Raw genomic sequence first — 144,179 nt, forward strand, 5'->3', positions numbered from 1 at the left:
CCCAGCACCCCGCGTGCCTCACCCACACCTCCTCCCACTCTCAGGCTAGCTCCCTTTACATCCTCCTGAGAACGAGATGCAGTAGAAGGCTAGGGAGAAACCACAAACTTGAGCTGCAGCACCTATTTTGTGAAAACGAGAGGCTATCAACAGCCAGCCTAGTGCGTTGTTTGTAAGATCAGGAGAAGACACACAAGGCTAAGAATTCTGCCATAAAGGAAAGCGGGAGGTGTGGAGCAGGTGTATTCATACAAGGTGTAAGGGAGCTTCAGAATCTCTCCTAAAGGCAGTTAGGAAAGACTGGAGGAGGTGACTGCTACCCCAAATATGAAAACAGGAACACAAACTCTAAGGAACATGAAAAATCAAGGAAATGTGACATCACCAAACGATCACAATAATTTCCCAGTAACCAAATCCAAATACATGGAGATCTACAATTTACTCAACAAAGAATGAAAAATAATTGTTCTGAGGAAACATGAACTACAAGAAAACCCAGAAAGGCAATTCAAAAAATTGAAATCAGAAAAACAATAGGCAGACAAGATGAGAAAATTAACAGAGAGACAGAAATTATAAAAAAGAACCAAAGAGAAATTCTGGAGCTGAAGAACTCGAAGAAGGAAATGAAAACTGCAACAGAGAGTACCAACAGCAGAATAGACCACACAGAAGAAAGAATCTGTGAGTGAGAAAGGAACTTTGAAATAACCCAGTGAGAAGAGAATAAAGAGGAAAGAATGAAAAACAGAGAAGAGAGCCTAGGAGAATCGTGGGACACCATCAAAAGGACTGATATATGAATTACTGGAGTTCCAGAAAGAGAAGAGAGGGAGAAGGGGGTAGAAAACTTATTTAAAGAAATAATGGCTGAGAACTTCCCAAACCTGGGGGAAAAATCTGGACATCCACATTCATAAAGATATAGATCACCCCATTATTTCAATCCAAAATGATCTTCTCTAAGACACGCTATATGAAACTGTCAAAAATCAAAGACAAAGTGAAAATCCTAAAAGCAGCAAGAGAAAAGGAGATTGTAATCTATAAAGGGATACCCAAATAAGCTATCATGTATTTCTCATTAGAAACCTTATAGGCCAGGAGAGCATGGAATAATATATTCAAAGTGCTGAAAGGAAAAAAAAAAAAAAAACCTGCCAATGAAGAATACCCTATCTGGCAAAGTTATCCTTCAGAATTGAAGAGAGGACTTCCCTGGTGGCACAGTGGTTAAGAATCTGCCTGCCAATGCAGGGGACACGGGTTTGAGCCCTGATCCGGGAAGATCCCACATGCCACGGAGCAGCTAAGCTCGTGTGCCACAACTACTGAGCCTGTGCTGTAGAGCCCGCGAGCCACAACTACTGAGCCCGCGTACCACAACTACTGAAGCCCGCGTGCCTAGAGCCCATGCTCCACAAGAGAAGCCACCGCAATGAGAAGCATGCACACCACAACGAAGAGTAGCCCCCCGCTCACTACAACTAGAGAAAGCCCACACGCAGCAGCAAAGACCCAACGCAGCCTAAAATAAATAAATTCTTAAAAAAAAAAAGAAATGAAGGGAAAATAAGGAATTATCCAAACAGCCAAAAGCTGAGAGAATTCATCACTAGACCTGCCTTATTAGAAATGCTTTAGTTCTTCAAGCTGAAACGAACAGACTCTAATCAGTAGCATGAAAACACATGAAAATATACAATACACCGGTAAAAGTAAATACATAGCCCAATTTAGAACACTCTAATACTGTAATATGGTGTGTTAACCACTTAACTGTGGTACAAAGGTTAAATGGCAGAGTACTAATAGACTGTTACATCTATAAGATGTTTTATGTGAGTCCCATGGTAACCACAAGCAAAAGCCTACAGTAAATTCACAAAATATAAAGAAAAAGGAATTGGAGCATACCACCACAGAAAGGCACCAAGAAAGGAAGAAAGAAACAAGGGAACTATAAAACAGCCAGAAAACAATAAGATGGCATTAGTAACTGCTTACCTACCAACCATTACCTAAAATGTAGATTGCATTTTCCAATCAAAAGACATGGAGTGCCTGGATGGGATTAAAAAAAACGAGACCCAACTATATGCCGCCTACAAGAGATTCACTTCAGCTTTAAGGTCACACATAAGCTCAAAGTGAAGGGATGGAAAAAGATATTATGCACCCAACATGGGAGCACTTAAATATGTTAAGCAAATAGGAACAGATCTGAATGGTGAAATAGACAAAACCACAATAATAGTAGGTGACTTCAATACCCCACTTTCGTCAATGGATAGATCATGCAGACAGAAAATCAACAAAGAAGCATTGGACTTGAACCACAGATTCGACCAAATGGACTAACAAACATATATAGAACATTCCATCCAACAGTGGCAGAATATACGATCTTCTCAAGCACACATGGAACTTTCTTTAGGATAGATTATATGTTAGGTCACAAAACAAGTCTTAGCAAATTTAAGAAGATTGAAATCATAGCAAGTATCTTTTCTGACCACAGTGGTATGAAACTAGAAAGCAACAACAAGACAAAACCTGGAAAAATTTATAAATATGTGGAAATTAAGCAATACACTCTTGAACAACCAGTTAGTCAAAGAAGAAATCAAAAGAAAAAAATTTTAAATCTTCAAGCAAATAAATGAAAATGGAAACACAACATACCAAAATCTATGGGACACTGCAAAAGCAGTTTTAAGTTTACAGTGATAAATGCCTATAGTAAGAAAAAAGAAAGATCTCAAACAACTAACTCTACACCTCAAGGAATGAGGAAAAGAAAAACAAATTAAACCCAAAGTTTGAAGAAAAAAGGAATAACAAAGATCAGAGCAAAAATAAATAAAATAGATACCAGAAAAATAATAGAACAACAAAAGTTAAAACCTGTCTTTCTAAAAGATAAAATTGACAAACCTTTAGCTGGACTAAGAAAAAAAGAGAGAAGACTCTAGTAAATAAAAGGAAAGACATTATAACTGATTCCACAGAAATACACAGGATCACAAGAGTCCACTCTTCCCAAAGCTATGTGTAGATTCAATGGAATCCCTATCAAAGTCCCAATGGCATTTTTCACAGAAATAGAAAAAAAAAAAAAATCCTAAAACCTGTATGGAACCACAAAAGACCCCAAGTAGTCAAAGCTGTCCTGAGAAAGAAAAACAAAACTGGGGGCATCATACTGCCTGATTTCAAACTATACTACAAAGCTACAGTAATTAAAACAGTATGGTAGTGGCATAAAAATAAGCACAAAGACAAATGGAACACAGTTGAGAGCCCGGAAATAAATCCCAGCATATATTGTCAAGTAATATTGACAAGGAGCCAAGAATACACAACTGGGAAAGGATAGTCTCTTCAATAAACGGTGTTAGGAAAACTGGATAATCACAAGCAGAAAAATAATATTGGACCCTTATCTTACACTACTCACAAAAATCAACTTGAAATGGATTAAAGACTTAAACATAAGACCTAAAACTGTAAAACTCCTACAAGAAAACACGGGGAAAAAACTCCTTGACGCTGGTCTTGGCAACAGTTTTTTAGATATGATACCAAAAGCACAAGCAACAAAAGCAAAAATCAGTTAAGTGGAACTACATCAAACTAAAAAGCTTCTGTACAGCAAAAGAAACAGTCAACAGAATGAAAAGGCAACCTACGGAAGGGGAGAAAACATTTGCAAACTATATATCTGATAAGGGGTTAATATCCAAAATATATAAAGAATTTATACAACTCAACAACAAAAAAAAAAAATCCAATTTTTAAATGGGCAGAGGAACTGAATAGACATTTTTCCAAAGGCACACAGACGGCCAACAGGTACATGAAAAGGTGCTCAACATCACTAATCATCAGGGAAATGCAAATCAAAACCATAATGAGATATCACCTCACACCTGTTAGAATGGCTATCATCAAGAAGAGATAACAAGTGAGGATGTGGAGAGAAGGGAACCCTTGTACACTGTTGGTAGGAATGTACATTGGTTCAGCCACTATGGAAAACAATATGGAGCCTCCTCAAAAAGTCAAAAATAGAACTACCATATGATCCAGTAATTCCACTTCTGGGTAAATATGCAAAGGAAGTGAAGACAGGATGGCGAAGAAATACCTGCACTCCCATGTTCACTGCAGCATTTTTCACAACAGCCAAGATATGGAAACCACCTAAGTGTCTGTCAACAGGTGAACAGATAAAGAAGGTTGTGTGTGTGTATAATATTATTTAGCCATGACAAAAAAGGAAATCCTGCCATTTGCAACAACATGCATGGACCTTAAGGACCTTATGCTAAGTGAAATAAGTCAGACAGAGAAAAGACAAATACTGTATGATCTCACTTATATGTGGAATTTTAAAAAGCCAACCTTGTAGAAACAGTGAGTTGAATGGTGGTTACCAGGGGCTGGGGGGTTGGGGGAAACGGGGAGATGTTGGTCAAAGGATATAAATATCCAGTTAGAAGACAAATAAGTTCTGGAGATGGAACACACAGCACTGTGAATATAGTTAACAATACTGTATTATATACTTGAAAGTTGTTAAGAGAGTAGATCTTAAATGTTGTCACCACAAAAAAGAAATGTAATTAAGTGACACAATAAACGTGTTAGCTGACACTAAGATGGTAGTCATATTGCAATATATAAGTGTATCAGATCAACACATTGTACCTTAAACTTATAAAATGTTACATGTCAATTATATCTCAACAAAGCTGGAAAAAAAATCAATGAAATATTCTTTTGGGGGTGATTAATATGTAAAATTAGACAGTGCTGGTGGTTGCACAATTTTGTGAAAATACTAAAAACCAATGAATTGTACACGTTGATATGGTGAATTTTATGGTATGTGATTTATATCTCAATAAAAATAACTGGTAAAAATAAATCAGAATAGAATAGAGCCCAGAGGTAGACCCACACTTGTATGGCCAATTGTTTCTGATAAAAGTGCCAAGGTAATTCAAGGTGAATGGACAGTCTTTGAAACAAACGGTGCTGAAAAATAGGATACCCATATACCAAAAAAAAAAAAAAAAAAAAGAACTACAACTCTTATCTCACACCACATAAATATACTTAAATAAACTCAAAATGTATCCAATTGCAAGAGCTAAAATTCTAGAAGAAAAACCTTTTATTAGGAAACAAAAAGTAAATAAAAAGAAAACATGGATAAGCTGGACTTCATCAAAATCAGAAATGTTTGCTCTCAAAAGGTACCCATGATGACATGAAAAGGCAAACACAGACTGGGATAAACTATCTGCAAAACAAATTCTATATATCTGATAACTGACTTGTATCCAGAATATACAAAGAACTCCTAAAACTCAGGAAGAAGCAAAACAACCCAATTAAAAATGGGCAAAAAATTTAAACAGACATGTTACCAACGATACATGAATCTCAAGTAAGCACCCGAAAAGATGCTCAACATCATCATTAGGGAAATGAAAATAAAAACCACAAAGTATACCATCATGCACCTACTAGAATGGGAAAAATTGAAAATACTGCTAATATCAAGTATTGGTGGCAAGGATGTAGGGTAACTGAAACTCTTATAACGCGGCTTCTGGGAATGCAAAATGGTGCAGCCACTTTAGAACACAATCTTAAAAGTCTGGGCTTCCCTGGTGGTGCAGTGGTTGAGAGTCCGCCTGCCGATGCAGGGGATGCAGGTTCGTGCCCCAGTCCGGGAAGATCCCACATGCCGCGGAGTGGCTGGGCCCGTGAGCCATGGCCGCTGAGCCTGCGCGTCCGGAGCCTGTGCTCCGCAACGGGAGAGGCCACAACAGTGAGAGGCCCACGTACCGCAAAAAAAAAAAAAAGTTAAACATATATTTACCATATAACCTAGCACTCTCACTCCTGGGAATACACCTGCCATAAATGATTTCATATATTCACATAAAGACCTATACCTAAATGTTTATAGCAGTTCTATTCATAATAGGCAATAGTTAGAAACAACCCAAATGTCCATAAACTTGAGAATCCATAGACAAATTGAGGGATGTAGATATAATAATATGCATAAATCTCAAACGCATATGCTGAGTGAAAGAAGCCAGACACATAAGACCACGTGCCATATGATTCCAGTGACATTCTGGAAAAAGCAAATCACAGTGACAGAAAACAGAGCTGCGGCTGCTGGGGGCTGGGCACAGGGGAGAGAAAACTGACACAAAGGGGCATGAGGTACTTTCTGGGTGGATGGAAATGTTCCGTATCTGATTATGGTGGTGATTCCATGAGTACATACATTTATAAACATTCATTGAAATATTAAAAAATTCATTAAACTTGAAATATTAAATGGGTATATTTTATCACATGCAAATCAATAAAGCCTATCTATTTTTTTAAAAGGCCTATCAAACATCAGCATTTGAACAAAGTCCTTTTTTTTTTTTTTTTTGCAGTACGCGGGCCTCTCACTGCTGTGGCCTCTCCCGTTGTGGAGCACAGGCTCCGGACGCGCAGGCTCAGCAGCCATGGCTCACGGGCCCAGCCGCTCCGCAGCATGTGGGATTTTCCCGGACCGGGGCACAAACCCGTGTCCCCTGCATCGGCAGGCGGACTCTCAACCACTGCGCCACCAGGGAAGCCCGAACAAAGTCCTTTCATCCACCATTTTACTTGCTTCTTGTAAAACATTCGTACTCCATAAACTTTAGGCCTTTTCTTTGCCAAAGTGACCCACCCATTCCTCTCTGCCCCAATTTGAATGAAGATGGCTGAGAAGCCTTTTCTCTTTTAGCTGCTACCCAGGGGAGCTTCACTGAAGCCCATTTCCAGAGACAACGTGAATCACCCTGGAGTCAAGTTCCAGCCTGTGCGGCATCGCACTTCCCGGCTGGGTGAAAACCCCTTCCTCAGCCAGGCCCTCAGGAAGAAAACGTCCCCAGGACATCAAGCAAGAACCTGCAAGGCCTGCTGACCATGCCTGTCTCTACTGTTCTCCCCAGATGACCCTCCCAGTTAAAGACTCACAACCACTTCACCTGCCAGCATCACTTGACCCCATTAGATCCCTTTGGCTTGCCTGCATTTTTCGTTCTGTTTGTTATAGGCATTTCCATTTCACATAATAGATCTTTGTTTTGCTAGACTCCTGTCCAAGTTTTCTGTTTATGTTTAAGTGTGGTCCTGGGACAGAGTGTCCTAAAGTACAAGGAAGTTATTTTCTAAAGAACCAGGAAATGTGATCTAGCAAGACTGATGTGTATGTGGAGAAATCTTTGATATCCAGAATATCTCCACGGCCGCGGCTGCACCCCTCCCCCATCTCCTCCAGGGCTCGGCATCGTGGGGGTCATTTCATCCCAAGCACACGCCTCCAGACCCCATCGGTCATGCACGGTCTCATCTACCCCGTCCCAAGAAACAGTCCTCTCTTCCCTCCCTGACTTTCGACTCCACACTCATTGGTGAGCCCTTGGCTATACTCACCTATGTCTCATTAAACGTTAATATTCCTGCGACACTTTTATCTCTCAGTTTCAGTATTTCAAGTTATATTTCTCTTATTAACTCGCCATTGCTTATCTAAACCTCCTTGAACTCACCATGAATTATCTAAACTTCCTTGAACTCTGTTTTACTGGTTTTCATTTTCTCATACACGCAGAAGTTCCCTATTAGTTACAAGCTGCCCCAGTGAGCTGCTCATTCCTGATTGTTGTTAAGAGGTAAGACCCACCTCTTGCCTCACTGCTCCCATTCCTGACCCAGTTTGGAGCCTGTCTTGCCACTGAGGGCTCTTCTGAGACACGAGGCCTCTCTTCCCTGGTGATACAAACACCCGAACAATGTGACTTTGAAACGTGCACAGTGCAGGCTAAACATTCTCCACGTGGTCCTCTTTTGCTATTGTCAAAAGAAAAGCAAATCTGTGTGTCAACATCCCCTTACTTAGAAGAACTCAGCCACGGTGCTGCCCGGGGATGCTCTTCACACCTCCACCTGGGGCCCCAGGTGGCAGAAGCGGTGCCGGGGTGGGGGGGACTGGCTTCGGGATCAGACAGGCCCGGGCAGCAACGCTGGCAGATGACAGAACCTCTGGGCCTCTGTCATCTCCTTCTCTGCCCAGTCGCTCAGCCGTACGTCACAGAGAAGGGTGACAGCCCGAGACAGCACAGGAGAGCACCCAGCTCGGAGCCTTCCACGTGCAGGCACCCAGCAAATGGAGTCTGTCTGTCTGCTCGGGCTGCTATAACAAAATTACCACGAACGGAATGACTTATAAACCACAAACATTTATTTCTCACAGCTCTGGAGGCTGAGAAGTCTGAGATTAAGGCACCTGCAGATTCAGTGTTTAGTGAGGGCCCACCTTCTGGTTCACAGAGGGCATCTTCTCACTGTATCCTCACCTGGCAAAAGGGGCCAGGGAGCTCCCTGGGGTCCCTTTATAAGGGCACTAATCCCATACATAAGGGCCCCAACCTAGTGACATAATCACCTCCCTAAGGCCCAAGATCCAAATAACCATCACACGCACTGGAGGTTAGGATTTCAACATATGAACCTTGGGGGGACACAAACCTTCAGGCCACAGGTAGTAGAGTTATTTTGAATGACATAAACAACAAATAAAAAATTATTAGTTCTGCTCAAAAGATCACCCTCCAGAGTCTCCCTGCCCTGAGAAGACAGCGGAAACGGAGCCTTGCTGCCTGGGGCGTCTTCCTGGCCGTATGCGGCAGTGGGCTTCAAAGGGACTGGGTCCGGGGCAGCCCCTGGGTGACCTCACTCAGCCTCACTGGGAGCAAACTCCCATCTTGCCTGCCTCACAGGCTCCACCACAAGGTTAAATTAGCAGAAGTACGCAGGACCCTTGCCACGTGGAGAGGAGCTGAGGTCTCCCAAGACAGACGGAAAGGGCCCAAGGCCTGCTGGCTGTCACGTGAGTGAGCTCAGATGCGCCCAGGTCAGCCCCCAGAGACCCCAGCCCCACCAGCAGGGCCAGAGCCACCCAGTGAGTCTCACCCAGTGAGGCAGCTCTGAGTCTCAGCCCCCAACTGTGGGAGGGTGTCTGTTGTTTGCAGCCACCGATGCTGGGGTAATCTGTTCCGCAGCTACAGGTAACACGTCCAAAGGGTCAAGTCCAAGGCTCTTCGCGCTGGCTCACCACCGAGACCCGTCTCTCCCCGCCTCATCCAGGCCAGGCCTCACACTGCCCTGGGGGTGCGACCTGTGCCCCGCTCTGCTCACGAGGCTGCCACTGCCTCTGGCCACTCCTCAGGCCTCCATGTGCAAAATCCCACTCAGCCTGCAAGGTTGCCAGGTCACCTCAAACACCCTCCCTTGGGGGCAGAACTGACCCCAGAACAGGCAGCCCCTTTGCCTTCATCGCAGGTCCACCAGCTCTGTCTCCCCATCTGCTAGGAGGCCCAGACACTCAGCCTTCAGCCCTCGGACAAGGGACGGGGCGGGCATCCAGGAGACGTTTGCTCAGAGAGCTGCCAACCTGACGGCCCTCCCGCCATGTGTTCATGTCCGTTCCCCACCAGGACCCCCTCATACACCCACGCCACAGCCCTCAACAGCAGGACATCAGCGCAGGCACTTGACCACCCTCTCTCAGACCCCTTTCAAGTTCTGTCACTTGTCCAGTGATGTTCTTTACAGTGAAGGACCCCGTGCAGAATCCCAAATGCGTTCCTCGTCTTGTCCTTCAATCTCCTCCAACCTGAAACAATCCCTCGGTCTTTCTTTGACTTTGATTTTCATGCTCTTTTAATGATTTCAGGCCATCTGTTTCTGTTCCTCAACTTGTTTTTTTCCAGCTTTGCCTCATGGTTAGATTCAGGTCACCCATCTTCAGCAGGAATCTTCTGGAAATGATGCTGTGCTCTTCTCACTGCCTACTGGATGGCACATGACTCCAATCTGTCCCGTCATTGATGACACTCACTCCGGTCACCCAGCGAAAATGGTGACTGCCAGGCTGCTCCCAGCTTCATGGTGAAGTTATTCTCCCCCAAGCCCCGCCTGACACAAGTTGATGAAAATTTCATAAGGAGATACTTTGAAACTATGTAAAAATCTCATTTACCATTAAACTTGCCAGTTGTTCACTTATCTATCTGTATCTGTATTCCCCTATGTGAGGAAATGTTGCACTGGGCCTCTCCAAGAGCTTGCTGAGTCCCCAAGAAAACCACCATCTACAAGGACAGTCGAGGACCCCCTCCCTGTGTGAAAACACTATGCAGGGAGCAGATCAAAGCTCCAGCCCCAAACACCACGGCATTCAAGAGAGGTGGCAGCTCACAGCAGCGAAAACGGTCCCGGCTCGCCACCAAGCCAAAGGGAGAAAGCGAAAAATAACCTCAGGAATGGGGGGACTGGACATGAGAACCACTCTTTTGGAAGTCCTAGGCAGACTGCAAAATCAGCCGGGAGGCCAGGCTTGTTGTGTTTCAGATTCAGATTCATCTGAATCTCTGCAAGGAAAACCCAAAGGGCTGTTTATTTTATTTTATTTTTATTTTATTTAATTTTATTTTTTTGCGGTACACGGGCCTCTCACTGCTGTGGCCTCTCCCGTTGCGGAGCACAGGCTCCGGACGCGCAGGCTCAGTGGCCATGGCTCACGGGCCCAGCCGCTCCGCGGCATGTGGGATCTTCCCGGACCGGGGCACGAACCCGTGTCCCCTGCATCGGCAGGCGGACTCTCAACCACTGCGCCACCAGGGAAGCCCAAGGCTGTTTATTTAATGGGAAGACACTACAGAAGTTTCTCTACTTACAAATTCGGACAGCAGTGTGATTTCCTGACGCTGTTCCCACATCCTTCGGATCACAGGTGTAGGTGTTACTCCGGGCAGCGGGGGAGCAGGGTGTAGGCTGAAGGACGCATGCTTTTGAACTGGACGTGTTTCATTTCCAATCAGGTGAAACCCTGCTGCCTTTAGTGGTGAAACCTCGTTCCAGGTGTTCCATCCCTCTGAACCTCAGTTAACGCCACCTAAAAAATGGGGATAGGGCTTCCCTGGTGGTGCAGTGGATAAGACTCCGTGCTCCCAATGCCGGGGGCCCGTGTTCAATCCCTGGTCAGGGAACTAGATCCCACATGCATGCTGCAACTAAGAGCTTGCATGCTGCAATTAAGGAGCCCACAAGCCGCAACTAAGGAACTGGCCTGCCGCAACTAAGGAGCCCTGGAGCCACAACTAAGGAGCCCGCCTGCTGGAACTAAGACCCAGTGCAACCAAATAAATAAATAAATACTTTTTAAAAAGGGGATAATAATGCCCACCTCAAGGACTGACGTATGAGGATTATATGAGGTAATATATATCAAAATTCTGGCACGTGGTGATTTTAATAAGTATTGGTCCCCTGCTGAGAGAGGGTAAATTACAGAATTATTATAAGGACTAAACAACAGAATGTATCACAGATATATAAGTGCCTGGCACAGAGCTTGTGTCCAACAGACGTTAGCTCCTTTTTAACTTATCCACACAAAAAGCCATATCCTAGTTATCTAGCGTGGTTGAATGGTGTTCTTTATAATGAAGTTTGACCTTTTATACACAGAAAAGAAATTGTATAAATAAAACCTCTCTGCATTAGTAATATAATATATAATTATAAAGATAATTATAATAATATTATAATAGCTAAGAGGTGGAAGCCACCCAAGTGTCCATCAACAGATGAACAAATAAACAAATGTGGTCTCTACATATGATATTCAGCCTTAAAAAGGAAAGTACTGGGCTTCCCTGGTGGCGCAGTGGTTGAGAGTCCGCCTGCCGATGCAGGGGACACGGGTTCGTGCCCCGGTCCGGGAAGATCCCACATGTCGCGGAGCGGCTGGGCCCGTGAGCCATGGCCGCTGAGCCTGAGCATCCGGAGCCTGTGCTCCGCAACGGGAGAGGCCACAACAGTGAGAGGCCTGCGTACCGCAAAAAAAAAAAAAAAAAAGAATAAAAACGGAAAGGACTCCCGGCACATGCTACAACATGGATGAACCTTGAGGACATTATACTAAGTGAAATAAGTGAGTCATAAGAAGACAAATACTGTGTGATTCCACTTATACCAGGCACCCAGAGTCATCAAATACATAGAGACAAAGAAGAATGATGGTTGCTGAGGGCTGCAGAGAGAAAGGAGTGGGGAGTTGTCATTTAGTGGGTACAGAGTTGCAGTTTTGCAGGATGAAATAGTTCCGGAGATCTGTTGTACAACGTGACTATACTTAACACTACTGAACTGTACACTAAAATGATGGTAAATTTTATGTTTTTTTAACCACTATTAAATATAAGAAAATTAATTTTGAAATGATGCACCTTGTAGGCACTCATAATAACACAGGGTCATCATGCTGATTCATTATGGACTGTGCTGCAGATAGATCTATGCAGCCTGCAGTCCAGAGCCAAATCCGTATTCAGGAGTTGTTCTGGAGTCCGCTTTCTTGAATAAATATCTTGGATTTTTAAAAATTCAGCTGGTAAAGGAAAAAGTGGAACTTGATATCTTTCACTAAATATTATTTGTCATTACCATTGGAGAATTTTAAGACGTTAAAATAGGAAGAAACTTTAGAAATTACTTTTTAAAGTAGAATAAAGTGAAATCTAGACTTAACCGAACTAAATTATTTGCCTAAGATCATAAGTACAGGTAGAAATTATAAGAGGTGGAAAGAGAAACCATCTCCTGGCTCCCTCTACCATCCACTTCTATCAGTACAGTGGACTTTAGCTCTCCAGAATTCCTCACCTCTCAACCGCACTATTTAATACGCTGCCACCAGGGGGCAGCAGGTGCATTAGCCTGGTGTTCCAAACCCTGGACTTAAAGCCCCAATACATTTCCATTATGCCTTCCTCCAACCCTCCTCCAAAAAAAATATACCTAAGACTTAATGAATGTCAACAAGCATCAAATTTAAAGAACATCCATAACAACTCTTAAAACAAAGACCTGGGTCCAATGGAGGCAACATCCTTACTAATCCTTCAGTATTTTTGACTTACTCCAATCCTAATTGATGTAAGGGTCAATTCATATTAGTTTTTTGTGGGTTTTTTGGGCTACATTGGGTCTTCGTTGCTGCGTGCGGGCTTTCTCTAGTTGTGGCGAGCGGGGGCTACTCTTTGTCGTGGTGCGCGGGCTTCTCACTGCGACAGCTTCTCTTGTTGCAGAGCATGGGGTCTAGGCGCACGGGCTTCAGTAGTTGTGGAGCACGGGGGTCCGTAGTTGTGGCACACGGGCTTAGTTGCTCAACGATATGTGGGATCTTCCCGGACCAGGGATCAAACTTACGTCCCCTGCATTGGCAGGCGGATTCTTAACCACTGTGCCACCAGGGAAGTCCCCATATGCTAGTTTTAAACCAAAATGACTTAACCATAGAAACCCATGCCTTTTGTTTACATTTTGAACCGAATTTTCCTAGTATTTGGCCTCCAAGGCTTTAGACCACAGCAACCTCAAGCCCATCTGGCCACCTGTCCTCAAGCCCTCTGGCCACCTCTCCCTTCCTCTGTCAGGCTCGGCTTTTCTTTCTGATGCCCTATGTCACAAGGGAAGGTCTGTCAATAGGTCTAACCCTCCAGCAACTTTTCAGAAGCAAAAGCAGAGAGGTTCTAGTCACAAAGCAAAACCTATATGGACACCATTCTTCCAATTAGATGACAGTAATGTCCACTCTTTTTAAACGATAATACTACCCACTGGAAGCTCAAACCACAGCAGCTAATGGGCGAGACTTGAATTTAAAGACAGGCCCTCCCTCAGCAATGGCCTTGTCCACGCTGAGACTCCACAGTTTCACCTAATGCTAGCGGTGAGGTGACGACAACAGCAGGGACATACTGGAAATTAGTCCAGGAGTCAACTCCACACTTGCAAGCAACAGTGACCAGTGACCATGGTCCCTAAATCAGCCAAAGGGAGATGTATGAGCTTTATTTCACAAATTTCAAATGGTTTTCTTCCTTGAGCTCGACATGCTTTAATAGGAAAAAGGGATTGAAACGCAAGCTTTTTCTACGGCCTCAGACATATGGAAGCAGTCCACTTTTAAACTACAACAGTGTTCACCACAGCTAACAGGCATTCAAAGAAATTACTCTGTTTATGTCCATCTGCTCTCGTGTCATTAACTATTCACCCATCAATGTAATCCAGCATAAAACTGACGGGAAGAGCAATCACGGCGCTAACGGAAAAACAGGAAGGAGACATGCACAAAATACATATGTACGCGGTGATACAATGGATCACCGCAAAATGGATCACATACCCAGACACTATTCTGTAATCCTCTGCCAACTATGATGTGTCAGCTGGTGAGAGTCAAGAAAGACCTTATCTATATAAAATAATATGGTTTTAACTTACTTATTTTCCAATATAGAATATTTAACATATTTAAATGTAGAACATCACCAGAAAACCAAAAATATTTATAAGATATATAAATTTAATTCAGTAACATTCAATTTATTTAAAATATTTGAGCGTTAATTACCCCTTCCTGCCATTGTCATCTGCACTTAGGAGGATATAGCAGATAAATTAATGAAAATTATTAATATTTCTACATCTCATGATGGTCTTAATAATTTATGAGCATTAAATGAGTTCTGAAAAGCATTCTTGGGCTTCCCTGGTGGCACAGTGGTTGGGAGTCCGCCTGCCGATGCAGGGGACGTGGGTTTGTGCCCCGATCTGGGAGGATCCCACATGCCGCAGAGCGGCTGGGCCCATGAGCCATGGCCGCTGAGCCTGTGCGTCCAGAGCCTGTGCTCTGCAACGGGAGAGGCCACAACAGTGAGAGGCCCGCGTGCCACAAAAAAAAAAAAAAAAAAAGAAAGAAAAGCATTCTTTAAGCCCTTATTTTTGAGAAGAATCACAACTGCTTTGAATTACTCTTTCTCCCTTGATTTGGTTTTCTGTAAAGTTAGATGCAGATTATAAAAGCCTAATAAAAGCTGTGAGGGGAAATTAGAATATCTTCTAAATGAATAAAGAACAGTTAGATGGCATTCTTCGGAGCATTTATGAAAAATAAGGCACTGGTTTCTTTTTTCTTGTCATTTTATTATAAACGTTTCCAGCCCTTTTCAAAAGCAGAGCACAGTAAGCCCTCGTGTACTCACACAGCATCAGGATCCATGCACCATCCTGGGTTTGCCATACCTGTTGCATTTGCCCTCCTTTCTTTGTTTTTTGAGTTTTTGTCCGTTTGCATGCTTCTGGAGAATTCTGAATACCTGAAACTATGTCATTTCACCCCTAAATATTTTGGTACTGAATTTTACTTAAAAGTTTAGTTTTTATTTTTTAAATAAATTTATTTATTTATTTATTATTAATTTTTGGCTGCATTGGGTCTTCATTGCTGCGCGTGGGCTTTCTCTAGTTGCGGCGAGCAGGGGCTACTCTTCATTGTGGTGCGTGGGCTTCTCATTGCAGTGGCTTCTCTTGTTGAGGAGCACAGGCTCTAGGCGCGTGGGCTTCAGTAGTTGCGGCAGGTGGGCTCAGTAGTTGTGGCTCGCGGGCTCTAGAGTGCAGGCTCCGTAGTTGTGGCGCACGGGCTTAGTTGCTCTGTGGCATGTGGGATCTTCCCGGACCAGGGTTTGAACCTGTGCTTCCTTGCATTGGCAGGTGGATTCTTAACCGCTGCATCACCAGGGAAGCCCAAAAGTTTAGGTTTTTAAATAACTACAATCTTACCTAACAATGAACAAAAAATCCTTAATATGCTGTATTCATATTTCCCCAGTTGTCTAAAATAGCCTGTGCGGCTGATTTTTTCAAAGCAAGGTCAAAACAAAGCTCTTTCATTGTCTTTGGTTTGTATCTTGCTGAAGTCTCTTTTAATAATAATAGTGGATGTGTGCCATCTTAGCTTAATTCAGAATGCTCTTATTCTTATGTCTACCTTCTATTTTTAACTCAGTGTTTTACAATAGTTGCATGCTCTCATGCTTTCATTCTGTATTATTATTATTATTTGAATTTATATAAAGTAAAATGACCTTTTTTGTTGTATAGTTCTATGAGTTTTACAGTTGATTGATTCCCGTAACCATACAGAGCAGTTCCATCACCAGAACTACCCAGCCGCTTTCCTGGCTGGGTGCAGGGAACCGTGAGCGGGCGGGGGCCAGGGCGGGAGGGGGTGTCCGAGGGACGCAGCGGTGCTTGCTCCCTCTCAAGCGGGAGATGCAGTCGAGAAAACACATTCTCCTCTAGAGCCTCCGGGGGGGACATAGCCCCTGATTTCAGCCCAGTGACACCCAGCTGGACTCTTGGCCTGAAGAACAGGACAACCAATCGGGGTGGTTTCTGGCCACGGAGTTGGTGGCACTTGCTCTGGCAGCACCAGGAAACTAAGACAAAGTCAAACCTGCTTCCTCCAGTCGCCAAGCCCTCGCCTGGGCCCCTTCTCTGCTGTCACCTTGCCCTCCTCATTTCGCCACAAAGGAGGGCACTTTTGATTAAGAGACGTGTTTTCCACGTCTCACATCTCCACTCGGAAGTCTGCTCCTCTGACCAGTTCTCCCAGCCCTACTTAAGCAGCCCGGGCGAGGTCATGACCCCACTCCACACAGCTCTCAGCACCTGCTCCTCTCCCGTGGCCCTGGCTTGACTGAAGTTACTGTATTCTCTTCCTCAGAGTTTACACTTGAGCGTTTACGAAATGCTAAGTACCACGCAAAGGAATTTTCCTGCGTTTTCCCATTCAAGCCTCCCCAAAACCCTATCAGGTAGACACGGTTATTATCCCGCTTGTTTTAAATTAAAAAGTCCAAAATCACCCAGCCAGCATGTGGCAGAGCCAGGTGTTGAAGCCAGGCAGGAGTTGGTGTCCTCAGCCATGACATTAACATGTGCCTCTTATGTGAAAAATATAAGTTCCGAGATCTGGTGCCTTTACTGACAAAATACTCCCAGTATTCAGCACACAGTAGATAACAGTTGCTGAATGTGAATGAATGGGACAAAATGGCTTTTCCGCCTACTGTTCTTTTTTTTTCAGAAAACTTTTTTACTTTGGGAAGTCAAATATATACAGAAATAATGATATCACGATTCCCCCAAATACCCATCTCCCAACTTCAAGACTTATCCATGTAGGGCCCATTTTAAAGCCAAAATATTACACTCTTTGGTAGAAAGGGCCCCCTTCAGTATTCTTCTTTATCAGAATCACATGTCCCTAGTTTTCGTCATTTATCTGTGTTAACACAGACTTTTATTTATTTATTTTTATTTTATTTATTTTTTTTGTGTGGTACCCGGGCCTCTCACTGTTGTGGCCTCTCCCGTTGCGGAGCACAGGCTCCGGACGCGCAGGCTCAGCGGCCATGGCTCACGGGCCCAGCCGCTCCGCGGCATGTGGGATCCTCCCGGACCGGGGCACGAACCCGTGTCTCCCGCATCGGCAGGTGGACTCTCAACCACTGCGCCACCAGGGAAGCCCTAACACAGAGTCTTAAAAAAAGATCTTGAAATGGGCAGGTCTTTCCAAGCAAAACAAAGAAACTGTAAAGGGGAGACTGACATTTTTTCCCTATGTTAAAATTAAATGTTTCTGCAGAGTGTAAGTACTGTAAACAAAGTAAAAAAAAAAAAGGGGGGGGGGAAGTTGTAACATACATGACAAAAGATTAGCACCCTCAATGTATAAAGAATTCTTACAAATCAGTAAGAAAAAGACCAAAGGCACATTATCTGGAAACGTGTTCAGGGAAGAACAGTTTCCCTACTATTCCTAAAAGACAAAAAGACAGGACTCCCAAATGACACTCTTATCAACATACCTCCTCTGGTGTTCTACAGTTTAGGAACAGCAAACACTCCAGAACAGAGGAAAAAACAACTCTCACCTGTAAGCTTGTTTCTTCAAAACCGCGTTGCCCTGGAATCCCACATCATAGTGAGTCGGAGTCTGAAAAGCGTTTGACCGCAGAATCCTTCTGAACAGGACACCAGAAGCCGTCCCGCCTCACAGCGTGACCAGGAGCCCATGGACAAGTATCCAGTTCTCAGTCCTGCCAGGGGTGAGATGAAGAGGAAGGGGAGTGAAGAAAGCTGAGAGTTTAAGAGACGAGGGGCTTAAAAGACAAAAGCACTTCACCCAGCCCCCTGGATGGCGTCTCAGACCTTGGGGGTGGGCCATGGAGGGAACTGCCATTCAGTGCAAAAACGGGATCCAGCAGCCCGAGGGGCCGCAGGATGCCTAGAAGAGCAGGAAGCTCGCACCGGCCTAGCAGAGGGGTTCAAAGTTCTGGACTTTCTTGAGAAATAGCAGCTACATCCTCTCCTTCAAGTAAGGAAAATGAGAACGGAAAAAAAGTGTATCTTCAGCCATCAGGCAAAGCTTATTTTAGGAATATGGAGCTTCCTGAATGGGGGTTTCCGAGTCTTTTGAAGCCATAAATTTATTTAAAAAAAAAATTCGGGGCTTCCCTGGTGGCGCAGTGGTTGAGAGTCCGCCTGCCTGTGCTAGGGGGTGCAGGTTCGTGCCCCGGTCCGGGAGGGTCCCGCGTGCCACGGAGCGGCTGGGCCCGTGAGCCATGGCCGCTGAGCCTGCGCGTCCGGAGCCTGTGCTCCGCTGCGGGAGGGGCCGCGGCGGTGGGAGGCCCGCGTACCGCAAAAAAAAAAAAAAAAAAAAAAAAAAAAAAAAAAAATCGAACCACCAAACCACATCTGAAGTATACTTGCCGTGAATGGTGACTCTGACTCTAATTAAGCCTTTAGATCTACCTTCCAGTTTACAGGAGATACAGGGGCCAGAGGAACACACTACACAGAAAGCTGAGTAAATCCGGAATGTGAGCCACCCATAGCCAACCGAGCAATACCAGTAAATCACTGGCATTAAAGAAGCCCACAGGACTGCTCTAGACCAGGGTCAGCAAACTTTGGCCCTCGGATAACTGCTGCCTGCTGGTGGAGTTTAAAACAAAAAACTCTGAAAACAAAATTTTATTGGAACACAGGCATGCTCATTCACGTATGTTCGTATCATCCATGGCTGCTTCGGTAGGACAGCACAGCTGAGTAGCTGCAATGGAGCCCACATGGCCTGAAAAGCCTAAAGAGTTAGTAACTGGCCCTTTTCATTAAATTTGCCAACCCCCTGTCCTAGATTAAGAGACAACAGATACTCAACAAAACACCACGTGTGGCCCATTATGATTCACACAGACCAACAGTAAAAGTGCATTTCTGAGGCAATCAAGGAAATCTGTGGACTGGGTTTTAGAAAACGTTAAGGAATTATTGTCAATTTGATTAGGAGGTGACAATGGTATTATGCTTATACAAGATAATGCCCTTTTCTGGAGGTGCACACCACACTGCTTAGGGGTGAATATTGTTATCTGCAATTTAAACTGCTTCAACAAGAAGATAAAGCAGATATAGCCAAAAAGAGAAATCGTTTTAACCAACTGTTAAATCTATTTGATGGATATATGGAAGTTCATTATACTATCCCCTTTACTTTTATATTTGCTTTAATAAAAAGGGGGGAAAAATCAGAGCTTTGATCAAAAAGTAGAATTTATCTCCAGACAGCCTTTCTCTCTAGGCAGGCCTCCCACCCTCCTTACAGAGTTTCGCCCATCTCTCTCACAATGGCTACCTTTTAAGCTTCTTATCTTGCTCCAGGCATCCACCACCAGGAATGCCCGCCCCCATTCCACTCTTCTGCCTATAAAAATTCTACTCTGGGGGCTTCCCTGGTGGCGCAGTGGTTGCGAGTCTGCCTGCCGATGCAGGGGACGTGGGTTCGTGCCCCGGTCCGGGAGGATCCCATATGCCGCGGAGCGGCTGGGCCCGTGAGCCATGGCCGCTGAGCCTGTGCGTCCGGAGCCTGTGCTCCGCAACGGGAGAGGCCACAACAGTGAGAGGCCCGCGAACTGCAAAAAAAAAAAAAAAAAAAAAAAAAAAAAAAAATTCTACTCTGGGCCCAAGGTAAAGCCCAAACGTGACCTCCCCGAGTCCTCCGCAGGGAATTCATCTCCTTGGGCTCCAACCGCCGTTGGGCATTTATTATGCTTCATCCTCCTTAACATTTTAGCTATTGACCACGTCTATTACCTCATGATGCCATACAAACCCAGAGACTTCTAGTAACTTGGTCTTCTCTGTAAACCCATTGTGTGTGGGGGGAGGGAGGGAGGGTAATAACACCTTTCACAGTGTAAGCTCTGCCTACACAGCTCTCCGATCCAACCGAGGCAAGGCTGACTTGCCCTGAGCAGTTTCACCGACCGAGAGACCTTCAATTAAAGACCAAATTCCTGTTAAACAAGATGCTGGCCCTGTTTAACCAACACTCTCTTACTAAGATCCCTCTGGATGGAGGAGGTTCTAGAAAAGACTGCTAAGATCACTTGAACTTTGTCCTCCTGTTATCCCCTTCCCTGGGACCAGTCCGTCTGCAAACACTGCAGCAGTCACCTCCACGCCGGCCTGCAGGGCTTCCCCTACCCCCTCGGAGAGGCCCGGCTGACTGCGGGTACAAAGCCCTTCAATGACTCCACTTGCAAGAGCTGACCCAGATTGGAACGTTCAAGAGATCTTACTACATAAATGAAGAGGGAAATGTACAGGTAATTAAAAAACTTCAACAGTATCGGTTTCTATCCCTGCTCTATTCTATATACTTCCTGCTGCCGGCTACCTAAGGCCAGCGTGAATAAACACCTTCTCTAGGACTAGTGCTAATCGTCAGCACCCTTGTTTTCGAGGTCAGCTAGTCCAAAACACTTCTGTACAAAGGTCCACCAATTAGAAATTAATTTACCTTTGCAAACTCAGCGTTTGAAATACAATGCTCTCTACCCAGGCAGCCTGCTTCTTCAGGGACTTCTGGCGTCTCCTGGGAATCAGTTCAGGAAAACAAGGCATTTTGGGAGAATGCGGGCAACCTGCGGGGGCTCTCCATATTAGCATTTCAATTAAGTGAGTGAGACCAGGTGGTGCAGTGGTTAAGAATACACCTGCCAATGCAGGGGACACGGGTTCGAGCCCTGGTCCAGGAAGATCCCACATGCCGCGGAGCAACTAAGCCCGTGCGCGACAACTACTGAGCCTGCACTCTAGAGCCCGTGAGCCACAACTACTGAAGCCCGCGCACCTAGAGCCCGTGCTCTGCAACAAGATAAGCCACCACAATGAGAAGCCCACACACCACAACGAAGAGTAGCCCCCCGCTTGCCACAACCAGAGAAAGCCCGCGTGCAGCAACGAAGACCCAACGCAGCCAAAAATAAATAAATAAATAAAATTATATATTAAAAAAAGACCTACTCTTTATATTGGGTCAATCCAACTGATTTAGAGACCCTTCAGTTTTTTTGGGTTTTTTTTTTAACATCTTTATTGGCATATAATTACTTTACAATGGTGTTAGTTTCTGCTTTATAACAAAATGAATCATCTATACATATACATATATCCCCATATCTCCTCCCTCTTGCGTCTCCCTCCCACCCTCCCCATCCCAGCCCTCTAGGAGGTCACAAAGCACTGAGCTGATCTCCCTGTGCTATGTGGCTGCTTCCCACTAGCTATCTATTTTACATTTGGTAGTGTATATATGTCCATGTGACTCTCTCACTTCGTCCCAGCTTACCCTTCCCCCTCCCCGTGTCCTCAAGTCCATTCTCTACGTCTGTCTCTTTATTCCTGTCCTGCCCCTAGGTTCTTCAGAGCCATTTTTTTCTTAGATTCCATATATATGTGTTAGCATATGGTATTTGTTTTTCTCTTTCTGACTTACTTCACTCTGTATGACAGACTCTAGGTCCATCCACCTCACTACAAATAACTCAATTTCGTTTCTTTTTATGGCTAAGTAATATTCCATTGTATATATGTGCCACATTTTCTTTATCCATTCACCTGTCAATGGACACAGGTTGCTTCCATGTTCTGGCTATTGTAAATAGAGCTGCGATGAACATTTTGGTACATGACTCTTTTTGAATTATGGTTTCCTCAGGGTATATGCCCAGTAGTGGGATTGCTGGGTGGTATGGTAGTTCTATTTTTAGTTTTTTAAGGAACCTCCATACTGTTCTCCATAGTGGCTGTATCAATTGACATTCCCACCAACAGTGCAAGAGGGTTCCCTTTTCTCCACACCCTTAGAGAGACACTTTAGTTTTTAATACAGGATTTCTCCCTGGGACATTGAGCAAAATTAATAACCTGCTTTGAGAAGACGTGGCCACAAGTCTCATTTTCTTATCAGTTCAATATTAACTGTCAGCCTGGAGTCAGAAAGGTGTGTTCAAATAACCTTGCACCTATTTAGGGTTTCCAGGGCAGCTGCGGTGCTCTCTTTGGCCAACAGAGTGAAAGCTCAGTAACCATATTTCGTAATCAAGGCAGTAAGAGAAATTCTCCAAAAACTCAGCTGTGTCACTAACGGCTCCAAAGAAACCTGAGCTCAGAAACTGACAAACGCCAGAAGTTTTGTTTTTTTTCTTTTGCAGCTTCTGGTCTCCTCGCAAACAAGAATCTCCAGTTAAAAACAGAATTTCTCGAAAGCGTCGGCCTCATTATACTGCGAGATTCTTTTAAAACTACCTTCTAAAATGGTCATCGCTTCTTCCTTACTAGGAAGGGGCAGCGTGCACACCTGCAGGCAATTCCCAACTCTTCCTGCCCCCGTCGTTCTGGCGGTGGCGTCCGCCTCGCGCTGCGCGGAGCAACGTGTGGACGCGCATAGAGGCCCCGTGTCCCCTACTTTCCAGCGGGTCCCGCAGGCGCCCGCGTCCCTTCACGGCCCAGGCTCTGCCCCCGCCCCTCTGCCCCCCCCCGCCGTCCCTCCCCGCTCCATCCCCCACCCTCCCTCCCAGACTCACGCGGGCCCCGGACTCCGCCCTGGCGCGACGCGCCGGCAGCAACACCCCGAGTCCCCGGGGGCTCTAGGGCACCCTCGCGGCGGGGGCGGGGACAGGGACCCCGGCTCGGCCCGAGCCCAGCGCCTCACCTGCCTCGGAGCGCGGCGCCGTCGGGGAGAGCGGTCCCGGGCGGCGGAGCGGAAATCCTGGCCGAGGCTGGCGCGGCCGCCCCGGGAGGCCGCCCCCGGCGGCGCCCCCTGGAGGAGGGACGGTGTACCTGCCTGCGCGGGCCGCGCGCACACCTGGGCACGCGCCGGGAACCAGACGGGCGCACACGCTCTAACGCGTCCCACCGGGGCGTCCAGGGTCAGCCTTCTGCGTCCATGTTGGACCCCGATACACCTGGGGACACACCGCGTCCCATGTACACACTCACACGCTTAGAAATGAGCCAACACCTGGGGCTGCATCCTGTAGGGCAGATGCACAAGGTGATGGCCAAGGCCTCACACTCCGGCATCCACTCAGCTCCGATACCATACTGGATACAGATAATCATGTAGTCCTGATACTGCCACTTGTTTACCAATTCTCCATTTTCAGTTAAAACTGTGGTTGTAGGGGACAATGGAAGTAATGACTTACCGTCTGCTCCTGGATCCTAGGACTGAATTTGAGCCCCAGAAATTAGAGGAGTGAAGACCAAAAGCTGAAGGAGAATTTTTTCTAGAGACTGTGTTCATTCTGGGCTTAAGCAAGGCTACTTTGGGGACCCAGATGACAAGAATGGCACAGCGAGAGAGAAGGGGCCCCTTCTGCTCCTCCCCCTCCCAAGTACTAGTCGTTGGAGGAGCAATAATCCCCCTAACTCACTGTCTGCCTTTCCACTTTCTCATGTATGTGGGCTGGATCCACGTGGTTTTTACAATCTGGTTTCTATTCAAACATTTCCAGTAATGCTGATGTGGTTGTGGTTTTTGGTTTTTTTTTTTTTTTTTTTTTTTTTTGCGGTACGCGGGCCTCTCACTGTTGTGGCCTCTCCCGTTGCGGAGCACAGGCTCCGGACGCGCAGGCTCAGCGGCCATGGCTCACGGGCCCAGCCGCTCCACGGCATGTGGGATCTTCAGGCAGACTCTCAACCACTGCGGCACCAGGGAAGCCCTGTGGTTGTGTTTTGAACAGATTTTCCTACAGAAATCTAAAAAATCAGATTCATAAGGTATAATTTTCACAGAGTTCTTTCTTGTTTGGGGAAGCTCATGATTAAATTTAAATTTATTAAAAATCTTGTCTGGTGTATATTTTTAACATACTATTTTTAAAGAGTAACAGTAGCATCTTAATTTTTTTTCAAAAGGCAGAATGGTTCCATTTTATTTATTTATTCTTTTTCTTTGAGGGAGGAAGATCATGTCAGCAAAAAAAAGTGTGAGGAAAATACATGAATAAATAATTCTTCCAATAAAGGGAAATTAAAGATGGTAACAAGGTGAGGGTTAAAGTGCATTTAGTGCCAGATAAGGCTGGGAGAATCTGATCCAACATAGATTAGGCTCTGTGGGATGAGATCTTCAGTTTAACTGTCAAAAAATAACCCATAGGCAAAGAGAGTAGTAATTTTCAAAATGTGGTCCCAGATGGGCTGCATTAGCAGCACCTGGAAATTTAGAAATGCGAACTCACAGGCCACACCCCAGACCTTCTGAATAAGCAACTCTGGGGGTGGGCCCAGTGAAAGAAATACACTTTAACAAGTACTTCTTTTTTTTTTATAATGGTAATTTATTTTTTCCCAGTTTTATTGATATAATGGACTTAGAGCGCTGTATAAGTTTAAGGTGTACAGCATAATGATTTGACATATATATTATGAAATGATTATCACAATAAGGTTAGTGAACATCCATCATCTTATATAGATACAATTAAATAGAAAAAAATTTTTGGTGTGATGAGAACTCTTAGGATTCACTTTCTTAACAACTTTCATATATAGCATACAGCAGTTTTATGCTATATACATACAGCATACAGCTAATTATATTTATCATGTTGTCCATTACATCCCTAGTACTTATCTTACAACCTGAAGTTTGCAGTACCTTTTAACTGCTTTCATCCAATCGCCCCACCTTCCACCCCCGGTTAACTACAAAGCTGATCCATATTTCACTGTTTGTATGTTCTTTTGTTTGTTTTTGAAGTGTAATTGACATACAACACTGTGTTAGAAAAAAAGTCACAGTTTCTCAAGGAAACTGATTGTTCAGCGTAGACAAGTCTGGCTTCAGTTTAGGTTTGGTGGGTTACACAGGAGCCCTTAGCAAGCCAACTACTCTGGTGGGTTTTAGGAACTGAGTTGACTCAAGGAGGCTGTCAGTTGCATGCAAATGGTATAGGTGAGTCCCTCACCGAAAAGTTTTCAGCCCACCATCAGCTGTTTTTCTGGTCTGTTGCTCTGCGGTCCACAATCTCCTATACCCTCCAGGCTCAAGGTCAAGCAGCTGGCAAAATGCTATGCCCGGGTTCAAAGCTCGGGCACAAACATTTCCTTTATCAACTGAAAGGATTTAGACTAACAAATTGTCTTTCAATGGAATTATCCAGTTTGGCCATTTTTGTTTTCTAAATACCAGCAGGTAATTGCCAAGCTCTGTTTTCTAGACTTTGGTGTTAGATGCCTAATTTACATTTGACTGAATGCACTGCTACTTAGTATTATGCAAAAGAAGTCAACCTCATCTCCTTGTTACCCCTCCCACATGTCTCCAGAATCGCAAGGACCACACAATAGATGGGAAAATGTCTTCTGCATCTCTTGAAAAGATGCTTATAATGTGAAATAAGCAACAGAACCAGCGTGTTATATACAGAGCTTCAAGTCTAACTGGATAACACTATAAAATCTACTGAAATATTATCAAATTATTCTAGTAAATTATTACAAATAATCATCTTTGGCCCTAAATAACCTGCAGACTAAATCCAGCCCACCACTTGTTTTTGTAAGCTAAGAATGAGTTTTACATTTTTAAGTGCTTGAAAAAAATCCAAAGAAGAAATAAAACTTCATGACACATGAAAATTATGAGATTCAAATTTCAGTGTCTATAGAGTTTTACTAAAAATACAGTCATGCTGACTCATTTATGGGTTGTCTATGGCTTTTTTTTTTTAATAAATGACAAACTTTTCTTTTTTAAAAAAAATTATTTATTTATTTACTTATTTTTGGTTGTGTTGGGTCTTCGTTGCTGCACGCAGGCTCTCTCGAGTTGCAGTGAGCGGGGGCTACTCTTTATCGTGGTGTGTGGGCTTCTCACTGCGGTGGATTCTCTTGTTGCGAGGCACAGGCTCTAGGCACGCGGGCTCAGCAGTTGTGGCTCGCGGGCTCTAGAGTGCAGGCTCAGTAGTTGTGGCACGCGGGTTTCAGTAGTTGTGGCTCGCAGGCTCTAGAGCGCAGGCTCAGTAGTTGTGGCACACGGGCTTAGTTGCTCCGTGGCATGTGGGATCTTCCCGGACCAGGGCCGGAACCCGTGTCCCCTGTGTTGGCAGGCAGATTCTTAACCACTGCGCCACCAGGGAAGTCCCTCTATGGCTGCTTTTTTGTGATAGCAGCAGAGCTGAGTAGCCACCACTGAGACAAGGTGGCCTGACAAGGTGGCCTGCAAAGCCTACAGTATTTTCTCTCTGTCCTTTTACAGAAAAAGTTTGTCTACACTGCTCCATAGTCTTTTGCTCCAGCCACCATTATAATCCCTGCCTCTTCATTCTGTGATAGTTGATTTATGACTACCTCCCTCCTGGACTGAGTTCCATGAGGTCAGACCTGTCTCCTTTGGATGTTTCCAGCACTTCCCACCATGGTACCCAGAGTAGGTATTCAGTAATATTTATTTCATTGAACTTTATTTTTTGATCATTTCCCCTATGTAAATCAATATGAACTTGACAAAAAAATCAACATAGGATCCATTAATCAGGATAATTTAGAAAATTTGTATGTAACAAAATAGAATTTTAAAATTCTGCAAATAATGGGATTCCTTGCTTCCATTTTCTAAACCAGGTTTTAAAAATTTGTTGTTAAATTTGAAAGTGGCAGAGTTGTGTTTTCCTTGTCATTCCGTTGAGTTATTTTAATTAGTACAACAGGTCTCATTGCTAAACAATTTCCACGGCAAAGAAATTAATGAGAGGAGAAAACCAACCTCATGAAGCTAAGTTCCTTCACGTTAAATGCAATCCTGGTATTTCTGGAATTATTGTTTTAAAGATGATGTGCGCTGCTGTCAGATATTTAAAAATAAGGCATTGACCTTTTCTCCACAAAAGATAGGCAGTCTTGTCTAAACAGGCGACGGAATTTTCCAAGCAATTGCGGTTCAGATGGTTTATGCTCTTCTTGCTTACCTTCTGTAATTTGGGGAATAACAAGCAAAGACCAGAGTAAAGCACTATATGAGATTGTTTTGGTGAATAAATCCCTTATCACAAATAGGAGGATAACTGAAAGAACGCCCAGAAGGAAGTAATCTGACCAACCAGATATGCTATCCACCATGGAGGAAGCTAATTACATTGCAAAGAGGCCACAGACCAATCTCTAACCCTGTAACATTGCTGCCATTGTCCTGCTTAAAGCCAGAATCAAGTTATTTGGTCCTGTTCTCCAAACAGCAACTTTTTAAAGGAAATAATGGTTGTCTGGTGCCCGGCAGTGTGGACATTACAAGGGGAAATGTGGCTTGATTCCCTTGAGCCGTCGATGCAGGAAATGAACACATACTGAGTGCTCCTATGTGCCTGGTGCAGTATGACGCTTTCCTCACATTACCCTTTGAACCATAGTATGAAGCAGATATTACCATTCCTGGTCTACATATGAACTGGCTCCATAAGGTTCAATAACCCCCTCAAAGACATGCTGCCAGGAAATAAGAGTGTCCATATCCAGCTGAACCTGACACTCATGCTCTGTAACATAAGGGCGAAAACAAGGTAGCTGGGTCATACGTGCTGAAATGTGTGTCATCTGCACTAATAATTCTATTTTGGAACCTCTCTGTTCAAAGTGCTAGTTCCAATGGATAATGCTGTACATATGGTTCTACCCATGAAGAGCTTTCACATACATGATCCCATCTGATCCATACCCCTGCATTGCACAATAAAGGCCAGGTAGAGAATTTCCTCCTCTTTACAGATGAGGTAAAGAGGTTGGATGGCCTGACCAGGGTCATACGATTAACTGTGCCCTGTCTTATAGCCCAATCAAATATCTCCAGTACAAAACCATCATTGGACTTATTGGCTCGTTGCCATGGGGGAGACCACACACCCATGGAGCTCTGAGATGCCTCACCAAACAAAGGTGCAGTTAGGAGGTTTGGGCGGGGGGAGGAACTTAAAGGTAATAGTGTTTTTACAGGCTGAAGGCAAAAGAGGGATGCGTGCCAATGGTCAGTATCAGGTGTGGACAGCAGAACAGACCCAGGGGCTTATGTACTTAGAGACTAAAAGTTTGGATAGACGTGAACGGGTGTATCCAGAAATGCTTTAAATGAAGTTCTGCACGTGGGCTGGAAACAGGCTGCTTGTCAGGTCAAAGTGCCTTGGACCCTCCAGGTGGAGCAGGATGTTTCATTCTTCCCGATGATTTCAAACAGCAACATTTCTGATAGTGCTCTTCCAGAAGGTTTCTCCAAGAGTAATAAAGCAGCAGTCACCCTTAGAAGTGGGTTCCTTGACACATTACAACTTCAGTGTGGCTATGGGAGAAATGTGGTTTCCTGTTCACTTCCCAGCTGCCTTAATCTGTGCTATGTCAGCCTGATGAATGGCAGAGCAGAATTGGACTTCTGTCAGTCTGAGGGACTTTTTACCTTACCCGAATGTATCAGGACTAGAAAGCTTCACAATATTTTATTTCCACAGAGCGCTGGAATTTCAAACATTCTTACATTACACAACAGATTTTTTTAATGAGGGTTTACATAAGCACCCAAAGAAGGTCGCTTCGCAAATTTTTATAGTGGACTTCTGTACAGGATTTAGTTTTTTTTGTTTTTTGTGTTTTGTTTTTGAAAAGGTTAAGCATCTAAGGCTATTTGAAGAACACTGGTTTTGTCCAACCCTCTCATTTCATGGAGGAGAAATTAACAGCAAAAGCAACCACCACCACCATTATTTTCATTAGAAGCAACTGAGGCATGCAGTAATTAGGTGACTCATTCCAGGGTCCTGGTAACTAATGACAGGATTGGAAGTGTTTGTATCTAATTGAATTGTCGAAGCTTAAAAAAATGACTTACGGTAGTGAAGCTGGCCCTAGGGTAGACCTCACACTCCTGGTCTCTGTCCTTTCCACCTTATCACCTTGCTTGCTGATGTCTGCAGATTCCTAGACCAAGTACTGTAAAAGCTGTCATCCATATTCATTATCAGAAAGTTCTAGAAATGAGCAGTTTTGACACATCTCAAGTCTATTCAGCAAAATGAATGCTATTGAAACGTAACTGCTGAAACAGAACTGTTTCTAAGTGATGGATAAAACTGCAATTTAAATCTACAGGGAAAACGTTTCCTCAAACACAAGTAGGAAGCAGAAAGCTTTATTGGCCCTGAAAAACACCACATATTTAAAAGCAAAATGATTAGAAATGCAGGACACTCAAGGCAGTTTTGATAAACAGTGTAACAGATTTAAAGTACTTGTATTGATAGAACTAATCAGACTTAGAACACAAGTGATAAAAATACAAACCTGAGACTGTTTCTGGGTCATTTAATTACAGGATTAAAAACCTCAAGAAAAGTGAGGGTTATTCCTCCTTCAATTATTTATTGAATAGTATTATGTGCCAAGCATGGGTCTAGGGCTTTACTTACCTTTTCTCATTTAAACTTTCCAATAAGTCTGTGAAAAAGGTAGTATTATCCCCCATTTTACAGATGAGGTTCTGAGCTGCTAAAAGACTAAATTACTTGCTCTACTGGATTCCTAGGGGGGCCAGGCATGGCCACAAACTGGGTGGCTTTAATAACAGAAATGTTCTGGAGGCCAGGGGTCTGAAGTCAGGGTGTTGGCAGGGCCACACTCCTTCGAAGGCTCTAGGGGAGGATCCTTCCTTGCCTCTTCCAGCTTCTGGTGGCTCCTGGCGTTCCTTGGCTTGCGGCAGCATCTCTCCAGTCTCTGTCTCCACCTCCTCATGGCCTTCTTTTCTCTGTGTGCCTCTGTGTATCCTCTCCTCTTTTTAGAAAACACCAATCATTGGTTTCGGCCCACCCTAAATCCAGGATGGTTTCCTCTCAAGATCCTTAACTAATTAGATCTGTAAGACCTGATTTCCAAAAATACAGTCACATTCTGAAGTTCTGGGTGGACACGAATTTTGGGGGGGACACTATCCAACCACTACACTTGCCTAAGGTCTGGTAAATGGAGGAAGAACAACGTTCCAACCTGGGTGTAACGCAGATTTTCCTTTCACATTCAAGCTTTATGTCCCCCCAAATGCCAGTTATTTCCAGACGACCACCAAGAGAGTCACCCAGCATACAGAGCTTCGTGAGGATTTAAAGGCATGATTCAGGAAGGAGTCTGCCTTGCACACTCATAGTTCAGCCAACAATCTGAGCAATGACGCCTCCCGAGTTCTGTTCACTCAGCATGACTCTGGAGACACAGGCTCCCCAGGGCCTCTCCCACCTGCTGGGCAAAGCCATTTAGTGACTACATTTGGTTACCTGAGTTTCCCACATGGCGTCTCCTTTCCACCAATGCGCCTTATCACAGCTTTATTACGAACCCATCCATGGCTCTCTTGAAGAAAGATCTCTCTGTGATGTCACACATGTTCCTTGCTTTAGAAAAAAAAAATTATTTCAAATAATGCAGCGATTTACAAAGTAGGTGAAGAGTCTCTCTCCTCCTTACTCCTTCTTGCTCAGAAACAGCTCATGTGAATATCAGTATAAACTGGAATTCCTGTACATTTAAAGAAAAGAGATTGGAATATGAGAGAACAAGGGAAACACCTTAATATTTGACAGCGTTCCCTCGGCTCCTGTCTCCTCCATTGTATTTTCTTGTCTCCTTCATCCCAACCAAACTGTCCCACACGGGGCCTTTGTTTCTCTTCCTTTGAACTAGAAACCAGCTTCTGATTTTCATTTTGTGAGGAACATTATCTGAAAAGAGGCCATAGCCAAATTAATATCTTCTTGGTAGAATTTTAAAGGCACGAGAGATTAAGACAAGACTCTGCGTGATTTTAAAATGAGGCTGTAGTGTTCTATAATTATATTTGGTATTTATTAATGAATATTTCAAGTAACATGAAATGTCTCACTTCACTGAAAATCAGGGTTATTCAACACTTAGGATCCTTCTATTCGGGTCAACATGGCAAGAACATCCCAGAGTCCCCTTGTCTTTATTCAATACAGCTGACTCTTCAATGGAGTTTATGTCTCAATATAACTTATTTCCCCAGGATACCTGGTGAAGTTTTTACCATAAATATGAGGCCCAAAGGAGAAGGTAGAGGCAATTGAACCAATATCTGTTCGTATGAAATAGAAAAGTCAACTTGATTTGATGTTTCACTGCCTCCAGGAAAAAAGAGATTCACCAACTAATGGAGAACTTTGAACACAGGAGAAGGAAAGAAATGTCCTGACAACCTGTGACCCTGGAACAGCTGCAAATATAAAGATGTGAATGAGTCACGAGGGGCCTGCTGACTCCCCAGGAGTCCCCTGGAAATGGGGGCTGGTAACAGTGCTCAGTCCCCGAGTCAACACCAGCATGCCCAACCTGGGCACACAACAAGGGTGAGATAACATGGATGGCAAGCTCCGTGGGGCAGGGATCATCTGTTCTCATTTTTCATCATATCCCCAGCAGCTAGCACACTGCCATTGCACAGTCTGTGCCCCTCGAGATATTTTGGAAAAGGTAATAGCATAAAAGTAGTACAAGGGATCCTCGGGATGGGACTGCTCTTTATCTTGACTGTGGTGACCTCACAAATCTACATGTGACAAAATCGCACAGATTCCATCCCTTCCACTAAAAGGCTCTTCACTGATCTTTCATCTAATAATTTTATTCACTGCTGATCTTTGCCTGAATCAATTACTTCACTGGAGAAAAAAAAAGGATGATTTTCTAATTGCCATTCTTTCAACATTTATTGGCTTTCATTAGTCTATAGAGAAGACTATTTTCCCTCATCAGCTATGGCTATTTGGTAACCATGTAATTGTGATAGGCATACTGTATCCAGTCTTCAGAAGGGCATCTGACTAGTCCACTTAGGAAAGCCTAAGGGACAAAGATGAGAAGTAAAGACCAATATGTCCACATCTGTCCCCATCTAGACCTCGTAACATACAGGGGCTTTATTTTCTCTTTGCTAGGGTCAAATTCCACTTGATTTTGGGTCCCATCCCTTCCTTTCTTCTCAAGGACCTTATTCCCTCTCTAGTTTATAGCCAGCCTCTCCCTCTCAATGGCACTGATCTATCTGGATGATGAAACGATGGGTCTCATCCCCTTACCGATCCACCTCCTATCGAGCACCAATTGATTCCTATGTATTTCTCAGGTCAGTCCACATTTCATCAACTTGACGGCCCGTCTACACCAAGCCACCTTCATCTCTACCCTGGATACGTGCAATGGTCTGTTTACTGATCTGCTCATGTCTTCTTTGCCTCCCTCCAATTCCTTCTCTACCAACAGCCAAAGTGATCTTTTCAAAACATAGATCTGATCATTTCCTTCGTTTTGAATCCTCCCATGGCTTAAGATAAAGACCGTGTGGTCTGCAAGCCCTGGCATAGCCTGGACCTCGTCACCTTTACCAACTCCATCAAGCACCCCTCCCCCTCCCCCTTGGACTTTGTTCACCAAGTCCTTTAGCTTTCTCACCACAGGCCCTTTGCATATGCTGTTTCTTCTTTGTGTGCAGTCCAGGTTTTCTCAACAACAGCACTACTGGGGGCATTTGGGGCCAGATCATTCTTTTTGGTAGGGGTTTGTCCTGTGCTTTGTAAGGGGTACAGTAGCATCTTCCCACCCCCATCAGTTGGGACAGCCAAAAACATCTCCAGGCATTGCCAACTGTCCCCTGGGGGTCAAAATCTCCCCTGTTGAGAACCACTGGCCTAGAGTGATCTTCCTGTCTGTTATCAAATCTCAGTTCAGAAGTCACCTTCTCAGGGAACCCTTTCCTGACACTTCAGGCTAGACCCAGTCTCCCGCTTCGGTTATTAATTATATGACTGACAACTACTGTTTCTCACTGCACTGTCTGCTGCACGAGGGCCAGGGGCCATGTCCACTTCCCTCATCACTGTATTCCCAGTGCCTGGGAGAGTATCTGCCACTTCGTATTTGTTGAATGAGGGAATGAATGCATTTAAGGTCACACCTGTCTGCTGCAAAATCTACACCTTACTCCAGAAGTCTAGTCTATCGTTTACTGAGGCAAGTACTGAGCCAAGTACCTCATTACTGAGAGGGCGGTCTTATGTCTTATCATGTCCATTTTACAGATGGGAAACTGGAACTTACGCAATACTAAATGACCTGCCAATGACATCAAAACACTAGAGCCAAGACCCAAACCTATGTTTTCTCACCCCAAAGTCCAAGCTGACAGGTGTGAATGTGAACACAGACGTCCAATGCTCTGCTGTGGGGCTTGGTCTTCTATTCTGTATGATATTTAAACTCAGTAATTTGAAATAAAATGTAAAGACCATGCTTAAGAAATGTGATAGAATCAGAACCCCAAAGAGCTCTGTGAAGGCACAGTAGGCTACATCTATAGGGTGGAATTTTTAAGAAATGTAAGAGGGTATCTAAACAGGGAAGAAATGTAGCAGATAAACAAACAAAAAATAACCCCAGACCACATTCCAGGGTTTCGTGACGTTCGCTATCAGGGAGGGGAAGGAGGATGATTCTGCCTCTCAGATTTCCCAAAATGGCAACAATCCCTATGTTTGTTCTGACACCCCACCCCAAACCCAATCCCCTACTGTGATTAGCAACAAAAACAAAGTTTAGAAAAAAATACCAAATAAGAGGGGAACTGGGAGACAGATTTCCACTTCAGTCTTGTTAGAAAGGAAACCCAAGAAATAAATTACAGGGTGGCTGCCTTAAGATGGAAAAAAGAAGGAAGAAAAGAGGAACAGCGCGGGGTACTTCCAAACTCGGCCGAGATAAAAGACTCCCTGAAATATCAGTCAAATGAATGACTGTTTTCTCTGGACGGAAGGCAGCTGTGATGGAAATCCTGAGATGCAGCAGTGAAAGCTAAGGGGATTCGTTCTGTAGGCAGGGGTCCCAGATTTGCATGTCTTGATTTGACACTCAAGTTTTAGTATCAGTACAAAAAGAAAAAAAAAATCCTGAAGGGGCTTTTACCAGAAATATTTTTTTCTTCATTCTCAAAAGATAAGCACTGTTTCAAAGAGAGAAATTTGCTTAAATAAAAAAAAGTCAACAAGCATATAGTACCTCTATTATCTGCCAAGCTAAGTGCTATAGGGATGTAAATAAGAACAAGTCAGGGCTTCCCTGGTGGCGCAGTGGTTGAGAGCCTGCCTGCCGATGCAGGGGATACGGGTTCGAGCCCCAGTCCGGGAAGATCCCACATGCTGCGGAGCGGCTGGGCCCGTGAGCCATGGCCGCTGAGCCTGCGCGTCCGGAGCCTGTGCTCTGCAACGGGAGAGGCCACAACAGTGAGAGGCCTGCGTACCACAAAAGAAAAAAAAAAAAAGAAATAAAAGAACAAGGCAGCTCCTGCCCCTAAGAGCTCTATAAATTGTTACTGTGGTTTGGGGACCATTTCTGAAATGTTTGAAACACAGCACTTTCTTTTCTGAAGTATCTCAACCACTGTAGGTTACAATTACTGATTTACAACTCTACGCAGGTCTGCCCCCAGCCCCCCACAAAGTGAGTGTAGAGAATCAAATTCATCTCCATGTGGGATCTACTCAGCCCATATTTTAGAACCTGGAGGACTCCACAGTGCGATTCTATTAAATGGTCCCTAAAACCAAATAGAAGCCACATTCTAGAAAGGATGAATCAGTCACTTTGATTTCATTTTAACGGAAAGAGGAGAGTCAAATAACTTGAAAATCATCTTAATAGATGGTTAATAGGAGGCACCATGACACTTGTATACCAGTTTCTGTAATAATTTTACTGCATAAGAAATGACAGAGATTGCATAAACCATTAGGTCAACAGCATATATAGGAGGATAAAACAAAACGAACATGATTATTCTGACCCAATAAAACAGGATAGTCCAATTCTTAAAAATATCACAAACTCCCCAAATGTGGTTCTTTTTGGGAGAAAATTTACCTCTTGCATTTTTTGGATCTAGTAATGACTATGGTTCCATGAAACTAAATGGAAAATTGCTTTCCAGTCAAAAAACACAAAAAAACAACTTACACAGAGGTGTGTAGCCCTCTTAATACTGGATGTAACAAAAATAAAGACATCAGGCTGCCTGCTTTTGCCTAAAGCATGGCTTTAATTTTCTATGAATAGTGACAGTTTATGTAGGATACTACATAATTTCCTATGTTATGAAACAGCACAAGTCGAAGAATCCAAAAAATATTGCAGGAGTGAATTTCTTCCTACGGAAAAAATGTAGATACACTAGATGTTAAAATTTCCACTCTTCATTCAATTATTTGCCCCATTCAAAAAAAAATACAAATAAATATTTCCTTACAAATGATGTTCATAGCACATTGTTTGGGAAAAAAAAGATTAAAAAAATCTTAATTTACTCTTTCTTGTCATTAAATAAAAATTCTAATATACAGACACATTAGATATTTATATAAATTGTAGGAGTCAGTTTGTCATTTCCTGTTCACAATCCATGTTTAATAATATGAGTCTTTACAACAACATGACTCACATCCCAAATGCAGGTTTAATTCTGCTGTAAGTCGCTCAAGATAATTTTTTTCTTTTTTTCTTTTTAATTAAAAAAGACTTCATCCTTGGAATTTTAGAATTTATGTTTGAGTTGTCTGAAAAAATACAATTTCAATGCAAAAACCACATCAAGCATTCAAGAGTATATTGCTGGTGCTGTAATCTTTTTGCATGTCTTTGTTTTCATAGAAAAAAAAAGATAAAATAAACAACATGTAAGACTTTTAAATGGTTAAATGTAAGCACATGATATTAATGATCTGCCTCATGCACACATACACACAAACTCAAAAAATGAAGGAAAAAGGCTCAAACGTTTTTCTTTTGCATTTGTTCCAGCTTTCTTCTTAGAAGGCCATAATTCTCCTTAGTTCCCGACGCCATTGGGTCAAGCCGCAGAGAGATCTCATAGTGTTTTTTGGCCAAGTCTAGATGTCCCCAACGATGATAAAGCACAGCTGAAATAGCAAGAGATCAATTTCATTGGAAATGCTTCTGAATAACTTGCAGGATTCCCAACCACTTGTACAAAGAAATATTACAGAACCTCTGCAAGCAGTTTTCAAAAATCATTGTTTAAAACAATATTGTTTGTACTGCCAACTTTATTGATTGTAATCACACTCCCTGGTGACTGTCTGTTTAACCACCCCCGGTTACTCCCAGGGCTCTTCTTATCGTTAGGCGTGATCCATCTCCCTACAGCAACACTGTTACATAAAGAAGCAAAAGGAAGAGTACACTAAGTTTCTTGATGCCGCCAGGAAATTTCCCGAAAGCCAGGCTGCACAGGGCTGGGCTCCAGCACTGCTTAGTGCTCTGACCATGCAGAAGACCAGCCGTTTACTTTAACAAAGAGTCTCCTATACCTTTTGGCAAAATAATAGCTTGTTTGTTGCCAGCTGGAATTCAGGGCTCTAACATCAAGATCTGACCATAAAATGATAGTTAAAGAAATCTACTTTTTTTTTTTTGGCTGCGTCGGGTCTTGGTTGCGGCACGTGGGATCTTCGTTGAGGCACACGGGATCTTTCATTGCGGCGTGTGGGCTTCTCTCTAGTTGTGGCGTGCGGGTTCTCTCTTCTCTAGTTGTGGCGTGCAGGCTCCAGGGCGCGTGGGCTTTGTAGTTGTGGCGCACGGGTTCCAGAGCGCGTGGGCTCTAGTTGAGGCGCGCGAGCTCAGCAGCTGTGGGGTGCAGGCTCCAGGGCGCGTGGGCTTTGTAGTTGTGGCGCATGGGTTCCAGAGCGCATGGGCTCCAGCTGAGGCACGCGAGCTCAGTAGCTGTGGGGTGCAGGCCTCGTTGCCCCGCGGCATGTGGGATCCTAGTTCCCTGACCAGGGATCGAACCCGAGTCCCCTGCATATTGTAAGGCAGATTCTTTACCACTGGACCACATGGGAAGTCCCAAGAAATCTACTCATTAGAATGGTAAGCCTCTGACTATTACAGTGATTCTCTAAGTAAAACTATCTTTCTACGTGGGCAGTACAGCAACCACTGATGCTTCATCACTTTTCCAAGGAGAAGCTACAGAGTCTATAGGAAAGAGATGTGGTGAAAAAATACATGACTGAGCCTTCCAACATCAACATGCTATGTTCTAAAAATCTGAATTATTGAGATGTAAAAATGAAAGAAAGGAATTCTAGGGAATAAGTCATTGTGAATGCATTCTTAGCCAAGACACAGAACAGAAGAATGCAGGGAAGACCAGGCTAGATAAGGAGGGTCCACTACAGAAGAGGCAAAAGGGCACATGTCAGACGGCAAACTTCCAAAGTACTTCTCAGTTTATCTAGGGCTCTTCACTCAAAGAAGGAAAATCTGAGTTTTAACATCAGAAGGCGATTAACTAGTGGGGGATTTTAGGAGTTGTTCTGATCATGCAATTAAGATTTGTAAATATGACTGTTACTTAGCTACCTTATTAATGTGATAATTTCCTTAAAATGCCGTATTTTAGAACCAGATTATAAAGGCCAATACAGGTTAGATTTGAATAACAACTCTCCCAACAGTGATTTTCCAGAAATGCACCTGTTTCATTAAAATGACACAGAATTTCGATATGATTCAAATTGAAAAATTTCCTTACCCAAATTGCCATGGTAACTTGCAGTATTTGGATGAGCTTTAATTGCTTTGAGGAATAAAGCTTCAGATTCCTAAAAAACGAAATACATAAAAAATAAGGTACTCCAGACGATGCAAAAGTTTTATGCAGTTTTATCATCTATGGGTTTCAAACTTTGAACGTGTTTGTTGTGCTCCACCAAATCCTTCTTCCAGAAACATCTGGGAGGCCCAGCAGGGCCACACCCTGTTGAGAAGAGGCTCCGAAGGATGACCCATTGGGGCAGTGTGTGACTGACTGGGCAAAGGTGACAGGGCAGTAGTCAGGGGATGGTGGCCGCAGAGAGGATGAATATGCTAATGACTCTGCCACCGGCCTCCCTGAAGTGGCGGGAATTCTGCAACCTTAAGCAAGTAGCTCAGTTCAGGGTGCAGGGCAGGATGAGCACAGGTCAGGCAGGAAAGTGCCGGGCTGCTGAGGACACCCAGGCAAATGTCATTTCTGGTCAGCATCGACGAGCTCATTTCTAGGATTCTCAAGGTAGGAGGTGGAGTCTGCTTAACCTCCCCTAAGGACGCACACCCCCTCAGCGACCCAGAAGTAGCCCATTCAGCTGGAGGAAATGAGCAGAGAGAATGAGGGACAAACAGCCACGTGTCACCTCAGCCACTGCAGGACTGTACGTGAGTGTGACCAAATGCCCCTGAAGTGCGGAACCGATTCTCGGAGAGACTTGCATTTCCCCCATACGGTATTCACTTCCAACCCAGCCAGAGAAACACGGCTAAGTGTTTTCTAGCCTGCTCATCGTGGGACCGTGGCCAACTGCATGGCCCCTTTTTACCAGAATGTTGAAAAATTAAAGATGCCCCATCGTTCTCAGCGACAGCTGCTGGGGGTGACTATCACACCATCTACACTCGTGTCCCTAAAGGGCCACTCATGCTTTAATCAGGGTCACAGGCTCAGCTTCAACAACCAAGGATGGGGGTTTGGGGACAGGTTTTTACCTCCTATCTGTCCCTACATGAGCTTCTCCCAGGGGGCCTCCCATACCCAGGATCACATGTTTCATAAAGTGCAGGGAGACCAGTTTCCTTTGCCTTGTGCTGGCTGGGCAAACATCTCTGACACCACCTTTTAGACAAGAGCTGGCAGAGAAAAATCTGTACTTTAGAAATGTGGTCTGTGAGGGAATGAATGAATATGTCAGGATGACACGCAGGATGTCAGCAAACGTCACTCTCAGAACTCAGTTCAAAGTCAGGGTCTACATTCCGAGTTTCGGGAGAGAAAACTCCTTCAAGGAAGTCTAAGTTTTCCCGCTATGTTAGGTATGCTGGAAACAAAAGTGAAAACAATGCCAACAAACCAAAAATCAAATGGATTGTGTAGATATGTAGCTGTGCTCTTTCTGGTGATTTTCAAATGTTTCCATTTAAAACCTCAAATATAAGAAATGGAAAGGCTGGGGAACCTCCATCTACTTTAAAATGCTCCTCCACAGGCAAAGGAAGCAGTGTTATCTGGAGACAACAGATGTAGAGATAAAAGGCAAGTGAGGAGTTCTCTAGGGGATGCTAGATTCACGTTTTGGTTCATTTAACTCATTTCTCAAGCGCCCACAAGTGCGGACATTGCTCAGGACGATGTGCAGTCAGAGTCAGGTTTGGAGGATGTAGTGGGGTTTAGGCGAGTGGGCAAGGGCGCAGGGGTGATGGCTTACAGCCTGTTTAGGGGCTGTAGGTCTTAGCAAGGCAAGGCTGGTGGAAAGGAGTGAGTGTGAGGATCAGGGAGGTAATAGGGGAAGAAAAAAAGGAGTCAAAGTTTCCAAGCCTGGGGACTTCCCTGGTGGTCCACTGGTTAAGACTCCGTGCTTCCAATGCTGGAGGCACAGGTTCGATCCCTGATTGGGGAACTAAGATCCCATATGCCTCAAAGCGTGGCCAAAAAAAAAAAAAAAAAAAGTTTCCAAGCCTGGAAGACAGAAAAACAATGGCATGTTGAAAAAAGAAGGGGCGTCAGGAGGAAGAGTGGGTTTGTGGGGCACCGTGAGTGTGGGTCAGACATGCTCCATCTTGGGTAACACTGGGACAGTCCTGGGAGGATGCTTCAGTGGCTCCTGGGAGGCAGGACAGGCTGGAGGCCTCGTTAGAACACGAACGCCCGCAGGTATTCAAAGCCCATGAAGGGCTCATCTATTAAATCAGGCTTTTTAATGGCCCTGCTCTGGGAAGGGATGAACTATTCACAGACTGACCTTCTGTGGAGGTTCAAGGATGCTTCAAGACCCAGGTAACGAGCTGACTTATGCCAAGGAACTAATAAAGAAACTCGTTTAAAATCGGGGATTGTTTTTCATCAACAGACAGGTAAAGTAACATATTGTTTTCTAAAGTGTGTTAGACAAAATGCGTATGACCAAGGTTTAGGATAACACCGGGGACACAGCAAGGCCTTGCAAAGGAGCAAGTGAGGGTCTGTCTGTGTAGGCGGCGAGGACTGGGCAGTCGGAGGTCATTTCAGCCACGCCGGCCGCCGGGGTGGCACCAGCATCTCAGCAGCATCTTAAACCCACGTCTATTCCCCCAGACAGCCTTTCACGAGGAACACCCCGCAGACCACTCTGGTTGGGAAGGGAACGTGGGTGGTCCAACGTGAAGTTGAAACCACGAGTCACAAAGCAAGAATAGCTCCCTCTTCAATTCACCTTCCTTTCTTCCAGTTCAGTTGAGACAAAGTCTCTGCTTGGTGGTGGTTTGGGGTCACCCCCCAACACCTTCCAATCTCCCTTTGAGGCTAACCCAGGGTTCACCCTCAGGCTCAGAGCCTGGGCCAGTAATAGTACCTACCTGAGATTTAGTAAAATTATGCTATTTTCAGTTACCTTATATTTCTAGTAAAGATAGCATGTGTCCACTTTAATTACCATTTGTGTTTAAAATCTATTTAAAGAAATAGATCAAGTGAATAATAAGTAGTATCTAGATGTGGCCAAAAAAGAAAATTCGCAAGGGTATGACATAAATGTCTGGAGTTGGGGAAACTGTTGTCTAAACATAATCTGCTCTTAAACTCAGGGCCCGGGGAACAGGTGATGCAGAGAGAGAATCAGCACGAGAGGCAATGTTCACCACTGAAAAACATCACTTTTGGAAATTAAACGGCAATAGGCATTATAAATGCTAATGGATTTTCATGATCCTTCGAGTTTCATTCAATAATCACTAGACTAAAATTACTGCTGTGTATGTATACATGTATACAATGTTTCATAGTTATAAATTACCTTCTTGTGCATTTCTTTCTTAGCACCATCTCCATTTTACAGAAGAATAAACTGAGGAGTGGTTAAATGATGGCTGTTGGGTAAAAGCGCTGCTCGGATTAAAAAGGTGCCCCATGGGCTTCCCTGGTGGCGCAGTGGTTGAGAGTCCGCCTGCTGATGCAGGGGACACGGGTTCGTGCCCCGGTCCGCGAGGATCCCACATGCCGTGGAGTGGCTGGGCCCGTGAGCCATGGCCGCTGAGCCTGCGTGTCTGGAGCCTGTGCTCCGCAGCGGGAGAAGCCACAGGAGTGAGAGGCCCGAGCACCGCAAAAAAAAAAAAAAGGTGCCCCATAATCACCTGGATGTAATGAGAATGCTCACATCAAAGTCTCAAAATAGATTCCGGAAGCCTGAACGTTTCAGAACCGAACGTGGGATGTGTTCCATCATTTCACAATGGTGCACTGGGCACTTACAAAATGCCCAGTGGTGGGGGAGGGGTGGAGCGGCAATGCAGACACAAAAATGGGACTTAAGACTCCAGCCTCAAGGAGCCTCCAGGCTCACTATGGACATTGACCAGGAGTTAGTGATAATCTACAACAGCAAATGCCTAGGTGGAAAGGGAGATGCACAGACTGCAGACACCTGTCCTGATGGGGACGGTGGCCCAGCTGCAACGTCTGCTTGCCCCACCCCTGCAAGTCACCACCACGTCACCTCTTCGTCCAAGCATCCCCACCCAGTGCCCAAAGTTCAGCTCCTTATTTCAGATTTCATCCTCTGTTTTCCTATCTTAGGCTCAGCACCCTGGCCTAGACAGTTAGGATGCAAGATGTGTAGAGAAACAGGAAACCCATTTCTCCATTCTGCTTTATGGAGTCTTTTCTACTTTATCTGGAAAAAAAAACACACAAAACACCACAGTGAACTGGAACCCAAATCAACCCCAGGTCTGTCACCTTACTAGGAATTCCAGTTTATAAGCTGTGCGATGATAGAAAAATCAGCACATGATCACATAAGCTGTATCTCAAAGATGGTCACTGGACACTCCCACCCCATCCCAGGCTGACAGATGGCTGGAAAGTCATTAGAAAGGAACCCACACACCTCACCTCCCTCGCCTCTACACAAGTAGGTCTGTGAAAAATAAAACCCCTCAAAAGGCTATCTGGGGGCAAAATCTAGAAATTCAAAAATGTATTCTGATGCTATTAAACTCCCTGATTATTCAATTCAAAAAGGGTAGAAATGCATGAGACATCTTACTACTGTATTGTTAGAGAAAATTATACCGATGATGGTATCTAATGAGCCGAACAGGAGAAGTATGAATTAATCACTACCATTAGGCCGAGTGTGATCAAAATCAGATATGGTCCCTGACTCAAAAAGGAAATATTTCTCTCATGAAAGGACGAAGACACTGCTTCTAAAAGTGTGTTTTCTGTAACATCTGTGCTAGGAAGCCAGGATGCTGCTTAGAATGCATACTCCGACCTTACCCAACGGAGCCATGGGGAGAAATACGGGCATCTGTATTCTCACAGGCTCCCTCGGTGGTTCGGATACACAAAACTAAAACCTGAGATCAGTGCTGTTAGGAACAGAGTCCCCTTCAATATCCAGGGAGTTACGCGCCTTCTGATTCATGGTCTACTCCTGGCCCACCCTGGGACCCCAGTTAGTTAGAGGCCTGATGCAATATCTTGTGGTTTTCGTTGGGTCAGAAACTTCTAGGGCTTTGCAGATGACCTGTAACTTCCTGTAGGTGAGGAAAAACTTGGAAGCAGCGAGAACCCATCCTATATTCTCCACGGGCTGGTACTCTTTTTGTGCAGAAGAGGATGAGCCCCAGCACCAGGGACAGAATCATAGCTCCATGCCAGGAGCTGGGGCATCTGCTAGGATTTTTTTGGCTTCTCCTCCCCTCCCACGTTTGAGCAATGCTGGTGAATTCTGACCAGAAAGCATGTGGAGTCTGAGTCCACAAATTCATCTCTTGGGCAACTTCTCAAAGCAAACTGACTGAGCCACACTGGTACACAACTACCACTGGTTGGGCCTAATTCTGAATTTAACTGGGCAGACGTTACATCAATGGCTCCTGTCAGATGCTGGCATTCACTGCAAAAAATCACGGCCTGCAGTTCACACACCTTGTATTTCTGGGACTTTCCCAGCACGTTTGCCAAGGAGAACATCAGAGAGTGGTCATTAGGTATTAATTCCAGTGCCTCTCTTCCAACAGCTTCGGCTTGGGCTAAATTACCTGTGGGTGAACAATGGAAAACTTAAAAAACATGTTCGCATTGTACTAGTATTTTAGTCTCTCTCTGTAATTAACAGGGCTTATGTGCATTATGTACAATGATTATGAATAAACTACTTAAGAAGATCAATGTAGAACATGTAATACACACACACACACACACACACACAAACACTCGACACACACACACGACCTATCAGTTGCAAAGCCACTGCAGTCCAGCACAATTCTGACATAACATACCAACAGCTTTTGATTAAATTCTGTCAAAGCATGTAACACCTAATTTTAATTTCCCCCAGATACCAGTTATACCCAAATCAGAGAAAACAAGTCTGCAGAATAAGAATATCACAGCAACAGTTTAATAACTGAATATTTATAGTATCGAAGCTCACATTCTACACTTCCATTAGGAACAAGATGCGTATCTCCCTCCGCACTGAGTAGATGGTTTACTAACTTTAAATTCTGCCAAATGAAAACTATCATTTCCTATGGGATGGCTGGATTTTTAAAAGTAGGGGAACAGAGAAACTTCTAATTGATTGAGTCTCGCACGGGCTAAGAAACCAGGTCACCAAATTTATTACCACTATATCGAAAATAAGAATCTCTAAGTGTAGGTTTGAGTACCGTCCATGAACTTTAGAGCATGGACCTAGCACCATCCATCTCATAAGCCCAGAAGCCATTCTTACTTACTTCCAGGTACCTCCAGCATCCTAGATGATGGCCATTGCCAGAAGACAGGCTTCAGGAGAAATGAGATGCGACTGCACACCTGCCCCCATTACTCAACACCAACTCTAAGCGAAGTGTCACCTTCCCAAACATTCATATTGCAATATGTCAAAGGAAACTCCGTATTTTAGAAGTACACAATGTGTCATGTAAAATATTGAAGCCCATATTAATTAAAAAAAAAACACTCTCACACACACTAGGAAAAAAAAAAAAAGCACAAGCATCTGTTTCCTAATTACCCGACGGCACTACCCTGTGGACTGACCGAATCGCTTCTCCACACCTGTGTTATCAAGGAGGATAATCATGTTGTTCCAGGCCAGGCTGTGCTCTGGCTTTAGCGCGGTCGCGTTCCTCCATGCGTTCAGCGCATCAACGTGACGATTCAGATCTGCGTACTGAACAGAAAGCAGGGACACCCCCAATCAATACTCCAGTTCTTTTTTTTGCTCTCTTACTCCAAGATATAACCAAACCAAACCGAACCGAACTTGTATTTATCGAGCTTCTAATTTTTCATATTAACTCATTTAGCCGTCCAAACAATCTCAGTGAAGGAGAGGACTATCCCCGTTTTACAGACGAAGTAAATAACTGAGGCACAGAGAAAGGAAGTAACGTGCCCAAAGTGCCATAGCTAGAAATGGGAGAGCAGGGACTGAGACCAGGTGGTCTAGCTCCTGAGCCTACAACCTTTTAACTACAACCCATAATTTAGTGATTCCAGGTGTCAAAGCATGTTTCAGACTACTGAAGAGAGGTTAAGGAAAAAACCTAATCCTTAGTATTTTTCCAGAAAGACTTCACATAGTCTATCTTTGATAAGGTATTATTTTAAATGGTCAACAAAATATTTAATGTGATTAAAAGGTCTACGTGCCAAATTCACCTTGTGAAGAATGGTCTTTCTGCCTACATCTAAGCTTCCTATAAAAGTGTGAGTATATCAGACATACTTTATGAACTGGTTGGAAAAGTCTTAAGCGGTAAATGTAAACCTCTTGGCCAATTTGGAGCCTGTTTGCCTCTTTCAGGAAGGAGACAATGATCTGTTGCTTTCTTTTGAGAGGGAATGTTAACATCGGTAACAGAATATGAAATGGCTGGCTATCAATCTGCATAGTTAATAAAAGCACGCAGAGGGGGAAAGTGATGGATTGTTTAACAGGTGACCCTCTTGCCCTCTTTAACTCAGTTCAAATGCACAACTCATCTGAATGAACATGGTTCCCTTAACTCTGCAAAAAAGTACACAAGATTACAGTTTATCAGAGTTTAAGGCTATTTCCTTATTTACTGTCAAGTCTGTCTTTTCATTGGACAACAGAAACATTGTGACTTGCCCCATGACCCCACACACAGCAAACAGGTGGCACAGTACGTAAGAAAAAGAAAGGTTTAGGGAATTACAGAAACATTTGTGAATATCCATTTGCTAAAGATGTCGGAATTTCCCATGAGACTCAGAAACTCAAGTTACAATATTTTAGCCCTTAAATGAGGAAATATGTAAAGCTCAAAGACTTAAAATAATTTAGGATGCCTAATTATACCAGCGTTTAATTCTATTTATATTTGATGTTCCATTGATTTCTCAGCCAGTTCTCTCCAGCAAGTGACAGGCATTTGAGTCACGTGGAGATGATCTGTGGTGACATTCTTTCAAAGGCACCCAGGTAAACCAACATAACTTCGTTGACACAACAAAAACATTCTTTACATATTTTATTATTATTTTTTTCATTACTATTTATTGAAGAACACCACCAGCCTGAACCAGGTAACACTTACTCCTATTTTGCCTTGAACTTTACCTTTTATACCATCTATACAAAGTGAACAAGCACTTTAAGGGAAACAGAGAAAAATGGTGATTTAGCAAGAACTACCCATTCTGAAAGTGGATGGGTAGTAAGCATGTTATTTACCTATTAGTCCTATGCTCATCCTTCTATGCTCTGCAAACTACATTTCCCATGGTGCTTTGCTACTTGGCCCCCTGTCAAGTCTCTCTGCCAATAGAAGTCACAGGTGATGATCAGAGAGTTGGAAGAGGGAGTAGTGCTTTCCCCCCATTCCCGCTCTCTCCTTCCTTGTCCTTGGCAGTGTCTCTACAGTGGCCATGTCCCCTCCCTCCACAGTCCCAGGGCTGGACTGTGGTCCTTCTGTCACAATCTCAGCCTTCAGGTGATGGTAGCTCCTGAGATGTGGTGCCTTCTCTGAGCTCTTAAATTCTGGTGGCATCACTTCGTTCCATTTGTTCCCCTAACCCTACAGGGTTTCCTTTTACTGAGTTAATGTCATCTTTCCATGTGTGTTCTTCCAACAACTGTCTAACCCATTCCTTGTATTGAATCTTCTCTATTTAAAATACTTAGCATGGGGACTTCCCTGGTGGTCCAGTGGGTAAGACCCTGCGCTCCCAATTCAGGGGGCCGGGGTTCGATCACTGGTTGGGGAACTAGATCCCACATGCATGCATGCTGCAACTAAGAGTTTGCATGCCGCAACTAAAGATCCCGCATGCCACAACTAAGACCCAGTGCAACCAAAATAAATAAATAAATATTTTTTAAAAAGAGAGAGATTATTTTTAAAAAACATACTTAGCATGGTTTTGGTTTTCGTGAATGGATCCTGCCTGATGCAATGAGTCCTTGCAAAATGAACTGTCTCCAGTCACTATTACCGTAATTTTCTAATGTTAGTAATGTGTCCCAAATAATCCAGCTCTTCCCAATTTCCTATGTCACAAGAGAAGTTCATTATAGTCCCTTCTTTCCTGTATCCAGAAATCAAAACACATTTCTGTCTCCCACTACTGAAGAGTGACTGAGGAAGATTTTTTCAAAAAGGAAACTCTTCAGTTTTAAGTTCCTATTATTTGCCGATATAAAAATATACTGGTTGAGCCGTTAAAGATTAAGCTCTTAATGTTTTTAAGCTGTCAAGCAGGCAAAAGCTGGATAATTAAACAACAAAGGAGAGCAAAATCTTTAAATAAGCAGGAACAGTCGGCAGGAGGGAACACAGAAAGATGACTTCACGGTAGCATAATTAGTAAACAGTACACAGAGAACAGTACAGGGGCTCAGTATCGTCAATACTACAGATGCTCTTCTATGTGAGAGTGGGGATGAGTTCCAGGGCCTGGAGCACATGTTAAAATCTTCTATTTTGCATTCTGTCTTCCTTTCTTTGGACGTAACTTGGCTCATTTAGCATTAATTCTCAATTTTCCAAACCCCAAGGAATTGCAGTGACAGGCAGCTACTGGAGGAAGGAAGAAGACCTCTAAGTATTAGAGCTTTAAAGTATAACTGAGGGCTCCAGGCAGATACACTCACTTCACAAACAATACCCTGAAAAAAGAGCTGCCTCCAAAAAAGAAAGAAAAAAAGAATGAAAGAATTCGTGTGCATCTCAAGTATAATACGTCACGCAAGTCCTAGTGTAGACACAGTAAATAGAAACAGTCATCCCTGCAATAACCACCAATGCAAGTATTTGGATAATACCCAATTTGTTCCCAGATCCCATTCTCACTTCATTAACTTTGCAAGGACCCACCCTGCTCTGCGTGTGACTGGATTTTCTGGTCTCTATTATTACAGTGGAGTTTTACTGTCTCTCCCCTACTCCAAGAAAACAAGATAGAGGACCCGAAAATCCCACCCCAAATATACCATTTTGGCATAAAGACTATTGCACTGAAGGCATTTGAGAGTCAACAGATGCAGAAAGCAGCTTTCCTGATCTGACTAAAAGCAGAAACTTCTGAGAAAGGAGGACGGCCTCCCCTCCTGGGGAAGTTTATGGCTATGGAGAAGACAAACCTACACAAACACACCTCACTTCATTATGTATGTGAGGTTTCCCCCATATATTTACCTTCCCACAGTTCGTCAGCTTGGAAGCCTGAAACCTCTTTCTTTGTCTTGTCATTTCTCTACAAATACATAGTTCTCTGCTAAGATGCTACCTAAGCCCAAGTTCTAACCATCCCTTTGAGTTACCTCACTTGTCTGCCAGCTGCACACGGTAATAAACTCCGTTTTTCTCGTTACCACCTCAATCACCTCACAGAACTACCTTTTGGTTGTGCGCTTATTTTCTTTATTAAGAAAAGCAAGAGCTTTAATAATTAAGCTGTGCGTCCTCATGGAGGCCTTTCAGAAATGATGACAAAATCTATTTCACTATCATTAGCAATATATGCTTTCAGATTTTTTTAAAAGTAATTAATTAATTTTATTTTTGGCTGCATTGGGTCTCTGTTGCTGCCCACAGGCTTTCTCTAGCTGTGGTGAGCAGGGCTACTCTTCATTGCAGTGTGCGGGCTTCTCACTGTGGTGGCTTCTCTTGTTGCGGAGCATAGGCTCTAGGTGCACGGGCTTCAGTAGTTGTGGCACGTGGGCTCAGCAGTTGTGGCACACGGGCTTAGCTGCTCTGCAGCCTGTTGGATCTTCCCGGACCAGGGCTCAAATCTGTGTCCCCTGCACTAGCAGGCAGATTCTTAACCGCTGTGCCACCAGGGAAGCCCCACGCTTTCAGATTTTAAGATTATTGAACTTACTGTATGAGCTACTGCTGTATTATTTATTTGAAGAAAGAAACTATATTTAAAAAAAAAAAAGTCAAGCGCAGTAACAGCTTTATAAATATCCTGTTAGTAACCAAAACGAGAAAGTCTCTACGGAACACATTATGTTCTACTTCCATTGAATAATCTCAAAGCCCTTTTGTGGGCTCCTGAGCTTTCTTTTATGGGGGGATAGTTACCTGTAAAAATGCAGGAACAGTCCCTTGAGGCAGCAGAAGAGGAAAGCTCAGAAGTCACATTATGGGTTTGCTTTTTTTCAATTTGTTTTTATTCAATTGGTGTTTTAAAAACAGAGAGACCAATGTTTATCAGGAAGTAACCCCTTGGAATACTGTTTTACAGGGCACAAAGGGACTCTAAAAATTGTAATTTATTCCTTAGTTTAACCTGTTGCCTTTATGATCTCTTAAACTTGGCTAATTCAAGTTGGCTTGCTCTCTAATTAGAGTTAAAAAAAAAAAAAACTACATATGAGGAAATCAAATAGCTACCTTCAACTGAGATAAACGTATGTGAAAGAGCTTCGTAAGATGTAGAGGGTTAGAATGGGTGTTGCTCTTCTCACTTTATTATAAAGAAGGACACAAAACCAAGCTTTTCTTCCGCAGCCACAGGGCACCATGTGCTTACCAAACGCCCAAGGTTGTAGTAACAATCTGGGTATTTCCTCCTGTGCTTGATCGCCGTCCGGTAACTTTGCTCAGCAGCCTGGAACCGTTTCAGGCTGTTTTGCACGATGCCTAAATTCATCCACGCGGCAGCGAAGTCTGGTCTGGAAGATAACCAAGGAAAAGAAAGGCTTAGCTCCCAGAACGCTGGAGCGCATCTCCATGCCCTGAGCGTGGTGATACAACAGCGCTTACTGTATCTGTACAGCCAAGGACAGCAGCCGCTCTGCTTCCTGGAGCTCGTTCCTTTCTTTTAAGATATTTCCCAGATTATTCATGGCATGAACGTACTTCGGATTTAATCTGGAAGTGGAGAGAGACACCAAGTCTGTAGTCTTCACTAAACTCTCAGGAATTGGCAAATGTATCTTAAAGCTGGGGTCCTCATGGGGACAGGTGTTTAACGGTAGAAAGTTAAAATAAGACATGTGTACTGTAAAGACGGCATTTCTTCTGTGAGACAGGATGCTTGCAGTACCTCACAGCTTCCCGGTAATATCTAATGGCAGCTGTCTGATTGCCTTTATCAGCCAGGTTTTTGCCCACATTGTAGTGAACCTGAAAAGAGAGAGAAAAATTGGCCATCAGCTGCCGGACTTCTTTGTTCAGAGCTGGGATGCCTATCATACCTTCTAAATGAAAGCAAAAGATAATGGTATTAAAAAACAAGCCCTTACCAGAACTTTAGCTAAACCCCTACAGAGGCTGGGCCGAGCTTGCTGGTGCTTTAGTGCCCTGCCCTGTAAGAAAAGATTCGAGGAAAGGGAGGTGACAAGCAGATGGTAACACTAAAATGTGACAACAGGATATTGACTAAAGAACTCAACAGAGAAAACTGGGAAGTTAGGAAGCTGGGCTGGTTTCACTGTGAAACCCTGACGGCCCCTCCTTCTCACACCCCCGCACCCACTAGGGCTGAGCTGCAAAGTCCAACCACACGTGCATGTGAGGAAGCAGTGACGATTCTGTACTTTAAACAAATACAGCACTTTCTTGTATGTCACCTTTCTTCTGTAGGAATACTAGCATTCCACTTGACACTAATCAAAGTCTCCCTCCCTCGTTCCTTTAGGTAATGACTGCACCCCAGGCACCATGTCGGCAGCTACAGATACAATGGTGGGCAAACCATTCAGACCCCCGCCTCCTGAGCCCTGGATGGGAGCCAAATGCCCTCATTAGTAAATGTGTCACTCGAAGGGGCCGGGGCTCTGGAGGAAGGTGAGTCTGAGGACGGCACCTGGTTGAGTGTCAGGAAGGCTGTCCTATAAAGGGCCTTCCAGCAGAGACCTGAATGGGGGTCACCCGGTAAAGGGGCTGCAGTGGAGCAAGCGTCCCTGGTGGAGCAGCACGGGGCAGGGTCCCTGGCCTAGAGGAAGCCTGGTACATTTGGCTGAGCAGCTACAGGCAGCCTGGCGTCGCTGAGTGCAGACGGCAGGGGAGACCAGGCTACACAGGGAACCCCGAGAGGCGTTGGGTCCCGTTTAGTCTTTGCCCCAAGAGAAGTGGGAGGCCAGTGCGGGGTCCGTAAGTGCCTGAGTTTCCTAGGGCTGCGGTAACAAAGGATCACAAGCTGGGGGCTTAGAGACAACAGAAATGTATTCCGCCGTAGTTCTGGAGGCAGAAATTAGCAGCAGCCAGGCTGGTTCCCACTGGAGGCTCTGAGGAAAACTTCCACGCTTGTCTCGTCTTCCGACCGTGGCCGGCCATCCTTGGTGTACCTTGCTCTGCGGCTGCAGCACTCGAATCTCTGCCTCTGTGTTCACGTGGCCCTCTCCCCGCTGTGGGTCCTTGTCTCTGCTCTCTCTTATAAGGACACCAGTCATAGTGGATTAAGGGTCCACCCTATTCCAGTATAACCTCATCTTAACTTACATCTGAATGACATCTGCAAGGACCCCCCTTCCTAAATAAACAGGGCTTAGGATTTGAACACATCTTGGGGGCGGGGGGGGCACAATTCAACCCATAACAAAAGCCAGGGGTAGGAGGGTGGCAGACGGTCAGAATCAGACTTAGGTTTATGTAAAATAAGTCACACTGGGAAACTCACGTGAGTCCGGGAAAAGCCAATGCTGGGGGTCCAGGGAGAGCTGGGCCCCAAGAGCGAGGATGGTGGATGGAGCTGGGAGGTGGTGAAAAAGTGGGGGCGTCTGAGGAACACTGAAGAAGCAAAGAGCCCAGGGCAGCAGAACTAAATGGACTCGTGAGGACTATTACCAGAAGTATTTACCAATCGTCAAACGCTCCTTTTGGAGGCTTACAGTGTAAAGGCCAACAGCAATCTCAGAGGAGATGATGCTACAGAAATTCATTCAACTGGGTGTGTGCAGGGTGACTAATGATAACTATCAGCAGTGGCTGGCAGGTACTGAGGGGCTGCTTTGGCACCATTAAGTGTCTTGCCCTAGGTTGTGGTACTAGATTTGAACCCAGGCTCCAAAGCCTGTGTTTCTTCTCATTATATCACACCCATTTACCACACCCATTTGTTAAGGTGCTGGGTGAAAATGGGGCCGGGTTGCTCAAGACAATTTCTAGACCCACTCATTTACCCCATGTATTATTTTTTAAGGTAAAAGAAGTTTCTTTTGGGTGTTAAGGGCTGCATTGTGACCCCAAAATTCATATGTTGAAGTCCTAGACCCCAGCACCCCAGAATGTGACTGTATTGAAAGATGGGGGTCTTTAAAGAGGTCATTAAATTGAAATGAGGCTCTTCGGGGCCCTAATCCAATCTGACTGATGGCCTCAGAAGAGAAGGAAATTTGGACACACAGAAAACACCAGAGATGCCTGCACATGAAAGGCCGTGTGAGGACACAGCAAGAAGGTGGCCATCTGCAAGCCAAGGAGAGAGGCCTCAGGAGAAACCAGCTCTTCTGATGCCTTGATCCCGGACTTCTGGCCTCCAGAGCTGGGAGAAAATAAAATTCTGTTGTTTAAGCCACCCAGTCCATTGTAGTTTTTATGGCAGCCCTAGCAGACTGATACATGGTGAATTACAATAATGGTTTGAGCACAATCAAGTAGCATTATATCTGAACATTCAAAACCCCTTTTAAAAGAATAATCACATCCTGCCTTATCAATCTTAACCTACAGTGACAGCACGTCTTCAAAAATACTGATATTTCTGGAAGGGTATAGCGCACTGTGACATTCTTTAAGCACATACGTAACAGAGATGTTTTTAAAAAAATAAGTTTATTTATTTATTTTTCGCTGCGTTGGGCCCTTGTAGCTGCATCCGGGCTTTCTCTAGTTGCGGCGAGCGGGGGCTACTCTTCGTTGCGGTGTGGTGGCTTCTCTTATTGCAGTGCACGGGCTCTAGATGCACCGGCTTCAGTAGTTGTGGCATGTGAGCTCAGCAGTCGTGGCTCGCGGGCTCTAGAGTGCAGGCTCAGTAGTTGTGGCACACGGGCTTAGCTGCTCCGCGGCATGTAGGATCTTCCCGGACCAGGGCTCAAACCCGTGTCCCCTGCATTGGCAGGCGGATTCTTATCCACTGCGTCACCAGGGAAGCCCGAGATTTGTTTTTTAACTGCCAATTTTAAACTCTATACATCTATTTTTACCTCATCGGACAAAAGGAATCACAAACGGGGAAATCACAGGCGATAGAAATGTATAATATTGCGCAGCACACCCCGTATAATTTAAACTTCCTAAACCAAATTATTGTCCATCTGTAGGTGTTACCATCTTTATGTTATAGCTTGCAGGAGACTAGTTAATGCTATGGCTCGATCGTGGGTTTTGAAAAGTGGGCTCAAAGTGGATTGATTTTGTGCCTCCCCCAGCCCCAGTCTGGAAGTGTTTACCCACTCCCTCACGCCCCACACACAAAGGGACCGAATCTGGAGACTCCAACCTGTGAGTGAGGACGTATGTGCCTGCGGTCCCCAGAATACAAACACAGCTTCTATGCAGACTTTAACACAGCTCCTGCCTCTTCCGCCCCTGAGCTCCTGCTGCTTTCCTTTGTTACGGGGAAATTCTGTTTTCTCAATAAAAAGCTCAGACAAAGAGCTGAAATGCCCTCTGCAGTAGAGCCGCTGTTCTGTTAGACCCGACACCACCGACCAGGAGATGGGGGAGGGCGGAGGGTTGCTTCGCAAAATCAGACTGCAGTGAATTCAATGGAACTAGTTAAAAACTGGATAGCCCCCTAGAAGGCAAGCTGTCCATAATTAAGACTGGTAAACAAGTTTACCCAGAGGCCAGTCTTATCCTATGGGTGACGTGGAGGGAAGTATTTGAATAGAAAACAGCTGCCTAGATAACCCATTGTGAAAAACCAAAGCAAACCCCTATGAAAGTTTACCTAAACTAGAGTTTAAAGAATGAGTGATTTTTGTTTCCCGGGAATGTAAAGGATTGAAAAAGCCTATTTATCCTTGAACTTTCCCTCCTGCCTTTGTGATTCATACACTGAGGCAACGAACCAGCACAGAAGCCACAGAGAAAACCCACCATTACAACCCAAGGATATGTAAATGCAAACGAAGCGAAAGCATCCATAAGGGAAGGAGGTACATTCAACAGCAATGCTAAAACCAGTTTGTTTCAAATTTCCTGTTAAAACTTCATGTTAAACTTAAAATGTTTTAAACACATAAAAATCCTATAACCCATCCTGGCTCATCCTTAAGGAAATACCTCATTGTGGTATATGATCCCTTTCATTGTTAAAAGAATTTAGAATTGTATCCCAGGGTTGATACGAAGTGTCACACACTTTCAAGCCTCGGAAACTAAGAATGGCTGCAAATACAATCAGATACTTGGTGTCTCATCCATAGTAGGAATTTAATTTCTATTGTCTCCATTCAGTCACTAAGACCGAGTTCCGACCATATGCAAGGGACTGTGGGTAATTCAAATGCAGACCAGGCACAGCACTGTCTCATTTGTAAACCTGGGCCTAATTGACAGCCAGGTGCCAACAGCTTACTTAATAGTCAGTGAATGTAAAGTGAAAATGAGTGCATCAAATGTATCTCCCGCAATAGAGTTGAATGAAACCAGTGTCTTTCTAAATGAGATCTCTTCCCTGAAATCAACCTAGCTCCCCCCCTCCCAAAAAAGGAAGTAAAGAGAACTTTATTATACTTCAGTTTATAGTGGGAAGTTAAAAACAAGAAAAAGAAAAAAAACCTATCTTGCTCATACTGAACAGCAGCACTGAAAAATGTTCTTGGAAAGGCTTATCACTACTGGGTCCATTCTGAAGATGAGGTCTTGTGTGTATGTCGTAAATTTAAAAGAGAAAACCACACACACAAACATATGATTATGTGCATGACCATCTGCACAGCCCCTGTGTTTTCTAGCCTATAACATATGAAATCATAAGGCAGATGTATAGGCTCAAACATCACATATGTCCCAAACCCCCTCATTTACTAGGGTAACCTGGGCACAGCACTATACCAGGCCTCTATCTACCACCAAAGTTACTAACTTAGATAAAGTCAGCTCCATATTTCCATGCCTCAGTTTCTTTCATTTGGAAAATTAAAGAAAATAACCTCTCTCTGACAACCTTCGAGGGAGGATAATGGAGATTAGTGATAGAGCCTCTACGAAGAAATCTTGAGTTCCTTCTGGGGAAGAACTATATAAATAGAAGGGGTAATTACTGCCATTCAAACAGAAAAGTAAAAATAAAGCAAATCGATTAACATTATGAAATTAAATCACAGGCAATCTATTTTTAATAGCATAAAATAAATGGCTAGGTCAGCAAATCAAATTAACAAGAAAAGCTTGAAATAATTCACTCAATCTCAGCCTCTAACTATAAAACACGAACAAGGTTTTTTTTAATCCAAGGAAAAGACAAACAAGGAGTCAGCACCTTTTATACGATCCCTCACTCCATGGTCACAATAAGACATAAACTATTCATTAGATTTCTTCATATAATTTTTGCCTGAAATCACCATTTTCTCTTAAATATAGAATGTGGAAATGAGACAGAACTCCATGGAGTTTTTATCCCCCCCCCCACTCCCCCATCACAATTAAGCATCCTAGGAAGCTCCAACTCTGATGACACCAAAGGAGAACGGGACTGTTATTTAATAATAATAATGATCTATACTAACAGAGAATTCTTCTAACCTAACTCCTTGGCCTCCCATTTTGAGCAAGTATCATTCCCTTCTTTTCATTTAATGGGACAACCAAAACCAAAACTAAAAGGAGCCTATGAAAGCAAACATTTCTGGATCACCTACCATGTTCTAAGTACCATGTCAGGGCACTTCAGAGGCCACATTTCATTAAAGCCTCACAATAAACCCAGGAGATAGGCACTGTCGTCCCGTGTCCCTCCCCCACCAATCCCCCCGCCCCTTTGCCCAAAGAGGCACAGCTGGGTAAGTGAAGAGACTGAATTCATCAAGGATACGAGTGAAACAAACTCGTACCAGACTGTGTCAACAAAAACACTGCCAATTTTAAAGTCTGTACATTTATTTTTACCTAATCTGGCAAAAAGAATCCCAAGTAGAGAAGCCACAGGTGATAGAAATGTGTGCTCCTGTACACCCCAGAGGGTCCTTTAAACTTCCTGAACTGAACTGCTGTCCACTCACAGGGATCATCATCTTCCAGTTATAGATTTCAGGAGGCCGGAGCACGTGTTTTGAAAAGTGTGCTCTAAACGGTTCGACTGTGGGCCTCCCCGGGCTCCAGACTAGATATGTGGAGTTACCTTCCCTGCCACCACTTTAATCCATGATTTGGACCAACTGCAAGATGAGTAAAAACTTGTTTAGGTAATCTGCTGTTTCACTGACATTGTCTGGTTTTAATGATTTCTTTTGTATTATTTTGGCTAAGTGCAATTTTAATAAATTTTGTCAAAATCATTTAAAAAAAAAAAAAAAGAAAAACCCCAAGTATATGATCAAGGTCATGTGCCGGATTCCGTGTGAAGGTAACCATTCTCCTCACTCAGCTGTCGAACTTAAAACATGGCAGCCAACGTACCTTGGCATTGAGAGGACACACAGACAGGGCGCTTCTGAAAAGCTGTTCCTCATTCCGCCACTCGCCGCTGCGGATCACGCATCTCAGCGTGTTTATGAATAAAATTCCCAGGACAAAAGCAGCAATCAGTTTCTTAAGAAGAGAGGGACATGGGAAATGACATTAGTAAAATCCACCCATCGTCTTGGTCAGGAATGGCACCACCGCTCTGGGCCAATACCTTTTTCTTAGTATGTTTACTGAGAACTCCAAATCCGAAAGTCAGCAGCATGCAGTACCCAGCGCTGGGGAGGTACAGGACCCTCTCTGCCACCACGAAGCCCACTCGGAAGAACAGGTTACTCGCAGGAAGAAATGGGATAATGAGAAATCCCAGGCCCAGTGTGAGGATCCTGGAAGATGAAAATTACAATGGTTACTTTTAGACTGTTCAAGAAAGAGGTCCTCCTTAACATTAAATTCACAATAAAGGTCCCCCTCCCCTTTTTTTTTCATGCCAGCAACTGAGAAATGGCATCAGTAGAGAGGGTCTAACCAGGCAGCATTAGGATAAGATATAAAAATCTTACTAAGGCACTTAGCGTCAAGCATAAGGATTAAACTTACATGTCACAAAATTCATATGAATAAAGTTAGAATGATTACTTTGCGAGGCCTATGAATGCACCTGTCCCTAACTATACCTTAAACTGTGTAGGCATTGAATAGCTCAATGGATATTGGTCCCAATTAGACCAATTTAGTCCCTGCTCCCCACCAAACTTAACAGAAGTAATGCTACTTAACTGGTTTAAACTTCATGAAATCTGAAATAAACTAATATCATTTTTGGGTGCTATGGCATAAATTTCAGTCAAGTAAAAAGAAAGCCAAGAGCAATGGAACACTTCTGGAAGTAGGCAATCATTCCCAGTCTCCCACAGATGTAAGAGGATGAATTAAGAAGCAAGGTCAAACAACAAGGTCCTACTGTACAGCACAGGGAACTATATTCAATATCCTGTGATAAACCATAATGGCAAAGAATATGAATATAACTCAATCACTTTGCTGTACAGCAGAAATTAACATAACATTGTAACTCAACTATACTTCAATAAAATTAAGAAACAAACAAACAAAAGAAGGCAGGTCAAATTTGGTGGCTCCTTCCCAGACCCTGTGCCTGTAGTACTAGAAAAATCCTATTGCACGTGTATAGTGGATTGGGACTATGGTTTGTCCCCCTTTAGAATTACGTACCAATTTAAGCCACAGGTAAACTTAAAACTGAATTTATTTTGAGAAATTACTAATCTAATTCCATCAACACTTATGCTTAAAGGAAATCATCTTAAATAGTTTTCTTTCTCATAAAACACATTTGTTTTTCTCCCAATTATTTCCTCAGTGACCTTTTTTTCCCTTTTCTGGGTGTGAGAAAGAATAGGCTCTTTGGGGTGGCAATTTATTTTGTACCAAATAACAAGAAAAGGAATCACTGTAGCATCCACTAGGGTTTTCTGAAGCAGAATTGTGAAATAATGGGCACAACACACATCAATTACACTCTCAGTTCTGACCATAAATTACTCTTTACCACCTACAGCGAAAAGGATCTCAAAATGCTGCTTCGCGGGGAAAGAGGGAGGGAGAGATAAAGCAGTCATCTGCAGCCCCCCGCTCCAAGTTCACTCCCCACTAGTTGAAGCCAGCCATGGATTCCAAATGGATAGAACTCATCCTGGCCATAAACATGTGTTTGAAATAAAGGTCCTTAGATATTACTTCCACAAAATCGTTAACATGATCAGTGCTGGATTTAGCGAAATGCTCCGACCCCACCCAGGGTGGAAGTTAAAGTTCAGCTCGGCCTCTTACCGTCTCTTGCGGCTGTCTTCAGAGCACAGGGCTTGGCATGTCAGGCCGATTAGGCAGAACCAGAGTGCCGCTAGAGCAATTACCCTCCAGTCCCCAACTGACTTAATGAGGGGGATGCAGCCCATTGACCAATCGAAACACAGCCACCAGGGGCACAGCAGCAACCAGGCATTCAAGGAATAGTAGTAATTATAGTTTACGGCCTGTCAGTCAAAAGGAAAACAAACATTTATTTGATACTGAACTTGGAACAAAAATATACCCTAGCTTCACTGTGGAGGCATCCATATGTTTCTGCTCAAGGAGAGCCGTTGTATCAAATAAGATGTTGCCACGTTCTACCTGGGCACGGGCTGTAATGTGCAGTTTACTAAATGCACTGAGATTTTTTTTTTTTTTTTTTTTTTTTTTTTGCGGTACGCGGGCCTCTCACTGTCACGGCCTCTCCCGTTGCGGAGCACAGGCTCCGGACGCGCATGCTCAGCGGCCATGGCTCACGGGCCCAGCCGCTCCCGCAGCATGTGGGATCTTCCCGGACCGGGGCATGAACCCGTGTCCCCTGCATCGGCAGGAGGACTCTCAACCACTGCGCCACCAGGGAAGCCCCATTGAGATTTTTAATAGATAAAAATACAGCGAAGCCACCAGACTCTGCTATGCATTTGTTATATTTCTGGTGACACTATGTCCTGATTACTCACTGATGCCCAAAGTCTGTGACCCAGGAAATCTGAGGTCCAGGGGTCACCCATGTGCCTGACAACGTAAGTATAGGGTCCTACAGTCCTTGATTTCTGTCTCTGAAGGCACAGCTAAGATACCCTTGGCCTTCAGAAAAAGCAAACCTTTACAAGAAAGTCTGGACACCACAGACTTTTAAAGAGACCACAGGGGGTGGTCAGGACTCCATGCTTCCAGTGCAGGGGACACAGGTTTGATCCCTGGTTGGGGAACTAAGATCCCACATGCTGCGAGGTGTGGCCAAAAAAAAAAAGATACTGCCGATCTGGTTATATTTTATCTTAACCCCGCCATGTCTATTTCCTTTATAACCAAAGTGATGGGGTTAGGGGACAATTTAAGGAGGCTGGCAAGAAACCTGATATTTTCTAAACCGCTCCTCTTTAATTTCGTTTAGAAAGGAAATACAAAGGGTTTATACCTTCTCAACGCCCTAATAAAAACCTGGTTTCATCCTAGAACATCCTTGGGGAGAGGAAACACACGTGGAGGTGTTCTGCTTATGGGAGCTCTTGTGGGTACTGGGGAGGGAGGGAGGGGAGAGCTGGGAATCTGGTGGGCAAAGAAGAGGACCCATCGGAGGGCAGACTCAGGACTCACCCTGACCAGCATGCTACTGGCGAAGGAGGCAGGGTTGTCGACTTCGGTGAAGGCCGGAGGGCCGGTGCCCATGATCTTCCAGCGCACATAGAGCACCCCTGTTCCCCCCAAGGCCAGGAGACTCATTCTGAAGAGGAGGCCCTCAGTCCTGAGCACGCCAGTGTTCTGGAAGGACACCGCAAGGCCCCTGACGTCTCAGAGCTTTCAGGCCACGCCAGGTACAAAGGTGCAGCAGTTCTGGCTGAACCGCACCGACACCGTGCTTTAAAGGGCTGGCTATTTTAGAATTCAAAGTCGCAAGACATACTTTGAAAATGGCATTTTAAATCCGCTGGTACTTGACATTTAACACATCTGGGCTGGAGACAAAAGCAGATACTCACCTCTAATGATCTGTCCTTATGTAGTACCTTCCGGACCATTTCCAGAACATTTAATTTGCCTATCACCAAGATGTCAAAGACGGCATTCAAACCCTAAGAGAGCAAAGCAAGGAATCAGCGATGGGACAGCCTAACTCTGATTAGGTAACAATTATCCGTCACAATTTTATTGCTGAATCTAGACAAGAAATGTCCTGGATTAGATCATCACAGATGACCTCTTTAGCTCTAAAAACAAAAGCAAAAAATCCTACCGTTCCTATGAAATGAGCTCATGTATTACATCAAATTCATTATCCAGTAAATCCCCGTTAGTCTGCATATAAGACTACTATAAGATGCAGGAGAGCTAGACCTTTGGGGTTCCCAGGAAAAGTTCTGCAGAGGTCCCTCTTCCATTTTTTTCTTTACTATAAAAGTCCCTTAGTTGTAAGAGCCAACACCTGTGCAGTGGTCACGCCTAAGAAGATAAAGGCAGTCATCAAGCTTGAAAATCCAGCCAAGTAAGTAATTACACTTCAGGAACCCCAGGTGCTGCCTGATTTGGGCAAATGCCACGGAAGAGAGGGAGCAGAACACAGAGTCTCCGGTGGGGCTCCGGAGACCTCTCAGGTTCATACTCCTGGTTGTCCGCTAGATCTCCCTTCCTGCCGGGCACACAGCCAGCCCTGCAGGAAGGCACGGTCACGTGACTGAGTTCCAGCCTATGGGATGCGGGCAGAAGTGATAACGTGCCATCTTGGAGGTTTGGGCATAGACTGGGGCACCCGACCCCCTCGGTTTCCTGTCCTGCTGTGGCAGAGATGATGGAGATATTCATAGTGACACTGGAAACCACACCCTGAAGACGGCAGAGCCTCGGCCAGCCTGACCCCACTGCGTGGAGGACAGCCACCTCTGCCCACAACCTTTAGGGGGATGACAAATAACTCCAATTACGTGGAGCCACTGGCCCTTGGGAGTGTGATACTGCAGCTCCGCTGATGCCAGTAGCTTCCAGTAGCATCACGATAGTTCCTTTCTAGCAGGTGATGGCTGCCCTTGAAGCTACGACACCTACGGTCACAGGCTGAAGGCTCATCTGGCCCTGGACTCTACTCTCTACCCTGCAGTGGACTTCCTACAAATGTGGCCACTGCAAGCAACGTCATGTGGCCGAACTCCCTGCCGGAAGCAGGTAAAGTGGTCAGAACATACACTGCGTAGACGGTTCAAGGTGTCCCTCAATGACGGGGCTCTTTTTAGTAAGGGGCTTCGTGGCAAAGAAGATCATAAATCATCAGAAGCCAGTGGTAGTTTGTGGTTTTCAGAGCAAGGGTGGCTTCCCTACTTAACCCCCTCCCACAAATGCTGGGAGCCATTAATTATCCAATACACAGGCCAGTGCTGGGTTAATCACTTCACAGAATCCTGATTTTATCCACCCATTGGATGAATGATTTTAGTGGGTCACAGAGGGCCATTTCTGCCTGGGTCTGAACCATTTTCTAGAAGGCAGACGCTCCCTGTTGAGCTGTGCTGTCTTCTTATACTGTTTGTTTTTCTGCCTGGGAGCTATAGGACAGTCACCCAGGGATGACGGGGTCATGTCGTCACGAGGACTGAGCCAAACACGAGTCTGGCACTCCCTCCTCCTTCCCGCGGAAATTCATCATTGAAATGTCCACATTCTAGTCAGATTTTTTTGAAAGTTGCTCAATTTCACCGTATCTTGATTCATGTAAATTCAACCTAATTTTGTAGTGCTTCTCAAACACTGATGGACGTAGGAGTCACCTGGGGGCCTTGTTAAGGGGAGATTCTGATTCAGCAGGCCTGGGGTGGGGTCTGAGATCATGAATTTCTAATACCCTCCCAGGTGGTGCATGCTACTGGTCCTCAAAACCCACACTTTGAGACAAGCACGGGTTTACGGCGGTGTTTCCCGCAGGTTGACTTCGTCCTCCCCCTCCCACCAGGGGGTGGCTGGCAATGTCTGGAGACATTCTAGGTTGTCACAACTGAGGGTGGGTGTCCTTCTGGCATCTAGTGGGTAGAGACCAGGAACATATCCTATGATACACAGGACACGCCCCAAAGAAAGAATGATTCATCCCCAAATACCAGTGCTGCCAAGGTTGAGAAACACTGGTTTAGAGCAAACTTTTAAAAAATAACTCATGAAATTCAAGTATCTTTGCACAGTAATTCTATGCCATTTCCTAGCTGGCTAACCTTAATCTTACAGACCAAGCCCAATAAAACCACCGATCTTTGCCTCGGCTGGTGTCAGACCCCAAAGAGCTCGGACCACTCTTTCTTTCCCACAGCTTCTGATACGAGCCACGCCCCCCATCTCTGTTTTCCATTTCTCTACATCCGTGCACAGCCCTAATGTCTCAGCTTCCCTGTAATAATGTAAGGTGGGAAACTGGCTGGAATGGAGAAAAAGGAGAGTGCATTCCAACGCCTCTCTCTTTTTGGGGCTTCAACTTAGATCGGACATAGGAGGTGCATGCCTGGACTCTTCAGAGCCCTCTCCTCATGTTTCCGGGGGAAGCTGGGTGTAACATAACACACATCAATGCATGTTTAATTGGGACCAGGAGCAGAGGTGGGGTCAGAACACTGCTGTATTTAGAACACTACTTTATTTAGGGCTGCTGAAACACGAGAGCACCCCAGAAAAGCCACAGCAGTCTTGTTTCTCTTTTCCCTAGGACCTCTCCAAGAGGGCTAATCACCGCTTTTCAGGAACTGTCCCCACTCCGTGTCCACCAGTTCTGATGAGAGGCAACTGAGACAGTCAATTCCCACGCAAACCGCCAGGGGCAGGACAGCACAGGTAATTAGTTGGTCCAGAACGGTGTAGGACTGAAGGCCGGTAACGGGGTGCAGTAGAGGAGGTCACAGGGGCAGGGCAGCCCCAAATGTCCTTACGGGAGGGAAAGGGGCTGTAGGGAGACAGGCCCCGACGGCACCTCGGGTCTTACCAGCACAGTGATCCCTTGCTCTTTGCACAGCATGGCCACTGCTCCCAGAAGGATACTTAGCAACACCCAGAACGTGGAACGCGTCCCCTCCTTGTTAGCTGCCAGTCAGGAGAAATGACAAATACAAAAGTCAAGCGACATAGCTCAGTCTTGTTAACACCTGGAACTAAAATTCTAAGCATGCACCTTCAATAGCCACAATTTAAAAACAGTTTGGTCTTCGGACAGCATTTCTCTGTGGGTGAGTGTGTTAGACCCCCATTTCTGGTTAGACAGCACCCTCTACATGGCACACACATCCCCTTCTCAAGGGGACCCCAGCAGGTGCCCAGAGCCTTTGGGAGGCACTGTAATGCAGCCCTGGCCACAAGGACATCTCAAGGCAGAGTCCCCAGGGGGCAAGTTCCTTCTTCCCACCTGGCCAGTCACCTAACAGGCCATTCTGACAGGGCGTGCCGAGAACTCCCACTGGGGGTGTATGCACTGCATCTGGTTGCACAGGACCCAGCAGTCGCTGCTGCTGTCCCAACAGGGGGCGACGGGAATCCCCAATCTGCTCTGAGAATCTCGACCACTCCCAGGGTTGGAGTCCAGCACTGCTCTGAGAGTGTCCACCCCTTCCAGGTGGAGTCTGGGCTCTCTGAACACCTGGTGGCTTAGGAACCTCTGCTCTGCTACCATCGTGGAATAGCTCTGAAGGATGCAGGATGCAGGACCAGTGAGTCCACATGCATGGACACTCAAGCATCAATGGGAAGCCAAAGCATCACCAGAAATGTGACTACTGTAGTAAGCAGCTTGGGTGGGGATGAGCTCCAGTGATAAGTGATGGTCCCTAAATGGGCTTCTGAGGAGGGAGGGTCTGCTATCCACTGGCGGGTGGCTGGTGGATGCAAGTTGGGGGCCAGAGCTGAACTGCTCAGGTGGAGAAGAAAGGGCACAGTGATGCTCCTCTCTGTTCCTCTGTGACACCCTCACCTCCTCATTGAGGTAGATGGTGAACAAACATTTAAAAAAGACCTAAGTTTAGCACCCCTATGTTCATAGCAGCACTGTTCACAACAGCCAAGACATGGAAACAAGCTAAATGTCCACTGACACAGATGAATGGATAAAGAAGATGTGGTATATATACACGATGTGTATACACAATATATACAGTATTTGAGTAATATACACAATATTACTCAGCCATAAAAAAGAATGAAATAATGCCATTTGCAGCAACATGGATGGACCTAGAGATTATCATACTAAGTGAAGTAAGTCAGAAAGAGAAAGACATGGGACTTCCCTGGTGGCGCAGTGGTTAAGAATCTGCCTGCCAATGCAGGGGACACGTGTTCAAGCCCTGGTCCAGGAAGATCCCACATGCCGCGGAGCAACTAAGCCCGTGTGCCACAACTACTGAAGCCCGCATGCCTAGAGCCCGTGCTCCGCAACAAGAGAAGCTGCCGCAGTGAGAAGCTCGCGCACAGCTACAAAGAGTAGCCCCCACTCGCCGCAACTAGAGAAAAGCCCGCGTGCAGCAACGAAGACCCAACATAGCCAGAAATAAATAAATAAATTTACAAAAATAAGAAAGACAAACACCATATGTTATCACCTATATATGGAATTTAAAATATGACACAAATGAACCCACCTATGAAACAGAAACAGAATCATGGACATAGAGGACAGACTGGTGGTTGCCAAGGGAGAGGAGGTTGGGGGAGGGATGGAGGGGGAGGTTGGGGTGAGCAGATGTGAGCTTTTATATATAGGATGGATAAACAACAAGGTCCTACTCTATAGCACAGGGAACTATATTCAATATCCTGTGATAAACCATAATGGAAAATATTTAAAAAAGAATGTATATATAACTGAATCACTTTGCTGTACAGCAGAAATCAACACAACATTGTAAATCAACTATACTTCAATTTAAAAAATTAATTAAAAAAATAAAATTAAAATTAAAAACACCCTTAAGTTTGAGGTCGGGCAAAGTGAACCTGCTTGGAGGAGGTGCCCATTAGTCTTGGGTCACCTCTGCTTAAAACCGGAACTCCTGGTCTAAATTCCAGCTCTGCCATTTACCAAGTAACCTTGGGCAAGTTACTTTTACTAACCGTCTCAGTGACTTCATCAATAAAATGGGGGCAACATTACCTATATATCCCCTACTTGAGAGAGAAAAAATATATAGAAATACCTGGCCACTTGTGTTAAAAGTTACATAACTATGCTTGTAAATGCAAAACATATCTCTGGAGAACACACAAGAAAGTAACTACAGTAGTTTCTGAACAGTTTTAAGAAGAAAAATTAAAGGGAGGAAGTCTTACTTTTCACCGGGTAATGTTTTATACTGTCTAAATTTTCTTAACTATGTGCATGTATTAAAAACCATACTAAAAACTACACATTAAAAGAAATCACTTGGGGGCTTCCCTGGTGGCGCAGTGGTTGAGAGTCCGCCTGCCGATGCAGGGGACGCGGGTTCGTGCCCCAGTTTGGGAAGATTCCACATGCCGTGGAGCGGCTGGGCCTGTGAGCCATGGCCGCTGGGCCTGCGCGTCCGGAGCCTGTGCTCCACAACGGGAGAGGCCACAGTGGTGAGAGGTCCGCGTACCGCAAAAAAAAAAAGAAATCACTTGGTATAGTGCCGGGACCCCAGAAAGCATTCAGTGTTTGTTGCACATGAATCAGCAAAACCACCGCAGGTTTGAGAGAGAGGGTCTTCCAATGGGGCTTTGATGCAAGGGGGTGGCTGATCTCTCACCTTGTCACCAAAATGTGCCAAGCTTGTTGTTCAGTGAAAAGATGCACCTTGGTTCTCATTAAACTGCTTGAGCAAGAAACCAACAATTAAGGGGTGTGTGTGTGTGTGTGTGAGATGCAGATCCTGAGGGTCTTCCAATGGGGCTTTGATGCAAGGGGGTGGCTGATCTCTCACCTTGTCACCAAAATGTGCCAAGCTTGTTGTTCAGTGAAAAGATGCACCTTGGTTCTCATTAAACTGCTTGAGCAAGAAACCAACAATTAAGGGGTGTGTGTGTGTGTGTGTGAGATGCAGATCCTGAGTGAAGTGAATATGTAAGAATCATCAGCAAAACCCCAGGATGAAAGTCCTGGGCTCCCTGTCCTGAAACAGCTGTGGGGTCTGGGTTGGGAAGTGCTGCGAGCCTTGAACTTTCTACGTGTGGGTGGAGACTCCTCTCAACATATCGAGGGTCTGCATCCAGCCAAGCCCCCTGGTCTCTCAACAAACCATGAACAGGACTGATCCCCATGCTGTCAAGGGCCCAGTAGGCTGGCGGGGAAAGTGTCCTAGTCACAAACAGGCTATGATGGCTGGAGAGATTCGGAAGTCAAGCAAAAGGACACAAAGGCCAACATTTTCTGACCCTTTCAGCTTTTCTTAGGACTCTCCGTATGTCAAATTTCCTAATTTAATGTACAAACAGGCAGAATTAATAGAATACAGAAAAGCTTTATTTGGCTGTATAGTTGAGGCATCAGAAGGCTTTTCACCAGGCCAAATGATCAACAAACAAGAAAGCCTCACCGATTTGGAATCCACTGTCCCATAAAACACAACGAACACTCTTGCTGTAAGCCTTTCCAATCCTTCCTGCTGCTGACATGATAAAAGGGTCCCAATGCTGAGAATGGCATTTAAGGCCTTGCTGCTGGGCGACACAGCCTCTCTCCGGGTTCCCTCGGTCTATATTCCAGGCACACGGGTCAACCTGCTCACTGGGCTTTGCACATTCCACTCTCTTAGGCTAGAACGTTCCCGGCAGAATCCTGCCGTCCTATTCAGCTGCCAAAGGTCACTCAAGCTGTGCGACCCACTCCCTCTCTCTTGGGCAGCCTCCCTTCTCAATTCACTGGGCTTTATTCACAGTTAGAACAGCAAGTGGTCCTACTGTGTGCACGCCTGACTGCCCAAGGGCAGGGTCTGTCTCACACACCCCGGTGCCCCTAACTGACCCCCTAGATTAAGTTAGGCCCAGCGTAGCACCTAAACTGCCCTCAGCACAATCAATCACTACATTCGCCTCACATTTTATTGCAAATGCTTGATTTTTCTGTATTTTCCCCAGATGGGGTTTCTCACCCTTGGCACTGCTGACGTTTGGGTGGGTCAGTTCTCTGCATTGTAGGATGTTTAGAGCCTCCCTTGTCTCTACCCATGAGATGCCAGTAGCACTTCCAGCCCTCAGTGGTGGCGAGCAAGAATGTCAGACTTTGCCAGATGTCCTGGGGGGTGGGAGGGGATCACGCCCAGTTGAGACCACTGCACTAACCCAGTGCCACTCACAGCGTGTGGTCCATGGACCCGCCCTGAATCTTGTAAGGAAGGCAGACTCTCAGGCCCCACTCAGAACCTCGGACTCAGAAACTCGAGGGTGGAGCCCAGCTGTAAGCCTTTGAACCAGCCCCCAAGGTGATTCTGATGCTAAAGGTCAAGGAGCATCACCCTAGGTGGGAAGCTTGCTCACCGCTGCATCCCGGGCACCAGGCCTGGCTCTTTGGAGCAACTCCTCCAAGCTCCAGAATCCGCAGCACCTGATTATCTACCGGAAGGGGCGAGGAGCTGACGAATCACAGAACAACGGTGTAGGAGTAGCTGGAGCGCTTTTGGAGGCTGTGCCTATAATCTCCCTTGCAGTGATGGGAAGGCCGGAATCCCTTCCAAGATGTTTCCAGCAGGGGGCCACGGGGCCTTGACTTCAGGACCGTCAGTGACGGGTGTCACTTTCCGTGACAGCCCATTTCGGTTTTAACTTTGGGTCGTGTAACACGCTTTCTTACAGCGAGCCCACGCCAGCCTCCCCCCACCTCCTGCTGCCCTAGAGCAGTGCCTCTCCAGTAGCCCAGGTGGCACAGTGCCTGGGAGCCAAGTTCTCTTTATCGCAAACCACTGTATATGGGAATATTTAGTTCCATCAAGCAAACTATGGATAATTTCACTTGTAGAAATTAATTATGTTTTATATGTAATACCAAGAGATCACAGTTACGAGCCACAACGACAGAGCCTTGTTACATTAGACATGACTGCACTGGGGTGTTTACATATTTATTGGAATTTATTATTATTTTTTGGCTCTGCCGCTTGGCATGTGGGATCTTAGTTCCCCAACCAGGGGTCGAACCCGCACGCCCCACATTGGAAGTGTGGAGTTTTAACCCCTGGACCGCCAGGGAAGCCCCAGGAATTTATTATTTTCTTTGGGCATTTGGTAGCAATCATTAGCAGACAAGTATTCACAGACACCAAGGCTTTAAAAAAAAAAAAAAAGCCAAAATAACCCTAAAGCTAACGTATTAGTTAATTCCTTTTAGGATATGATTTAAAGAAAGGCCTCACATGTTTTAGCAGGTGAGCACAAGGGTCCAGCTGGCAAAGCAGAGGTGATGACACTCACAATGCTCCATGCCAGAGCATGGGTACGCCCATGCCTTCTGACATACGACAGTGATGGATGGAGGGTGACAGTGTAAGGCTTGTCCTCTCCATCCTGGCATATGTGTGTTCACTTAGCCCTTCCTCTGGTAACACGTCGTCCTGAGTCTGCGTCCAACCACTTCCAGGATTTTCTCGTATCAGCAGTTTATATGCAAATAGAACCCTTAAACGAACCCATTAATTACCATGGAGTCTCCTCCACAGGGTAAAAGACACCCCAACCCTAGCTCCTATGCCCCTACCGGCTCCACACCTCCCTGCATGGGAGATGGCAGTGTAGGCTGACCTCAGCCATTTGTTTTCATGTCCACCAAGCATCAGGTTCAGTAGTTCACTAGATACCAAATGGAGGGACTTCCCTGGTGGTCCAGTGGTTGGGACTCTGCGCTTCCACTGCAGGGGGCATGGGTTCGATCCCTGGTCGGGGAACTAAGAGCCAGCAAGCTGTGCAGTGCGACCAAAAAAAAAAAAAACCAAATGGACTTCTCCCTTCCTCGCCCCTTTACCTGGATTTGATTTTTTAAGCTTCTACCCCCACAATCTGTGTTCATACCTCTTAAGGAAACGTAATATGATTTCCCAATGTAATGTTCCCTGTTCTTAACATTAAAAGCAAGTCCCTTGATTATTTTATATTTCTTCCTAGAAAAACTGAATTAGCTTGTGTTTTACTTGACTGTAACAGGGATTAATTTCCCCCCCACGGACCAGTGGTTTTGGATAGGAAAAAAATTCCCAGTTCCTCCATTAAAACACCCAAAGGACTGCTCTTGAAAGTACTGCATTAACACAAAGTTAAATTACTACAGGGCTGTGGAGGTGATGGGCTCACGTTCCACTTGTCTGGAATTTAAAATGGATTTTTTCCTTAGTTGGCTAAATCAGAGATTTCACTGAATATAGAAAAATAACATATAAAAAACACAACCTTCAGGTTCACTGATAGCCTTCTCCCTAATCTCACCCCATAATTTCACCACAAGGGACTCAGACTCCCTTCAACTCTCCAATCTTTCTCACAGTTCCTCTGGGACAGCCCTACTCTTTACTTTTCTCTTATACTTCTGATTTTGTTAAAACATGTCCAGTGTGGAAACGTGCGAAAGATGAAGATGAGTCTTTGCTGAAGAAGTTTCTTCAGTTTCAGTGTTTATTAAATATGAGTGTCACTTCTCAACAGTGGCAATTTCAGGGACCGGTTATAAACCCAGTGATGGCTTCACATTCAGAAAACCAAATTCTAGACCACCACTGTCCAAGAGGAGGTGTGGCAGTTACTGAACACCTGAAATTTACCTCTTAACCTATTGAGATGTGCTGGAAGGGTCAAACACACACCTGATTTTGAAGACTCCGTATGAAAAAAAGAATGTTAAACACTTCATCATTTGTACACTGATTACATGCTGAAATTATAATATTTTTGATATATCGGGCTAAAAATGTATAGTTAAAATTCATCTAACCTGTTTCTTTTTATCATGTGGCCAGTAGAAGTTTTGTTATGACCTGAATGGCTCACACTGTATTTCCTATTGCACAGCACTATTTATACCATGTGCTGAGACCCAGCTCATTTAAGAAATGATCTGCACAGCTGTTTGTATTCCAAGTCGGCCTTTGAAAAACTCGGAAAATACGAAATTCGTTGCCTATTTAAATCCAATTATTTCTCCCCAATCCCTACCAGATTAGCACTTGATATGTTATCAGGAGTCATAAGACTAAGCATGCACATACACTTCAGTTTTCCCACAATCCAAACTAGAAAGCTGGGTGAAACTAATACAGTTGACTCTTGAACTGGAGATTCAGGGCCCGACACCTCGGTATAACTTCACAGTCAGCGCCCCATGTTCCTCGGTATCCAAGGTTCCACATCCGCGGATTCAACCAACTTCCAGTCCTGTAGTACTGAAGTGCGTATTGAAAAAACTCTGCCTACAAGTGCACCCGTGCAGTTCACACCCATGCTGTTCAAGAGCTAACTGTAGTTTTAAACTATTTCATATAAATCAAAGGGGTCCTCTTTACGAATGTGTTGTATATGGGTGCATGATAAACCAAGGCCAGCCTGCACAGCATTGATAAAGTGTTTCTAGTACTGGGGCAATCAAGAAAGGCCTCATAAAAATTAATCAACTGGGACAGTGGTCCTGAGTTTGGGGACAGCCCAGCCTAGCAGACTTCTGGTAATAAGACCTCCTCTAGCACAGTTTTACCCATGTAATTCCCCAATTTAAGATTTTCTTTGAGTATTAATTTGTCAAGGTGACTAACGCTAATAATTGCCAATATATACAGCTAATCTAGATAAACTTGGACTTGTGTTTTTATATGTTTTTACTTAATAACTAATGCAAGCTACTCTTTTATTTCCAACTTTGAGCATTTTAATAAGGCAACTGAAACAGATAACAGGAGGCCACCTTGTATACAGCTGGCACTCAGTAAATATTTGTTGAGTCAATGGTTTCATTTATTTCCATGTCTATTAGAAGCCTTACTATATTACTATATTTTGAAGGCAATTATGAGATGGTATTTAATACTAAAAAGTTATTAATTTGTTAATGTGAACAAATACAGCCAGAAGTCAAGTCTTTTCACTTTTTTTTTTTTTTTTTTTTTTTGCGGTACACGGGCCTCTCACTCTTGTGGCCTCTCCCACTGCAGAGCACAGGCTCCGGACGCGCAGGTTCAGTGGCCATGGCTCACGGGCCCAGCCGCTCCACAGCATGTGGGATCTTCCCGGACCGGGGCATGAACCCGCATCCCCTGCATCGGCAGGCGGACTGTCAACCACTGCGCCACCAGGGAAGCCCAAGTCTTTTCACTTTTAATTTAGTCTTTGAACCCCCTCATAAGGAAAGAATCTCCATCATGTAAGAGACTCTTTTTCAAAATAAATTATTATTTTTAAAATTTATTTATTTTACTTTAATTTTTTTGGCCGCACTGCACAGCTTGTGGGAACTTAGTTCCCCGACCAGGGATTGAACCCGGGCCCTCGGCAGTGAGTGTGCAGAGTCCTAACCACTGGACCGCCAGGGCATTCCCTAAAATAAATTATTTTTAAAAAATTACATAAGTAATATTAAAAAGGCATAAGAGAAACTGATTATTTTAGTTTTAAATTTAGAATTAACTGTTAAAAACAGTAAAAATAAATATCCTGAGAGGCAGATATCGCCTCCAGTGCAGTTGCATTTATGAATTATTTTTATTCAAAAATATCTTCCCCAAATAGGGAATTCTAACTGGTGCATAGCTCTGTGTAAGCATCTCAGGCTCAGACAGAGTTCTCCATCTCATCTCCATCCAGTCTGCTAAATTTTAAGCACCAATGACCCAGGAGAGGAAATTTTTTAAAAAACCCTAAAAAGCTATTCTTACACCACGCAACATCTCTCATCACTTAAGAACACAACTAGGACAATTGTGCAGCATTCGCAAACATCAACACTTTATAATCCAGAACTTAATAAAGACTGGTTTAGAAAGTGTTTTCTTTGTTTCAGTATATGTCTCTGTTACCCGAGATAATCCAATCACTTAGGTAAAGGGAGGCAAAGGCTAATAGGCAGTGGGGATGGGGGTGGGGGAAGGAGCACGGGGCGGGGGGTGGGGCAGGAATAAAACACCCACACGCACTAACAGAAAGACACTTGTCAGTGCCAACACCCACAAGTGCCAACAGATGTGATCAATTTAATGAAGCGCTGCGCCTCGGATTTGGCACTGCTTTCAAGTGGGAGGCTCTTCTTTCAGAAAAAAGCATCACATTGTAGGAGCTACCCTCTTCACCACTCGACGCCTGGCATCTCTGCTGCCTTAAAACTGGCACGGCGTGGTGTGTGTGTGTGGGAATCACTCCACCCTGACAGGTGGCCCCAACTCCCTCTGCCAGAGCGACACAATGAGCATCAGATTCTCGTTCCAGAAGTGGGAGCCAACCAAGCAGTGCTTCCACCCGCAGAATGAGAGAAGTCAGACGCTGCCGTCCTAAAATACAAGACCGTTTTGGGAGAATCGAGCAATGTACGAACCACGAAACACGAAAGAGAGAAAAGAGAACACACATGAATACTGATGTCACAATTCAGATGGCAACGACCCCAAATCTAAAAACAAGTGTCCTAGACTATGTGAGTTACACGATTGCCCGAATTTCTTTTAAGCAGTGTAATTCTAAGTCAAAGAAAAACATGTCTTGAATCACAGTGGAAAGCAGGAGGAAATGAGACCCCAAGAATCAAGAGTTATCCTGTTTTAGCTGCCTGAACTATGGTAAGGAGAGCAACACAACAAATAAAGTTTAAGAACTTAGAACAGTGATCTGAGATCTTGTGTTTCATAATAGTTTAGAATTTAAAATGGTTATTCTAGGTTTGTAGCAAATTCCTTCACCTCTTGAAAAGATTCTCTCCTTCCCACTATAAATGAGACTAATGAAATTTCTCTTCTTTGTCTGAACTCCCATGAAACAATATTTTAAGGTATTCGTTTATAAAAGAAATTGTTTCTGGCTATTCTATCAAGTTTATCGTGCAAAGAGATTACCTGTTTCCAATCCAAAATATGTACTAGGCTTTAACAGAGAGAAATGTTGATAGGATGTCTTATCATTAGAATAATACTTTTTGTTTCGGGCATTCAGAAAAAATAACCAGTGCACCATCAACTTCATCTGACTTAGTGTTTTTCTTTCTTTATTTTTTTTAAAGAATAATTATCCTTTCTTTATAAGGATATTTTCTTATTTAAAAAAAGATTCTGTTCTAAAAGATGTTGCTTGGATATAGTCTATGTAAGCACCAAAAAAGAGAAAAAAAAAAGAGGCTGACAGAAATGTTACACGAGATTTTTTTTTTCACTCTCTAAAAATGCTAGGATTCCAGAGGTTAGCACAGAATTGCTTGTTAATAAACTCAGGCAATTAAAAATTGTCCAGAGCTTTATAATAAAGATACTGCATCTATAAAGAAAGCTAATGGGGTTATCAAAAAGAAATGTATCCTCTGAAAGAGTTTTCTAACTAGTTAAATCATTAATTTCAGAGCACTCAATTTTTTGTTCCCTTATAAAAAATATTAAATCTGTTCTTCTGTAAAAACCCTTTTCTTAAACTTCAATTTTATGAGTAATGAATGCTAGACCTTTCTTTGAATTTATGTTCAGGTCCAAACAGAACAAAGACCAGGTCACTTTAAACTAAGTTTAAACAATAAACAGTGTTTATTATTATTTGTATCCAATAAGTACCGGACTGAACTTCTACCACAAAAAAGTTTTGATTCTCAGCTGCACACTTACAAACATGTGGGCGACCCGAGTAGCTGGGGCGAGGACTCATTGCTACCATGACACGTGTTTGCCCTTGGCTTTTTGTACAATCCACGCTGACAAGACAGCAGAAAATAAAGACGTGTGACTATTTCTTAGGGTACCTCAAAGTCCACATGAAAATATATACACCTGAATGTTCATTAGTATCAAGGGTCCTGCTTTACTGCACTGAAGGAAATTTAATAGAGAGTGGATAAGAGAAATTAGCATTTTAATACAGAACTACCATATGGTCCAGCAATTCCACTTCTGGGTATTTACCCTAAGGAAATGAAATCACTACTTCAAAAAGATATCTGGGGCTTCCCTGGTGGAGCAGTGGTTAAGAATCTGCCTGCCAATGCAGGGGACACGGGTTCGAGCCCTGGTCTGGGAAGATCCCACATGTCATGGAGCCACTAAGCCCATGCGCCACAACTACTGAGCCTGTGCTCTAGAGCACGCGAGCCCCAACTAGTGAGCCCACATGATACAACTACTGAAGCCCGTGCACCTAGAGCCCGTGCTCCACAACAAGAGAAGCCACCGCAATGAGAAGCCCGCACACCGCAACGAAGAGTAGCCCCCGCTCGTCACAACTAGAGAAAGCCCGTATGCAGCAACGAAGACCCAACGCAGCCAAAAACAACTAAAAAAAAAAAAAAAAAGATATCTGGATCCCCATGTTCGTTGCAGCATTATTTACAACAGGCAAGACACAAAAACAATGTCTCTATAGACAGATGAATAAAGAAAGAAAATATGTACACACACAACAAAACACAATGGAATATTACTCAGCCATAAAAAGAAGGAAACCTTGCCATTTGCGACAACATGGGTAGACCTTGAGGGCATTATGCTACGTGAGATAAGTTAAACAGAGAAAGACAAATACTGTATGATCTAACATATATGTGGAATCAAAAAAAAAACCCCACAAAACTGAACTCATAGATACAGAGAACAGATGGGGGAGCAGTATGAAATGGGTGAAAATGGTCAAAAGGTATAAACTTCCAGTTACATGATAAATAATGAGTCCTGGGGATGTAATGTACAGCATGGTGACTATATAGTTAACAATACTGTATTGTACCTATGAAAGACGCTAAGAGAGTAGACCTTAAAAGTTCTCATCGGAAGACAAAAAATTCTGTAACTCTGTGTGGTGATGGATCTTAGCTAGACTTATTGTGGTGACCATGTCACAATATGTACATATATCAAACCATTAGGTTTTATACCTAAAACTAATACAATATTATATGTCAATTATATCTTCATAAAAAAGAAAAATAATAAAATGTACATTCCACGGCAAACAAACAAAAAAAGAAATCGGCAGTCCCAAGGTTACAGTCATCAATTCTGCATAAATGCACTAAGAAAAGAAGGGGATACTTATGGAGTGCTTGCTCTGAGGTGGTCACAGGGAGGAAAAGAGAACAGGGAAGAAAGGAGAACCAGAGCCCTCTTCTTGAGCACTCTGAATAAGAGACACTTCCTTTCAATCAAAATACACTGAGCTCTGAGCCCTTCGAGGGCAAAAACTATGTCTCTGACACAGGGCCTGGTACAGGATGCCCTTAAAGTTTGATTAATCATTGGTAAACGAATGCATGACCCAAACTGATAAGCCTCTATGTGATTCTAGAACAGAATCAGAAACAGTGTCTTATCATGAATGCGTAGGGATATTACTGCTTCTTCTCTGTAAAGGTATTATTAGTTTTGAAGCCCTTGCTCAGCTTAAAAAAGGACTCTCAGCCCCCATATTTATGAAGTTGAACATTAACATGATGTTTAAGAATTATTCCAGAGAGTTGTTCTCTATAAAACAAGTAGTCTCTGTTCTAAGCCTGTTGAAAAAGGATGGAAAATCTAAAACACAGAAGAGTTGATGAAAACACAGTGATTATCCACAGAGACCAGGAAAGGTGCTACTGGACTTTAGCAGTGGTTCCAGGGTATCGAGACAAAGGGGGATTTCGGAGTTGGGGAGCGGAGGGAGGAGGCTGGCAGAGTGGAGGGGCTGTTCGGTGCTGCCCGGCCAAGCGGAGCAAGGCGGACAGGGCTGGGCATCAGGTCCCAGTGTCCTGCCCTGCTCTGCTGTCCTGAGGTTACAGCAGGTGGGGCTCAGGGCACAGGACCTTGTCGGGAGGGGTCAGAGAAGTGCTTGAGGTGTGGGACACAGGGCTTCCCCCAAGCTGGCTAGTAACTGAATGTAAGTCTCTCTCTCTCAAGAATCAGGCATATGACCCAGCAATCCCACTCCTGGGCATATATCCAGAGAAAACCATAATTCGAAAAGATACATGCACCCCAATGTTCACTGCAGCACTATTTACAATAGGCAGGACATGGAAGCAACTTAAATGTCCATTAATAGAGGAATGGATAAAGATGTGGTACATGTATACAACGGAATATTACTCAGCCATGAAAAAGAAGGAACTAATGTCATTTGCAGCAACATGGATGGACCTGGAGATTGTCATACTGAGTGAAGTAAGTCAGACAGAGAAAGACAAATACCATATGATATCACTTATATGTGGAGTCTAAAAAAAGGGTGCAGATGAACTTATCTACAAAACAGAAATAGAGTTACAGATGTAGAAAATAAACTTATGATTACCAGGGGGTAAGGGGGGAGGGATAAACTGGAAGAACTGGAATCAACATATAAACACTACTATATATAAAATAGGTAACTAATAAGGACCTACTGTATAGCACAGGAAACTCTACTCAGTACTCTGTAATGGCCTATGTGGGAAAAGAATCAAAAAAAGAGTGGATAGATGTATATGCATAACGGATTCACTTTGTTGTATGCCTGAAACTAACACAACATTGTAAATTGATTATACCCTAATTAAAAAAAAAAAAAAAGAATCAGGTCACTCTGTGCCTCAAGACCAGCAACGAACTTGGGAGATAGAATTCAACCATTCCCTTGAGAGTCTGTGATGTGGAAACAGTGAGTGGGCACTGGAAATAACAGTGAAAACCAACTCAAACGCTAGAGAGTGCAGTTGAGGGATGGCTGTTCTCCTCCATCAACTTTAAATTCCCAAGAAAGAACGATTATGATCTGCAACTCAAAGCCTGCGTGGGCAGGTGGGCACAGTCAAAGAACAGAGAAGACACAAAAGTCCACGGCCAATAATAACTTTCTGGGGCAAGACACTGAGGTCTGGCTGTGTGCAGACAGGTAACCTCCTGTAGCTTTGCATTTTCCAAAGACTAAACAAGCTGCGGGGGACGGCAAAGGGTGGTACCAGTCTGGAGATGGGTCCCTTGGTCCCACTTTAATTGACTCCTTCCTTTTCCTAAAGGGGGTTCAGGTGCATGGGAAGGTGGGACAGCCTGTAAACAAGAGGTCAACGGAGAGTCTTCTTTAAAGGCTTCCTAATCGATCTATTCATCTTCTTACCATTCCAAGTAACTCAACCAAATGAAAATCTGTTCATATTCTTAAAAGCTTTCCACAGAAGCCATGCCTACCACGGCCACAGGTGTGCGAACATTAAGTATTTCCAGGTGTGCTTTCTCGAAAACATTTACGTACTTAACATTAAAGGCCTATAACAATCTCTTTACAAAATCTCTTTCCAATTTAAAAGTAAACATGCTATAAATGTTAAAAGAATGCTACCAGACCAAAAACGAAAAGTTATATCACTATTAAGAGTTAATATACTAGAGTTCCATTAGTACTAAAATATACTTCACCAATTTCTCATGAATCAAAGTATTAACTGAAAAAACATCATATATTAAGCACTTTTTCCTTTGGTATCAGTTTCCAAAGGCCTTATTTTAAAAATCTATCTTTTGTGTGGATGGCTCTTGGAAATAATTTTATAATTTACAAACAAATGAAAAAGAGACATATAGTTCAGAATATGTACATTTGTGAATTGGAACACAGAAAAGGTTAGCAAAAGGATCCAGGGAAAGAATATAACATGTCTGTAGTGTTTCGCCATCCTGTGAGGACACTCCATTAAAGGAGGCTAATAAATGCATCAGTTCACTTGCTAGAAGAATTTTTAGTCTTCTGATAATTTTTCCAGCATTTCAATAAGAGCAACCTTTAGAAGTAGTGAGAAATTTTATTATATCTCCTAAATGATGTGTGTTTGAACGCTGAATCTATCAACATTTAGTACGTTCTTCAAAAAGCTCTTTTGGTTTCTTTGAAATCCATTCAGAATAAGGGAGTAGTTACTTTAAGGGAAGATATGTTAAAATTAATAAAATGATACTGCACCAAACTTTTGAGATGTCTAGGAGAAAAGCCAACAGACTTAATTTTTAATTTTCTTCAAGAAAAATACAACTACTGATAAGTTGTTATCCTACCTAACTGCAAATTCAGATTTAATTGCCATCTTAAGAACACAATATAACAATACAAATACATAAAATGCAAAAAAAAACACCCCGTAACAATGCAAACAATACCACTGTTTGTAATGAATACCATGGTGAGAAGTAAATGAACCCGCTCCCTCTCCCATTACCTATGGAAACGGCTGGGGCTGGTGCAATTCCCCATCTCCCACCCCCAGACCCCTGGGGGCTGTGTGTCTCTTGGGAGTTTTACAATCATCACAGGTGGGGAGATCCAGAAGAGCTTCAAGCCCAGAAGAGCTGGACATGCCTTATTGCTAAGTTAACTTTCAGTCTCAGGAAGAAAAGTTACCCCCACAATTTTCTGTTCTTGAAGCTGTTCTATTTAGCTGTCCCCAAACTCTCCACCATATCAGAAAAATGATGAGTCACAGGAAAAAGTGGTGGTATGATAAAATAATAATAATAAGAGAGGATGGGGAGTGGGTGGGTATGACCCAGTCCTGAGTGAGCATGGAGGTGTGGGCCCATTGGAGTCACCCTTGCACTGTGTCTTAGTAGAGTTGCAGGTTTGAGGGAACAGGTACTTTGAGATATACAACCTGAGCCGTGTTCAGCTGTCCAGGACAGGATGGAGGAGGGGCCCTTCCCAATCGACCCTTGGAAACTATGGATAGTTTCATACAGATGTTCTAGGTATATAACTATGAATACCTAGAACATCAAAACAGTATAGCCTGTCCTGGAAGAGTCTGCAGTCCTGTCTAAGTCTTTTTGTAAAAAAAACATAAAGGGTTAAAAGTTATCTATTGCTCTTTTTAAAAAACACCTTTTGTAAAGAGCGAAAAACATATATAAGTAGAGATGCTGATACAGGAACTCATGTCTCCATCACTCGGCTTCAACATTGACTCCTGACCAGTCTGGCTTCAACTAAATGCCAACATGCTTCCTGCTTCCTCTCAGATTATTTTGAGACAAATCCCAGACTTTATACCATTTCATCCATAAATATTTCAGCATGTGTCTCTACAAGAAAGGGATTGTTTTTAACACATACCTTCGATGCACTATTACACCTAACATTTTAACAATTCGTTAATAGAATTGAATGGACCTCCTATTTATTTTTAAAGATTGTTTTGACAGGCTTGCCTCGCTGGTCCCTTGAGTACAGGGAAGCAGAACACAATGTAGTTGGCGCTGGCTTTGAAGTGAGTTAAGACTCAAAGGTGAACCCAGTTCTGCCATAAATAGCTGTGTGATACTGGGTAAGTTACATAAACTCTGAGTCTTACATCTGAAAAACAGGGAAAGCAAGTCAACCTATCTTAAAGACTGTAACATAATTAAATGAGAAAAATATACACACACGCACACGCACACATGTGCCAGTAGATAGTCAATAAATGGCAACTATTATATTAACAGCAAACATCTACCTTCATAAGTAAAAATACTTCCTGCTGGGAACTCCCTATTACTCTTTACTAAAAAACCTTTTGGAACCACTAGGATGGTGACAGTTACCTGTCTGTCATGTCCCAGGGGTTGGCAAACTTTGCAAAGGACAGTTAGGCTCTACAGGCCAGGAGGCCTCTGCTGAAACTCCTAACTCTGCAAAAACAAATGGATGTGCCTATGTTCCCATAAAACTTCATATATAGTCACTGAAATGTGAATTTCATGTAACTTTTTTTTTTTTTTTTTTTGCGCTACACGGGCCTCTCACTGCTGTGGCGTCTCCCGTTGCGGAGCACAGGCTCCGGACGCGCAGGCTCAGCGGCCATGGCTCACGGGCCCAGCAGCTCCGCGGCATGTGGAATCCTCCCGGACCGGGGCACGAACCGGTGTCCCCTACATTGGCAGGCAGACTCTTAACCACTGCGCCACCAGGGAAGCCCTCATGTAACTTCTAATACATCACCAAACACTATTCTCGTGGGATTTTTACCCCCAATCATTTAAAGCCAGAAAAAATCATTGTCAGCTTGGGGGCTGGATTTGGCTCAGGGGCCCCTGTTTACCAACCCCGAGTGAGCCCACTTCACCAGCCCCAGCGGACACAAAATCCTGAAGGAGTGGTCTGCCCTTCCTTATGAATAAGACGTCAATTTACCGGAGGAATCCAAGTACAAGCATTAGTACATGAACGATAACATTAAGGCCTGGCAGGAGACTGAACCTAAGCTTTGAGAAATACTGTAGAAGAGACTCAAGGAAACCCAGGTACATCAGTGTCAGCTGAAGCGGCCCTGCTTGAGCATTCCATAGGGATTATCCCTCTCACCTTCCCTTTTCTTCCCCTCTTCCCCCCAAATATAAATTGACTGTGATATATAAGGAGAGTTCTACAGTCAGGAACTGACTTTATAACAGAAGTTGAATGCATAACACCGTTGCTGGGGCCGGCATGTATAAATGCTATGTAAGCTGAATGTACTGTATCCAATTGCCACTACAAAGCAATCTGGAAGGTATGGTCTGACTTGGAGGGAACCAGAACCCGGATGAGCAGAGCTGTACAGGGATTCTCCTAGAACTCTATCAGTGCGCGGCTGCGCTGCTACTAATAACCAGGCAATACCCCCTCTCCCCTCCACACACACACAAACTGGTCATTTCAACTCTGTTGTTTCCAACAGCGACTTTCTCTTTAAGCATCAATGACGCAACAATGAAAAAATAAGAACCTCACAGTCCAGGTGCATATTCATAGCTACACATTTTACCAGTTTTCAAGGTTTTTCGCCAACAGGTTTTAATTTAAAAAAAAATCTTAAGTTTTTTCCCTCCCCCTTCAATTTTGCTGGAAATAAAAACCACAAAAATCAATCACAACCGCTTCAGCACCAAGAGCAGAAGCTCTGGGTTTCAGGACCCAACAAGGTGCTCCCTGAATACTGTGAACATGGAAGCACAAGCCTTCGTATTATGAAAAAAGCAATGGAGTTACAGACATCACTAAAAAGAGCTGACATCTTTGACCCACATTCCTTCAAAGCGATAAACTTACATAAACCGACATTTCCCCATCTGTTAGAACACCGCTCAGCAGGACAGAAACACGAAGAAGATGCAAAATTAAGAAGGCAAAATGTCATGCTTACTTTCTCTAAGTGCTTTACAGTAGCCAAGGAAAGATAACAGAAAAAACAGGGCAGCCAGGAGGTCTGCACAGCCGACAACAGCAGCAACCTTAAAAAGGGCAGAAGAAAAGATGTCTGTAAAAAACATTTAAACAGAACTTTGGAAACACACAAACAAGCCCTTAGAAATAGAACACAAAAACCTTATCAGACTCGGCCATCTATTGAAACAATCCCCGCAACTGTGACGCTTCCCTGGGGTCTGATCTGACAACTGATTTTCTTTTCACTTTTGGTCTAGGACTTGGGTCAGCCGCTTCCACAGGAAGGCTGGGTTGGCTCGAACCCAGGGAAGGTTCTTTTGTGGGCCACACACAGCCAGCGATGCCCACGGGACTCAGCACGCTGCGCCCACAGCTCCAGAGGCCTCTGCTCTGATCAGGTCCCCATGGCGAATTTTCAACTGGAAAATGGTATCAGCTCAAAGGGCACGATATTTAAAAAAGAAACCTTGATTGGAAACATGAAGGAAAGGTGGGAAGTCCATGTTACAAGTCATCAGGCAGAGAGAATAAGACACAGGGATAACGTTCAAAGCTGCCTCTGCCATGTTTTCCTCCCTTCAGACCAAAACCAATGAAGTGGGTTAACCTGGAAAGCAGAACGCTTCAAAAGTGGCTGATGAGTCAGATGAAAAAAAGAATGCAATTTCTACCATTTCTTCCCCGCCCCGCATCTTCTACATCTGACGACTGTCCTTCCCTTCTCCACCTTAGTGACAATGAAGCAATATAAAATCTGTGCTTCATCTCTTTGAAGCTGATTATTCCAATAATTGCTTTAAAGATTTTCATGGCAACGAAAGACCCAGAATTCCGCTCATGAGTACTGGTCTAGTTTACATGGCGTTCTTGACTAACTAGCACCTGGATGGGACATACGTCAAACCTTTCACTGTGATTCTCTAGGTATCACTTTAAGGGCTGGGAAGTTCATCTTTTCTTAAAGTGAGATATATGATAAGTCAGACACAGAGTAAAGACTATCCTACAGATGGAGATGAGGGAGTATACAATGAATATGAAAAGTACTATATTTACATACGATTCCCAGGTGCGTCTACAAGCAATAGCTAAAAGGAATGCCTTTTAGGAGCAGTTTCCTGCTACGCTGGTTAGATATGACGTTCTGAGGCAATCATCCATTCCGATGGTGAACTGCTGATGGAGGGGCACGTGGCAGCCCAGGGGGTCACGTGATCGCTAAGAAGACTGACAGATGAGTCCAACCTGTGAATGCCACGCACGTGAAACAACCTCCCGGGAAGGAAGCTAAGGGCAAACAAAGGTTCAACAGATCTGGGCCAAGTATGCCAGCATGCCAGAGGGTTACTTCATGCCAAGTATGCCAGCATGCCAGAGGGTTACATTACTTCATGAAGGCAGTGACTATGTAATAAGATTTCTGGAATCCTCTGGCCTGTAACTCACTCACTCAGAGACACCGTGAAATCGGGGATGCAGCGAGACCCAACACAGAGCCGGGCACACAGTGGGTGCTGGGTCACTGTCCGTTGCTGTGTGAATCCCAAAGATGCTTCTGTAAACACTGGGAGGTGGGGGGGGGTGGCAGAGGCGGGGCAGAAAGCAGCGGACAGAGAACACAGCAGCTCAGGGTGAAGCAGGTACGGGCTCTGCAGCTCCGGGGTGAGTGATGGAGAGAGTGGTTGGTGCTCTGGGCCCCCCATCAGGACCAGAGACGGGTGGGAGCTGTGGCTGTCTACAGGGCCTGAGGATGGCGGGGAACCCCAAAGCCTTTCAGAGGATAAAGTGAGCAAAGCCAACCCAGAGAAGTGTATCCAAAAAGGTCCTTAGAGCAAGGGGGTCAAGGAAGCAGGGGCTGGGGGATATGGAGGGTCAGGGAACAAGGTTTCTTGAACTGAGTGAGGGGGAGGGAAGTGGTTTGGATAAACACCAGGAATAGGGGCCCAAAAGGCCAGCCTAAACCACTAGTTATCTGAGTGGCTGAGGTACATTAAAGACTCCCACTAACGTATATAATATTGTAAATCAACTAAACCTGAAAAAAAAATAAGACTCCCACTAAAATGAACTTTAAACTTCATAAACTCATTTTAAAGCAAACAGTCTGCCTTTGGCTCACTGAAGATACTCCCAAGTCTTAAGCAATGTACGTCACATTGTCTGACAAGAAGAAAAACAAGTTTTAAAAAGTATGGCAAGTGTTTCAGAGTAAAGAGTATTTAGTCCTTCAGTGAATTTTTGGCATAGTAATTAAAGAGAGATTTCATAGAAAAAAAATTTTAAAGGCTACCCAAGGAGGCACTGAGTTTAACTGTTTGGGGAATGGGCATGGGTACGGAGAGATTTTATTTTTCTTTTCAGATATTTGCGTATGTCTTTTCAGGCAAAGTTATTTACAAAGGCTATTTTTTTTTCTTACAAATCACCTGAAGCACTCACATCAGAGTTTTCTAGAGAAGTCACTGCAACTCCCCGAATCCATACAGCAGGAGGTGGTGGAGTTTCCCCACAGGGAACAATTTGCACTGGGGCCATGGAAGGAATGAGGGGAAGGGGAAAGGGGGAATGTTCCACCATCTAATTCCTTCAGTGTTAAACTCTGGGTTTATTGGATGGGTAGGGTTATTAAGGAGACCCAAGCTTCCCTCTTTGATACCCGAATTCAAGTAATTGGAAATTTTCACCAATGCTTGGTGGAAAAGGAAAACCTACAATAACACTGGTGTGAACTCCCTGGGGCCTCCATCCTGGTCTCTAAACAGACAAGAGGGAAGGAAACCCCCTCTCTTAGTTCTTCTCCCTCGCTTGGTGATCCAACCCACAGCCCAGAGCACAGGGCGCTTCCTCAGTACTGGCCCAGAAAGCTCTGAGGAACTCTCCTTCTGGGGTTTCCTTGGGTGGGCCTGGTTTTTGCTCACTGTTAAAGTGGGTTAAATGTAGAGCGGGAAATAACAGCAGGGTATAGAGAGGGTGAAAACAGAATACCGACTATTTGCCAAAACGAGGGAAGGTGAACATACAAATGATCTGTTTTAGAAATGCTATTGTTCTAGGACCCGTAACTTTTACTTACAATTTGAGTTTGCATGGCTTTCATGTAAAGGAGGGAGAGGAGAGATGAAGACATTTTTCAGATATTCTCTTTTCTCCTACAGCTGGACCTCCCTTGGGTTAACATGTTCCCACATTGCATTTAGCTGGTGTGTGTGTGTGTGTGTGTGTGTGTGTGTGTGTGTTTGCACACATCCAGTTATACTTGTCGGCACTTCAAGTTTTTCTGTCAACTAACTTCTCATATTTAAAAGCAGAATTTTAGAAACATTTCTTTGGTTAACAATTCAAGTATTTCATTTTGCTTTTTAAGATTACACAAAATTAGACAAGGACCGAAACAGTATTTTTGCCAGAAATTCCCTTATTTCTGATCAATGTGCACAACACTATTATTTAGACCATAAAGAGAACTTGCATGGAAACAAATTCTAATTTGATCACAAATCTATCTATCTATCTATCTATCGGTATTTATCTTACGATAGTTCCCAATCCCTTAAGTCCTCTGAATTTGCCGAAGTAAAAAAATTATGAGACTTTTAAAAAAGCTTTCAAGTAGTAAGATATTAGAAGGAGGCTGTGAGAACAATCCTGCAATCTTTTTAATACCAAAGAACAGAGAGTTTCATAATATTAACAAAATCAGATGCTAAAGGCAGGAATTCCGCCCAATATTTTGAAACTGACTTCAAGATACTCAATGCAACTGGTCAAAATGCAGGTACTTAAATACATACCGAATGCAGAAATCTATTGTGGAGAAGCAAGAAGGTCCATGTGCTATTTTATACTAGGTACTTCACACTTACAGAACGAATCACTAAAGTCAAACATGCGGACTTACATTTTCAAAGGGTTCCATGGCGGTGGGGTAGGGTGGTTCCTGAAAACCTCACAAGTGTTTGGTTAAATCCCAACGGAGTTTGCACCGAACACATTCAGCAGCAGCTCAACGGATTAAAAGCAGGAGCTGCCTGACTACATGGGCTGAGAAGCCAGGTGGGGAGAATCCAGGAGCAAGTCCCAGCAGGACGCGGGGACCCGCTTTCCAGGTCAACTCAAAGCATGCTGGTCTCTCCTGGGCTCGGGCTCGGATGACCGGATCTTAAGTTCTATCCCTGCATCACCCAGCTACGTGACTGACCTGGGTAAGTCCTTAATTTGTCCTCCCAGGCTGCTTCCTCTTCTGTAAAGTGGAAATTGTTATGCCGCCCCAGCTGATTCCGTGGAGTTTTGGTGACAATCATATTAAGTATAAGAAAGTATTTAGGAAGTTATAAAGCTCTCAGCTAACATCTGAAAGTTGAATCAGACCCAACCTGGAAGAAAAGTAATCTCAGACTCTGGTTTTTAGACCCCAAAGCTGGGCAAGACTCAACATTCATACCTTCACAATGTGGTCATATAAGGAAACAGAAAGTATCACCAGAGATCATACCACATGGTCATTATACAGTCTTCGCCCATAGGGGACCCTGTGTTTGCCCTAAGAGAGACCTGTTAGCCCTACAAATCATCGTTCCAAATGTCTGAAAACTTGGGCTTTCTACAGCCATACGAATATCCGAGGGAAGCCTGTTTTAGGGAACGAGCCGATACGTGGACGGCCTGTCCTCCTTACACCAGTGCAGAGGCGGTGGGCGGACGATACTTACACACTCGGTGTGCACCGGGTGCACAGCAAACAGCAGGGCAGCCAGCAGGGACGACCTGGGGGTCAGGTTTAGCCTCCGGCCCTTACTCGTGTACTGCAGGCCCCCAAACAGCACGGAGAAGACGTCCACCAAGAGGATGGAGATGCCACCGTGCAGGAGGATGTTGACCACGTGGAAACTCACGGGGTGGAAGCCTCCCGACAAATAGCAGTTCATCCTGCAGTGAAAGAAGGGTGTTCACACCAGAGGTCCAGCAGCACGCGCGACAAAATGAGAGCCAGCTGAAGGAAAACCCTGGTGCGTGAAAATACTAAAGGGAGAAGAGAAAGTGTGCAAGCTTGACAAAAGTGGCGTCAAGATAAAAAATGCCTGTCGACCTAAGAAGGCTGGAGAAGAGGTAAGAACATAATTAACTGCAGAGCAGAAAATGTAAGATAAGGGCATCTCAGAGGAGTGGGACAGAAAATACGAAAGGAAAGCTAGACAGTTTTTTAGGTGTGATAAAGGCAAGACTGTCTCCCAGGAAGATGTAACAGACCACACATTACTCAGGCTACCCCACAGGGACCCGGATTTAAGATAGTCACGTGACTTGCTGATTTCCCCCCACCCCACCTGGTCCCCACCCCCCACAAGTACTCCTTGACAGTTTGTCCACCAGCCTTCCAGACAATGGAGCTACTTCCTTATAGTCAGGGATTCTTTTTTTTTTTTTAAACACTTTTTTTTTTTTTTTTTTGAATGTCAGGGACCACTTTTTTTTATGTATATTTATTTTTGGCTGTGTTGGGTCTTCGTTTCTGTGTGAGGGCTTTCTCCAGTTGTGGCATGTGGGGGCCACTCTTCATCGCGGTGCGCGGGCTTCTCACTATCACGGCCTGTCTTGTTGCGGAGCGCAGGCTCCAGACGCGCAGGCTCAGTAGTTGTGGCTCACGGGCCCAGTCACTCTACGGCACGTGGGATCTTCCCGGACCGGGGCATGAACCCGCGTCCCCTGCATCGGCAGGCGGACTCCCAACCACTGTGCCACCAGGGAAGCCCAGTCAGGGATTCTTATCTCTGTTGCTTGTCAATCACCAGTGGTTCCAATTCATCATTTCCATGCTTCTTTGAGAGATCTACACACAGGTACCTAATGTATCCAAGAAAGAGCTACGCGTGGGAACTTTTGTGAGACGAACAAATCTATTTAACGCAAATAGCTCCCTGATTAACGGGGGGTGGGGAGACTGTTTTAAGCTTCACTTTGTTTTTGCATATTGATGTGGTCACAGGAGGAGGATTTATACCTTAGTTTTTTATAATGAAAAAAAAATCTCAATTTCATTAGATGCTACATGTTGCCTTGACATATTGTTTCCTCAGTATTCACTCACAAAGGGTCCCACCTCCAAGAACTGTGCAACAACATGGACCACTTCACCAAGTTATCTTTGCCCAGACCCAGGCTAATCTTCTGGGTGTGGTTCCACTGTCGGTGTCTGCACCGCCAGAGCAGCATCACCCTAAAGCGATGCTTCCTCAGGCACGTTCTCTCCATGCTCCTGCAACCTAACTCCTAAGGGCTGCAATTAGCAGGTATTTCTTGGAGACCCACGGAGTGAGTGGCTTATACGTCCCTCTGGACCACTGACCCAGGAACCTTGTCACATACCACCTGGTACAACGTCACGCACAAGCCTTGGGTGCCCCTCCCATACCACCGTCCTGTCGCACCTCACCTGAAAATCAGCACCGTTAGGGGTCGGTAGGACTTGTGACTGGTGTTGCTGCTCAGCCGATTGCCCCAGAAGTCATGATGCCACAGGTCCCCGAGGGGTGTTTCTGCTCGGAGGTCCTGCGGGAACACACCAGAAGAGGGATCGGGGCTCCTCCCTCACCCTGGGAGGAAGTCCTCTCTTCTCCATCTCTCCCACCAGTCCTGGGTCAAGCCACCGTCACCCTCACCCAGGACCCAGACAGGCCTCCTCGTGGGTGCACTGCGCCCTCTGCCTGTTCTCCAGTAATCCCTCCAAGATGCAAATCGTGTCACCCCACCCACCCTCCCCTTCCAGGACAAAGCTGACGTCCTGACACGGACTCCAGTGTGCGGGGCCCTAGCTCCTGCTGAATTCTGCAGGCTCATCTCGCAGACTGTGCTGTGCTCCTGGCCTTCGTCGGGTCCCCACACGACTCCTGCTGCCACCCACCTCAAGGCTGTGCGCGCGCAGGTCTCTGCCCAGACCGCCACCCCTCAGCTGCTTCCGCTCTTCGGATCTCGGCCCCTGGGCTACGACCTTCTCGAGCTGATGCGATTCCCTTCCCTTTGGGGCATCTCGCGCCTGTCCTCACAGCGCCTGCTGCAGGGCAGTTTATAATCATGTGACCCCTATCTGTCTGCCCCACTGGACTGGGGCTCCTCGAGGCCTGGGCTTCCCTGCGTTTGGTGGGAGTACACAGAAGGTGCTCAAACCATGCGGAATGCATGAATGGACCATATAGCTAAGTGAGATCACTATTACCCTCTCTCATATCCAATGCATAAGGTAATTTACCAAAAACATCCCAGTTCAAACATAAGAGTAAGCATCTAGATTTTAAAGTTTCCCATTTTTGATCATGAGCTAAGCAGATAGTAAAATTACAGAAAAAGCAATTTCCATCTAATTTTTAAGGATAAAAATTACTAAATATGTTAAAATGATACCTACCGTATAGGGTAGTTTAACTTGGTACTGAACTACAGATACTTTAAAATGAATCTTTTTTTTTTACATTTAAATATGAAACTAGATTACTTAAACTGTGTTTAACAAGAAGAAAGGCACTTGCAGTAGGTATCAAAACTGAATGTTAATTTTCTCTTCACAGCACAATTAAACAGGAATATTTTAGGATCTAGAAATTATGATGTAATAAGCACTGCATGGTGTAGCAGTCAAGATTCTTCAGTACAGTAACCAAAACAACTCTGATTACCTTAAGTGAAAAAAGGAATGCCTTAAAAAAGATCACAAGGCCCAACGACTCCCAGATGGGCTGGAAAACCTAGTTTGGGGCTGTGCAGCCAGAAGGGCACCAAAAAATCAGACCGCCGAACATCTTGCTGAGGCTGCCTGGCTGCCCGCAGACCCCTCTTCTCTATATGACTAGCTCCTGGCTCCAACAGGTGGGCGTATCTGATAGGAGCGCCTTTGCCTGGGTCTGCATCCAAACTGGACAGTCTTTGCAGCTCACAAGTATTTGAAGATGGAGAAGGCCCCAAACGGAAGATGTGTGTCACATCATGGGTAGCCCAAGAGAGCAACCAGTGTCCAACACACACTGGCATTCAGTGAGTATTTGTTACTTAGGAGCTTAATGACTCAAAGGGAAAAGCTTGGGGACAGGCAGCAGAGGTGAGCTGGTCACCTGACACCCACTTTGAGGGTGAATTTCACTTCCATTGGCTATCAGCTTCAGAGGCCTTGAGTGTCTGGACCTCCCTCTAAGAGTTGATTTGATATTTCATGAAGGTCGTGGGATCCACCCACTAACTTAGTTTACTCCGTTATCATGTTGGAAGTCCATGTACTTTTGCATTGTCCCAGAAGTACCTGCTCAGTTGTGAAGGAATTCAGCAGAAGATCTTTCCCTCCATTTGAGCAGAAAATGAACACCAGCAAAGCTCTAAATATTTGATTAGGTGTAGCCTACACACAGCAGGGCGCGCCACAGCAAGAAAGGTTAATTCTTCCTCCTAATGATTTATGGAAAAGATGTGTCGTGTCTGAAATTCTTGCTAACTCCACGGTCTCAAAGAAAATCATCATCTCAATGAAAAAAGGCAACTCAATACTACAAGGAAGCATCTGGAAAACAGTCTTCAACACCAATAAAATCCAGTAACAGCCTGTTTCACATTACTGTAGGCATGGTGCCAATGAACAGAGGAGGGCCTTTCATTAAACAGGAAAGGCAAGAAAGGGGGCTAGCAAGTTAACAAAGGGGCACAGTGTGATGCTCTAGAAAACACTGCCAAGACAATGTAGGGCCACAAAATGGCTTCATCTGCCTTTCCTCACAGGAGGGAAAGAGAATTACAACCTCATACCCGGGCATCTGATGTACAACACGGCTCCTGTCTCCCCTGCCTCGCTCACCAAAGTTCTTTGACATGGGTCCTGAGTTAAGACTTTATATATATCCTCTACTTTATAAGAGCGGAAGAGTCAAGAAACTCTCAACAAATGGAATTTTAAAAATAAAGGCATAGCCTCATATGCCTGTTAGAAAAGCAATTCTGTAGCTATTAAGCCACCCATGTGACATAGTTGCTTAGAGCTACACACTTCTTTTTGTTTTAAGCACTGTTTCAAAAAGAACTGAAACAGAAACATCTGCAGTAAACTGCTGGGTGAACTTGAGGGAAATTACAGGTGAAGAACTTGGATTCAAAATAAACATCAGCAAGGCTGGAGTCTGCCGTCGAAATCCAGAAAATCAGAAAATCATTTAGAGTATGTTACAAATAAAATATCTGCAAAACAGTCATCTCCTTACCCCTCACCCTCTCTTCCCCGGCCCACAGAATACCTGTTTGTTACATAGAGAATTTTTCTCAACACTTTCAATATGAAAACGACTCTTTCCGAATTTGGGAAATCCATGACTTCAAACTTTTAGGAGGATTTGAGGACAGTGTTACAAAAAGATGCTACAATTTCATCTACTAGAGAAAGAGATTAGTAAATTCCTTCAGGTTCTCTTCGCCCCTTAAGGCGCACACAGAGTATCTGCTGAGTGGTGAGACACACAAAGGCTCTAACCTGTGCTGCTTCCACGTTCTTTCTCCTCTGGGCTCTCCCTGCCTCCAAGGTTCTTGTTCTGATTTTCTTTTAGCTCGCTGAGACCTTTTTTCTTCCCTGCCCACAAACGTATTTCTTCTTCCCTACCTCTAGTCAGCGAGTGAAGGAGAATATCATTTTCCCCACGCCTACTGGTGAGCAAAAACTGGCTGGGATTCTGCAAATTCAGCAAACCTGAGTCTCCAAACATGAAATGAGCAGGAACTGCAGCTTCTGCGGGCAGCAAAATCCTGGTCCTCCGCAGCTGTCAGCAGGCTGTCCTGATGCTCTCAGCGAAGGACAAAGAAGCCAGCTCGCTGCCTGCTGCTGAGGATGCCCCTTTGGCAGGGGAAAAACGCACGATCTGTGTGTGTGTGTGTGTGAGGGGCGACTGTTCCGGCCTAGAGTTCTGGAAATCTGTCACAAAACCTGAAATAGTCTGCAATGCCCTGCAAAACCCTGGCCTTGTCATCTTAGAATAACGGTCTCTCTGATACGTGCGTGGACTGGGGCCTCATGTAGGGCACACAGCCAGGGTAAAGCTTGAGGTTAGGCAGGGCTTGGAGACCCTGCTGTCAGTGATAAAAGGGGCCCTAAATCAAGGAGACACTCTCTAAAAGAGATGGGAAATCCAGAGCACGATGGGGGCCCAGGCAAAGGCTCAGCCGAAGTTCAGTAGAGAATAATTCAACACCGATGCAGAGCATCACTGGGACGTAGGCAAGTGGTTAATGTCAGTTTACCAGAGAGACATTAAGATACGAACCTTATTGTTAACAATCGCTTCAGAGTCGTCAAAGACAAAGTCTCCATCGTAGCTACGTGCGAAACACACGAGGGAAGCAAATCCCACAAGTAACTTAGCCCAGAGAGGAGGAAGAACAGAAGACGGGATGATGTGATCCAGATCGGCATCCCACTCGGCCATCCTGAAAACTGCGGGCCGCCGGCCTCTTGCTCCAGCATTATGCTGGCTAGAAACCTGCAAGAAAAGTGACACGACATAAATATTCACCAATGCCTTGTTAGGAATGTTTATACAGTAGACATGTTTACCTCAAGTGAAAAAGAGCTAGATAGTCTTATTCATTTATGCTGTGAGTTTATAGGATGTGATCATTAACAGCTTTACATCGTGGTTTCAAAACTCGAGTGGACAGAAAAATCACGTGGGACACATGTCGATTCTCCTGGGCCCAAATGCAACCTACCAAGTCAGAAGTCCTTGGGCTTCTGATGCTGGATTATCCTTGAGAAACATTGATTTAAGGGAATCCTATGTTTATCAGCCCCATAAGGCAAATCATTTTTATAGTCCTTGAACCAGTTTACAAAGTTAAAAAAAAAACCAGGTACCATCTTGCTTCTTCCAACCAAGAAAAATCAATAAATATTCATTGTTGGGTCTTAGCACCTTGTGTGTGTTCGTGTGCGTGAAGCGTGGTCCTGATTCTGAAGCTTACAGTCTATCTGCAGAACAGACACTCCTGCCAGTTAAATGAAAATCTGGGAGAGAGTTTAATAGAGGTAAGGTCGCAGGGCACACGACCGTGGTTCCCACACAGGGGACAGACAGGGGAAGGAGGGCACACTGCAGACTGGCTGGGGACGGCATCATTCCAGAAGGAGGAACTGTACCCTAAAGGAGAACAGTGGGAGCTATTCCAGGTGAGGACACGACCTCCAATAGTGGTGAAGGAGTCAAGTTAAAAACAGACACGTAGGGCTTCCCTGGGGGCGCAGTGGTTGAGGGTCTGCCTGCCGATGCAGGGGACACGGGTTCGTGCCCCGGGCTGGGAGGATCCCACATGCCGCAGAGCGGCTGGGCCCGTGAGCCATGGCCGCTGAGCCTGCGCGTCCGGAGCCTGCGCTCCACCACGGGAGAGGCCACAACAGTGAGAGGCCCGCGTACCGCAAAAAAAAAAAACAAACAAACAAACAGACACGTCTTTTAACTTTTCTTTCAAAGGGGCAAACGTTAAAGCCAGAAATTTCGTTTCTCAGCCTTGCCATTTCTTAGTTCTGTGGCCCTGTGTGTGCCACCTATCCTTCAGAGTCCACTTCTTGTGTACTTTGCAAACCAAAAGAACTTTCCAGCAGCGAGAGGTGCCTAAGAGCTTCCTGACTTGGAATTTGCCCAAACAAATATCAAACTCCCCCTCCTCTCCAATCACTCTGCATCTGTCCCCATTCCCCACACCCTCAATAGGCACTTCCTTTGGTTCTACCAGGATCACGTCTGGGTCAAACTGCTTAGAGGTTCCAATCCTGTGTAACTTTGGGCAAGTTACTTCACCTCTCTGGGCCTCAGTTTCCTCACCTCTAAAATGGGGATGATAACGGGGCCCACCTTACATGGTCGTCATGAAGGTTAAGCAACACACCCACCTAAAGTGCTTAGAAACACTGCCTGGGTTTAATGAACGCCGAGGGAAGGTTACCTGTTATTACTAGTACGTTCTTCAAAGAGGGAGAAAACACAGGCACAGAACTATTCTCTTTGGAGAATCCCCCGGAGGATTTGGTGTACTGGTACTGAGGCTCTCGTCCTCCCCAGTAAGGGAGCAGGGCCCCACTCCTTCATGCTGACATGGAAGAAAACCCCAGGCCCCTTGACTGGAGAGGCAGTTTAGATGTACAGCTGACCCTTGAACAACTCAGGCGTTAGGGGCACTGACCCTCCTCGCAGTTGAAAATCTATGTATAACTTATTATAAGTTCGTATCTGTGGTGCCTCCCCATCCGGGGACTCAACTAACCACAGATCTTGTAGTAATGTAGTCTTTTTTTTTATTTTTTAGCCTCGCTAAAAAATGGGGCATGCAGGATCTTAGTTCCCAGACCAGGGATCAAACCCACGCCCCCTGCAGTTCTTTTTTGTTTCAGTACTGTAGTCTTTGCTACCCTGCATATAAGTGCACCCACGCAGTTCAAAACCGTTTTGTTCAAGGGTCAACCGTATTTGTTTCCAGGTCTCCAAGGAAATACCCCAGGTTATGGAATCAATAAGAAGTCAGCCCAAGAGGCCATCCAAGGTCACAGGTGCTGGAAAGCGGTTCAAGTTTACAATCTGGAAATGAAAGGCTTTGCAACTCTCTCAGCACTGGGCCCTAGAGCTTCTCCACCTGATGTAACTCATGATCTCGGCAAGTGCGGGGGGTGGGGTGGGGTGGGGGAGGGAATATTCCAGCCACTATCTGCTGCTTTTTTTTTTTTTCACTGAAAGGATAAACCACTGGTCAAATCCAAATCACAGCTGCAAACACGACAGAGGTCACCACGCAGGCCCCAACCACTGTGTGTACATTTCAGCTAAAGAAATTACCCCTGCTACTAAAAATGAAATAAATAAGTGAGAAGGACTGAAGAGTTAGGAAGTTACCCTGACTTAACATGGAGGGAATAAAAGCGTTCTTTGATTTACAAAGTGAATGTGAAGGAAAGCAAATACTCTTTATCAATTTTAAATGCAAAATAGAGCTGTGAGCTGACAAACGGCCCCATAACTGGTCTTGATGTTATCTGCTTCAGGCCCAAATATTTGAATAGTGTTGCACAAGCGGTTCTGTGAGGTTCAAATGGCCCTCCAGGAAGAATACTGGGTCAGGAAATAATCTCTGCTCCTAAATGAGTTGCTGAGCCTCCCTTTTCATCTCAGGTTGTTCGTAACACACACTAATCACTTTGGTACTCAGGCAACAGCCGAGGCAGATGGAAGGCAGACTACAGACCCGAACATCTGGGGTGCCCGGGGGGCCAGGCCTGGACTTCTGGGGGAGTCAGCAGGATGGGTAAGGCAATCTCAGAATGAGCTCCCCCTCTTCTCTGGCAGGGACATCAGGAAGCCTAGCATCGGTCCCGTCCCCATCCCGGCTGGCTCTTCCCTCCTCATTGCTGCATCCCTCCCCTGGTCGCCAAGATTCTCACGTCTCTGCTGCCCCAGAGAACACTCACAAATGCCCTTTCCACTTCAGGCGTGATTGTTAATGGGTATCGGAGGATAGTTCGGAAAATATTGTGCATTAGCAAATGCGATACAGGTAGAGAGCGTTAGGAACCTCGGTCCAGCCCAGTGGTTAAGAGCACAGGCTCTGGAGGCACACAGATTTGGACTGGCTACCGGCATGACCTTGAGCTACCTAGTCTTTCTAAGGATCCATTCCTCATCAGCACAATAGGGTATCACTACTGACTCCAGCTAAGGATGAAATAAGAGCATATATGGGAACAGTTAGCTCCCATGACTGTAATCATTTTGGAGAGATTAGTACCAAGTGACCAGCCCCTGACCTCCTGTCCTGGGATCACCAGTGTTGCCATTCCTGAAGCTGCGCTAACCAACCAAGGCCAGCAGTAGCCCATCAGGTGACCTGATGCAATTGAGAAAAGGGCACCCTTCTTTTGGGCAGACCCGGTGCACTGCTTCCCTGGCCAGGCATCTGTATGTCCTGCATAAAGTGCACGGCTGTACACTCTGATCCTCTTCCTCCAACAGTAGATGGCCTTTTTTCTGCAATGTTCCCAGCCAGGCTTGGTGCTCAGGTAAAAGAAGCCCTGCCGGCATGAGGTGGTACATGGAGGGAGACGGGTCCCCTCCACCTTTTTTGTATCCAGGCCATGAACCAGGAAGACACACGATCTGTTTCTCTCTTGATGGGCCCTGGGAGGCATGGCGCCATTCCTCTTCTCCAGGGGATGTCCCGCCTGGGAGCCCTGGCTCCTGGGCCATGGCTGGATAGTAAGTTTGCCTTACGGACTGAGAATAATGGAGCAACACAGTGGCCTCAGGCTCAGCCCAAGCAGAGCTCCAGCCAGTTTTACCAGTGACAATGCTGGTGTTCCCATTCCTATCTGACTCCTGTGCCGATCTCCCACTGTGTTGAGAATTGACTGGCGCCTATGAGTAGTTGGATTTGGAACGAAACAGAAGTCTCTTTATTCTCAATTTCTCAGACTCCTTATATCAAGCCTCTATTTTCAGGGGGTTAAAACAAATTAACCGATCATCAATGAAAAGGTCAAAAAGACCTCGAACAGGGATCCCACGCCACCCCTCAAAAGCAAACAAACATCAGTCACTGAGCTGCGAACCTTGGGGACCTGGTGACAGCTGACACAGCAGCCTGGACTGCAGTAAAGAGGATGGCAGATCAAACCTAAGTGATCCATGGAAAAATCAGCAGCAACCACCTACTAAAGAATATTCTTCTCCCTACACTGAAGGGCCTCCTCGCATCAGGCTAGCCTTTCTACCTCATCAGTAACAATCCATCCACACACCAGTTGCCCTCTGCCAGGCTGAGATGAGACAGTGCCTCTGGAAATCAGAATAAAGAACACAGTCGTTTCTGACCCAGCATGTGGAGACCTGAGTTGGCTGCTCCTCTCTTGGGGCCCCCAAGGCACGGGAGACAATCATCTCTACCGCTCTCCACCTCTCCACCACGCAGCGCTGAACACAATGCTACTCGAGGTATCTTCCTCTTGGGCTTGCTTTCCCAGTTTCTTAATTCAGTAACACATGAGGGCCATGCCTGCCAATAGCTAAAAATGACTGCCGAGGTTCGACATTCACAGTTCCACTGTCCCAGAAAGTTTCCAGCTTGCTAGCTTGTAGCCATTTTCCCATCTAAGTCGGCCGGTGTCACTTTACCCCACCTCCATCTGGGGCGCGCCAGGCACGGTCGGGACTGCCGGAAGACGGGACAGGGAGGGGATCCAGTCAGTCCTCACTGTTAATTGTTTCTCAAGAAATTCTCCCCATCCATCTCTCTCCGAGAGAAAGAGCAGTGTGGGACGATTCACAGCGCTCTGGCTAGATCTTTCCTCTAACTCCTCCCTTCTTTTGTGTGTGGTTAAAAAAAGAAGAAAACACACACAGCCTACAGTCACAACATCAACAAGACCAGAAGCCCCGCGGAGTTCGCTGGAGGTGAGACGGCGGTTGCGCCACCTGCTCTGCTTCCCCAAACTCCAAGCCCAGGCAGAGAAGTGGCAGCTCGGTGGTCCCGGGCGCCCCGACCCAGGGCACGCCGCTCTGCCCGGCAGCCAGCGCCGAGTGGCTGGCACTCGCGGCGCTGCAGGGGAGCCGCCTTTAACCCAGAGCAGGAGGCCGAGCGGCCCGCCTGCGCCCAGCCACCGCCCGCAGTGCGGCCAGCTGGCGGCCAGGCGCGGGGTGGCGCGGGCCCCACGGCCCGGTGGCCGCTCCGGGGACACGCCAAAGGCGCCCTTGCACCCGGGGTCGTCGGAGCGCCACGCTGCTGGAGCGAGCAGGGGCGGCGACGAGAGCGCAGGGGCGCGGGCAGGCGGAGCGTGCACCCTCCACACCGCGCCCTTTGTCCCGCGTGCTGCTTACACCCGGGCGCATGGCGACGGGGCCCGCATCTCCGGTGACCCCTGTCCCAGCCACAGCCCGGGTCCCGGAGCCAACTCCTCCAGCAGCGCCGCCGCCCGGCCCGGGCCGTTCCGCGGGGCTCGGGGCGCGGCGGCTGTGAGGAAGGACCCCGCGTCCGCTCCGCACCCAACTCCGCTCGCGCCACGGCGCTCTGCCGCGCTCGGCCCTGCAGGGGCCGCCCCGCCCGTTACCTGCAAGGAGCCCGAGCAGCGGCCACATCTCCCTCCCGGGCGCTGAAAGTCCGGCGGCTCTCGGTACCAGCCCGGAGCCGGGCAGGGGGAGGGGCCTCCCACGCCGCTCCCCGCTCTCCGCCCCCCGCCCCCCCTCGGCGCCCCGCGCCTCCCGCACAGTCCTCAACTCCCCACGCGTACTGGCGATCACTCTCTCACTCCCGCCTCGGCCCGCCCCCTCCTCGCGGCCACTGGCTGCTTCTGCCGTCACTTTCACGCTGCCGCCGGTCCCTCTTCAGCTCATTGGTGGACGCGCCAGTGACGTCAGGCCAGAGGGCCCTAGTCGCGGCGGAGGAGTCGCAGGGGCAGACTGACTAGGTGGCCAAGGAGGAAGCGGAGTTCTGGGCGCCGGGCTTGGGCGGGGCCGGGGCGGGGGCGGCCCCAGCCTGGCCCCGGGAGGCGGACTGCGGAAGCTGGCCCGAGCCGGCCGCCGCAGGCATATCTCCCTCCTTTCTGCTGTCCGCCTTGCAGGAGGCTATTCCTGGCCTGTCTCGCGGTCCTCTCGCTGTCGGTGGCGCTCGGCGGAGGTACTGCAGGGTCCCTGCAGGAAAAGGAGCTGGGTCGGAGCGACCAGAACTCTAGACTTCTTCCTGTCTGGGAGGAGTTGTTTCAAGTGTGTGTCTCCACTTTCTGCCTCTCAGGAAAGAACTGAAACTGCGTTCTTCCATCCAAGGTCCTGCTGCCCGGGCTTTTGGGGTTTTTTTGTTTTTGTTTTTTTTTCGATACGCGGGCCTCTCACTGTTCTGGCCTCTCCGTTGCGGAGCACAGGCTCTGGACGCGCAGGCTCAGTGGCCATGGCTCACAGGCCCAGCCGCTCCACGGCATGTGGGATCTTCCCGGACCGGGGCACGAACCCATGTCCCTTGCATCGGCAGGCGGACTCAACCACTGCGCCACCAGGGAAGCCCCCGGGCTTTTGTTTTTAGCAGATCCTGTTCCACGGCCCTGGTCTTTATTCTCCTGCTGACCCACAAACCCTGCTATGGCCCTTCACCTGGCCAGATCCGCCATCCATCCATCGGCCATTCACCAAGTCATTGTGACCTAAACTTCCACTCCCAACTGCATTGCCACTCCGCGCATTTCATAACCCCCATTCTTAGTAGATTACTCTGTCTCCTGCTTTAAGAATAAGAGAAACTTTCCCCACTTTCCACCGCCAAACCTACAAAACTACTCCTAAAAACACGGATTCTGAACCCTCCCCCCATCCCGCCTTTTCCCCCAGTATCACAGAGTCCGATCTAAGCTCAGTATCTCCCTCTCGACTGGATCTGTGTCATCAGCATTTATCAGCCCCAAGCCTTCCTCTCTCCTCCACGTACCCTTTCAGCTGCCCCCCTGCCTTACTTCTACTCTCCACAGCTGAAGCTGTTGAAAGGTTGCCCACACTTTTCTAGCTTCCCAACTCTCATTCACTGGCTTTCCACATTCCACTGAAACTGCCTTGGCTATCGTCTCCAAAAACACCCCCAATCACTAAGTACAAAGGACACTCTCCTACTTCATTTTACCTGATCTCTTAGCAAAGTTCATTCTTCCTCCTTAGAACACTTTTGGTGACAGCGGTACTCTGCATCCTGTTTTGCCCCAGTCTCCTTGGCTTTCTTATCTGCTTCTTGATAACCTCCAAATGACATATTTTAAAGGTCTTGGCCCTTTCCTCACAAGCTAAAGCTTTTCCCTGCATGATTTAACACACCTCCGACATTGCAATGAATATCTTCCAGATTTGCAATTCGGATCCTGACTTCTCTGAGCTCCAAACCCAACCCGAGTATCTAGCTTCCTGTTCAGCTTCTCCACTTGGTTGTCACAAGAAGCTCGCATGGAGCACATGCAAAATGGGACGTGTGCTCTCACCGCTTGCTCCTCTTCAGGTCTCCCTGTCATAGTGATGGGTCCAGTAGTTCCCCAATTCTGCATTCACCCTTGGCATGTTGACAAGTCACCAGGATTCTACTTGCTACACGTCTGTCAAACATGAACACTTCTTTCCATTTCCGCTGCTCCATCCAGTGCTGTGCTGCTGGGTGTATCTTGGTAACCCACATTCAGTGATGTCACATTGGTGGACTGCAGTTGGCCACTGTGGGAGTGTTTACACTGTGGAAATTGGCAAATGCAAATCGGAGCTTGATTTGGTGTTTTGCCGACTGTCTTTTTTGCTAGACTAAAGAAAGCGATGGAGGAAATAATAATGCAGATTAAACTTAAACTTAATCTACGAACACACTACGGCGCTTACTGCTGACATGAAAAGATTTTAGTTTAATGGGTTTAATTGGTACAAGGGTGAGACATAGTTGAGCTGATCACATATCAGATACGATATATTGAAGTCCAAACCCCCAGCACATCAGAAGGTGACCTCATTTGGAAATAGGGTCTTTAGAGAGAAAATCGAGCTTAGATAAGGTCAATTGGTGGGCCCCATCTAATACGGCTGGTGTCCTTATCAAAAGGGGGAATTTGGACACAAACGTACAGAGGGAAGACAACATGAAGTCACAGGAGAAGGCAGCCGTGTGACGGAGGCAGGGGCAGCAGTGGTGCAGCTGCAAGCCAAGGAACACCAGCCACAACCAGACGCTGGGAAGGGGGAGCCCAGGCCTGCCAACACGGATTTCGAAGTTCCATAGCTGGGAGAAATACATTTCTGTGGTTTTAAGCCTCCCCCTCCCCCTCCCACATCTGTGGTGTTTGTTATGCTGTGGAGTCAGAGTTCACTCTGACAACATCCTCAGGGAGGGCTCCTGACCAGCAGGCCTGGAAATGGCTCCCCTGGACACGTCCCTTTCAGACGCAGGTGTCCGCTCCTGCCATCCCTGTGACTGCACCACGCTGGGGAAGCCGAGGCTGCAGTGTCAGGTGCCAGTTCATCATCTGACGACTGAGGGGAAAATAGTCGAGCTCATCACACATCACATTTTTCTTTTCCTGGCTGTGCCACATGGCACGTGGGATCTTAGTTCCTGGACCAGGGATCAAACCCAAGCCCCCTGCATTGGGAGCGTGCAGTCTTAACCACTGGACTTCTAGGGAGGTCCCTCACACATCAGATTTAATGACAATAAATGTATTGGGAAAAGGGCAGATTGAGATGCAATTCCATTTGTGAAATCGTGGTTGCATTACAAGCATCGGTTGGATACAGATATAAGCCTTTAACAAAAATCAACAAAAGCATTCCGTGAGAATCCATCTACCATGTGGAATTTGCAGGAAAGTATTTGCATATTTTATTGTTACTTGTAAACTGTGTACTAAAATCCTGTATGTCATTTATAACACTTATAAACATTTGTAATATTTATAATACACACGTGTGTATATATAGACATACACGCTCTTCCCGGGGTCAAGGGGAGCTCATCAAGAGTCCCCCAAATCAGGGCTTCCCTGGTGGCACAGTGGTTGAGAGTCCGCCTGCCGATGCAGGGGACACGGGTTCGTGCCCCGGTCCGGGAAGATCCCACATGCCGCGGAGCAGCTGGGCCCATGAGCCATGGGCGCTGAGCCTGTGCGTCCAGAGCCTGTGCTCCGCAACGGGAGAGGCCACAACAGTGAGAGGCCCGCGTACCGCAAAAAAAAAAAAAAAAAAAAAGAGTCCCCCAAATCAAACGAGGCTGTGTACACCTGTGAGAGCTGTGCCCTGCACAGCTCCAGAGGGCTCCGTGGACACAAATGGCAAGGCACCCCATGTGTACACACTTCAGAGCCCCAAGACTTCCCAGAAGCCAAAACATCTCAGCCCCACGCGTCACAATCCGTAACCAAACCAGCTGAGAGTAGTTACCTCCCAAAAGGCTCAAATGGCCCATCTCCCTCCAACACCTTTTGACATTTGCACTGAGAAGGGACAAAGGCATTTCATTCTTAGCCAACTCAGCCTCTTCCCACCACCCCTGGGTAACATACATGCACTTGACAGTGATGGCCGCAGCGAAAGCAGAGGATGGCCAATGGGGGCATTTCAAGGCAAGTAGGAGAGTGGAGCCACCTGGCGAGTGGGTGGAGAAAGTACGTGCGGGCAGGCAGGCTCCTGTACTAAGCCTTGTACCACATTGTATCGCATCCTACAGGTAATCCTGTACTTCACTTGTGGTGCGTCCGCAGCCTGGAACTTCCAGATACTAGGATGTTTTGCCCACTAACTCTCTCCTCGTCACTTGAAACCACACCATATTTTTTTACATTGACATTTCCATGTTCTTCAGTAAAATGTAATGAACACAACCATCTTTTCCTACGAATAAACTCTGCAATTTCTTTCAACTCAAGTCGTGGCAAATTGCATTGCTTCAATATTTAAAACAGGTGTGTTCTTTAATGAATCACCTTTATTTGACTTTATTTCATTCTTAAGCTTAAATAAATTTTCTTTTTTTTTACCTTGCAGATTCCAAGAGTGTAGTACTCTTGTCTGTGTGAAATCAGATTTTCTTAAATAGTGGACTAATTATTTATTTACCTCTTTATTCACCTCTTTATTCATTCAATAAAAAATAAATATTATGATAAAGTAATAATTAATAATAATAACAGTTAATCCTCACTGACAGCCTAGTATGTGTCAGGACCATGATACATGCTTTCATGGATTATTTTATATGAACCTAGTATCCCCTTGGAGTGTTCTATTATTACCGATTTTATGGATGGGGAAGTTGAATCTTAGAGATGTTAAGTAGTTTGCTCAAAGTCACGTGGAAATTGAGAGTCGAGCTGAGATTTGCACTGGACAGCATGACACCAGACCCCATGTTTTGAATCATTACACAGGACTGCCTCCCATTTGGTTACTGTTTCTTCATATTTTGCTTTTCCCCTCCAAAATACTAGAATCTTCCCAATCTGCTCCCCTTTCTTTGGGTTGTCAAATTCTTGCTCTTTAGCTCAAGTTTTATGGTCCTTGTGCAGACCACCACCCTCCTGCCTACATTTTTAGTAATGGGCTATGTTTCTGTGATTATTGTTTATTTTTTATGAATTACATTTATATTTTTGCAGCTCTCATGGAATTTGGAGGGCACTCTAATACCTTGTGATTATTTGAAGATTTTCTCCTGGCTTTTCTGTTCATACTACTTTGTACCTTCGTCTGGGATGTCCATCATATCTTGACCTCCTGGAGACTTCCCACGTAACCTTCAGGACCTAGTTCAAGCAGTACTTTCTTTGTGAAGCCTGCCTTTCTCAAACCCCCAGGAAGAATGAATCATGTCCTCCACAAAGTTGTGAGAATCTTTCCAACCTATTAATTGTTCTTACAAATTCTTTATTTGTTCTTCATAAATGTAGAGTTTTCTCTAGGAGTTGGATGGTATCTGATTCCCTTTCTATGTTCTCAAGGCCTAACACAGTAGAAACTCAGAAATGTTTGTTGAACTTAACTTCCAAATTCAGTAGAATTACCTGTGAGGAATACTCTAGTGCACATAGGGATCTAAGTATGTTTAGCCTGGGGAAGAAAATACCAAGGAGGGTAGGAGCTTAAATATCCCAAGGCCTGTCAGATTCTGTGCTCAGTTAAGCACAATGTAAACTAGTGGGTAAAAGTTGGAAGGACATTTTGTCTCAGTTTAAGAATTAACTTTCTAATAGTGAGTACCTAATAATAGAACAGGTTACCTTAAAAACAGTCATGAGTTCCTCATCAAGTAGAGTTTTCAAGCATAGGCTGAACAAGTCTGTGACAAATGTACTGAGGAAGGAATTCTTTCCTGCATTCAGAAGGATATTGAATGAGATGACCTCAGAAGGGTGTTTTGATTTTAATAGTTCTGGTGCTGTTAAAGAATAATTTCCCAAAAGTTGAAAACATGACTCCCATACATGTAAAGAATGAAGAAGTGTTAAAGGATTTATTCAACCCTTTGATGAGGCAACTAGAGACATGGTAAAACCAGTTCAGTAAGAATTAGAGGAATAAGAATTATCTCCACCAGATACAACACACATATATATAAAACATTCTGATATAACTTTGCTGAGTTTGAGATGAAACTAGTTAATGTCCCTCAAGGCAATAAAATTGTAACCTTTAGGGTTATCATTTTTACCAGACAGAAATGATTTGCATCTCCACTGGACAAGGTCTACAGGTTAACATGTAACTTCACAGAGATTAGAGCCCTTACCTAATAGTAAGTAGAAGAAGCAAATACAGTGACAGTCCTCTAAAAAAGTTAATATGTGGACAAGCCTGTTAAACAATGCCCCAGTGTATTAGCTTCTTAGAGCTGCTGTAACAAATTACCACAAACTGGGTGGCTTAAAACCACATAAAATTTATTCTCTCACAGTTCAAGAGAATAGAAGTCTGAAATCAAAGTGTCACCAGCGTTGGTTCTTTCTGGAGGCTGTGAGGGAGAATCCACACTTCTCCTCTAGCTGCTGGTGATGGCTGGCAATGCTTGGTGTTGCTTGGCTTGTAGGCACATCACCTCTCTGCCTCTGTCATAATGCGGTGTTCTTCCCTGTGTGTCTTCCCTGGTGTCCTCTCTTATTAGGACTCCAGTCATATTGTCATTAAATATTTAAGAATTTTAAATTCATATGTCTTCTGTCTTATCTTGAGATCCAGTTCTACTCCCTAAGATCCCTTATTTCAAGTATTTCTATTGTTATTATTCATAATGACTATTTCTGTGACTTAAGATAATACTGTTATATCTATATTTATTTATTAAGTGGTAGAGAACATATTAACTTCCATTGAATTATGAGGGACATATGTTCTTATAGTCCTTTCTGCCTCTGTTTTTCTGCATTAACTCTGGCTGTATCTATTTTATCCCACATTAATATAGAGGTAGAAGTCAATATATGTTTAGATTTTTTAAAAATCCACTCACACAGTTTTTTATAAACAATGTACATTCCTGAAGAAGACTGGAGATAAATACATATTGAAGCAAAGCAAACAAGTTTAATGGGCATAGAATGCGTTTCTGTTTTTAAAAGCCTCATCAGCTGCCTGCAGTTAAAATTAAAGGTGGCAACAAATTCTTTGTCATTTCCCATCCTGTTAGAAGGTGGGGTTTATTTCTCCTCCCCTTGAATCTGGGCTGGCCTGGTGATGGTTTAACCAAGAGAATGCAGTAGAAATTAAGCAGTGTCGGTTTCTCTGAGGACTGGCAGCTTCTGCTTCCTCTCTCTTAGAATGCTTGTCCTTGGGATGCCCCATCTTGAAACCCAGCCACCATGATGTGAGAAGCTCCAGGCAACATGTGCCCATTTGAACCCCCAATCAAACTACCAGCATCCACTGCCAGCCATGTGAGTGCGCCATCTTGGACATTCCAGTCTAGTTGAGGACCCACATGTTTGCAGCCCCAGCTGCCTGTGATGATGTGAAAATGGAAAAAAAAATCTAATGAACTTATGAATTTGGCTAAGATGTCAGTTGAACTCCTAGATGCCTTCAGACCCAGATCACATCATGTGGGGCAAAAGAAACTCTCAGGTGAGTCCAGACTTGGGGGGAGTGTTAGAGAGCAATACATACTGGAAGCAGCCGTCCAATCCCTGAGTTTATCCCTCATCCCTCATGGCCCTCACCCATCCTCTCCCCATCTCTAGTCCTCCTCCCCACCACCACCATCACTTCTCTTCCTTTCAAGAGGCAAACTGGCACAATTCCTCCCCTGGTCTCATTTAAAATATCTTTCCCTGCTCTGAAAACTTGATGTCTGCTGAGCCAGGTTCTCAGTGGGCAGGAACCTACTGAGGCATTCTTCCAAATAAACTCAGTTCTCACTTGAAGGAAGATTGTGGCGAGTGAAATGTTCTCTACCAATGAACCATGCGTAAGCTACGCTCACCACTTCTCCTACATTCAAGGCTGAAACAACTTCTTCTCTTCCTTCTCCTTTTCCATCCTCTCCCGTCTCTTTCCTCCTCTTCTTCTTCTTCTGTTCCTGACTCCTGGTTCTCCTTTCTTTCATCCCTTTGTACAGCTTGAGGAGATAAAATTATCAATGATGAGATGTCCAGTCATTTTTTTCAGATCAATCACTGTTCTAATTCCAAAAAACAAATGACCTCACTGCAGAACTGTGCACACAGAGTCTATGAATAAGTGTTAGATGATGATGGAAATGAATTCATCAGTTGATTAACACATTTGTTAAACACCTATTTTCTGCAAAGCACTGAGCTAGCCAACGGGGAAGAAATAAAAGCTATATGAAATTGGGGCTTCCCTGGTGGTGCAGTGGTTGAGAGTCCGCCTGCCGATGCAGGGGACACGGGTTCGTGCCCCGGTCCGGGAAGATCCCACATGCCGCGGAGCGGCTGGGCCCGTGAGCCATGGCCGCTGAGCCTGCGCGTCCGGAGCCTGTGCTCCGCAACGGGAGAGGCCACAACAGTGAGAGGCCCACGTAACTGCAAAAAAAAAAAAAAAAAAAAAAAAAATATATATATATATATATATATATATATATATATGAAATTGGTTCTCACTTTATTTCCTCTCCCATGTTTGTTCTCAACACCCTGTGTACAATCCCAGTAACTCTTGTTCTACTTTGTTAATTCAAACACATTTCCTGAGCCTTCCCAGTGTACCAGGCACTATAGAAGTAGGTGCCTTTAGGAAACTCCTTTCTTTACACTCTTTCCTTATATCTGTTTCCTAGGGCCATGGTAACAAAGTACCACAAACTGGGGGCTAAAAACAACAGAAATTTATTCTCTTGTAGTTTTGGAGGCCAGAAGTCCAAAATCAAGGTCCTGGCAGATGGTGCTCCTTCTGAAGCCTCTAGGGGAGAGTCCATCCTTGCCTCTTCCAGCTTCTGGCGGCTCCAGGCTTTCCTCGGCTTGTGGCAGCGTCACTCCAGCCTCTGCTTCCACCTCCTCACGGCTGTCTTCCCTCTGTGTCTATCTGTACCCAAATGTTCCTCTTCTTAGAAGGACACCAGTCACGTTGGATTAGGACCCACCCTACTCCAGTATAACCTCGTCTTTACCTGATGATGTCAGCAAAGACCCTATTTCCAAATAAGGTCACCTTCACAGGAACGGGGGTTAGGACCTCAACATGGGTTTTTTGGGGGTGGTCACAATTCAACCCACAACTCTCCTTTCTCCTGCCCTCTGATTAAGCTTCTCCTCCCCATTCATAACTTTCCCCTTTTGTCCGCACATCTGTATCCTCCATCCTCAGGCACCTCTACCCCAGACTGGCCTCCCCTTCATTTCCAGCTGTAAATCAAACCCTATGTCTCTCCCAGAGGTGATGCTGGCTTCCTTGGAGGTGGAGCCCTGGGACCCAGAGGTGTACAGAGGAAGGGAAGGAGCTTAGGCAAGTGTCTTCAGAGTGACGAGTGTCTCAGTAATTGTTTCCCTCTCCCAGTCTCCAAGTATCCTGTAATCTCGAACATACCACCCACTGGTAAACACTCTGGAAGGAAAGAGATGAGAAGAAAGAAGGGAGATAAGGATGAAGACTTTCTCCAGATAATTATAGCCGGCAATTAATCTAATGAAGCAAATACTATTCAGTCACTTTCATAAGACCCGCCAGAATGTTATCAGGTTTCCATAACGTGCAGCAGTATATTTCCAAATAAGTAGAAAAGGATTGTAGCTCTTAACTTTGGCAACAAAACTCACATAAAATCTGCCAACTCTATCTCACCCATTTTATATTTCCTCCAGTGGGTCCTGCCTTTATCGACGGTGGGGTTTGCAACTGACAGTACATCACTGGTGCCTAATACTTGTGTGATTCCAATTAGATCAACCATCAGGGCTGATGCGTTTAAGTGCTGACGTATATACTTTATCAAGGAGAGCCAGCTTCTCATCTGGAAGAGCCAATGTCTCTGGTATCTGCTGTCTTCCCTCAATCACACAAGAGTGGGGGCTTGGGCTCAGATCTTAATGGACGCCAGTGTATTATCTCTGTGGTTCACGGATGGTCTGTTCTCCCGTGTGCCTCTCCCACGTAAAGAGATATTAGTGGACTTTACCGCCCTGATTTCTGGCATCCTAGGTGGGAAAATGAAGACAGTCATATTGTGGGCCCATATTTCAAACCAACTCCTGCAGGCTGTGAGCCAACTCTGAGGCGGGTAAGAAAGGCTGGTCCGTTAGTTTGCTGGCGCTGCCATAGCAAAATACAACAGGCTGGGTGACTTAAGCAACAGACATTTATTTTCTCACAGCTCTGGAGGCTGGAAGTCTGAGATTACCGTGTCGCCTGTTTGGTTTCTTCTGAGACCACTCTGTATGGCTGCAGATTGCTGTGTCCTCCTGTGATCTTTGTGCACAGCTCTGGTGTCTCTCTCTCGTTTTTTTTTTTTTTTTTTTTCTTTAATGTATCTTTATTGGAGTATAATTGCTTTACATTGTTGTGTTAGTTGCTGCTTTAGAACAAAGTGAATCAGCTATACATACACATATAACCCCACATCCCCTCCTTCTTGCGTCTCCCTCCCACCCTCCCTACCCCACCCCTCTAGGTGGTCACAAAGCACCGAGCTGATCTCCCTGTGCTATGGGGCTGCTTCCCACTAGCCATCTGTTTTACATTTGGTAGTGTATATGTGTCCATGCCACTCTCTCCTTCGTCCCAGCTTCCCCATCCACCCCGTGTCCTCAAGTCCATTCTCTACATCCGTGACTTTATTTCTGCCCTGTGGTGTCTCTTTTTGTGTCCAAGTGTCCTTTTCTTATAAGGACACCTGCTGGGCTGCCTGCTCCCCCTTATGTCTCAGACGCCCACCATCTCTGGGCTGGGACTGGGAATGCTCTGTGCCTTGTTTACTTGGCTGACGCACCAGGGTTGGCTGGGCCCACCTCCTTCTTTGTGTGTGTGTGTGTGTGTGTGTGTGTGTGTGTGTGTGTTAGCTGGGGAAGGCTTGTTGATGTTTTTGAGCTGGGCTGTGAAACTGGTCAGGATTGGGCAAGTGGAGTTGAGAAGGTCTTTCCTGGTGACCTGAGTGAGACTCCAGGCAGGGAAGTGGGTGAGGCAGACTGTCACCATTCACCCAAGTCCTCTCGGTCCCTTTACCTTTCCTCTTCTTCCACCCCGCTCCCGCCCTCTATACACACTTTGGTGTGCTTTGCTTCCAGCGGCTCTGCCCCTGTGACCCTGAGAGGGCTGCCTTCGGACTGCTGGAGCCAGAGTTGCTTCCTCACACAGATCCCCGAGGCGCCAGGTGCGGGGGGGTGGGGGTCAGCACTCAGCTTCCCTCCCCACCCACCCAGCCCTTCGCCAGCAGCTGGCTACTACGAGAGCCGGAGGCTCCAGCAAACTTAGCCTCTGAGGCTTAGTGTAAAGTCCAGACTTCCCTGCCCAGGTCAGGCCTGGGCTCCCTCTTCTCCCCTGTGTCAGAAATCACCCCCGTTCTTGACTTTGTCCCCTCCCCTGTCTAGCTTCCTCAATAAGTAGCCTGCACATGAATTCTCAACTCAAGGGCCCTGGGGAATCCCACCTAAGATGGTAGGAATGCGTGTGGGGAAGAGAAATAGCTCGCTTTAACTTCAGAGAAGAAAGGTAAGTCAGGGCACAGAGCCTTGAACGCCAGGCCAGGCAGGAGTGGTTTATCCCCCAGGAGACGGGAGGTCATTAGCAGTTTCTCAGCTCTGAATCAGCCTGTGTGTGAAGGGGATTAATAAAGAAGTCAGAGTGGAGGGAATTTGGAGGCAATAAGCCAGCTCGAAGGCTGTTTTAATAATCCTGAGTTACCGAAGGCTTCAAATAGGTTTGTAGGATGCAGCAGCAGGAGGTGAGGGATAGGGACCCACGGGCGGGATTTGGGAGGCTGTATCGGTACGATACGGAAACTGACTCTGAGGACAAGAGGGGCGAAGGCATCAAAACTGATGCCAAGTCCCGAGTCTCGGTGTGTGGGGAGACGGGGTGCCAGGTACAGAGATGGGAAACACAGAAAGAAGGGCTGACTTAGAAAGAAATGGTGAATTTGGTCTCTGAGTATGGTCTGCCACACTGAAGTCACACGTTTTAATCTGGAATTAAGATTTCTTTCCCTTGCGTGCTTCTCGATTTATCTTTCAGGAGCAGACAGTTCTTTCCAAGTCATCATCTTGCCTAATTCTTAGATCGCTATGGTTTAATTGGTGTTCGATCATTTTTAGCCTCAGCTCTTCAACATCAAGGGAGAGTTTACAGGGGGGAAAAAAGAGATCTCACTGCAATGACAGCAAGTTACACAGAGCCGTGTGTTGGCTTCTATTCTAGGTTCTTGAGTGGCAGGCACGGCATTCAGATAACACCTAATGCCAGCCCAGCGGTCAGCGGTGAGAACTGAGCTGTTAAATGGTTACAGTTAACAGTAGAGCTGAGTTTCCTGCATATTTAAAAAGTTAACTGTGGCCTTCACACTCCTATGGTACACTCACCATTCTGCAGAAGCAGGATGGGTGAATTTGCAGACCCAGAAATTCTGAGCAATAAAGACACAATGTAACCAGTGTATCACTGGAATCATTTTTCTTACAGACACAGTACTGCACTGTAGTGTCTGTGTTATCTGAGGCTGTATTTTGCTTAAGATGATGAGCTCTGGTACTAAGAAATGGAAAATTCTCAAAGGCGTTCACTTTTCATTTAAACCCAAGTTAAAGGTACAGAGTGGAGACGTCACCATCATTGTCAGGGCATCCGGGGTTTATTTCCATCCGGATTTACTTGATCCTCCTGTTGGATGATGGTGCTGTGCCCTAGCAGCAGCTCTCCGTGGGAAACCCGAGGAACAGTCTTGTGTTAGAAAACGAGGACCAAGCCTCAGAAGGAATGATGCCTTAATTAGTTTAATTATTCGTGAACTGATTTAGACTCATCAACCCTTACGTGCTAGACGTAGCGCTAAACACTAAACACTCGGGTTACACAGATGATGAAGTGTGGCCCCTGCCCGAGAGGGACTTGTAGGCTGGTCGAGGTTACAGCGTGAAATGGGTACCGGGAGGTCTCACCTGGCTGCAGAGAGGAGGGAGCGCTCGGAGGTCATTGGAACGCCCATTCCAGGTCTCCCTCCTTACCTGCGTGTTTCAACTGGATTGGGCACTCCTTTTGAAAGAGAAGATTCCTCACAAACATGGTGCATTGGAGGAGCCACAAGCAGGTGATTGTGACTGAATGAGAAGGTGAGACAGGGACCGGAAGATGGGGCTGTAGAGATAGGAACGGAAGGCTTTTTATGTGATGCTAAGGTATCCTGAAGGCAGTGGTGTTCAAGAAAGAGTTCACCTGTGTACAAGCTGATTGTACATATCTCCAAACTCTGAGTTTGGTGATGTCACATTGGTCCCTTGAAACTGGCCATAGCAGGGGCTTCATGGACGTACAGCCTGGGTATTTGCACAGAGCCCTGTGCTTGGTTTAATGCTCTCTTGCTGCTGTCTTGAAATTCTGAATCATTTTTAAACAAGTAACCCTACATTTTAATTTTGTACTGGGCCCTAGAAATTATGTAGCTGGTCCTGGGTGAGAGAATTTACACTATAGTAATTGGAAGATGCTACAAATCAGGGCAGATCTTTCGAGGACAGGCATAATTTTCAAGGTTTGATTGGATGGGGATCAGAAAGTTAGGGGAGTCGGAGGAAAGATGTCTAATGAGTTCCTGCTTTAGGTGATAAGATGATAGTGAATTATGGATTCATTTATTATTTATATATCAAAGAAATACATATAGTGATTGCCTCTTCTGCCTTAGGGACTTTGCAAAGCACTAGGAACTAAAAAACACATAGAACTCAGTCTTGGGGAAAGGGGGGTCAGGAAGACTAGTCATTAATCTGAATTATGAAATAGAATAGAAGTGATGTACAAAGGCAAGTGAGCAAGAGAATCTGTGTCTTTTCAGAGAACAGCACTCAGTCCCATGTGGCTGAAGTTGGGTGCTTCTGGGGATGTGAAGAGACCAAAGAAGGGTCAGTGGGTGCCAATCACCAAGACCATGGCCAAAATTTTGGTTTATTTGGCAGGTGGTGGGGAACCCCTATAGGCTATAGGCAAAGTAGTGATGTGCCTAGATTTTCATTGTAGAAAAATCCTCTTTGCCAGTGTGGCAAGTAGATTGGAGTCAGGGGGCCAGCCAGGATGCATTTACAGCCGTCTAGGATGATGCTGAGGGCTGCCTGCCATGCTAAGGCCGTGGCAGTGGGAAGAAAGAGAAGGGAACTGTCTGAAATATTTAGGTGAACATGGCAGAATTTGATGCCTGTATGTGGGTAATGAGGGAGGGGAGAGAGACTAGGATTCCTCCCAGGTTTCTGGCGTGGATATCTATGTGGAAAAATAAAGAGAAAAAATGTTAAAAATCTCTGAAACACCTCTTCTGTCCCTGAAACCATCCTATCTTATTTTGCTCAGAGAGGGTACGTAAGTCCAACATAGGCAGTCAAAACTGAAACATGAAAATGTGTAGTTTAATGAAAATATGTTCCAGAAAAAAATTATACCTGGAAAGTGTTGGTTCAATACAAATGCATCTCGTTTTTAAGCCAATGTGGGAAAGGTAGACACACTTCAATTTCCTAACAACAATAAAATGCTGATGGACACACCCAACATCTCATGGCCTGTTGCCTTAATTTAGACAGAATCCAGGCCAGGGAAGACATGGGAAGTTGATGAAAGGATAGAGATGTAATTGAGGGCAGATTGGTCATAAGTGGAGTTTGGAGACTTAGCCTGTGGGGGGATCCTTGCTTTAAATGGAATTTAGTGCAATACTGTCTATTTAGAATTTCATGCTAAAGGGAAAAGTAAACCCAATGACTGTACTTGGGAAAATGAAATGTATTCAGTTTACTTCCACAAAGAGGTATGGATCCAATTTTATTTTCAAAATATGTGTGTCATAGACCCTGTGTATTGAAATACAAAGAGTTCATCTCTATCCTCAAGGAGCTTGTCATCATGAATAGAAATAGCCAGCTCTAATAGATGAGACACAATATACAAATGGACAATGGCCAGACCTATGGTGTAAAATTTATAAAGATAACATTCTGACCCCAAATCTGTAGCAATCAGCCCAGGAAACCAGTCCACTATCTACAGTAACTGGCTCAGAAAGCCAGCTGCTATCTGTAAGTTAGACTTGTAGGAAGTAAGACCACTATCCCTAGCAACCAGTCCAGGAAGCCAAACAGTAACCCTTATAGTGATCAGCCCCAAATGGCCAGGGCTTGATTAATATCTGACAGTTTCCCTAATTATTTTTTGTCTCTGCTTCCACCTCCCCACCAATCAGAGAAAGCCAAATAATCACCTAACCAATCACATAGAGGTCCTGCTCCTAGTTGTCCCGCCCCCAGCTTCCTCAGGTCAATAGCCTCCAATCAGGGCCCAGGTGGAGCCTTCTGTTTTCTCCTCTATGAAGCTCTCCCCCTGCCCTGCCTGCCCTTGAGTCTCTGCCAAAGACAAGGGATGGTGGCTGTCTTCCTGCTACAGCACGTGCTGAATAAACAGTCTTTGCCTGTTCCCATTTGGGTGGTCTTCATTTATTTCCACAGAGAGAAGGCAGAATAAAGTAAGTGCCAAAAATACCTACAAATTTCGCACTGTGTGGGAATAAAGGAAAGAGTAATTCATCCTGGTGGAGAAAGTTGGGAAAGCAAAGTTGCGCAACCAGCTGAAAAACACCCATACACTCCTAAATCATTTCTCCTTTAAATTCTTGGACATTAATGCTAAAGTAACTTGTAGACTTTTCACGAAGGGAAGAGATGCTGTTTGACCTCCAAAGGAAAAGAGTAATCCTGGTGGCTACGGCTTTGATCCACCCTCCTGGCTCAGGACTCGATGACAAACTTGAATCACCGCGACTGGCGGGGGCTCAATAGACTTCAGAAACTCTCTCTGTTGGAGGTGAGTCACTCTGTTTGGGTGAAAAGGACAGTGTTTTCATTACTATTGGCTAAACGGCATTTTGAGATAATTATGGTTTTTCAGACCAATTTTTCCCTTTATCCCTCTTATTCAAACAGACAGTAGATGCTGATGTTCCCTGTCCAGAGCAGGCTTGTGACTGATTGATTTGTTTCCAAAACATAAACTCATTGAGGAGATAAGGCTGTCCATCCCTGGGGGGAACCTCCAATAAGAGAGGTCTGCTCGGAGATCTGATGTTATGGAGAACCAGGAGGGAGAGGTATGGTGGAGGGTCCCCCGGTCCACCTGAGACACTTCACACCATGGATTAGAAAGAGTTTGGTAAGAAGAGCGGAGAGCCTGGGGGGCTTTGAGGAGGGGGTCCTGGGTATAGCTTCCCTGGAAGTACCTGGAGGCACTGGAGGACCCAAGGGGGAAGTGACAGTGGCTACACAGCTCACGAGGGCAGGTGGAGTCCCACATGCGGACAGCAGCAGCAGAGCCCCATGGACCTGCCTGGCATTGCAGGGAGAAGAGGATGTCTCAGCCATAACCTGTGTGAACCACCCGAAGCTAGCACAGAGGGCTGGTCACGGAACCATGACAAACCTCTATAACATTTTGATAGCTCCAGGGAACCGTCTGGAAACTCTGAAAGTGGTTGATGTTACATTTTCTACCAGCCTTGCATTGTTGGCATTGGAATTAGAAATCAGGCTGATTTATATCTAGATGGGGTGTTTCTTGCACCTGAGTTTGTGGACTGTGATTCATGTATGAACATGATACTTACATGAAGTAAACAAAACCAAAATGACCATAGAATCAATACTTACACATCACCTCACATTGTGTGTGTGTACAAGTTCAGGGTGGACTGTGTGTATGGAAACACTCATGTCTTGGGCAGATGGAGACCAAGTAGGGGAGATAGTTCTATTGTTTAGGCACCAGGTGCTAGGTGGTGTCAAGAAGCACACCAGTTTCCTGTTGTGGGCAGATTTCTTTGCTCTTTCTCTCCCTTTTTCTTATGACAGATTTTGCACCTGTTCTTGGTGTCAAGATTCTGTTTGTGAATTGGGTAAGAAGTTAAAAATAAGAAGTAAGAAGTTTCCTCAGGGAAATGCATTGAGTAGCAGTAGGAAGCAAAGCAGAAATGATGAGGAGGTGGAGAAACATTAAATCTTTATTACAGGAATTCTTGGTGTGTTTATGTTACCTGGGCTTAGAGAAAAGAGAGCTAGAACGTATTTCTTTTGGGGGACAGATGTTGCAAAACAGGCAAGATTTAGGGGAACATATCACCTACATCTACAAATTACAAAATGTGATTTCATGAAAAATATTGGACTGGATTTCCAACAGAAAAACTAACTGGTCCTGATTTATGCCTTACATAGGTGACCCGAAACTTTGTTACCCATAATTGTTCCTGTTCTTCTGCCACCAGCTGTGGCTGTAGTGGGGAGGGAATGGAGGCTGAGGTATGATTCTGGCAATTGTTGGTACCGGATCCTGGGGGCAGGGCATGGCAAAGGCCAATTGACCAGGAAGGAAGATTTTAGGGGGTGGCAGTCAGTTCCTGGAGTGCTGTTCAGCTGTAGCACAACACTAGCCTATAGGCAAGCTCCTTGGGAGCAGGGAGAAGAACCAGCTTCTCAGATGGGTGTTCACGTTGTAAGGAGGAGACATGAGCCCTTGTTTTAAGCCACTAAATTTGTGGAAATTTGTTACAGCAGCAATAGGAAGCGAATCTGATAGATGAATATAATCTATTGCTAAAATGAGAGAGGGTGCGGCATCAATTTCATTTTTATTTCTTTTAATAGGAACTAGAGAATTTTAAAGAAAACTTTAAATATAAACTAGCATGAGTGACTATAGTTGGAATAAAAATTTCATAGTGTGATTTCATGAAATTTTGTAACTGCCTCGATCTGCAAGAAATCACGTAAAACTTCACTTGTGAATTTTGTCAGAAACATGTTGAAAAATGTAGTATTTCCAGAAAAAATCCAGTTACATTAAAAAAAAATCACAGCACTTGCAGCTTTCACTATTTGGATGTTTTTCTTTCTAGCTACTAAAATATCCTAGGCACGGGTATTGAGAGCAGCTGAAAGGAAATGCTTACATTTAAAAATAAGAGAAAAAGCCATTTTTTGCATGCAATATTTCTCACAAAGCTCTCTGCTTTGCTTTCCTGAGAACTCTCCTTCAAGCCCAATACATCCTTTGACGATGGTCTGGGATATTAGAGGCAACATAGATAGGAAATGTTTTATTCTCACCGTGACCGTCCACTCCCTATCTAAATTCAGAATGCCCCAACTAGGCTCAAAATTCTTACTTTCTTACGAGAGAACAGTTAACAGAAATGTGTACAATGCAGGAAAGCCAGGGGGCTCTATGGTGTGCGTGTGTGTGTGTGTGTGTGTGTGTACGTATGCATGTATGTGTGGCATCTGATCTTTGGAGAAATCTCTTTTGTTTGGCACCTGGAGGGTTTTTTGGTTGGATAACCACCCAGGTGAGGCATCTTCCATCAGCAGTTCCCCAGGGAAGGGAGGCGGCCTGAGGACCGACACTCACAGCAGTGGGGTGGACGCACCAGCTGAAAAGGGGTGTGGGTGAGATCCCCTTGGCATTTGCAGCATTTCTATTGTAAACTAGATATAGTTGATTATATGCTTGTCTGAATGTGCTTTAACACAAAACTGAATGTTCCTTGTAATATACCCTGACTCCTCCCCCACTTCGTATGGATTCCATCAGCAAATCCTCTCATCTTTCTCGTTAACCACCCCTGCCCCCATTCTATCACTTGCTGTTGCTTCTACAAATACCACCCTAATTGAGCCCCCATCACATATTGCCTGGACTGATGCAGTAGCCTCCAAGGTGACCAACTTAAATCACTCTCCAGCCCTTTACTGTGATTTATTTCCTTTTGAAAATAGCACTTATATCTGAGATTATATTACATACGTAGTGGTTTACCGTCTGTTTCTTTAGTGGAACATAAGCTTCATGAGAGCTGTTATTTGTCTATCTAGTGTCTATAATAATACCAGCCACAAATTATGCATGTAGTAAATAGGAAGTTGAACTAAAAGCACCAGTGTAATCAATACTTACTGATTTCACTGATATGTTTGGGTTTATTCCTGCTGTCTGAACTTGTGTTTCTCTTACTATGCTGTCTAGTTGCCCTTTTTTTTTTTTTTTTTTTTTGCGGTACGCGGGCCTCTCACTGCTGTGGCCTCTCCCGTTGCGGAGCACAGGCTCCAGACACGCAGGCCCAGCGGCCATGGCTCACGGGCCCAGCTGCTCCGTGGCATGTGGGATCTTCCCGGACCGGGGCACAAACCCGCATCGGCAGGCGGACTCTCAACCACTGCGCCACCAGGGAAGCCCTGTCTAGTTGCCTTTAACTGAGCTAATCAGCATTTTTTTTTTCATTTTTCCTTTTGGAAATGTATACATCTCACATCCAATCTTCTACTACTTATCCATAAGTATTTAACATTGTCTAGAATGAATAATTATCTAGAAATAATCAAGAATTAATAAACTTTGGAATTATATTTATCCTCTGCCCTCCTCCCTCCCACCAAAAGGATAAGAACTTTGTTGTCCTTTTTAGTTTCCCTACTTGCAATGTACCCTGCCTCCATGGAATTTCATGCTGTATGGGACATTTTATTTAAAACTTAATTATTTAATACTCTTTTTTTTTTTTTTTTTTTTTTGGCCGTGCTGCACAGCATGCGGGTTCTTAGTTCCCCGACCAGGGATCGAACCCGTGCCCCCTGCAGTGGAAGCTCAGAGTCCTAACCACTGGACCACCAAGGAATTCCCAGTTCTTTAATACTTTTAAAAATGTAACAGTACATTTTACTTCTGTGTTTGTGACTTGTTCCTTTATAAATTTCACCTCTTCCTCCCTTCTCCCCACCCCCATAATTTTCATAGTGATTCTTCCAAGGAAGGTCATTGGGTAGCAAACTTTGAGGCCTTATATCTGTAAATGTCTTTATGTTAAAGAATTTGTCAGGAACCTTTTTTTAATGGTCCAAATAAGTATTTTAGGTTTGCAGGCCATAAGGCCTGTTACAACTACTCAACTCTGCCATTTAGTGCAAAAGCAGCCCTAGACTATATATATAAAGACAACACATTAATGAATAGGTATGGCCATGTTCCAGTAAAAGTTTATTTACAGAAACAGGTGTCTGGGGCTTCCCTGGTGGCGCAGTGGTTGAGAGTCCACCTGCCGATGCAGGGGACGCGAGTTCGTGCCCCGGTCCGGGAAGATCCCACATGCCGCGGAGCGGCTGGGCCCGTGAGCCATGGCCGCTGAGCCTGCGCGTCCGGAGCCTGTGCTCCGCAGCGGGAGAGGCCACAACAGTCAGAGGCCCGCGTACCGCCAAAAAAAACAAAAAAACAAAAAACAAAACAGGTGTCTGGTCCACTGGCCATAGTTTGCTGACTTCAGTCTTAAAGGATATAGAATCTGGATACAGAATTTTAGGTTCCAAGTTATTTTCCTTTAGAAATTGAAGAGAATTCTTCCAATGTCTCCCTGTATCCACTGTTGTTGCCAGAAAAACCAGATTCTTTTTCCTTACAGATAACTAGTTTATTCCTCTCTAGAAGGTTTTTAGGGTTCTCTTTTATTTTAATGAAGTTTCTCCATGGATTTTCGACTGCCAACTCCCACAAATTGTCTACTGAAAGTAACTTTTTGATAAAGCAAAGATGGTTATTAAACCTACTGCAGTAAGAGACCATCACCTTGAGAGGATCTGAGCAATGTCTTGGAAGGAGACAGTCAGGGGGAGTTTATTTACAGCATTTGGGGGTCAGAGTTCATGTGATTTAAGGATTTAGGGCAGGACTTTCAAGGCGGTGAACTGATTGGGACTGGGCAAAGCTCCTAACTATTAGTTTAGGCTTGGTGGACACAGTGAAGCTCAAAGCAAGAATTGACATGTAAACTGTTTGATAAATGAGCTGTTTGCTCAGGTGTAGACACATATTATCCAGAGAGGAAAAACCGTCTGCCCAGATGTACAAGCCATTTGCCCAGACAATTTGGTTTTCAGGAACTTCCTGAGGTAAACAGCAATTATTTGTTGATTTACAGCCTTATCTTTCTGGGCAAGGATTTCCTGGAACAAATAAGTCATGCTGGAACAGGTGGTCTTAGTTCTTGGTCCCAATAGTTAAGCTATGTGAATACAATGAACTGTTCTCTATTCTCAGCTGTGTCGGATTAATTAAAAAATTATCCTGCTGGGGGCTTCCCTGGTGGCGCAGTGGTTGAGAGTCCGCCTGTCGATGCAGGGGACACGGGTTCGTGCCTCGGTCCGGGAAGATCCCACATGCCGCGGAGCGGCTGGGCCCGTGAGCCATGGCCGCTGAGCCTGCGTGTCCGGAGCCTGTGCTCCGCAATGGGAGAGGCCACAGCAGTGAGAGGCCCGCATACCGAAAAAAAAAAAAAATTATCCTGCTGGGTAATGAGCTTTTTTCAGAGACCTCATGTCTTGCTTCAGTTCTGTAAATTTCTAATCAATTATTTCTTTAAATTTTATTTTCTCTAGGCTCTTGTAATTCCTATTATATAGATGTTGGAGCTAGATTTATTCAACAACCCCCTTAATCTTGTCTTTTCAGCAAATTCTGTGGCTCCATTTTCCTATTGATTTGCTCCTCAGCTGTTGCCCATTCTGTTTTGTTTTGTTTTTTTTTACCCATCATGTTAAGTTTTCAACTCCAAGAACTATAATTTTAATGCCTAGTAGCTTTTATTGGTTCTTTCTGTATTCTTTCACCTGCACTATTTCCTTCAACCTTGATATAGTTGTCTAAAACAAACAAACAAACAAACTTCTGTGATGGCACTATTCAGTCTGCTTCTTTAGTTTTCCTTTTTCTATTCATTTTCCCCGCCTTTATCCTATGATGTTGGTTCTCCCCAAATAGTTGATTCTTGATTATGTGCCTTAATGTTAAGATTCCCTGTTACAAAGTCTGTAACAATTCATGCAGGTTGGCTGAAGGGGTGGGGGGACTGCCACTAGGCTTGTAGGCACTGTTCTTAGTGAGTGGGGCAGAGGCTTCTGGGATACGTCAGGATAAGATGGTCTTTAGGACACACCGGACACTATGCCTCTCTCGCTCCCAGAGTTCCTGTGCCCACTGCCTTGTGGGGTGAGGACCTCCCTACACTGCTGCCTGCTGCCCCGCCCAGGGAAGAGGTACGATGCTCAGGGCTGACCTGCCTGCCCTGCAAATCTTGGTGGCTCTGAGCTGCTTCTTCCTTCTGCTGGATTCCACACCCTCTCGGTCTGGGGGACCCTTCAGGCTTTTAGCAGAACTCTTCCACCTTCATCCTGGGCTGTACTTTTTCCTCTTTAATCTATTCTTGCCTACTTTCTTCGCAGTTTCTGGTTGATCTGGAGTTTCCTTTCTTTTCCATCATGACTATGTATTGTTTACTTTTTAATGTCTAATTTCTATGAATTTCATATAGGAGGGATTGACAGTCTGTCATAAAACATTTTCTTGATATCAAATTGAACTTCAAGCCACCATCTTATCTGGTAGGCAAAAAACTCATTCAGTCATTTTGGGGTAACTTCATTATATAGCAAAGTCCTGGGGGTGTCGTATGCAGAGAGAGTTATTCCGGGAGCTGATCTTTGGCCTGCCCTGGCTACGCCTGAGAAGCCCACTGAATCTTCTGCTACTTCTGTGCCACCGTGGACAGAGGTCTTGCCAATGCTGTGCCCTGTGCCTGGGGCCCGGTCTCTCCGTGCATGACATCAGACTTCTCCCCGAGGTCTGGCCACCTTCCGTGGTCATTATGGGGGACTTGGTGGTGCTGGGCTGTAAGCTCCAGCCTTTGTCCCTGCTCTAGTTTTCTAGTTTAGGGGACTCACCCTTATTTTTTTTTCATTCCTTCTACAAAACCGCCCCTCCCCCCCACTCCAGACACTCATTTTCCTTCCTTTCCATACTCAGGATCTAATCTGCAGAAGAGTGATAGGGTTCCAGAAAAGTCTACTTCTATGGAAAGGGAACACGAAGGCTTCCCTGGAGTGGGCAAGGAAAAATCCAGAGAATAAAATACATAGTTTTCAACCTTATATGTTCCAGTTACTATGGCCTTGTAACGAACCACAAAACTCAGTGGTGTTCACAGATTCTGTGGATCAGGAATTTGGACAGGAAAAACAGGGATGGCTTGTCTTTGCTCCATGACGCCTAGATGCTCAGCTGGGAAGATTGGAGGCTATCGATAAGGTAATCCAAGGCCAGGGGCTAGGATCATGTGGTAGCATCTTCAGTGATATGTTTGGTTGCTGGTGCTGGCCATCAACTTAGCTTAGGATCTCAGCTAAGTTATTAGGACAGACACCTATACTTGTCCTTTTCATAGCATCTCTCCGCATGGGCTAGTTTGGGCTTCCTCACAGCATGGTGCCTGGGTTCCAAGTACCAGCCTCTCAAGGCAGGAATGTATGGCGTTGTCAAGCCTTGGAAGTCATAAGGTGCACTTACTATATTGGTAAAGGTGGTCAAAGGGGAGGGGACCGACCCACCCACCACGGGAGGAAATATTGTACGAAGAACGCATAGGATAGGACATTTTGTGGTGGCAATGTTTGGAAAACACCATCTGGCAGAAGCTGCCCTTTGGCCACAACAATTCATCTTCCTTCCACATGTAAATATATTCCCTCTCTTCCCCAGGAGCCCCCATATTAGCTCTTCGACAGCCTTGTCAAGAGGAAGCTTGAGTAGGAGAGTTTTGCCTACCACATATGTCATAATCTTCCTCCTGAGACCTACCCAAAATAAACATGCCATCTAAGTAAAATCAGCATCTCTGCAGATGCTAGAAGTATTAGAAATGTCTTCAGAGTAGTAGAAAAAAGACAGAGCTATCAGCTGCCCCAGAAAGGCCCCCAAATAAGCATACAATCTGATTAAAACCAGCGTGCTTGGTGCAAGCATGGCATCGAGGCTCATTCCTAGCCCCCCTTTAGCCACGTGGCCCCTCCTGGGGAGAGGCTCTGGAGCTGCCACTGCACAGCCCTGGAAACAAACCCAACCTAAAACCTCAAGTACCTTGCCGTACACTAGACACTAGAGACAAAAATATTAACCTAGGTATCTGTGGGGAAAGAGATTATTGGTTGTTGGTTTCTTTTTCATTTTTTATAATGGCCTGAACATTCCAATCTTTCAATTTTCTACAATAAAAAAATCACCTGTGATGCCCTCTGTGTCAGACACCATGGATTTTCTACCCAATACCCATCCTCCCTTCTTTTACCCTTTTTCTTCCTTGTTCTTCTCTGCTCCCCTCCTGGCCCTGATGACTGACCCTACCTATTCAGTCCTCCTGCCATCTGGCTTCTGCTTGGGTTTGGCCAGTGCAGGAACTGGCTGGAGATGATGGGCTGGAGGAGAGGGTGGGTGGGGTATTTCTCTCCCTGTCTGTCGGTGCCGTGACTCTGGAGGTGACTGCCGTACCTCATGATGGTAAGTCTCCCTGGGCTCAGTTACATCATTTCCTCCCTCTTCCTCTGTGGGTGAGGGGTGGGAACTGCTTCTCACTGTTCCTCCTGTGTGTCTTCCTATTCATTGCTGGTCCCTCAAGGATGCCCATAACTCTGTGAATAATTCCTACGTTAAACTCTCTCCATAATTTCATCTGAGTGCTCCATGTTTCTGGCTGAGCCTCTGGCTGACTCACTATCAGAATTGTGTCCTATTGCATAAAGCCTTTACCTCTTGGGTTTCCATTTCTTCATTTGCAAAATGATGGCTTTGGATGAGACAGGTGTTTCCCAACTTTGTTCCACCTTAAGAGTTCTTTGAAAAAGGGGTTCCACCCTTGAGCATTGCTGATGGAAAGTCAAATGGTGAAGCTGCTATGGAAAACAGTATGACAACTCCTTAGAAAATTAAAAATAGAACTTTGACATCCAGAATTTCCACTTCTGGATATATATCCAAAAGAATTTAAAGCAGGTTCTTGGGTATTTGCACACCTTGGTTCTTAGTAGCATGATTCATAATAGGCAAGAGGTGGCAAGAAACCAGACGTCCATCAATGGCTGAATGGATAAACAAAATGTGGTCTATGCATACAATAGAATATTATTCAGGCTGAAAACGGAAGTAAATTCTGACACATGCTACAACATGGATGAACCTTGAGGACATTATGTTACGTGAAGTAAGCCAGACACAAAAGGACAAATACTGTATTATTTCACTTACATGAGGTACGTAGAAAAATCAAATTCATAGAAACCAAGCAGAATGATGGTTATCAGGTGTTGAAGGAAAGCAGGGAGTTGCTGTTTAATGGATATAAAGTTTCAGTTTTGCGAGATGGAAAAGTTCTGGAAGTCAGTTGCATAAAATGTGAATATACTGAACTGTACACTTGAAATGGTTAAAATGGTAAATGTTGTTATATATATTTTACCATAATTAAATTTTAAAAATTTAAAAAAACATGCTCATTTCGAAACAAAAGGAGATTGTTCCATGCTTACATCATGTTTGGAAAATCTAGGCATTATGGTTGTTTTGTTTTGAGATTTACAGCACACAAGTCCCCTGAAAGGTCTCAATTAAAAAAAAAACCCATTTCTTCTGTATAAAACCATTTCCCAGAATGAATGACCGTGGAGAACGCAGTTTTAGGTGTCAGCGAAAAACATACTCCCTAGAGTCTGCTGCAGTTCTAAGTCCTGTGATTCTTTTCTGAGTCTGAAAAGAGTCAACCCCAGACACTATTATTTCTGACATTTATTTGCTGCCTTTCCCTGAACTCAGGGACTCTCCCTGCCACAGATGTGTCTGGACAGTGACAGATGGGAAAGAATCTTCTTCGGTGACCAGAATCTGTCCCGACAGCCTTGGGAGCCCCAAGTCAGCTGCTTCTGTTTCCTTGGACTCTGAACATTAGGTGGAAGGAGGCTCCTCAAAATATTTGAGCATTGCTTGAATACAAGCATTTTGTGCGTGAATGGTTTTCAGCTGTTCTCTTTGTTAGTAATACTAATGTGGATCAAAACCCAGGGAAATATGCTCCAAAGAACTGTCTAAATTCCCTGCAGAATTTTATTGTATTTTGTTGGAATGTTCTATGGACTAGTGAATTTTCACAAGGGAGGTTTTTTTTTTCTTTGTAGTTGTGTTTATTATACCAGGAATCTGACTTGCGATAATCTGATACAGACCTTGTTTAGTCAAATTGGACATAAAACTTAGTCTTCCTAAATGTCCTTCAAAAGGAAGAATCATCATAGATTTTACTTTAAAACAATACTTCAAGGAACTCAATTAAAACAGAAAGTTCCAGGGCTTCCCCGGTGGCGCAGTGGTTGAGAGTCCGCCTGCCAATGCAGGGGACGTGGGTTCGTGCCCCGGTCCGGGAGGATCCCACGTGCCGCGGAGCGGCTGGGCCCGTGAGCCATGGCCGCTAAGCCTGCGCGTCCGGACCCTGTGCTCCGCAACGGGAGAGGCCACAACAGTGAGTGGCCCACGTACTGCAAACAAACAAACAAACAAAAAACCCCAGAAAGTTCCAGAGTAATGGTTATACCTTATTCACAAGACACCTGAACCAAAGTAGATATTTGTACTACTTGATTCCTTGCATTGAATTGGTCTGGCAGGAAACCAAGGAAATTATTTGGCTGTCATAACGATACCTGACCTTAATTTTCTTTATCCACCTCCCATCACAGAGTCTAAAAAGAGGGTTGTTGGCATTCCCAGCCTCCTTGCTGCAGATTGTGTTCTACCTACTTGAGAAAACAGGAAAGCACTGGAGGAGATGTCTCTCATGGCCTGATTGGGGCTGCTTCCTTCCTTCAACATTGTGCTGTGAGGGTCTGATGGGCTGTAGCAGCCACCTTGCCAGCCATAAGGAAAAGACCAGAACCTCACAGAGTGGTTGACCCAGTGCCCTGGATGGATCAGCTCTGGAACCACCTGTATCTAGACTTCTCACTATGTGTGATAACTAAATGCTTCTGTTATTTCAATAAATTTAACTCAGTAATGTTTATTGAGCATCTATAATATGCTCAGCACTTTAAAGTACTTTAAAGACATCAGTGAACAAAGATCCTTACCCTCATGGAGCTACATGCTAGCCACAATTAGCCAGATACTGTTACCTGTAGTTTAAAGCATTCTCAATGTTGGTATTATAACCTAATCTTTTGAGGGCTGGGTGCAGTGGTGTGAGGGATCTGGCTGCTACCAGTTTGCAGGAGCTGATTGTTAAATTCAGAAATTTTGAGAACCATTTTTTTTTTCGACTGGGCTGTGTGGCATGTGGGATCTTATTTCCCCAACCAGGGATTGAACCCGTGCCCCTGCAGTGGGAGTGCAGAGCTCTAACTACGGCACCACCAGGGAATTCCCAAGAATCAGTTGTTAAACAGAGCCATTATTAAAAATTAAATTATATATATTTATCATTAAATCAATTGTATTAAGAAAAACTCATCACTTCCAACTTATTTTACTACCTTACGTTTGAGGTTATTGACATCTATTGTGTTTATGTGATACAAGTAGCATATGATCGTGTGATACTGTGCTTCTCTTCCCAAATCCACGTTCAATGTCACTTTCATAGCTTGAAATCTGCCGTGGAAGTTGACAACTGCTACAAGGTAGGGCTTGATTTGTTAGTTTAATGACTGTCTAGACTTAGGATGAGATGGGGAAAATATTAATAATGCAGAGTAAACTTTAAGATTGTCACATCCATGACTGTTACATTGTGAATAGCTCAAAAATTTGAGGAACTATTATTCTTCCAGCATTAGAAAATTATCTGATTCATCAAAGAAGTTGATCGTGTTGTTGACGATCAGGTGAACCTTCGACATCTTCATTGTTTCACCTTACTCGTTAACGTAAACAAAAATATCAACCAACATTCTTGTCAAAATTACATCATTTATCAGCTGCAAGCGTGGGTTGACTAGAGATATGAGAGTTTGGAAAAAGATCAAGGAAAGCATTCTGAGAATCAGTCGACTAAATGGAATTTACAATAAAGAATACTGTATACCTTATCATTTGAACATTGTGTGTTACACATCTTTTAAAACAGATACATTTTTAAAAGGCAGTAGATTTTGTACATATATCTGCATGTTTTTTTGAGAGCTGTTGAACATTTATCAGCACACCACTGGTTGAGTGGGGTCAAGGGGGAACTAGGGTTAGAAAATAAGAACCACGGGGACTGCTTGACTGCCCAGCCCAAACCGGCTTTTAGGATTGCTCTAGAATCCCTGTTCTCAGAAGCCCACACATGAAGCCAGACTTTGAATCTAGCACTGTGAGCAATTGTCCAACTGGATCAGAGAAGTTAATCTTACCCCGCTGGTTACTGAACCCCCCCCAAATTGTCCCTCACCAGAAGAACTATAGAAAACTAAGAACCAGATGATTTTGATAGAGCATGTGTGATTTGGTCTATAAAACTGTATATGACCAGAGTATATGACCCCAACCAATCAGAGCTGGCTACATGCTACCAAGAGATCTTTCTGGCACTGAGAGTGTAATGTGTCTTCCTGACATCCCCCACTGTGTGCTATAGTGGATTATGCCTCATGGAGCAGCCAGCATGTTGGCAACATAAAGTAAAGCAAAGCACAAAATAAAAACACATATAGACATAAAAAGATGCTCTGGGATTTCCTTGGTCAGATTCTTCTTTAGGAACCAAGGACTTCATTGACATGTTCTATACATGCGATTATTTTCTTCCCCTTAAGGAAAAAAAAGATAGAATGAACAAACTCTATTAAACAAGTGACCACAAGGTTCTGTATGCCCTTCCTCACAAGATAACTATCTCAGAAAGGGAAGAACACGTAACATTTGCAAAATTCCTTAGATGGATTTCTCCTTTGTCTAACAATTTTGGTGACTGATGGTTAATGGAGCCATTGGAGAAGGGTTGTCCATTAGACCTCATCAGATGAGGTGAGAGTGTTGATTGGATTCACCATGGCTCCAGTGACCACCATGGGGGACATAAAGAGGTCAGACACTTCCCTGTGTGAAGCAGCTCCATAGCACCCTGGGAGAGGGCTGTGACTTGTCTGCAAAAGCTTCTTATTCCATGACCAAGAAAAGCCCAGGCCTACTTGGATGTTTGCAAAAACAGAAATTCATCTCACCAGCAGAGGGCTGAAACCAGTGTGGGTAATTTGTGAATGTTATCATTGTCTTAGATTGAGACTTCTTAAAAAGTACAATAATCGTTGACTATTTTCAATTTCTTGGTGTATTAAAACTTTCATCTCATAACCTTTTGCCCTCCATCCTATCAATTTTGATTTAAAAAAAATCCTCTGTCTTTATTACAATTACCATGAATAAAGCATATTGATTGAAATTGAGTTCTTGTTTATTAATATAATATTTATTTAATTCATATGTACATAAGAAATTAAAACATACTCCTTTATGATTGACATTAGAAAACTTTAGTTCAAAAAATAATTTTGGCTTATGGTATCAATACTGAGAGGATTCTTGTCAGTGAATGTATGAAATTGAAGCAATATGGAGAAATTGGCCTGATTAGACAGTTGTTTTTTTCTACCACCGAAGACAGGAGACTGTTTTTTAACACACTGCACAACTATTTAGGACCCATTATTTTGTTAAGCCCCTTTGGTAGGCAAATCTAGCCCAAAGATGTGATTCTCCTGGATTTTAGCAAGGCCTAAAATAAAAATTTAGGAAGTAAGGAAAGGAAGAAAAACCTTTGTGAAGACAGACAATGATACCTTCTAAAAGGCAAACATTTACCTTTTGGAGATGGGCTCAGCTCAGTCAGAAATCTCATTGGAATAAATGCTTCTCACTTACAGTTCACTTATATTTTATTTCCACCTTTATGGAGAAAGGAATCATAGTAGAGTGGAAAGAAGAGTTGGCTAGATCCAGGCACACATTTTCCTTCTGCTGCTTACTGTGTGTCCTTTGGCAAGCCTCTTGATTTCTCTGAGCCCCTATTTCATCATCTGTGGAATGGGGATAATAATACCTACCACGTGGGTTATTGTGTTTACTACATGAAAAAAATGTTGTTATGGCCTGGGACTATGACTTACTCAACAAACATGGAGCCAGGATCAAAGTTAAGTACAAAATAATGCTTGCCTTCAAGTAACTTACAGTCTAGCAGGCATTTGAAAACTGATTTACTATATGACTGAGGCATAATATAGTGATTTTTTGCTTACCGCTGATGGATAGTATTGTATTATTTTAGTGCTAGTATGGTTGAAGCTCTATGGAGAGAAAGAGACATATGTCCTTTGGGACAGTGTGAGTGTGCTTAGGTCTGATCAAATGAAAAAAATTTTGAGATTAAAACCTAGTAATCACCTTTCTCTCTCTTTTCCTAACCTGAACTTCACCCCTCTAAGATAAAAATTAAACCACTCATTCAATATCGAACCTCAGTGGTTACAACCCAATTTTTTTTTTTTTTTTTTTTTTTTACGGTACACGGGCCTCTCACTGTTGTGGCCTCTCCCACTGCGGAGCACAGGCTCCGGACGCGCAGGCTCAGCGGCCATGGCTCACGGGCCCAGCCGCTCCGCGGCATGTGGGATCTTCCCGGACCGGGGCATGAACCCGCGTCCCCTGCATCGGCAGGCGGACTCCCAACCACTGCGCCACCAGGGAAGCCCTACAACCCAATTTTTAAAAATGGGCAAAGGATTTAAGTAGACATTTGTTACCTGCTATGGGCTGAGTTGTGTCCCCCCTCTCCCGCATTAATATGTTGGCATAACTCCCAGTTCCTCATAATGTGACAGTATTTGGGGATAGGGGTCTATAAAGAGGTGATTAAGGTTAAATGAGGTCATCGGGGTGAGCCCTAATGCAATAGGACTGGTGTCCTTACAAGAGGATTAGGCCACAGACAGGCACATAAGAAAGTCCATATGAAGACACAGGGAGAAGGTGGCTGTCTACAAGCCTTAGTGAGAGGCCTCAGAAAAACGAAACCTGCTGACACTCTGATCTTGAACCTCCAGCCACCAGAACTGTGAGAGAATAAATTTCTGTTGTTTAAGCCACCCTGTCTTTGGCATTTGGTTATGGCTGTCCTAGCAAACTAATACCACATTTCTCCAAAGAAAGCTATACAAATGGCCAATGAGTACATGAAAAGATGGTCAATATCACCAGTCATCAGAAAAATGAAAATCAAAACCACAAGAAACCACTTTACAACTACTAGGATGGTTATAATTAAAAAAAAAACAAACGGAGAATAAGAAGTCTATTGGAACCCTCATATATTGCTGGTGGGAATGTAAAATGGATGCTATGGATGAAAACAGCTTGGTGGTTTCTCAAAAAGTTAAATTAACATATAATCCAGCAATTCCACTTTTAGGTACATACCCAAAATAATTGGTAAGGGACTCACACAGATTCTTGCAGGCCGGTATTCATAGCAGCAATATTCACAGCAGGTAAAAGGTGGAAATAACTGAAGTATCCACCAACAAATAAATGGATAAACAAAATGGGGTACATACATATTATGGAGTGCTATTCAGCTATAAAGAGGAATGAATTTTTAAAAATTGAAGTATAGTTGATTTACAATGTTGTGTTAGTGTACAGCAAAGTGCTTCAGATACACACACACATACATATATATATATTCTTTTTCAGATTCTTTTCCTTTATAGGTTACTACAAGATATTGAATATAGTTACCTGTGCTACAGAGTAGGTCCTTGTTGTTTATCTATTTTATATATAGTAGTGTGTACCTGTTAATTCCACATTTCTAATTTATCCCTCCCCCCTTTCCCCTTTGGTAACCGTAAGTTTGTTTTCTATGTCTGTGAGTCTGTTTCTGTTTTGTAAATAAGTTCATTTGTGTCATTTTTTTAGATTCCACATATAAGTGATGTCATATGATATTTGTGTTTGATTTACTTCACTTAGTATGATAATCTCTAGGTCTATCCATGTGCTGCAAATGGCATTATTAGGAATGAAATTTTAATTCATGCTACAACATGGCTGAACCTTGAAGGTATTATGCTATGTCAAATAAGCCAGGCACGAAAAGACAAATATTGCGTGATTCCACTCACATGATATATCTAGAATAGCCACATTCATAGAGACAGAAAGTAGATTCAAGGTTACCAGGGGCTGGGGGGAAGAGGAGAGAATGCAGAGTTATTGTTTAATGAGTAGAGAGTTTATGTCTGGGGTGATGAAAAGTTCTGGAGATGGATGGTGGTGATGGTTAAAAGATTTGAATTGTACTTAACGGCAGGGAACTGTATGCCTGAAAGTGGTTAAAATAGCAAATTTTATGTATATTTTACCACAATAAAAATTATTCTACCCCAAATGATTAAAATGACAGATTTTGTTATATATAAATTTTACCACAAGTTAAAAAATGAATAATATACCAAAACACATTCAATTATACACTTTAAATGTGTGAGTTGTATGGGATGTGATTTATATCCCAATAAAGCTGTTGGGGAAAAAAAAACCCAAACCCATAGTGGTTGAGAAAAGGAGGGCAATAAACAACAGGCTACACTGAGCAGCACCTTGGGATTTTTCTCACTTTTCCTCAGAGATGCTCTAACCCACAGAAGCTCTAGGACCAGGAGGTGAGCTGACACCATGAAACAGGGTTTCCTCAGCTGTGGCTCATCTTCTCCGAGTCTGAACAATTTCGGCTTTCCTGGGCTGAGCAGCTCTCTGCCAGAGGATGGCTCGTCCATGCGTCCGAATCAGCCTCACAGCTGGTCAGGTGGCACCTGCTTTATGTTGCTGCCACTGCACTCCTAGACTCTATAAATATGGACTGAACATCAATGAAGAGCCCAGCTTTGGAGCCTCTGAGCGGGATGGGTATTTACTGCTGTGTGTTACGATTCCACATCCCCCAAGACCACCCCAGGGCTGTAGGATAGTATACGCTTCGGGACACCTGATTGAAAGGTAGTTCTTCATGGTCATAAAAACACGCTGAAATAATCTCCTGTGATGCAGCCTGCTGCTACAGATACACTCTGTGCTTTTACATTATGCACGATTCTTGACGACTCCTGCGACAGGAAAAAGATGCACAGTTCCATCAGCACTTCCTGGCGTTAGGTGAAGCATTTCCAGGCTCTCCCTGCTAATTAATGCCAATATCGGACTGCTTACATATTTATGTCCTGGTACATGAGAGTGGCACAGGGGTCTTCTTGTTGGGGACAGACGGAGCCCCTGTGGAGCTGATTGGAAACCTGCAAGCTGTGCAATGAACAGCTCTGGCGATGCAGCTTCGCGTTCTGAAACAGGAGAGGACCCAGGTTGGTGACTTTCTCTGCCAGGGCTGCGGCCTCACACACACGTGTCTAGGCTGTTTTGTGATCTTCCTCTTCCCCGCCTCTCCTGCCACGCTGACAGCGTTTGATAACCAGTGTGGGTCTGGTACCTGCATTCATTTGTCCCATGATCTGGGTTACAGGCTCCACCCTGAATCTCGCACGTAACTACAGCAAACCATGATGTCTCTCGTCCTTTGTCTTTCTAGCCTCCCTCCCTTTTTGCCTCCACTCTGCTTTTCTTTCTGCTTAAGATGTGCTTTCTCCTCTCTGTCTAAACCTAAACCTTTCCAAAGTCAAAGAGTAGAAGTGAGGGGCCAGGGAGAGTGAAAGAGGAGGAGAAGTCACTGGAATGGAAGATTACTGGGCTGGTCGCTGCTGTGGGCAACTGGACGCAGTCCTACCGGCCCCTCCGAGGACCTGGAGCAAACTGTCCACCCGAGGATGGTCTTGGAGAAGCATCTCTCTGTGGCTCCCATCCTGGGCTGCCCCGGAGGCATAGAACTTTCCCCAGAACTGCCATATGCTCTGCATGGAGGTGGACAAAGTGGGCCCCTTTCCAGGTCTCAGAGAGGTGTGGGGTGAGACTGAAGACTCTGGGAAAACAGTAAATGGAGTGGAAGGGACTCAGAACTGCTGTCCGCAGCTGCAGCAGGAATCCAAGGTGATGTGGGCCCAAGAGGCACCTGTTTAATCTGTCCAATAAACTCTCCTGTTAGAAGCTCCAGCTTGGCCATGCCGTTGAGCCCTTAACAGCCCAGGCCGTCTGGGTGCTGCGTGTTGGTGGGTGTCTGCTCTCCGCATGCCAGCGCCTCTTCTCATTTCCGCCGGAGACCTCCGCGGAGGTGTCCCCCTGCAGTGCTAACCGCTAGCTTGCTCATAAGTCTCCATTCCTTCACGGGAGCATTTGTGAAGTGCTACCAATGGACCAGGCTCTTTGCAGGTGTTGGGGATAAAAAGAAAAAAAAGGGAAGGGACTATGCCTGTCTTAGGAAGGAGACATGAAAACACGGTCCCTGAAACAGACTGAAACAGGAGGCAGGTCCATCAGCTAAAAATGGCTCATCCACTTATCTCACAAATATTTACTGTGCACTCGCTCTGGGCCAGGCAATCTGTAGGACACCAGGGATTCAGTGCTGTGCAAAACCCACAAGGTCTTAGCTTCTCTGGGCTTCGAAGATGGGAGGGATGATGATCGGGGATCGTAAATGCCACAATAATTGATAGAAGGGGAAGATCGTGTAGACAGGAGTGGTTCAGAGAAGGCTTTCCTGGATGGGGCAATGCTCTACGTCTCTATCTCCTTCTACTCTTCCTTTCTTACAGTTCCTCAAATTCTCCAATCTCCTTCCTACCTCAGGGCCTTTGCTCATGCTGTGCCCTCTGCCAAGACCACCCTTCCCACCCCCTTTGCCTGGCTGGCTCTTTGTTATTTAGACCTCAGGCTATGTGGGCCTCACAACCTAAACAAAGTTCTCATACAAATCTTTCTCAAAGTGTCCTGCACTTTTTCTTCATCTCATTTATCCACATTAAAAAAATTTTTTTTAAATTACATTTTCAAATTTTATTTTATTGATGTATAGTTGAAATACAATGTTGTGTTAGTTTCTGGTGTACAGCACAGTGATCCAGTTATATATATTTATATTCTTGTTCAGATTCTTTTCCCTTGTACACTATTACAAAATATTGAGTCTAGTTCCCTGTGCTATACAGTAGGTCCTTGTTGTTTACCTATTTTATATATAGTAGTGTGTATCTGTTAATCCCGACTTCCTAATTTATCCTTCCCCCCACCCTTTCCCCTTTGGTAACCATAAGTTTGTTTTCTGTGTCTGTGGGTCTGTTTCTGTTTTGTAAATAAGTTCATTTATATCTTTTTTTTTTTTTAGATTCCACATATATGCAATATCATATGGTCTTTATCTTTCTCTGTTTGGCTATCCACATTTTAAATTCCATATTCATTTGTATAAAGTCTTTCTCCCCAGCTAGACCACAGGCTGCATGAGGGGAAGCATCTTGTCACTTGTGTTTACTATTTTATATCTAGAGCCTAGCACAGTGCAGAGTACAATTTTTAGACCCATTTCTAAACTTCAGTGAATAGACTCTATGTGAGGACCAGGAGTTTGGGTTAATCACCCAACTTTTGCAGTGGTTATGAACTGGCCTGTGTACCTTCTTAGGTCTATGCTTGTTTTTCTTAACACAGTGTTGCTAGGGACTGGGTGGCCTGGGGTGAGAGCGGAGGGGAGGCTACCTATGAGTGGCCCTCATAGGCCATGTCAGTGAATCTTGCTCAAGTTTACAGGATCTGGGTAGCAAGATGCTGGCATTTCATGTTATGAAAGCAAGAAATTCACCCACATGTGAAACAAAGATTCCCTCTTACCCCTGCAAAGAATATCTGAAAATTATCTTATCCAACACAGATAACATCCTGTCCCTACTTACCTCCAGGCTACACACACACAGACTCACACACACACACACACACACAAATATACACACACTCACACACTGCTGCCCAAAGATAGCCATTATGGTGGTTTGATTTCAGATCAATGTGTTTCTCATTCCCTGACTCAGGCTCTTAGCTTTGAACAGTGATTTAGAAAACCTCTTTTTGTTGTTGTTGTTAAAAAAAAAAAAGACAAATCCTTTCCTCCGCTACCTTTTCAACTGTAAATCAAGATATCCCTACTGGGTTTTGATGCAAAGGAGCAAGTCTGCAGCCCTCTGTGAGCTTCTAGGCTGCTACCCAGCTGGGACTTGGGCAAAAATAAATGACACATAGCCTATTTTCTTACTCTCCGTTGGCTTCCGTCGTCCTGCACGTCACCCGCTCCCCTCTCCCCATCTACAGCCTGCCTGGAGGTCTAAAAAGGTACAGCGCTGCCTCTTCTCAGCCTACACCCCACTCTGTTAGGGAACCACTGACCAAAACCGCCCACCCTGGCCAGGCACCATAGTAACCGCTTGCATGAGTTATCTTAAACAGGAGGTCCTGGTAAGGGATGTGGAACTAACAAGCTACCACCAACCAGAAGAATTCGGGAAAGGTCAAGAGGAGAGAGGAGACGCCAGTCCATATGTCTTACCAACGTCCCAGAATCCTCCTCGCTGGAATCCATCTTGGCTGAGTGATGCTCGGGCCCCAAGGAAGAACCCTGAGTCAGAGTGATTGGCCAGAGACAACCGGAAGCTAACCCCGTGACCATAAAACCCGAGACCGCGAGCCACATGGTAGAGCAGTTCTCCTGGGTCCCCTCACCCTCCTGCTCTCCGCCCCCAGGCGCCCCTTCCCCATAAAGTCTCTTGCTTTGTCAGCACGTGTGTCTCCTCGGACAGTTCATTTCCGAGTGTTAGACAAGCGCCCACTCTCGGGCCCTGGAAGGGGTCCCCTTCCTGCAACATCTCCATTCTCCCCTCACTCACTCCCTGGCCCCTGCATCCCTCACCCTGGAACCTGCTTGTAGCCCCACCGCTCCTTCCGGGGGCCTGGGACAGCAAGGAGAGACCTTGATGAACTTCTGAGCACACAGAGCACATTTGGCGTCTGCCAGAGCTTCCTCCGAAGCCTGCAAGCTTGGAATGCTTCCAAGACCATGGACAGAGGGTTGGGCTGAGGTCAGCGAAACATCGTTTTTCATTTTCCTCAGCGGTGCTTCATGTCAGCGCTGCGCCCTTTGCTTCCTCACCGGGCGTCCATCTCCTGGCTGCCTTTGCTGATGGTCTCAAGCTGTAGGGGGTCACAAAACCTTTCACCTAGCGGCATGGGGGCCGTGACCCCTATGTCCACCGTGAGGGGGTTGCCAGGCAGTCAGGCTGCTTCTGCTGCTGGACAGCAGCTGTTCACAAGGCCGGGTGGAGCCGCTGAAGGTGATGGTACATGTGTCCCTCTGTGCTGGAGATCCAGGGAACCCCAAAGGGGGTTGGGCCTCTTCAGTTAGCAGGATGACACGTCCTGAACTGAAAGATGCGTGTCTGCAGCACCTCATCCTCCAAAACCCTGCCGAGAGGACGGCACTAGCGAAGACCCCTCCACAGACAGACCTGTCACTGTGCCAGCTGGTGCCGGGACGAATGGCGCGTCCCCGAAGTTAAGGGTCTGTGGAACAGGCATTGACCGAGGACCACGAGCTGTTGTGGCATCTGTGACAGCTGCTGGCTGCTTTCCAGTACCGCAGGCTCCCCGCAGCAGCGACGAGCCGTTCATGGTCATTTGGAGCTGATTTGTGTGGAGAGAAGACAACCTTTGCACTGCAATGGACTTGAAGCTTTAGTGAGATCACATGTTGCTGATTGGATGGCATGGAAATGGGCAAAATGGAATAGAGTTAAGGAAATTACCCACATTATTCAACTCACAGAAAACACTTTTGCCCAATCAGCAGGATATTTCCTTCTAGTGAAAGTAATTGGGAACTTTGAATTATATGGTTCATCTCCTCAGTTTATTTGGCATTTGGAGAGAGGGCCCATATTTCCGGAACAAAACTGCTTCCAGAAGCATTTCCCCTAGAAGGTGTGCCTTTAGCTTATCACCAACTCCCTCCAGTTCTTTTACACTCTGAGTTTCCAATATATCGTGTGTTAGAAGTACGTACGCATGCAAGGCATTTGTGTTCTACCAAAAATTAAGTTGTGCTTCACATTTGATTGTCTTTGGTGAGAGTTGTGAAGGTGTATTTGTAAAGCCTCACTGGCCTTTGATGTCTGGGTGGAGGCATGGTCTTTAGTGGGTGCCTTTGTCCGTTTGGGCTGCTCTAACGGAATCCCATAGACTGGTGGCCTATAAACAAACAAACAACAAGAACAACAAAACCCCAATATTTCTCACAGTTCTGGAGGCTCAGAAGTCTGAGATCAAAGCGCCAGCCTATTTGGTGTCTGGCAAGAGAGCCTGCTTCCTAGATGGCAGTCTTTTGCTATAACCTCACCTGGTGGAAGTTTCGAGAGTGCTCTGTGGGAACCTCTTTTATAGGACTAATCCCATCATGCAGACTCCACCCTCACGATCTAATCACTCCCCAAAGGCCCCACCTCCTAAAACCTCGCCCTGAAGATTAAGATTTCAACATATAAAATTTTGGGGGGGGCTTCCCTGGTGGCGCAGTGGTTGAGAGTCTGCCTGCTGACGCAGGGGACACGGGTTCATGCCCCAGTCCGGGAAGATCCTACATGCCACGGAGCGGCTGGGCCCGTGAGCCATGGCCGCTGAGCCTGTGCATCCGGAGCCTGTGCTCCGCAACGGGAGAGGCCACAACAGTGAGAGGCCCGCATACCGCAAAAAAAAAAAAAAAAAAAAAAAATTGGGGGGGAAACAAAATTCAGTCCATCCCTGGGGAAGAAGTATACCTAAATGGACCTTGTGATTGTGGAGGCCAGGACTTGTACCCACATCTCTAAAAATGGTAGAAAGGGGGCAGTTAACCAGATTTTTTCTCTTTGCAGATTCATGGGGATGGATTTTTGCAGAACTGGAAACAGACATATTCTGTTTGACGGCAACCCTCCTCCATGAGTCCCATTTAGATCTTGTGGGACCAACCCCCCATTAGTTTTGGGTCTCAGTGACATGGTTTGGAAATTTTCAAGTTAATGGCACCATGTAGGAAACTTTAGAAAGCCTATGTGCCTTTTGAAACATGCAGAATATGAATTTCAGGATATAGCTGACATTTAGAGGTGTGAACCTGGGTGACACAGACATTCACTTCTTACTGCTACGATGGACGAGCACATTAGGAGGAAAAGGGAATTCTAGCTCTGATAGCCAGAGTTTCTTTACTACCATATATGGATCAGGCTTTTAAATGCATTATGTTGATTGATCACTATAAGCCCTTTATGAAGACAGAGGTTACACAAATGAACGAGGTCACACAAGGAGTAGATGGCAGAGCTGGGACCCAAATTCGGGTCTGGCTGACTTCAAAGCCCAGTTTAACTTCCACCCCTCCCGATTTTCATCCTCTTGAAATAAACAACTCTAGCAACCTGGTTGTCACTGTTCATAATGCTTTTTATGCCTGAACAAAATATATGCCCATGAGTAATGTTTACATTTTTGTTCACTTTTATGAAAATGGAACAAACATACTGTTTGCATAGTTCTCTGAAACTTATATTAAGGTTATCTTCCATCTTTTTCAAAGACCTAGAAAAGACTAAGAAATAAAAATTTACTTTGGGGAGTTCCTTGGCAGTCCAGTGGTTAGGACTCGGTGCTTTCACTGCCGTGGTCCAGGTTCAGTCCCTGGTCGAGGAACTAACATACTGCAAGCCGCAAAGCGTGGCCAAAACAGAAAAAATTTACTTTTATTCAAAAGTTTGAGAGCAGCAAGAAAACCAAATGGACCAAGTGCCTTTCTAAATAGGAGCACTTTAATATTCTAATGTCATCTCTCATTATTGGTCTGTTTAGGTGTTCTCTTTATTCTTGATTGACTTTTGTTATACTAATTTGCTTTTAGATATTCAAATTTATTACTAAAGGGCAGCTAATATTTTCTGTGTTCCGCACAGAAAATGACAAGTTTTAGTTTTTATCTTTTTTCCATAATATTTATTTAATTAATTTCAGCTTTTATCTTTTTAAAATTGATGAAATGTCCTTATTTTTATTATTTTTTAATTGAAGTATAGTTGATTTATTTCAGCTTTTATTTTTATTTTTATTTTTTTTTGCTGTACACGGACCTCTCACTGTTGTGGCCTCTCCCATTGTGGAGCACAGGCTCCGGACGCGCAGGCTCAGCGGCCACGGCTCACGAGACCAGCCGCTCTGCGGCATGTGGGATCTTCTCAGACCGGGGCCCAAATCCCCGTCCCTTGCATCGGCAGGTGGACTCTCAACCACTGCGCCACCAGGGAAGCCCCAGCTTTTATCTTTTTAAATCAATCCTTTTAGCTCTGTTTTTGAACAATTTTCATCTATTTTCTTAATTTGAAAAACTTAGAAGAGATAATCTAATGCAGTGATTAAGTACATGGACTGAACACTAGCTGCTTTTGTTCAAAGCCTGGTTTTGCCATTTATAAGCTGTGTGACCTTGGGCAAGTTACTTAAACTCTCTGTACCTTAGTTTTCTGCTCTGTAAAATGGGTTGTTGTGAAGATTAAATGAGTTAATATATGTAAGCTCTTAGGAAAGTGCCTGGCACATAGTACCTACTTGATAAAAATATTTGGAAAGAAAATAAATGAGCCCCTTTAAATAATAAATAAGGGGATCACATTATTTAGAAAAAACATTTTAAGCTATGGTTTTGGTATAAAACCTTCCTTTCAGTACTTTCTAGATGATTGTTTATTTTAGTTTTTTATACATTTCTTCCAATATTTTATTACAGAATGGCTCAAACATACAGAGAAGTTGAAAGAATCATACAGTGAACATCACGACCAAATTCTACAATGAACATTTTGCTTTATTTACTGGATCACATATGCACCCAACTACGCATTCCTCTGTCCATCCATCAATCTTGCTTAGTTTTTGGATGCATTTTCAGGTAAGTTGCAAACAAATTTTGATATGCTTTTGATAAAAGATTGATTAAGGGAGTGTTCCTTAATTCTAATAATGTAAGTTTTGGGATCATCTTCTTATTGCTTATTTCTCATTTTGTTAGAGTAGGAACTAAGAATATGGCTTGTGAGATTTCTACTTTGGGGAGGTTTTCTTTGTGGTTAAGCACATGATTAATTTTTATAACACGGTTACAAGAGAAAAGTTGTATTCTCTGGAAAGCACAGTTCTCTATACTTATTAAATTGTTCTTGTTGATTATATTTTTCAAGTCCTCTCTATTATTATTGATTTTTCTCTGCCTGATTTGTCAAATACTGAAAGATGTATGTTACACTCTCCTGTTACAATATTTTAAAAGTTGTCCTTATATTTCCATTAAGCATATCCCTTCTATGTGAAGTTTTCTCCTATGCCGTTCATAGTATAGATTCCCTGGCACACTAGCACGATCCATTTAGTGCAGCTGTCAATTGAAAGAATCATTGCTCACTACCATTTCCTCTCCCCTCATCTTTTCCTCTCTTGGGGTGTCTGATCTCGGTCAATTGGCATTTGGGTAAGTACTTCCTATTTTCCTTGGCTAGGGAACATAGGTGTGAAAATATACATTTGCCCTGAAATCTGAGTGATATCAAGGCCTGATTGCTTCTCTGAACCTCTTGTGTTTTCCCTTGGGATTTTCATCTCATTGTGTTTTTGCTTTGGGTTATGAGTTCTTGATCTTGTGGACCATTAATTTGGTTCTCAGCCATGATCATCTTCTTTTCCAATTCATATATTGAATTTTAAAATAAAGATGTCAAGTGTTTTAATTAGCTCAGGCTACCACAACAAAATACCTTAGGCTGGGTGGGTGGGTGGGGCTGTTAAACAACAGGAGTTTATTTTCTCACACACTGGGAGGCTGGAAGTCCAAGATCAAGGGCCAGCATGGTTGGGTTCTGGTGAGAGCTGTCTTCCTGGCTTATAGAAGACTGCCTTCTCTCTGTGTCCTCACATGGGGGTGGGGGAGGAGAGAGGAAGAGAGAGAGAGAGGGAGAGAGGGAGAGAGGGAGCTCAGCTCTCTGGTATCTCTTCTTCTAAGGGCACTACTCCTATCATGAGGGCCCCACCCTCATAATCTCATCTAAACTTAATTAGCTCCCAAAGACCCCATCTCCAAATACTGTCACATTGTGGGTGAGGGCTTCAACATAAATTTTTTTTGAGGGGGGTTGTGAAAAGGTACAATTCAGTCCATAGCATCAAGTTTTCTTTTTTCTCTCTTAAACTTCCAGAATGTATTTCAGGTATTCTACTTAAATCTCCTTAGGCTTCTTATTAGTCGTCTGTTCAAAGTTATCCTGTGGGTCTTCCCTAGTTCTCCTCCAGTGGGAGCCACTATCCAGATATTCCATGACCTGGCCTTCTTCCCTGCCTTTCTCTCTCCCTTTCCTAGGTTACTGAGTCCTTTTAGATACAAATTTATATATTTTTACCCTGCTCACTTTGGTTGTTCCTTCAGCACTCACACTGGTCAGGATGTCGAGGCCTCCTGAGCAGTGTCAAGCTGGTGATCCCTCTATGAACAAAACTAGAATGTTGGAATGTCTCTCTGAGAGTGATTCCAGTGACAGCCTTCCCCAGCAAAGGACTTAGCAAATCACCTCAGCTTTCATGGTCAACAGGAATGTGCACATTCTTCCAGAACCTGTGCTACAAATGGGCAGATAAAGAATTTCCCTGAAAACAATCCAGGCTCTGGCGCCTAAGGAATACCCCACTTCGAGTTGCTAAACTCCCCTTCTATTCAGCTACAGGCTCCTTGGTTCTCCCCAGACACCGAGGAGAAGAGACATCTCTTTTTCAGAGATGTTGGGGGAACCCATGGCCTCCAGTGCACCCTCCAGACTCTTCCAGCTTGACTGGTGTTGTGTTGCTCTGGAGTTGAGATGGAGAGGGATCTGAGACCCACACTCAAACCACCATCTTCCTCCAGGTTTCTCAAGCCCATGCTCTTAGCACAATGACCATCCGGTCTCCATAGGCTAATTCCTGTGGGGTTTTGTTTTGTATCATACCTCTGTCAGGTGTGGAGATGGGGTCTACCTATTGATGGGTCTACCTTCCATCAATAGAGTTAGAAGTATAAGTTTGGGGTGAGGCAGGCATCCTGTGAGCTATGTAAAGAATCAAGGGCACTTCCACTGTTACACTGAGACAGGAAGGGAGCAGGGCCCAACCTTTAAAAGAATGACATAGCCTAAGGACACAACATAAACTGGTTAGAACCAACTAGATCCAAGATGGCGGACGATTAACTTCCACTAGACCTTGAGCCTCAATATATGCTCATTGTAACACATCAGCAAGCTAAATGACACACCCACAGGTTCCATAACAGTTCCAAGGCGGACCATAAAAGGCCAAAAAGTGGGCAGTGGCCCAATTCCTGGAAATCCCCACCCCTTCCCCAAAATAGCTGGAATACTCCTCCCACTCATTAGCCTATGAAATTACCCACCCCTATTAAAACTGACCACCCCTACCCTGATGCCTCTCTCTCCTTCTGAGATTGCCCACACTCTGTTTCTCCCTGAATAAACCTTCTTTCTCTTTACTGTGTCTCACTCTTGAATCCTTTCCTGTGCGAAGCCAAGAACACACACTAGGCAGCCGTCCCAGGGACTTGCCCGAGACCTGGGTTATGACCATCCTCTCGCGCCCCACTCTCTTCCCTGCAACAAAACCTCAAAGCATTTTGGGGTATGGAGGGTCTCTCAAAAAGGAGGAGGAATCCACTGAGAACAGTTGTAAGGATCAACCAAGATGCCTTTCAGAAAACACCTGGGAAGCCAGGGACAGTTTTAGACCAAGGAGGCAGGGGGTGTGGCAGCCACAGGAAGTCAGGGATTGGGTAGAGCAGTCAAGGTAGCATTAGTCCCCAGAGACACAGGATGTGCAGGAAATGGCCTCGGCTGGGGCAGATGGGGCCAGATCTGGACTAGTGGGAAGGAACCATCATCCCTCTGCAGTATGCAGATAGCACGTGGTCAAAGTAGCTTGGTGGAGGGGGAAGGTGGGCGCTAAAATCCTGAGAAAGGAGTGGCTTTTGTAATTTATTCATTCAGCGGGTGCCATTTTGTAGTTCTCACAAATGTGACTTAATGCTAGCAGTGACTCACGGCTGCAACCTTGGAGAGAACTAGGTCACTGAACTAAACTTTATTTTGTAGCATCAGTGGCGGTATGTAGGTAGAGTTACAGGATGAGATTTATTACCTGTTGTGAGGTCATGGACAAAGAGAATGGTGATAAACATTGAGAAGGTAGCCCCTTGCCTTTGGCCAAGTGTATAAGGCTTAACTGACACACCCAGTCCTACTCTACAGATGACAGTTATACTAGGTGTTCAGGCAATGCTTATCAAATGAACACATGCACAAAGACATAAATGAGTGCCCCAAACACACCGAGCTCTTTTTCTTTGGATTATTCAGCGTGCTGATGCCTCTGTTCACCCTGCTCACCTCATCTCAATGCCAAAATGAAGTAATAGTGTGACTTTTCCCAATGCAGGAGACGACTTCCTGTGGTAGGTGTCCAGGTAATCCAGAAGGCAACAGCTGTGTTTAACAAGAGGGCTGTTACCGCAGTGGGCTGTGTGGTTTTCAATACTGTGGGCATTTTATATATGAGAATGGAAAATGTAAAATTCCCACTTTTTGTTAGGGATACATATCCTGAATTTTATGTGAATAAATAAATTAAAATTTTAAAAAAGGTAAATTGTGATTCAAGCGATGCCTTGCATCTGCCTGCAGTTTCCAAATGTGATGTAATTGAATTGGAGGAATTACTGAGAACAGATGCTAACCCATACACTATGCATACCCTACAGTGAGAAAAATGACAGACTTCACTCTAATTGCCCCCAAACCATTTAAATTTTAAATTGCCTTAATTATTGCATATTTTTTTATGCAGTATAATGGGAATTTACAGAAAGATCTGATGGAAAACAGTAGGTTTTGTAAAAGGCTTCAGGGCTTCAGTGTGGGATAAACAGTAGCCACTCCTACTGCAGGTGACTAATCAAAGGGAATGTGCTTTGCATCGTATTTCTTTTAATAGAAAAATGCTATCACCTACATATCTCACCGTTATTTACATTCTAATCACCCTCTGGTGATGAGTTCAGAATGGAAGCATTTTTTCATTAGGCGGTTTGCCATGGCAACTTGAGCTGGGTAAGGCCCTCTGCTGGTTCCATCACTGGGCCTGGGAGCCGAACTCTCTTTTTCCTTCGTTATCACTGACCTCCCGCTAGGATGTTCATCTTCTGATGAGCACTTGGTGGCAAATGGGACTAGAAAACACCTACAAATTCTCATTTGGAAAGAAGAAAAGATGGTTTGTCTCCAGCCATTGGAAGTACAATTAAATGTTGATAGAGAAACACAAGGCTGGAAAAGCAGGTGATATAAAAAGCTGTAAAATCTTGTTTCATCCAACCTGAGAAAGCTAAGTGGAATCCGTCACTATTGACCCTGGCTGAGTTTGCATTAGCACGGCAATTCTTTTTTTTTTTTTTTTGAGGTACCCGGGCCTCTCACTGTTGTGGCCTCTCCTGTTGCAGAGCACAGGGTCCGGACGTGCAGGCTCAGCGGCCATGGCTCATGGGCCCAGCCACTCCATGGCATGTGGGATCCTCCCAGACCGGGGCATGAACCCGTGTTTCCTGCATCGGCAGGCGGACTCTCAACCATTGCGCCACCAGGGAAGCCCAGCACAGCAATTCTTAAATCGCCACATCTCTTGATCGTTTGAAAAGGGTCCTGGGTTTTTGTTTTTGTTTTTTTTTTTTTTGCGGTACGCGGGCCTCTCACTGTTGTGGCCTCTCCCGTTGCGGAGCACAGGCTCCGGACGCACAGGCTCAGCGGCCAAGGCTCACGGGCCCAGCCGCTCCGTGGCATGTGGGATCTTCCCGGACCGGGGCACGAACCCGTGTCCCCTGCATCGGCAGGCGGACTCTCAACCACTGCGCCACCAGGGAAGCCCGGTCCTGGGTTTTTGACCAGTCGTCAGGAGTGACTGAAATTGTTGGTAAGAAAATCTGGCTTTGGTAAATTTGTTGGCAGCTGTAAACAAAGAGAAGGAGGTTTTCGAGAATTACTGGGGCTTATATAATTTAATACATGTTATATATATTTTGGAGAAAATACACAACTGCTGATGAAAAAAATGAATATTAAAGCAGGTTTTACATAGGTCCAAGAGCTGGTGTGATTCCTTCATTACTATACATACTCACTCCTCATTTAGTTATTCAACAGAGTGTCTACCATGAACTGGGCTCTAGGGAGTATTAAAAGAGGCATTCATGTCTCTTGATTGTAGACAATCTCGTCTATTATCTGATATAAAATTTACATTAATCTTAAGGAGATTTTTAATATAAGGGAGGAGAGAGGACAATAACAGATAGAAAAAAAGAAAGAAGGAAAAATATATGCATAACTATATATACATATATATATATACATACATACATATATATATACACATTTAAACAGTGGCAAAAATATCCAGCTGTCAAAAACATTACAGAAATGAGGAGTGTGAATAGTGTTAAAAAAGAGTAATCAGAAGAGGTTGTCTTAGAAATAATTGATCTTTATTTTAAAGATGACAGATGTATAAATATATATGAAGTTTAAATATCACGAATGAAAGTGAAAGTTTCCCATGTTACCACGCCTTCCCATTGTGTTGTACAAAAGCCCTGCAACTTTTTAACACATACTTGATTATCTA

The 144,179-nt window shown here is 44.7% G+C and overlaps 2 protein-coding genes across 7 annotated transcripts in view; both read right to left on the bottom strand.

Moving 5' to 3' along the window:
- GGACT (gamma-glutamylamine cyclotransferase) overlaps positions 1–23,139 on the bottom strand; it is a 47,810-nt gene extending 24,671 nt beyond the window's left edge. For 5 of the 6 annotated variants that reach the window (XM_082602239.1, XM_082602238.1, XM_082602235.1 and 2 more), the window contains exons 1-2: positions 23,054–23,139; positions 17,928–18,092 (exon numbers count right to left, since the gene is read on the bottom strand). The gene's annotated coding sequence lies outside the window, so the exon portion shown is untranslated. Of the gene's footprint in view, positions 1–17,927; positions 18,093–22,925; positions 23,027–23,053 lie in introns of those variants that run through there. The other variant, XM_082602236.1, reaches the window with a different exon arrangement.
- Positions 23,140–35,111: 11,972 nt separating this feature from the next.
- On the bottom strand, positions 35,112–97,566 carry TMTC4 (transmembrane O-mannosyltransferase targeting cadherins 4). The gene is made up of 18 exons (XM_082601934.1): positions 97,484–97,566; positions 91,665–91,880; positions 87,815–87,930; positions 86,094–86,310; positions 81,362–81,449; positions 63,092–63,189; positions 60,120–60,212; positions 59,737–59,901; positions 58,396–58,598; positions 56,756–56,927; positions 56,536–56,667; positions 50,012–50,091; positions 49,729–49,836; positions 49,496–49,637; positions 44,546–44,660; positions 43,403–43,515; positions 37,994–38,063; positions 35,112–36,356 (listed from the first exon to the last, which is right to left on the bottom strand). The coding sequence occupies exons 2-18, from the start codon at positions 91,824–91,826 to the stop codon at positions 36,208–36,210; spliced, it is 2,223 nt and encodes a 740-aa protein (XP_082458060.1). The 5' UTR covers positions 91,827–91,880; positions 97,484–97,566; the 3' UTR covers positions 35,112–36,207.
- Positions 97,567–144,179: the final 46,613 nt, after the last annotated feature.

This window comes from Mesoplodon mirus, assembly GCF_964341445.2.
Source record: "Mesoplodon mirus genome assembly, chromosome: 17".
NCBI lineage: Eukaryota > Metazoa > Chordata > Mammalia > Artiodactyla > Ziphiidae > Mesoplodon > Mesoplodon mirus.

Bases quoted from the DNA above. Each gene is read 5' to 3' on its own strand.
- TMTC4 (XM_082601934.1), bottom strand. From the start codon at position 91,826: ATGGCCGAGTGGGATGCCGATCTGGATCACATCATCCCGTCTTCTGTT. The intron at 58,599-59,736 runs GTGAGTCCTGAG...TTTGACTGACAG, and splicing joins CCAGTAGCATGCTGGTCAGG to GCCGTAAACTATAATTACTA. The intron at 38,064-43,402 runs GTGTGTGAACTG...TTCGTTTTTTAG, and splicing joins GAAAGTCCCAGAAATACAAG to GAATCTGAAGCTTTATTCCT.